General features: G+C 46.5%; 4 protein-coding genes across 13 annotated transcripts in view; 3 read left to right on the plus strand and 1 right to left on the minus strand.

Annotated features, from left to right (window-relative positions):
• Positions 1–22,734: 22,734 nt before the first annotated feature.
• On the plus strand, positions 22,735–50,323 carry LOC108937166 (protein tweety homolog 2-like). The gene is made up of 14 exons (XM_018756950.2): positions 22,735–23,284; positions 29,884–30,062; positions 36,611–36,722; positions 40,559–40,779; positions 41,774–41,869; positions 43,184–43,256; positions 44,583–44,652; positions 44,872–44,927; positions 45,942–46,034; positions 46,523–46,615; positions 46,905–47,047; positions 47,136–47,318; positions 48,161–48,245; positions 48,640–50,323. The coding sequence occupies exons 1-14, from the start codon at positions 23,156–23,158 to the stop codon at positions 48,718–48,720; spliced, it is 1,614 nt and encodes a 537-aa protein (XP_018612466.1). The 5' UTR covers positions 22,735–23,155; the 3' UTR covers positions 48,721–50,323.
• A 1,795-nt stretch (positions 50,324–52,118) lies between these two features.
• Positions 52,119–57,760, plus strand: LOC108937243 (charged multivesicular body protein 6-like). Its single transcript, XM_018757044.2, has 8 exons — positions 52,119–52,363; positions 53,046–53,155; positions 53,681–53,768; positions 55,029–55,115; positions 55,451–55,516; positions 55,633–55,713; positions 56,441–56,507; positions 56,943–57,760. The coding sequence occupies exons 1-8, from the start codon at positions 52,298–52,300 to the stop codon at positions 56,987–56,989; spliced, it is 612 nt and encodes a 203-aa protein (XP_018612560.2). The 5' UTR covers positions 52,119–52,297; the 3' UTR covers positions 56,990–57,760.
• Positions 57,761–65,227: 7,467 nt separating this feature from the next.
• On the plus strand, positions 65,228–109,353 carry baiap2a (BAR/IMD domain containing adaptor protein 2a). Of its 9 annotated transcripts, XM_018757360.1 has the most exons (15): positions 65,228–65,558; positions 77,738–77,813; positions 81,574–81,660; positions 90,953–91,014; positions 91,209–91,280; positions 92,247–92,384; positions 95,475–95,627; positions 96,986–97,216; positions 98,659–98,869; positions 99,920–100,124; positions 100,365–100,433; positions 101,719–101,878; positions 102,738–102,775; positions 107,907–107,949; positions 108,841–108,919. In XM_018757360.1, the coding sequence occupies exons 1-14, from the start codon at positions 65,487–65,489 to the stop codon at positions 107,932–107,934; spliced, it is 1,602 nt and encodes a 533-aa protein (XP_018612876.1). In that variant the 5' UTR covers positions 65,228–65,486; the 3' UTR covers positions 107,935–107,949; positions 108,841–108,919. The 9 variants fall into 9 exon arrangements, with proteins under 9 accessions (XP_018612876.1, XP_018612874.1, XP_018612875.1 ...); XM_018757358.2 differs by lacking the exon at positions 107,907–107,949 and having other exon boundaries at positions 108,841–109,353; XM_018757359.2 differs by lacking the exon at positions 107,907–107,949 and having other exon boundaries at positions 99,923–100,124; positions 108,841–109,353.
• A 2,153-nt stretch (positions 109,354–111,506) lies between these two features.
• The window catches only part of LOC108937350 (serine/threonine-protein kinase LMTK1-like), a 33,346-nt gene continuing 2,002 nt past the window's right edge, over positions 111,507–142,850 (minus strand). Inside the window, exons 2-14 of one of the 2 annotated variants that reach the window (XM_018757224.2) lie at positions 126,829–126,962; positions 123,053–123,194; positions 120,590–120,669; positions 120,342–120,460; positions 120,159–120,246; positions 119,810–119,943; positions 119,118–119,202; positions 118,213–118,334; positions 117,715–117,864; positions 114,104–117,509; positions 113,736–113,877; positions 113,296–113,493; positions 111,507–113,067 (exon numbers count right to left, since the gene is read on the minus strand). In XM_018757224.2, the coding sequence (XP_018612740.2) occupies positions 113,039–113,067; positions 113,296–113,493; positions 113,736–113,877; positions 114,104–117,509; positions 117,715–117,864; positions 118,213–118,334; positions 119,118–119,202; positions 119,810–119,943; positions 120,159–120,246; positions 120,342–120,460; positions 120,590–120,669; positions 123,053–123,194; positions 126,829–126,962 (4,829 nt within the window). In that variant the 3' untranslated portion in view covers positions 111,507–113,038. Of the gene's footprint in view, positions 113,068–113,295; positions 113,494–113,735; positions 113,878–114,103; positions 117,510–117,714; positions 117,865–118,212; positions 118,335–119,117; positions 119,203–119,809; positions 119,944–120,158; positions 120,247–120,341; positions 120,461–120,589; positions 120,670–123,052; positions 123,195–125,027; positions 125,587–126,828; positions 126,963–142,850 lie in introns of those variants that run through there. The other variant, XM_018757225.2, reaches the window with a different exon arrangement.

Raw genomic sequence — 142,850 nt, forward strand, 5'->3', positions numbered from 1 at the left:
GTAGTGAACTGAACCGTCACCTGCTTATCGCTCATCTCCAACATCTACTGCACGGTCCCAGAGTCTCTCATCTGAAGGTTGGGGGGGGGGACACCCCAGAGGAGGAAGCAATGTGACCCCAAGTGGCACCAAGCAGCTGGAACAGTGACAGATGGCCAAGACGACCTACTGATATTACCTCGCCGATAGCCATAGCAGCCTTCGGTAGGCTCTACGTCTCATCACTAGAAGCCCCTCCCACAGCCTTGGGCATTGCTGAGTGGTGGGTGGACTTGAGCACATACTTGAAGGGGAGGAGACATAGTCACACCTTGCCAGCAATGAACGTGAATTATTAATGCAGACATAGAACCTGGCGCTCTGTTCCACCACTCAGTAGAGAAACGGACCTGGAGGAGGCTCGGTGGCACTCTGCCATTACCCCTCTCCAAGGATTTTCACGTTTGGCTGGAATATGTCAGGACAAGAGAAAAGGGTGATTAAATTTAACTGAACGAATAGGCCATTAAAACTCACGTTATTTGTTTGACTCCGTAGCCTTTTTTCACGGTGTTAGTCATTGCTTTGCAAACTCTGGTGTGCGTCACCTTTAAACAAAAGGAGAAATGGCCACAGACCAAAAAGATGTGCCAGAAGTCCTTTTGTAAATCTTAAATGGACTGAGTGAAAACATTAAAAAAAATGTGCTGAACTTTCTACAGTCTCCTGAAAAAACTATAATGTTCACCTAAATAAGAAGGCAAAAAAACAGCTTTCCATGCATTGCTGTAGTACTTATCTATCCCCACCCCTCTTTCACACCTACACTGGCAGGATAATGCTCTCACTCATCATCGTAAAAGGTAATCCTCTCTGCGCCTTTCCTCCTATAGCCGCGCGCCCATCATTTCGGGCCCGAGGCCTGCCGTATGCCAGGCCAGCTCATTTCTCATCCTCTAATCCACGCCGTGTTGCCGCCATCGTCCTCCCTGCTCATTCTCATGCACTCCCTGTGCCAGGAAGCCCATCAAGTGTGATGGAGGGAGGCTATTCCAGCCGTCTCTTAACTTTGGGACCTGAAGTGGGTGGTGGTGGTGGTGGGGGGCGGGCTGGCACAGCAACATACGGGGCAGGGCCGTGTTGGTTTTGCCATCTCGGCATAAACTCTCTGGAGATTACCGGGGTGCTTTTAACATAAATTAAATGTAGGATGCGGGTACTGGATTTCTCATCTTTGGGGTTTAAATACCCAGGCTCTGTAGCATTCCCTTCGCTCACTGTGGCCTAGATTCTTCTGCCCCTTTGTGGCACCTCATTTACAATCTCATTCATCACCGTAGTCAACATCACAGTACTTGGGTAATATACTACTTCAGTCATTTATGACCTAATTCACCATCACATGCACTACCTTACATGCTATCACATTCAATACCTCATTCAACACCTCATTTTCAACCTCATTCACCATCACATTGATCATCAGAATCAACACCTTATTCATCAAGACACTGACCATCACATTCCAAATCTCATTCTATACCTTATTCTCATCCCCATTCACCCATATAACAACCTCATATAACACCACATTTCACATCATTCTTCATCACATTGACAATCACACTCAACACCTCACTCATTGTCACATCGACCAACAGATTTAGAACCTCATTCACTGTTCTATTTTTGACCTCCTTCTCCATCGCAACACCTTGTTCACCACCACTTAAACACCTTATTTATCATCGCACTGACCCACCAGTTTAACACTTCATTCATCACCACACTGACCATCTCATTCAACATCTTATTCACTACCTCATCAGCCTCATTCACCTTCAAAGTCAACATCATCTTCACAAACTTGCACTCCCTCACATTATTTATTTCTTTCATTGTTACAATGACCATCACATTCATCACCTCTTCCAGACTCACTTCACCCATGATTTCTAAAGTTCATGTAATGTGTAAATGTTCAAACACTATGATTTTGAGATCATACCTGTTGAGCAACGGATAAACCTTCACGCAGGTACTCGTGTAACGTAATGTAAATTATTTAAAAAATACACACATACACATTGACTGAAACCGCTTTGTCCCGAGCGGGGTCGCGGTGAACCGGAGCCTAATCCGGCAACACAGGGGACAAGGCTGGAGGGAGAGGGGACACACCCAGGACGGGACGCCAGTCCATTGCAAGGCACCCCAAGCGGGACTCGAACCCCAGACCCACCAGAGAGGAGGTACAGGCCAAACACATTGCACCACTTATATATTTATCACAGCCACTCGTGTGTTGTATGTTGGTTCATATGGTGGAAAGTAACAAACTAACTCTACTTTACAGTCTGCATTTAAGTCTCTCTTTCTGCTAACGTAATGTGGATATTTTATATGAGAAGTACATTGCTTTGGAGAAAAGTGTATGTAAATGAATGAATGTAAATGTGAATGAAAATTCAGGATCTCACACATCATCATTTTCAACACTACAATCATTGTCACATTGACCATAATAATCAACACCTTGTTATTTGCCATACCGACCCTTGCATTTACCATCACGTTGACTTCCTCACACACCATCACTTCAACACCTTCTTTGCCATCACATTAACCATGACATTCAAAACCCGGTTCATCTCACAAACTAAACGACCACCTGCACTGACCTTCACATTCAACACTTCATTCACTACCTCATTCTTCATATCTTGCATCATTACATTCACCATCATGTCCAGCACATCAGTCACCATCACACTCTCCTTCTCATTCACTACCTCCCTTATATTCTTATTGACCACATCATTCACCATCTCACACATAATCTTACTCACTACCTTCATTTATGACCTCACTCTTTCATCTACCAGCATCTGTTGTGACATTATAAATCCTCAAATATTCTTTTTTTCTTCTTTCTTATACCAGCTTGGCAGTCCCAGCCTGGGTTGTTTACTTTAGTTGGGGCAAACCCCACACTGTCTGCAAGGCACAGCACAATTCCAAAAGGACAGCCCGGTCCAGAAGCGCTAATGATGATCCCACAGGGACCAAAGTGGTTGTTTTTTTGGGGCAGCAATTCGATCGCATAGCTTCTCTACTTCCCTCGTTAACACTGGAAAATAAAATTGAAGCAGGCGTTTGCGGGACGCCCTGACAAGCTTGATTTCGCTAGCCATGGAGCCCTCCCCATTCACTGCGTTTGGGGGCCACATGTCAACTCTGCACAGTCGATTTGCTGAAACTATTTCATCGGAACATTATAGAAACAGCATTTTCAAAGGAGATTTTAACAAAGGGTAAAGAGGGAAATGAATAACTCTTCTGACAGTCAAAACTACTGTTTTGCTTTCTCATTTCCCGTTGGGTGTTTTCTCTTAATTACGGGTTTGTTTTTTTCTCCACATCGGTGTTACAGTTGTGTGAAGACAGGCGTGGAGGGATGCGGATCGCTGTCAGGGGTAGCGCTGTAATATCTCTGTGAGATTCTCCCAGGCCCGGGGGGTCAGGAACTCAGCAGGCTTGAGGACCCAACTGAGACAGAATTAGACTTGGGCTGCATGGATCCATTTGTACTTTCTTTTAGGACATGCGTGTAGAGAGGTGTTTAATACTGCAGGATAGTGAGGGAAAATCTGTGCTGCACAGTCCTTAAACCTGTGTGTTGGACATTATTATTTAGTTATTTATTTATTGAGCTGACACCTTTCCTCCGTGGCTTACAGTGTTAGGTTTGTACACTAAGATATTTTAAATGATTTACAGTATCTCTATATACGGCGGGGTAATTTCTGCTGCATCAATTCATGGTAACACCTTGATCAAGGGTGGGGAACTGAACCCAAATCCTTCGACTAGAATGTGACACTTGTAATCATTACGCTCATTGCCCCCTCCGTTCCCCCTGTGTGCTAACAAAATCTACATGCACCTATGCAACACAATAACCTTTATGCACATACTAACAGGTCAGTCTGGTCTGTCCTCTCATAGACCACAACTTGCAGGCCACAGACCTGACAGCTCTCTCCTCCCCTCCTTGTTATTTCATTCCAGCACAAAGACATTAGATAAATCGCCTGCTGTCTTTCCACTCCATTGATTTGCATTGTTAGGTCTTTGTACAATTCATCAGTTTTTAAACATGGGAAACTACTTAAAATTCACAGCAATTAAAGTCCATTCAAGGATATCAGCAGATATGAAAACAGAAACTAAATTAGGCAGCTGAAGCCTTGCTCTTTATTCAAACATATTTTTTTCTCCCTTTTGTTTTATTTTCCTAGGCAGTGAATTCTCCTCTGCATCCCCCTCAGCTCTACACATACACCAACCTCAGCCATTGCCGGTAGCGTTTGAGTTTGGAAACACTTGAAAAAGCTTTCGACTGTTCCCATTGCTGTTCCCAACGCCTTGTTATAACCCCACATGAAAGAGGAACGGGTGCACTTGAGACCACTGTTTTATTATTAGGGCCAAACGGCCAGCAGTCTGCATCGAACGCCCAACTCCACGCTCCCAGGCGTCCGTTGCCTTGACAACAGATACAGGAAACGCAGATAGAGACGTCAGCGTTTCCTGTTGGCCACACAGCAATGAAATCCTGTTATGTGGTACGACTTTTGACCAGAAAAAACAGAAGTATTTCTAATGTCCATTGATTCGTGACAGCAGGTCAGCTTGTGAGGGCAGCAGAACCGTTGAGGTTAGTGTGCTTCAAAGGTGACATAGTTGGAATTCATATATCGGGATCGTGGCACTAATTGTTCACAGGCCTAACTGGTTGAAGGAAGTTCCTGTTGCTACCTTAGCAAATTACCTTAGGTAGGTAATTGGCGGCACCCTATCAGAAACTGTGATTCGACCTGAGGGGGAAGGCATTCCTTTGTTGGGTTCGCTCAGAGGGGTCTCTGGGACAAAGGAGGAGAAAAAACTGGACCACTAGTGTCCAGGAAAGGGAAAAAAAGAACTCGCAGCAGGATGCAGTTCCAAAGGCAATTCCTGTTGTGGTGCAGATCCAAGGGGGGCTGGGGTTGTTTCAGCATCTTCATAAAAGACCCCTGTGAGACACAAGGAGACGACTAGTTGCCTCCACTACTGCAAATGGAAAAATCGTTCGTTTTTGTACAGATCGACGTGACTGAAAGAGTCCTAGGGGTTGGGGGCTCTTATGGTTAGAGTAGGGGGAGATGGCTTCCCTTTGTGGGGATGTTTAAGATGCAGCAAAAACCGATCCATTTCAGTACCCACCCGCTCTTAATGTCCCTCCTGTCACCAAAATAGCCTTCTCTCTCGATGGTTGCGGAATGCTGCCACGTCAGGCTCGGAAAGCGATCAGGCGGAGGAATGAAAACGAGGAGCTGATTTTATGGTCTGTGGACCAGTGTTTATTTGTCTAGAAGCATGAAAGCAAATAACATTAATTGCAAATAAAGGAAGATGGGCTAACGGCAACGCTTCAGATGATTCTTCCACTCAAACCCTTAATCACCTAAATGGATCAATTATCACGGTAAATGAATGCAGGTGAACCTGCTGCAGAAGAAACGACCTGAAAGGGATGCAGAGACTGTAGAGGCAAAGCAGCCTGTTTCTGTCCTGTGTGGTACGTGTCTCCGGACACCCCAGATATCTGCGGCACTCAATACTTGAGGCATGACAGTCGTGATTGTAGCATTTGAACATTTAACATTTATATAAAGACCTGTAAGTCATAAGAGAGGCTGAACATGGTAGCCAGATTTTCACAACTCTGAAAACAGTGCAGTCCCACATTCCAGTGTTTGAATTTGTGCTGCCGTAGCTCATAGTTCCCGGTTCTGTGCCTTCGTTCATGGGTACAATTCTTGCTCTGTCAGTGTGGAGCTGTCAAGGTCTCCTCATGGTCATGTGGGTTCCCACCCTTAGTCCAAACACATGTGCTGAAAAAGGCAATGAGAAGCACATCCATATCTCCCTACAATGAAAACCAATGTCACCCAGGTTTGACTTCAACTCAATGGCACCTACCTAACCCCATGACCCTAAAGACTGGCGCAGTGATTGCAGAGGTCAACACAGAACATTGTGGCAGTGGTGTGGTTCAGTTGGCCTAGCAAGTTCTAAAGTGGCACCATCACAAATGGAGTTCAAGAAGATCATACACAGCTGGTGTCACTGACATGGAAAATGTCTTGGGGTCAGGACCACACATTTATATATTCATTTACCTGATGCTTTTCACAAAAGCTGCTTCCAGTGATTTAGCCATTCTCAGACAGTCCTAGATCCAAACTGTACAGGAAGCAAGTGATTGAAAGGGTGCGATCTGTTTGGCTCCAAGAGCTACAACCCTGTCAACAGCAAGATAGCCTATGACAGTGACTCGCTGCTGATCTTGGTCGCACTTCACACACACTTGTTGTGACAATGGAGGTTTGGTCTGCTCCGCGGGGCCCTCGGATTACTGCCAATGACTCGTGCCATTTCATCCCTCTGTCACATCCCTGCACGGGAGCAGCGGAGGTGATCAAACTCCACCATGAGTGGACTGCACCTAGATAAATATGTCAAACTGACATTTAAAGAACACAGGGAAGGAGGTATTTCAATAAATATCAAATCCAGCCTTCTTACACCTCCATCAGGAAAAAATCACACATTTAACATTTTACATTTTACGCGTTACATTTAGAGTTCAAAAGAAATCTAGATACTGTTCTGTCGGTTGTTCCTTTTTTGGAGTTACACTGCTCCTGAGGTGTGTGAGCTTGTGCAAAGTTTAGGCAAGAAAAAAAAACAGTAAAAGATACTACCATGAAGGTGAACATTTCCAAAATCCAAAGGAACAAGAGAGTTGACAATAAGTTGCTACTAGAGTGAAAATTTTTTGATTGTCTGTTAAGGGCCCACCCTTGGAATGAAGCACACTCTTTTACCTCAAGGTCACTTCTGATGAATGAAAGAACAATTATTAGACCTTAACACTTTTTAAAAGGTTAATTTGTTTAACTATGGTTGCATTTTTTTTTTTTTTGGGGGGGGGGGTCCATATACTTCACTGCTTTTTATTTGAAAAATTCCCTTTTACCATGCTTCACCTGTGCAGTATTTGCTCTAAATAAACAGTATATAGTGTTGTCATAGGAAGATGGAGGATGGGGGGGACATGTCCCATGTCCCCCCAGTGCTGGAGCAAGTCAAACGTGCCCCTCCTCCATAGTTGTGTATAGCTGCACTGAGTGTTATTGCACATTTTTGTCTCCCCAGAACCTGACAAACTGTTACAACCCTGCTGTAAATAAACACAGAAATACATTGGTATACACATACATCTGTCACGTCCATGCCCACAACACAAGCTACAACACCTGACTCTGCACTAGTTCCTGAGTAATCGCTCACCCTATAAAGACTTTCTTCAGCTTCCATACCGTTGCGGAATCTCATTTGGGACAACCGCCCTTCCTCACGTTACTTCACGCACACACACTTACTCTATTCTCTGTTCACGATCTCCGGATTTTTGACTCCTTGCTTCGTTTTCCAACCACGTCCATGGATCCTGGCTCCTGTCCTGTTCGCCGATCGACCGACCCTTCGCCTGTCCCTGGTTTTGAGAACTTGCCTCTTCTCTCAACTTCAGACGAACAACGCTGCACTTGGGTTCAGCCGTCCCGGCTCCCTCTACGTTCCGCGTGACAACATCAACATGCAAAATACAAGTAATGAAAATACAGTAAATGCACTCACCCAAACTTATATATACACACCTACAGTAAATGCAGAAAGTATTCAGACTCCTCCACTTTTTTCACATTTTGATGTTACAGCCTTATGCTAAAATTGTTTAAATCCTTTTGCTCCTCATCAATCTACACTTAGTATGCAAGAATGACAAAGTGAAAACAGAATTTCAAATTTTTTCCAAATTTATTAAAAATAAAACACTGAAATATCAGATTGACATAACTTTTCAGACCCTTTGCTATGACACTTGAAATTTAGTTCAGGTGCATCCTATTTTATTTGATTGGACAGTCAAAAGGTTGCTTGAAATCAGACTTGTTTGGGCCAAAAAACACAGAAGCTGGATGTTTGAGGACTGGAAGATGGTCTTACGTATCAACGAGTACAAATGTAAAGTTTTTGTTTCCAGCTATTGAGTATTTGTAAGGGGGTGCGGTGGCGCAGTGGGTTGGACCGCAGTCCTGCTCTGCGGTGGGTCTGGGGTTCAAGTCCCGCTTGGGGTGCCTTGCGGCGGACTGGCGTCCCGTCCTGGGTGTGTCCCCTTCCCCCTCCGGCCTTACGCCCTGTGTTGCCGGGTAGGCTCCGGTTCCCCGTGACCCTGTAAGGGACAAGCGGTTCTGAAAATGTGTGTGTGTGTGTGTGTGTGTGTGTGTGTGTGTGAGTATTTGTAAAGCACAGGGAAAGTACATGAGTTTTGACTGTGTGGTCCTCAGTGTCCGGTAAAGAGTCATGTTGGTCCTCATCATGGTATGGGGCTGCTTTGCAGGTCGAAGAGATGGTGATCTTTACCAAGTCCATGGTGATCTCAGCCAGCATGGTCACCATAACATACTGTTCAATTACGGTTATCGTTAGTTGGATAGTTCTTCATATTTCAGCAAGACAATGACCAAAAAAATATACCTCGGAGTTCTGCAAGAACTCTGACAAAGAAGGAAAGGGAAGGAAAACTCAGATTAATGACATGGATGTGAAACATTGTCAGCTATGAAAAAAATAGTTTCCATCAAGTGTACTCAAACTTTTAAAAGTTACTGTACATCTCAGCCAAATATACTTTGTGTCACCAGGAATGTGTATCACTTTTTGCAGCGGAATCTGATAATGGTGGCAAGATCTGATGTGGTAGGTGTCTGCAAGTAGGTAGTGGGATGGAAGGTGATGGATTGTATCTGTAAGAAGAAAGTGTGCAGTTAAAATCCCAGGAGAGTGAGTACTGTACCCCATCGTTAGGCAAGATGCCCAGATCAAAGAGGCTCATTAGACAGATGTGTAAATAAAGTGTGAAACGCCCCTGCTGTAAATCACTGCAGATAGAGCTCTTTGTAGGGTGCAATCAATGTCATCTAACAGACAGCTCAGCGGACTCGATCAATGAATAAGGGATTAGCCCTGTGTAAGGCTTCAAGTCAGCTGTGTAAATAGGTTATGGAGTGTCCCATGTTACTATCATCTGCAGCTATGGATCAGTGGATGTGATTTTTCCTGGGACAATGCTGATTTGTGCTTGTTTGGATTTATTGAGCAGCCGGGGCAGGGAAAGTCCCTCCGAACTGTTTTTCACCGTGCACATCCGTATTCTGATTTATATTGTGAGTTGGTTATTTTGAGAAAAAAGTGTACATCAAAAGTTAAAAAGTCTTTTTCTATTCATATTTGTCCTACTACTGTATTAACCCACTAATTTTCCATAATTGCTGGTCCTGGTCAGGGTTAGAGTTGGCTGGAGCCTATCCTGGAATCAGTGGTCAGAAGGCTGAGGGTACACTCTGGATGGGAGACGAAGTCTGTCACACACACACACACACACTATGGGCGATTTAGAGAATTCCAGTCCACCTGAACTGCATGCACCTGAACAGGAGTATGGAGGGAAACCAGAGCACCAAGATAAACTCACACAGACACAGGAGGAACATGTAAATTCCACCTAGGCTGAGCTGGATTTGAACCTATGCCCAAACAGCCCTGGCGCTATAAGACGTCCACCCGAGTGAAGAATTTTTTTCCCATTCATTATTATTATTAATTCATCCAGCTGATACTTTTCACCCAGGTGATTTATAGATTTATATATTAAGTTACTTACAGTTATTTACCCATTTGTACAGCTGGGTGATTTCTTTTTGCTCAGTTAGTAAGTACGTTCCTCAACGGTACTGTAGCAAGACTAGGGACTCAAACCTTTTGAATGGGATTTCAGGATAACTGATTTAACCACTGCACCATCTGGTGGTCAAAATGTGCATTTAATCATTGCGCAATAAATGTAAAAGCAGGCAACCATACAGTATGATTCACAGGTTCTCCGTTTTTTACCGTGCTGCACCATTCCTCACAGTCACATGTACGTCAACACCCCTAACAAGCGGCACAGCTTACCCAACACAATCAACCCTCCTGTGCTTCTCCTTCATGATCAGTTAGCTGCTGCGATCATAGTTGGGAAGCACTTTTGGCAGGATTTGTTGCGCAAGAGCAATGGCAATATGTGGGTTCATGTGTCCATTCATGCGCGCTTCCATGTGTCTATGCATGCATACAGGTGTGTGTGTGTGTGTGTGTGTGTGTCAGGATATTCCCCAACGTCAAGGTTCCACAGTGGGCAACATGGGGTTCAGTAGCTTGAGCTCACATCCAGAAGTCCAAGGCTTGGCAGCTGTGTTATTGACAACAATCATCTATAAGTGATAATTAGACCTGAAATTGAAATAGTACATTCAAACTGAAACAGCTTCAATAAGGCCACGCGACACGGGAGAGGCTCCGGAAGCCGTCACCTTCGCAAAAACTCTGTGCATGACTCACAGCCAGATGAAATGGAGGAGCTGGTCCTGATGCCAATTACATCACCAGACACAGGAGGACCTGTCAACGATGGGAACGATTAGAACCCCTGGCAGGACCACATGGGACGAGGAGTGACAGGAAATCACTGCGCCTTTGCCTTCCTTATTTCATTGCAGGGAAACACCCCGCTGATGGCGGAACGGAACCGAGGAGGAGGAATCTAAAGAAGCAACTTAATGATCTCGCCAACTTAATGGTTAAAAACAACAAGTGGTTCGGGAAGGCACAGTACTTCCAGGCACCTCATCACTTACGCTTATAGTAGCAGACTCCGTAACGGTGATACAAAGGCGCAAAAAACAAAATTCAAATTAGAAAGATTATCTAAGCAGCGTTTTAGCTGAACTTAATTGAACGCATTTATTAAAAATGATGTTTTTGATCTAGAGTCTCTGCGAAGACGAATCCTGTGCAGCAGAGCCTCCTACGCAGCGGCGGCAAACTGGCTCTCTTGTGTTTCCGCAGTAGATTTAGGTGCGCCGGTAGCTAGCGCTTTCTCGCGTGTGGCGGAGAGGCTTCCACAAAGATGTGGGGCTTAGAGAAACGGGCCGGTTAGAGGCCGGGCTTTTCGCTCTCGACGGCCCGCGCGTCCTCTTCCGTTCCGAGGTCGCCGACTTCAGCCGCCGCGTCAATTTGTTCCGCTAAAGCGTTTACTTAGCTGATACACCGGAGCACGGAATTATTGCGACCCGACTAAATCCTCCTACCTGCGCCTAGATTCCGGAAGAATCTGCGGCACGCAAATTATTTGCTCGCTATTGTTGCGGCTGGAAGCCGCGGCGTTCTGCACGCACGCACGTGCGGACACGCACGTGTTGACGCCGCGCCGCTAACTGTTTGTTGCGCTGCCGTAGTGCGGCTGCTGCCTTGCTTGTAGGCCCTTTGCGCCTCTTTGTCGAGAGCGGCCCCGAGAGATCACACCCACATCGCATCAAAAGACAGAAGAAAGAAGAGCGCTCGCTCTCATGAAAGGGCTTGTTTTCCTCTTTAATTGTAAAAATCAGCCCCAAGGACTTTTTTTTTTTTTTTTTGTCGTCTCAGATTCGCGCTGTCAGGGGGATCGGTGACGTTCGAGACCTTAAGACATTTCGTGTTTGTACGTGTTTTTGTGCGTACGTCCGTGTCTTTTCGCTGCCGTGGCGGGTTTAATTTGACTTTGGAGCATGATGCTTAATCAAATACATTTGGAGGATGACGCCGTTTTAGGTAACATCTGTTGTGTACGGGAGCTCGAGCTTTCAGACGCAGCAGCATTAGCAGCCAGCAACCGGTCTGGGACACCAGTCCTTAAAGTGGCGCAAATTACACTTGTGTATTCGTCAATCGGTGTACCGGTGCTGCAAGATGGAAGTGTCTTGCTTTCGGTGGCCATCTGTCTCTCTCCTGGGTGCTTTCTGCGACTCCCCCGGGGGGGGTGACTCCTCCTGAGCAGTCTACGCTGTCCAACAGCACTGCGATGTAAGGTTCCCGGTCAGGATCACGTTTTCAGGGGAAACTCAACTACGCATTCCGCGATAAATAGAAAGAGTTTGCTCTCATCATATGCCCAAGTTGCAAAGAGAAACAATCCAAGGGTGGAAGTTTCCGGATTTTGCTCTGAAGCTCCATAATTCGATCACAGAAAGCAGCACCCAGGAGGACATGTTTTTGCGATTACGAACATAAGATGCATTTTCTTCCACTGAACTATGAGCAGAACAAGGGTCACCACTCGCTATCAAAAAGATTTCTCTTTCTCTTTTTTTCCATCAGCAGGCTCCTCTTGGCCTTTATTCCTTTCTGCAGATCCAAACCTCGGGAGAGAAAGTTCTCTTGTAATCCTCGAGCAGGAGATGTACTCCGGTGACCTACGCTGCTTCGGTAAACCACCGTCTCAAATGGCTGAAATGTGAATGGAGTCTCTATTATTTCCTTTGGATGGAGCCCTCTGCTAAGCAACTAATTAATTACTTTCCTTCAGTATAAGGAGTAGGCATTAAGAGAACATAAGCTCTGGGGAAGAGACACAAATTAGCTCTATATCCTTTTTCACGAGATATGCAACAATTAAAAACAGATCCAAACTTTGTAAAAAATGTGGGCCATTTGTAATCGGCTGTTTAAAGCCTCGGCACCGAAATGGATCTCCCCAGGAAAAGGGAACGTGCGAGTTAGATCTTTTTTAACTTTTATTGTTAGACCTGAGGTGTCTCTTGCTGATAGCTCTCATTCTCCCACTGATACTTTTATTCTTTTGTCTTTTTGTCGCTCAGACTAATATATACAGTGCTTCTGCTTTGATCTCACTACGAAATATCTTTGCACTCATCTCTCCAGCTTATACGTTTCAACACGAAATGCCCTGGCTTACGTTTACATTTACTGACTTAACTGATGCCTTTGTCCAGCTGGGGTTTGTAGCAATAATATTTTGGGAGAGGAGTATTACACCATGTGCCCAGCTGTCAATCACATACAACAGGGTTCCAAAATCCCTGTTATGAGGGTGTTCAGAATGACTGCAGGACAGTCCTACATTCATATTATATGTATGTGTGTATATAAAAGCATTGTTAAAAGGGAATTACAGCACTTGCACAGTATGGAACGTTATTGAAATAGTAATTAAAGTAGAATAGTTGTGGATAGCATAACATCCAAATACTCTTAATACATTAATGCGAATGAGTGCATTCATGTCCGGTACTCATGGAGCCTCTTGATAAGCAGCACTCTTATCTGGATGCCGTATTACAGATGGCGCGGACATTTTATCGTTTTGACCTTAATTATTGAACGCACTGTTCCCCTCCATTATTATTTAAAATGGTTCATTTATGACTGTTTCATGCAAATTTTATCATTGGAGTTTATAGAAATTGTCCGTCTGAACCGCTTGTCCCATTCGGGGTCGCGGGGAGCCAGAACCTAACCCGGCAACACAGGGCGCGGGGCTGGAGGGGGCACACCCAGGATGGGTCACAAGGCACCCCAAGTGGGACTTGAACCCCAGGCCCACCGGAGAGCAGGACCCGGTCCAACCTACTGCGCCACCGCTCCCCCCCCTTTATAGAAATTTTTTTCCTTATATTCCGTTATAAGAATTTCTTCTGCATCCTGAATCGTCCAACGTTCCAAATGAGTGGTCTTTGTCATCGTACATACTAGGGTTTAGAGCTGCCAGGTCAGGACAAAAAAGTGTGGGAACTACTGACGTACAGCATACATAAACGCCAACTAACCTTCACGCTGCCTTATGCACTGTTTTCACTACCCCGCCTAAACCTCCCTTTTGTCCCAGTGGATGGGGACCTCAACAACCTTGTTTGGCTGCAGGTGCAAGCCCTCGCCCAGACTCCACACCAACATGAACAGTACACTAATCGTTCACCCAAGCACACGATCTCTACTGAAGTTAGGTTTGTAAACTAAGCTATTTGCAATGATTTACCCATTTCCACACCTGGGTCATTTTTATTGGAACAATTCAGGGTAAGTAAGTTGCTTAAAGGTACTACATCAGGAGGTGGTACCGAAAGCCAGCTCCTTTAAACGGAAGGTTACGGCTGTAAGCAGCACGCCACCCGCCGCCCCACTCACTTATGTATCACTTTTCGGTGATATACATACTGTACTGCACTGGTCTCTCCGCATAATGTACGTCTCCCTTGCTGATCTGTCTGCGGGCCGCTCTCTCCAGCTGAAATATTTGCGCGCCGCTGTGTTGTATCTGTGCGTCGATCTCTCCCACGTATTTTCGCTCCGGTCTCTCTCACTTTACTACGGAACTATTGATCTTTCCGCCCCCCTGCGAAATTCAATTCCAACTTGCGCGCATTTTTCACCATCCCCATTTCAAGTTTGCCACTGTTACTTTCTATTATTTTTTTTAAGTGACTTTCTTATTTGTTTCTTATCCAACTGGCAATTTTCCCCAGTGAAATTACTGTCAGGTAAAGCCAATTCTGGTCCCTGCTGCATTGTGCTAGATTCAAATGGAGACATGAATTATTCATGGGCCGAGATTACAAATATGTATAAACATGCGGCAAAAAACACATCAAAACTTGTCAGCGAGCATAAAAATAAATACTCTTTTCAACTCGCTAATGATACCGTGACACTTGGTGTAGCTAAAGAGAGGCCCGTGTGTCTGCGTGTTCCTTCGTACTCTGCTTGCGCGCAAAAATACGCGACGGACCGGAAGACGCGAAACAAACAGCGATTTGTTCATTTCAGCCAGATCGCCACAGTAAACGCTCCCGTTTGCAGCTGGATTGACACTTTTCCTAATTGCGATCAATCTGATCTTGAAACGCGGTCCTCCATCAGCCTCTCGTTCTCTCTCGACCGCTCTCTCTTCCTACCTCTCCCTGTTGAGCTTCGACGGCTCGGCAGGTCGCGACAAGAGTCCGAATAAACCGAGACAAAAATTACCGTGACCCGTACCGTCCTTTCGAAATCCCCCTCCCTCTTCGTACATGACACTCCAGGCCCGCACACTCGACATCGGTGAGCCTGGAGAGGTGTTGGCAGGGCATGCGGTGTCGTCGTAACTGCTGTTACACATCTGGCAGGCAGTCTCTTCCCAACAAGAAGTGAGCGGCCAGACGGAGAAAATGGAACGCTGGTCTCAATTTTCTCGAAGCCAAGACACACATGCATACGCAATCCCCGCTTTCATTTCCGCATGTAGCAAAGGTTTAAGTCAAAGTGCTGTATAATGCGCTTCATCACCCTAGCTGCATTCAGACAGCGGCGAAACAATTGCAAGGGGAAAATAGCAGGCAATTTCGAATGCTGCCTGTCGGAAACTCGTGGGTGTCACATCGTTAAAACGGGAGACCTCAGGCCAACACGTGTCGGGCGTCCTCCGTTGGCATGCAAAGTAATATATCCCCATCCTTGAAGAAGATGTCCTCGAACCCTGGACAATACTGTGCTTGCGTAGGTAACCTAAAGCAACAGATTAGAATAAGACGGTTCACATCTTGCAGGTTGCCTCTGGGTGCGAAAGTCAGAAATCTATACCTCCCGGCATCCTTTGCAGCACAACACTGGGAAGCAGAAGCCCTGACCCAAACCATGGAGTTGACCTTTAGCACAGAGAAATTTTCCATTCTGATTTCAGCCACAGCCAGGAGATCGATGCTCCTCGGAGTTCCAAGTTTCAGAAATGCTCTCCTCACATCCAACCGCCTCTCCTTGCTGCACGCAGCTCAGTAGCTACTTTCTGGACCCGAGAGCTGGCCGCAGGGTAGCGCTCGTCAAACAGGTAAACAAGAGAATGCTTACGGACACTGCAGAACCTCCGATGCAAAACCACAGCTTTTTATCTCAAGGATGCTTAGGAAATGAAAAATAGCCTGTTAAATAATATAGCGTAAATGTATAGATCCTGTGGGGGTGCGGTGGCACAGTGGGTTGGACCACGGTCCTGCTCTCCAGTGGGTCTGGGGTTCGAGTCCCGCTTAGGGTGCCTTGTGATGGACTGGTGTCCCGTCCTGGGTGTGTCCCCTCCCCCCCCCGGCCTTGTACCCTGTGTTACCGGGTAGGCTCCGGTTTCCTGCGATCCCGTAGGGACAAGCTGTTCTGAAAATGTATGTATGTATAAATCCTCAATCACAGACCTATGAGGAAGAAGGTTTCCCAGAATGTTGCACAGTATGGTGTAGCTCCCACATCGATATCCACAATACAGGCTTAACCATGCAGTATTAATCCACGGAATTGATCCCTGTCAGGACTCCACTTTTTGGCTTATCCGTTATGATTGGATACATATCTGATGCGGCTCACGTCACACTTTCGAGGAATTGGCGAGAATGAAAGCGATAAATGAGCGGGAAGGGCGAGGTGATGAAGAAGAAGATGGAAGAGATATTAAATTAATATTGACTGCATGAGGAATCGGGAGGCTATCTGAATCTTCGGGCTCTAAAGACTGCAAGCACCCAGGTAATTCTCCCAGCCCAGTGTCATGGGGCTGCGGAAGGGAATTAGGTGGAGGGGGACAAGGGGATGGTTCTCAGGGACATTGCCTCACTCACCCAGTAGAAGTCGAAGCCATGTCGGCGCGGTCACCTCATCCTCACTTCTTTACTGCACTACAACAGCCACTCGAGTGCTTGGGAAGAAGTCACCCTTGAAAACAGTTCACGGTGTCTTCTGTCCTTCATATTTCTCTGCAGCTAACAGAGAGGACGCTTGGGACAGAACGCCGTACTCTTTTGTGTCCTTCTGTTGACAGAGGAAGGAAAGATTGAGGCTCAGTGGGGTAGTGGGCCAACGGGTGGTGTAGTGGTTAGAGTCCCAGGTTCACATCCCACCTCCTTCTATGGTACCTCTGAGCAAGGTACTGTCCCTGCTGTTGCTCCAGTAAAAATGACCTGAATGGGTAAATCATTGTAAGAAACCATAAGTCACTTTGGAAAAAAGTGTCAAGAAAATAAATAAATGAGGTAGTAATTGATTATTTAAGAAATGCAGCAGAACCAAGTGATTGATGTATAGAGTGTGTTAACTGTTTTGAATTGTGTACAATGAGGCACAATGAGGCCCTCATGCAGAGGCGCAACAACGAATGAATGAAACTTTATTAATCCTGGAGGAAGAGTCGCTTTGGCTGCAGCAGAAATAAAATATTTACATTAATACAACTGAGAATTTGTAGAAACCTTTCACTCTTACATACTCAGTACTAACCCTAAGGCAGGGTCACGGTGGTCCAGAGATTATGCTGGAAGCATCGAGCATGAGGCAGGGTACACCCTGGACAGGGCACCAGTCCATCACAAGGCAATTAAACACACTCATTCACTCACAAACACGCCCGCAAAGAGCGGTTTCATGTCGCCAATTCACCTGAAATACATGTCTTTGGAGTGTGGGAGGAAACATGAGCATCTCGAGGAAACCAATCCAAACATGCAGACTCCAGACAGACTGAGAAAGTATGAAACCTCTATCCAGCCATTCAGCCCAGGGACTGTAAGGCACCAGTGCTACTCACTGTGCCACAAAAAAATAAATCGAAAGAAATAAGCTACTTAAAATCCACCTTGCACGAAGTTTGTAGATCAAATAAAGTCAACACAACATTAATACATCAAATCCTGATTGTCGGTTGCTTCATTTGTGTGTGTGTTCATCCAGGTTCCCACTGGGGCCCCAGGGGCAAAGCCACTTGCTCTAGGACATAACAAATCTAAGGTCCCATCCAGGATTCAATCCCACAACCTGCGACAGGGTCCCTCAACCGGCAGAAAAAAAATGATGAATTACCCTTGTTTCTAATATCTAATTTAGTCCTGTTAATGAACGGAGTGCAGCAATCAGAAAGATAATGAGATTTGGAATGAAAGCTGTGTAGTTGTAAAACTGATTACCCTCCGCCGAATTCCTCACTATTTCAATTGCAACATGATTGTTCGCACAAATACAATTAATGATAGAAGCTAATAAAAAGAGCAACTACTCCCAAAACCTTCTCCTTGGTGTGTGTATCTGTACAGAATCAGTTTGAGATTTTTTTTTTGTTGTTTTTTTGGGGATATTGTACTTCCTTTGTGATCAGTGCTTAGGACTTCCTGTACTACATCATATATTTGCATATGTTTTTCTTTTCTTAGTTCTTTGAGTTTCTTTCACAAAAGGAGTCCAAGCCCACCTTTAAAGTTTGAAGTCTCTTCTCTGAGAGCAACAGCCCGTGAAAAAGAACGTTTTTCAGAGACTTGGCTTTATCTGTTTAATGTTCAAGAGATCATGATATAACTACGCGGCATCCAGTGGTGTGCAGAGTGAACGGCAGCTGGATTAAAACCATATAATAGAAGAAGTCAAACTATTTGGCGCTGTACAGTTTTTCTTTGACGTTTATAATTATCGGTAATCATGTCTTCATTCTTCAAAAATGGTTACTATGGCGACTCATGATTTTTTTATGGCTTTCTATGGCAGTTCCCTTTATATGCACCTCCCCAGGTTCCTTCCAGCCTTTGTAACCGACTGACTGAGATGTGTACGAGGCACTTTAATTGGCGGAAACCACACTATCTTGCAGCAGAAACTTCCAGAAAGTTCCCGTCGGTGATTTCAAGGGGACACGCCCAGCTTTCTCCTTCCATCTCGGATCCGGTAGTCACAGATAATTTCGTCGATTGGCCAATGAACCAAATAAACAAGTAAGGGAACCCCGGGGGGAGGCACCGGTGATCAGCGCTCGTTCCAGGCCTCAGCGCCATACGTCTTGCCCATCAGCAATCCTGAAAGCCCAAGTGCACTCAAGGGGCCGGGTAATGAAGGATCGATCCCACATCAGCAAGTCGGATGACTCCTCGCCTTCAATTCTGCTATTTGTACCTCTCCTTCGCCGCTCTGACAGTGGAGCTTGTCCACTCTTCACCCCACGGAGCAGCATCATCACCCATTTTACCCTCTTTTTCCACACACACGCTAATTCCTGGGCTGGACGTCTGGCGGGTGAGACGGTCCTCATTTGCATAAATGATGCGATTTACACATGGAATCGGCCAAGGTACAAAACCCGTGCTGTATTTTTCCACATGTGGCCAGGAAAGAGGTAAAACCTCTTCCTAACCGGTAGATGGCGTGGAGGTCGAAGGTGCTCTTTTATCGCACTCATCATTTTATCCTGGAGGAACACACCTAACTCAGCTAAACGTACATGCGGTACAGGTGACAGTGCAGCTCCAGCCAGTCGCACACGCTGTGTGTGTGTGTGTGTGTGTGTGTGTGTGTGTGTGTGTGTGGGGGGGGGGGGGTTACACCATATTCTCCTTAATTCAAAGACCCCACCGCCCTCTGCTGCCTGAGTGCAGTACTGCACCTGTGAGTAGCCACATGCTTGTCGGCCCTCCGATGCGCGGTCAGCGGGTTGGGCCTTTTGGGCACCCATACTATACACCCCCCTGAGCAGCTAAGATGGAATGCAATCATTACATATCGTTACAATATAATATAACTGAGATCTGGCCTTGTGCTGCACAATCCAGTTAACCTGGTAAATACAGCGCAGTTTACCGCCCTTCATTCGGAACTGCCGCTCAGTGTCCACGGCCGGGTCAGGAATCATAACTCATGGGGCAGAATCGTAATGGTGCAGCATGTGGTGTAGTGCTTACAGCTGAGTAATGCACTTACCCTGAGGTGATACAGTAAAAATGATGCTGAAAAAGTACCCAATTCCCGGTCACCAGATGAGGTTAAAAAAACATGTGAGATGCAGTACATCTAGGAGGAATGCTGGCGGTGTCCTGCTGGTGTCCACGTGTGCATGATGAACATGGCTCACAGGCACCACCTGAGCTGTAGGGTCGAGAACACAGACCTACCGGGGTACAGTCCCCTTCTGCGCAGGCGCGTTACTGGGTCAGTGTGACACGTTAAAGACGGGAGGTGTCCTGTCCCTTAGCGGGAGCCCACATCCCTCCATCTCTTTTCAGAAAGTGCTCATGCTGCTCTCCGCTCGCTGCCCAGGACACCCAGGAGCACCGAGACACACGTAAGTAAGGAGAAAAGAGCGCCAGGTTTTCCCCACTCGCTCAACCGCCTGGCCGCTGGACGTGTTTGCGGCCTCTCATTTCGTGGGCCGACACATCAAATCGATACGTAATTAAATGAGCGAGCGGCACCGGGACAGAGAGGTGGGCTTTGCGCCGATCCCCGATCGAAGGCATTGGAGGACCCCCAACCACCGTTCGCTCAGGGGGGGATTGTGGGAAGCGGGTGGACTGATGGAGACACATCAGGCCTCACTAACACCTGCTGGGCCCAGGAGTGCCTGTGTGCAGCGGACGAGGCTGACGGCAGGGGACGGGCGCAGGGAGGAAGGCCCGACCTGCTCAGCATGCAGGAATAGTAGCTGGGAGCCCAGCGCCCCCCTGTGATTGTTGATGGGACTGCAGCCCTCTGTCATCAATCTGTGTATCAGTTATGAATAGCAGCTTGTCCAGCGCAGGGTTGTTGAGGTCCAGAGTCTACCCTGGAAACATAGTGTGGGAGGTAGGATATGCCCTTGACAGGACACTGCTCCATTACAGGGCAATCACACACACTCATTCATTAACACACATGCACACACCACAGGCAATTTAATCCACTTGAAAGACATGTCATATCGAGGAAACCGGAGGACCTAGAGGACACCCACACAAACACAGGGCGAACATGCAAACTCCGCACAGACTGAGCAGGATTGGAACCCACATCCAAACCTGCAGGCCAGGAGCTGTGAGGCACCAGTGCTCAACGCTGAGCCACCTTTCCCATACACATGCACCCTTTCACCAAGCGAGACAGTTTAACTCAATCCCAGTGCCATCAATTCTGCTCGTCTACGACTCCGCGCTCTGTCTCCCCGCACAAGCGCAGCGTTTTATTTTCTTTCTGCAGTTAATTCCTACAGACTTCTCTCTATCAGAGCCCTGTGAGCAGGACTAAGAGTCTGATGAACAACTTACGTGGTGTTTATGCTCCTTCGTGGCAGACGTTCAGTATTTGAAGCTTTGCACGTGACGTTTAATAGAGGCCATTTGCAGAGCGGTGGAGGTGTGCTGCCGAGGAGCCTGACTGCTTAAGGCTGGGACAAGGAGTACCGCAGTGGGTGCAGACACGTCACCTGAATGTTGCTGATTTGACCGCCAGGAGAGGCTTGGCTTTTTCACCCTTGAGAATTAACTCACACACACACATTATCTGAAACTGCTTGTCCCGAGCAGGGTCGCGGCGAACCAGAGCCTAACCCGACAACACACGGCGCAAGGCTGGAGGGGAAGGGGACACCCAGGATGGGATGCCAGTCCATCGCAGGGCACCCCAAGCAGGACTCAAACCCCAGACCCACCAGAGAGCAGGCACAGGCCAAACCCGCTGCACCAACGCATCCCCCTAAGCATTAACTGTGCCACTGAAACATCCAACTGTACGAATAGGTGAAACTACCTCTCTTTGTATGAAATTGTCATCTATGCAACAATTCAATAACATTGCGTTTGTTTAGTGTCCCGTGACAGAGCCACGCTGAAACACAGGAGGGTCCAGACAGGGGACACTGGTATTTCTTGAACGTCACATTTAACTGCTGGCCAAGAGCTACCAATGTTTTTTTTTTATTAAATGCAGGTCGTCCATCACACAAATGGCTTCTCAACTGGAAAATATATCTGCTACAGGTGCCATTTTTCATACCGAAACTTTGTGCCGCTAAAGAAATTGCTCACCGAAACTTTACAAGTTCACGGAACCCTGTACTGACAAACAACAGTGTCAAGAGAACTTAAAATTAACTTAAAAATTGTACATGTATAAATACTATATATACACAGACAGCTTCATTTACATTAGCCAGCAATATTTCCCTCATCATCTCCCTTTGCCCCTCTGGATTTGGGTACGAAGAAGATGAAGCAGCACTTCGCAACATTGAACCTCTCTATTAATTATTAGAAGCTTAAAATAACTGCCAGGGGATCAGTGTGAACGTCCTGTACAAGCAGAGTAGAGGCGTTGGTAGATCTAAATTCCAGGGCTTCACTGGTCTTTAATTATGAATTAGTATGGATTTGTTCTCGAGTGTGTGTGTCATTCCTGCGGAGAGTGTGTGAGATTCACGTACTCCAGAGGGGAATTCAGAGGCTGCAGTACCGCACATGACCGCAAGATGGAGTTCCAGTGACCGCTTGGAAAAGCGCGTCTCGTTTTATTGATCTCCGATAAGAGCTTTTAGTCGTATTTAAATTTATTAAATAAGGAAGTCTCGCGAGTCTTGCATACATTTTCTCTTAGAAACCGTCGATTTTTATTCACTCCGTGGAAATTAAAATGCCGGAAGGTTTATTTTGCCAGTGCCAAAAACCGTTATTGTTTTATTATTAGATTTACTGTTACATATATACAGTATTATACTTATATTTTAGAGTGCGGGCGCGTAATTTCAAACAATAGTGAATTATTATATATATGTATATATATATATAATAATTCACTATTGTTTGAAATTATGGCAGACTTTTTAAAATTCCGTATGACCAAATAGTAATTACAGAGTATCACACTTTTCTAATAAGAGTTTTAAATTCAGTTTTGAGTTGAGAATATAACATAATAATGTACTACAATACTAGATAATGGTTCTTTTTGGTCCCTTAATATTGACACGGCAGTGAATGTGAGCTTGATTTCTTCAACGTCCCGACCGCCTTCGAGTTTCCAAACACCTCACGATTCCACTTTCCTGCCAACTCTCCGAACGGAACGGGAACTGGCTCCGCGCGCGTCTTCGCGCGCTCCCCGTCTCGTGGCCTTGATCCGCGCACGCGCCCGCACTCCAGTAGTACTGTAGTTTCCTCCGCTGGATACTGGGAGGGCTTTGGGACGGGTGGGATCTACCATGGAGCCGCACGCTTAGTTAGATCCGGCGTTATTTGGCGCGCGGCCCCGCCGAGTCTGAGTGCTGGGAACGTAGCGGATGCGCGCGTCGCCCCCCGCAGTCGAGTGAGTGAGTGCGGACTGGAGGACGGCGAAGCGAGCGAGCGAGCGAGAAGAGAAGAAACACTACTACGCTCTCATACACACACACTCGGGAATGTGCGCCGCGCGGCTCAACTACATCGCACCATGGTGGACCTACTGGCTGCACAACTTCCCGCACACGAACCTGCGGCTGGAGCCCGTGGACAGCGCGTTCCGGCCGCAGGAGGAGGACTACCAGCAGGTGGGTGGACAGCGACAAACGAACACAGAATCCTAACAGACAGAGTGAGTGGAATCAAGTATGTTTCCTCTCCGACCGGCTTAGCGCCCGCATCTGTGTAAGATTTTATGGGAAACTTTTCAGAAAGTTGTGCAAGTCTCTTTTCCTCACCCGCCGCGCGCGCGGTTCTCGAGCTGAACCTTACGAGTTTCTTGTTGTTTCGTACCGCCGCGCCGGTCGTTCGCCTCAGTCTTTGCCGGAGGCTGAGGCGACATGTGCGCCGCGTCGCAGACCTCCTAACATAATTTATACACCGTTTTTTTTTTCTTCCTCAATGTTTTTTGTGTTAAAGACTCTACTACCTGTGTTTAAGAATCGAGTTTGCGGTGTATTTCCTTCGTGTGTGCGCGTTTCCTCGGTCGGTTTATCCCCGCTAGCGAAGCACACCCTGGGGCACGAGACCAGTTCGCTAGCGTAGCTTTTTGGTCGCGCGCTCTAGCTCTACCGTAATTTCGCATTCATTTCAACTGCCTGGGCGTCTCATTGCTGTAAAGACTGGTAACACACTCGTATCACGTGACATACAACATGATACAGTGGTGCTCGAAGGTGTGCGAACCCAAGCGATTCTTAGATCTAAAACTGAAAAAAATATGAATGAGTCTGATTTACACACCCGATTCTACTTATTTGGTTTAACCAAATAAACTTGGGCTTCACTTGTTTCTGCACCTGTGTTTCTACTACACACAATTTCCTCTAAACGAACGTGGAATTGGTCGTTACATACCTATTTATGTCAGATGACAGCAGCTGGTTTTCGTTAAATAACCGTTTCGTTGTAAAAGCAAGGGACACAAGGGCTTCACATACTTCAAAGCAGCACTTTATTATACAGTATGTGTGTGAGATGTGTTGCAGAGAGAGAACGTGAGAGCCTAGTAGGAGATCCGACATTCACGGAATATGTGTCTGAGCTTCAGAGAGACTCTCACAACCCATGTGTTCAGTGAGATTCCCCTCATATTTCCCCCCCCCCCCCATCCTATGTCCAGCCAACTTTAAGGATCTGGACTTGGACATTCTCTCTGTCTGGACCAGAGTGAGGAGTAACGCTTCTGTGAAGCCCCTCGTCCTTCATTTGTAAGGGTGCCACCTGACAGTTTGCAGATCCATTCATGTGGGCTTCCTGCTTTTCCACCAGGGAGTCATCTGGCTCCTTGGAGACATGGCGCCTGGACACGTCATGTGACCTGCGGATAATCATCTGTGGAGAAAAAGCGCAGGCTGCGTGCTCCACGCACGGTTGTCCTCCTCCTCTCGGCACGCTACCTTTCAGACAAGGTGAAATAATTACTGGAGCAGCCGAAAAAATATTTTTTCTGATGCCGATTCCGTTTGATCGTACGTTTGCGAGATTGTGTGTGAGGAGGCAAGGCATACTTTCAGCACCTCGAGGAGGTTTCGACGCTAGAAGGATTCTGAAAATTCGTCCGTACGTTCTTTGTAAAACTCTACTTTCGATGTGCTGTGTGTTTCTCTACGAGAACAATTTACTGTTGATCCAGGAATTTCGGGCTACAGAGAAGAGCTGGGAGCAGCAGATGTCCTGGGGTGCCTCCTTGTAAACCAAAGGACTCTGGGTTTGATTGCAGTGCTGCTGCAGATCCTTTGGTCAAGAGGTTTACCCCGAGTTGCCTCAGTAAAATACCCTGTTGTATAAATGGGTAGTTCACTGTAATTGACCTTAGGCTAAGGTATCAGCAAAATTATGGGCGATGGTTATGAAGTCATCCCGTAGATGACGGTCAGCTTTGCTGCAGGGTTCACGCTTTCTGTTGTGAAAATTATGGGGCAATTCTGCAGTCTCCCTCCTACACAGAAATGACCGTTTCTGTCAAAAGACATTGTGTGTGAGTTGTCTCCACGGTCAGAATAATTGCCCCCCTTCAAGCGAAGGCAGGCGGGATCAAAGAGCACCGAGCATCTCGATGGGAAATCTGCAGAGCATTCATTCATCTGACAGGGCCACATCACTTTCCAAACTTCAGAAAGGCATCTCTGTCTCGCGGTGCAGGAGAGAGAGAGTTGCTTTGACAGGTTCCAGTGCCTCGTGTCTCCCATGAGGAAAAACATCTTGCACAAACACTTCTAAGAAGCAAACAGGTTAGGTTTGCTTGTAAAAATTGTCAGAAGTCAAGCATGCGGCTAATCCTAAACTCTATGAAGTGGCCTAATTTTAGCGCTTCCTTCTTTCCTGTTGAACAGCTTTGGTTTTCCATCCTGTCCAGTGCTCTTCGTTTCCAATATGGGTCCCAGAACCCAAGTGTTGCCAAGCGCTTGTTGTTTGCTAACATAAATGTGCTAATGTAATGTATGACGCTGGGCGGTGATTGAGCTCATGTTCCTCCAACGGTATGAAAGAGGATTATTCCAAGGAGTTAAAGTCCACAGTGAAAAAAACCCAAACAGTCCCCTGCTTAATTTAGTTTTGTTTATTGTCTGGACTGAATTTGGAAGTTTTGTTGATTTTTAACGTGACTTCCACAGCCCCCTCAACTCCAGGTGGTAATGCCACCATCTTTGCTGCCTGCTGTAAGAATTGCAACTTCTGCTGCAATTGATTGTGGGTTTGTGTTTCCAGCAGAGCACGTATGCTTGTCATTCCATTGATTCTTGACCCAGAACTAGTTACTGGCGGAATGGAATCTTATTTTGCCTCAATTTCGTGGCTTCGGGCAGATGCCTCGGGAATTTATAAAGCCCCAGGGCAGGATGATGTATCTCCAGCACAGCCACTCTTCACCGACATTTTGACATGGGGGTGGGGGCCTCGGTCCAGTCGACCTGCATCCGGTGCAGCTGTCACGTCCAAGTCCCATGGGAGTGGAGTAAGGGGCACGTGGCCAAATGGGGGGCTGTGTATGGAATGCCTTGCCTAAGGAATGAGCCACTTTGAGTCACGTGGCCAAAGCCCATGTGGCACTTAGCCTAGGAGAGCCTGCTGTGTCAGCATGAAGAAGGGGAAAAAAAACATGGACTGAAGTAATAAGTTTCAAGTTTTAAAAAGCTACTTGGTATTTCTGAAAGAGTAATAAGAATATTTGCATGGCCAGTATCGGTAACTGAAGACACATATAGGTAGATGAGACACACTCCTGCTTTTAATACCCTTAACACCCTTCGCTGAGACTCCTACATCCTGTCCAAATTCTGCTTTCATCCTATATTCTTGTCCCTGCTGTTTCACTTATTTTTATTTTTTTTTTCCCCCTCCAACTCTTGCTGTCCACTATGTAGTTACTGTCTGGCCTTTTGGGAGTTATTTGGAATTTTGGAACCATTTCTGAATATCCGAGTAGTACTGGTGGCCCATAGCTCTTCAAACATGGGTTTAGACCCAGCTCAGTCTCTATGGGGTTGTTCCAAATGCTGGAAATCTCCTCTGAAGATCAGTACAGCGAGGCTTAGAAACACATAAAAAAAGTCTGAATCAATACATGTGTAATAGACATTTAGCTGATATGGATTTTTTTGGGTCGATAAGTAGCAAGAACAAGATTTGTCAACCAGCACAGAGTATTGTGGGACTTCTTTGTTGCATAAACTTCAAGCTGTTGTCGATGATGCCCTAAACAGGTGTAACCAGGTGGTAAGTGGAGAGCGTTGATGGTTAATGTGACAGAACGTAGCAACAGAGATGGGTTATTGAAGAGTGAGAAGTTGTATGGCTGGTTCATAACACATTTCAGGGCCTCACTTGTAAATTGGCAGTGATTGGTTAGCTGCACAAAATATTAATACGTGTTACAGTAAAGGAGTTCAATGACTTCCTCCTGTGTGATGCTGAGTACTTATTATGGATGGCTCGCTACCACAGCAGTCTCACGGGGCAGCCAGTTCTAGAACAATGCGCATAAGCGATCAGGAGTGGGGAAAGACACAAAACCATTGAAGTTCAGAAGATGAGACAGCAGTGGAATTTGAAAACTCAGAAGTGCTTCTTCAATGCATATGTTGACAGATCCCTGAAATCAAGGCATGTTGCCTCTCTATTACAGTCAGCCTTTAACATGCAGTCACTCTCTCCATGAAATGGCAATGCAGTCACTGGCAATGATGTGGAATCCATTAGAGGAAATCCAACCTAATTTGGAGGGGATAAAGGACTCTGCTTTTCTTTTTAACATTGTGAGCATTTTTAACCTAACAAAATATCAGCTTTTTCCCCATTCATCAAAACTTTTGGCGCTTATTACTTGAGCTTTTCACACAGTACAATTAATCTTTTATGTAAAATGTACTGTTTCTTAATAAATGGTTGCTGTACTTAGCGGCTCTCGTTATTCTCTTGTCCGAAGTGCATCATTTAGGAAGTAAATAAGTTGGGCTCCTGTGCAATGCTTGATAGTTTATCCAGTCTCTCCCAGGGGGCTACAAACCAAACGCCTAACGCAGGGTCAAAATCATCCAATCAGAGTGCGACGGTTTGAATCCGAAATCAATCTTCTCTTTTACCCTTGAGGATGTAGTGTTTTCTAGCTCATTTGTAATGAGGACCCACTTTAAATTAAAAGTACTTTAAGACAGGCATGTGTTTCTGCATTGTGGTGTGGTTCAGGTTCACCCATAGTGTGTGAGTGACAGAGAGAGTGTGTTCCACTGATGTATGCATGAGTGACCCTTTGTAAGCAGTGTATCTAGCAGTGTAAGTCACCTTGGTGAATAAGGTGTGTGGGCTGATAAGACTGCATAGAGTCGAATGGAAGTTGCCTCTCTGGTGTCTGATGGATAAATAAATGTAAATGTAAAATGTGTGGCTCCGCACATTGCAGGCCAGGAGTGAATTCCACACAGAAGAAGAAATATCTCTATTTAAGTATGTATTTTTTGCAGGATATCAGTGGTCTGGGCTCACAGTGGGAGCTGGCACACCAACAGGATTCACCTGGCCCGGCTCCTCTAGCCTACAGTGGGCTATTTTAAAAGTTAAAACACACAATGTCAAGAGTGGACTTTAAAGGCCCAAAAATACCTAAAAGGGAAAACATCCAATCACAGCAAACGTGTTTCATCCAAAAGATGGAGCAGAAAAAGCAATGGAGTTCCTCCTTGAGTTATTTGTTTGGAAATGTTTATTTACATACAACATCGAATTTCTTGGTGTGTGGCTTTGTTACGATATAATAAGGTATTGGTGTGTCATTCCTGCAAGTAATTTAAAATCTTCAGCAATCGTTTTTAACTGGGGGGAAAAGTACTTGTTTCTTGGAAATGTTTATTAACATATAATATAGAATTCTTTGGTGTGTGATAACTTACTAATATCAGTGTTGCTTCCCGAAAAAGCAGTTTAAGCTCTTAAGCAATTACGTTTTTACCAAAAACTCAATTATTGAATTTTAAAATTACAAGGCTTTATTACGTTCAGAAAAATGGCTAAATACCATAATTAAAGTTTCCATAGGAGGTGTAATGGACAGAGTCATTTGCACTGAAAGAACGCAGGTTCGAATCCCCATTCCCAATGTAGCACCCATGATCAAAGTACTTACTATGAATTGCTCCAGGTAAAAATTACCCAGCTGTATGAATTGGTGCAGTTAAAAGTAGCTTAATGTACCAAGTCATTGAAATCTGCCTTGGATAAAATATCTGCTGAATTAACAAATAACAATTAGTGGAATTTGTGTGTACATGCGATCTCAACATGTAAAGAATCAAGTGTTATAGCAAGGTAGGGTAGAAACTTTGAGCACTCTGTTCCCTGTTGTGAAACCAAAATCCTGCAATTTGTAATCACATAAGAAGGAACAAGGAAACAGGGTTTTATTGTTCAGAGGAACAAGAGAATGTCGAGACAGAGCTGCTGTCTGAAACATCCTTTTTTGTTTGTCCCATTTTTTTCCTGGGCAGAAAACATGTTTTATCACAGCTGTTGTGCACCACCTGCCTTCTTGCACACCATTTGTTCACTTCCCATGGATTTAATTTTGTGTTTCAGAGTTGATGTGGGTTGTGTGGATAGTGGGCATCCACGTAGTGTCCAACCATCATTAACCTGTCAGTCACTGTCCAATCAGTATCATCAGTGGGATTCCAGTCTTGTGCGTGTCTTTTTCCCCAGTGGACTCATGTGTTGCTTAATTTATATACCCTTTCCGACTGGACAGGGCACATGTAACTGCCTTTCATCCGTTTTGGAGACTTCCACAGTCAAGCTTGTTTTCCTTAACAGTTCCACTTCCTCTCTATCTCCTGTCTGTCACCTGAATTAGTGTTGTCTTGTCAGAGAGAGATGACACATCTGTATTCACATAGCACAGTTATTATGTGAACATAATCTTTCTAATAAACAAATAGATTAAAGTTGTTCTTTAAGACAGAATGTCCATTGCCCATCCGGCTTATGGTAGACCTTGCATTTGGTAACATGTCTGCATGAGCAGAAGGTAGCATGGTGGTAAGGGCTCCCAGCCAGTCCTGGGCAATACCCTAATGTTGTATCTTTCCAGAAACATTCATCTGCATATAGTAAGGAAGTGTAATAAATGCAAAAAAAAAAAAAAAATAGTACTAGTGTGCTAATGCCAGTGTTTTGTCTCCAATTCACACCGCAGTCACTTGTCTTCCTGGGCTGCGTAGCTGCAGCCGCCCTGGGGCTTAACCTGCTTTTCCTGGCCACCTACCTGAGCTGCCTGTGCTGCTGCCACAAGGAGGATGAGGTGGAGGAGGAGAACAAGAGGTCCAACTCCTGCTGTGTGAGCTGGACTGCTGTCCTGGCTGCCTTGGTCATCTGGTGAGTGTAGGTCCTGTTGGGTTGACAGCAGGACTGGGAACAAGACTGCATGAAAGTGGACTAGGGGTCAACGTTTAAAGAGCACTCTAGGAAAGGAATGTTGACTACGGGCAGCAGGTGATGTAGGGGTAAGAGAGCCCAGTTAGTTCTTGAAGGACCCAAGTTGAAATCCCACCTTCTGTTGTAGTACCCTTGATCAAGGTACTTGCCCAGAATTACTATAGTAAAAATGACCATGCAGCATAAATGGGTGAATAATTGTAAGTAGCTTAGCATTCCATTAAACTTTTCTGTAACGTGTCAGCTAAATGAGTTAACATTAAATTGTGCTTCTTAAGGCATTTAAGATCATGATGGAGTCTCTGTGATTGCCCCAGTTATTGTGGTATCCAGAGCGCTATGTCGTATTATTTTAATTAATAACGCAACAGCACTGGATCGCAGTCACTTAGAGAGCAAAGCGGTGCATTGAAGAATAGCGGATACATCCACATATGAAAACAATGGCCAAAGTTTACAGTATTTCACAGGTGTGATTACACAGTAGTGTGTAAGTTCCACAAGGGTGTGCAGACATTCCAGAAATCCTTTCCATCATAATGCCGGTCAATTGTTAATTTTTCAAGTGGAAGAAATCTAGTCACTTCAGTCATCCAGACTTATGGAGGGAACTTCCAAGTGTGGACTGCAATATTAATGAACACCTTACCAGGTATGTCACCGATGGGAGACATGGTAGCACAGCAAGTAGTGCTGCTGTCTCACAGCACCTGGTTGGTGCGAGAGGGCATGGTTTTGATCCCCGCTCAGTCTGTGTGGAGTTTGCATGTTCTCCTTGTGTATGCTTGGGTTTCCTCTGGGTGCTCCAGTTTCCTCCCACAATCCAAAGACATGCTGTTTAGGTTCACCCGTAATGTGTGAATGACAGAGAGAGTGTGTTCCACTGATGTATGGATGAGTGACCCAGTGTAAGTAGTGTATCTAGCAGTGTAAGTCACCTTGGTGAATAAGGTGTAAGGGCTGAGAACACTACATAGAGTTCATTGGAAGTCGCTTTGGACAAAAGCGTAAATGTAAATGTCAGAGTAATCGACTTATGTTCCGTAGCTTCACTAAAAGTGAACTTTGGTTTTAGAGAACAGAGCAGGACAAATTAAATGTTTTTGCTGAAGTGTTTAAATGGCCAATGTGCATGTTCCAGTGTGACATTTTTCACACTGCTGCTCCCTCCCTGTACCATGCATCGGAAGTAGAGGCACCGTGGTGCTTGTGCTTAGGCCAAAGGGCTGTTCTACAACACGAGGCGCACACAGCTTCAGAAAGGTGAGTTTCAGATCCGTCAAATCAGAACACCAGTCAACGTAGAGGATCACCGATGGGTAAGGGGTATTGTCACCCAAGGAACACATTTCCTTTCAAAACCAAATTTTTCCACAGGATATTTTTCTACATACACCCCTCTGGCATGTTGCCTTGAAGAGTTCCTGCACTCCATCCAGCCTGTTCCTCTCATCCTTCCTCTGGCTCACCTTCCATAGTCTGCCTGCTCAGGCAGCCAAAGGAGGCCAGCACCCTCAGGGCCAAGGAAGCTCGTATCCTGTCTCACACGCACGCTCACACCGGCTGAAACACAGTAGTGACTCAGGTTGGCTGAGGTGGGTGGAGAGCTGTAACAGCCTCTCACCTTTGATTGTTGATGTGCAGAGATACAAAACTCCCACTCAGTTTTCGTGTGTGTCCGTGCGCCCTGTCTCTGTGCTCCAGCCTACGTCAGTCACGACACACTGCCTGATATCTAGGCCACTTTCCCGATGTTTGCATTTTTATGTGTCGCCGAGGATGTGGGGTAAAAGGAGCAGTACGGCGAGGGCAGGCAGCCCATGGTCCTTTCCATAAACAAACCCTTTCATTTGGAGTCTGAAGGGCAAAAGGGAGACTAGGGTTCCTGGGAGTTAAAGCAGATTATCACTTCCAAGGCATTCTGGGTCAACACTTTAAATGTGACACCCATAGTTTTAATGGTTATATAGGATTAGCAAGCGAAGCAGCTCTGGCCTGATCAGAAAAATACTTCATATATTACACTTTGAATTCAGGTACTGTGTTAAGCTTCAACAAAAGTTGAGAAATGAGAAAATGTCTCCTTTTGTGAAATATGAAGTTGTAAACTCATCCTTATGAATATTTCACCATCCACTAAAGGAGAGTTATATGATGGGAACACTAAGAAAAACTGACAGAGCCATAATAAGATGTTTGGATTTGCTGTAATCATGTATTTCCTTTGATTTTTAAATCCATCTAACGTTTTTTTCTTTAATGAAAGAAAATGTCGGAAGCTAGCAGCACTTCAGCAGAAAAGCATAAGTATTAGCACTTTAGAAGAAAGCATGCAAAATTTTCTCCAGCGTTATCACAAGGATTTTATAACAGAAACTAAAGGGCCCTAATGATCAGCACATAATGCCTAACTGAATTTGCTGCAGAAGTTACTCTGGCCGTGTGACAGCTAAGTGCAGCACTTATGTTGACTTTAGCAGATGTTCGCATCCCTGTCCCTATGGATGGGTCTGCCTGTGGTGAAAATGTACCATTTAATGTACATGCTTGAAATGTACCATACCAGCTCACCTTCTATACACTCACATGTATAAACTCAAATCCTTACACTGCAAGCATGGTATTCGCACTATATTGGTGCAGTAAAAATTACCCAGTTATATAAATGGGTAAATAATTGTATGAAGCTTAGTGTACAAACTTATTGTAATAAGATTGGACAAGGGGTCAGCTAAATAATGACTAATTTGTTACAATTAAATGATGGTTAATTGTAATAATTATGAGTTGTTAATGCTGTATTTAGGTATGTGTGTGTACACATATATATATATATATGCGCGCAGGCAAGGAGTGTCCGCTGTAACTGTTCTGTAAAGCTAATCCTATTTGCAAATGCTAAAGACCCAACTGTATGGGTAACCAGTCAAATCACTTGACATAAGACTTTTTTTTTTTTTTTTTTTTTGCTCTTAGCTGTCAAAATTCTAGGGAATTTCCTTTCCTCTCCTCCCCACTTCAGGGTTGTTGTGAATGTATTTTGTGTTTAAATCTTTTGTCTGATCTTATTTTTGTCTGAGAACTTACTAATCCATCAGATCCTGAGTTGTAGTGTCTGTCCATCTTATCCATGTTTGAAAGAAATTCAGTTTAAAATCACTGTTGTTCTTTTTTTAAGCACATCGAACTTGTAATCTGTAAGAATAGCACAACTCTAAATCATTTTGCAGCTGGAGGAGTGTGTTGTCTAATAATACACAGGATGTTCATGAGGCTTCATGTCCCACATTGCAGAGGAAGGACCCAGCTGAAGTTGTGGAAGGGTGTGTGGGTGCTCGGCTCCCGGCAGCCATATCAAATCGGATCAGATCGCGAATCGGGCCTGGCGGAGGCCCAGATTGCCAAGGGAGGAGCTCTAATTAGATAGCTGGACCACTTAGGGCCTTGGCGAGGTCAGAGTCTCAGCTGCCATTGTATCCATTTGCAGCAATTAGAGAACCGCGCTAATCGATGCCTCCCAGCTTGGCTGCAGCCCTTAGCCGAGAGACACTGCTAGCAGCCGTCGGTGACCCAAGCCGGGCATCTTGGTTGTCAACTAGGAACCAGGGAGTTAAAACGTGGTTTTGCCTTCCATTTATGTGTCGAGGCAGTGCTTGTGTTATGTACTTTTCAGTCTTTACCTTTATGATCTCTGAGAAAAGCAGTTGGTGCAACATTGAGGAGTGTGTGCACGCATGCTTCCACACCCTCCCACCACTGACTTTTTTTTTTTTTTCCTTTTTTATCAAGGGAACATTTCCACTTCTCCCCCCCCCAAAACCACAAGCATTCAGCTGCAAAAACACAAATAGATAAAATTACTAAGAACCATTTTGTTGATGTGCTGTTTTTAGACTTTTTTCCCCCCCCACTTACCATTAAGCCAGTTCTGTTCACTGCTTTTTTTTTTCTTTTTTTCCCCTTCACTGTTTACTGACAGCATTTGGAAACGTATGTAAATGCACACAAGTACAGTACTGTTTCTCAATCCATGGTGGGATTGTTATGCATGAAGCAAGAAGCTCATCTCTGTGTGGTATCTGTGGTATGGACTAAGGCCTTAAGCAGCTATTGACTGAGGGCTAGAATTTCAACCCACTGTGCTTAATTCTTTTCTCTCTTTCTATATGGCTCTGAAGGCAATTAAACGTGCTTCTTGCCAGACTGGGGCAAATGCTTTTTGTTCCTCCCTATTATTATTCTTCAGAATTCATTATTTATAATGTTAAGGTATAGGGATAATAAAAGGCGAAGAAGTGCTTACAGGGTCTCAAGAAAACGGCTGCGGTTTTGGCTGAGATATTGTTTTGCAAGTAACAGTCAACGTAGCACTGAAGTCGAGTCATTTAACGTTCAATGTATTTTTATGTAGTACTTCAAAAAAAAAAAAAAAAAAAATGGCACCAGTTAACACAAAAGGTGATAAACATAAATAGAGAAAATAAACAAAGAAAGCTGCTACAAATGTACTATTCTCTAATGAGCCATCTGGCAACTGAAAAAGGAAAACCAAAAAAACTTCCCGGCCAAGAAGATAAACCTCATGGGGTTTAACTACAAATGACTGCCCACCTCTCCTGACATGTGACAGCTGTTCTTTTTCCCCTGGGTGGAGAGTGATCCACAGACTGTCTCCTAAAAATGTCCGTAGTACACTGATCCATGACTCTCCACAACATATCTGATAACAATGAAGTCCTTTTCCGTCCGTTATTTATTTTGGACTCACCCTGATCTTTTAGGTGCATGATAAACCTGTGTTTAATAATTTGTTTAATATGGAAAACCCTATATGCACCCATGCGTATGACGTACACTGGTTCACATGGTGGAATGTGACAAATTGACTGGACTTGAGTCGCGTATCAGCATGCAAATCTCGCCTTTTGGTAATGTTGTACTTTTTTTTTTTTTTAATTCTCTAGTTTGGAGAAAATCGTCTGATAAATGAATAAATGTAAATGGAATGTCTAAGTGGCCATCTACTTTCCTGTTGGATTTATTGTTCTGGTGTGAAAGCGGAGTAACTTATACACAACATATGGCATTGTTTTACACACACACACACACATTTTCAGAACCGCTTGTCCCATACGGGGTCACGGGGAACCGGAGCCTACCCGGCAACACAGGGCGTAAGGCCGGAGAGAGGGAGGGAACACACCCAGGACGGGACGCCAGTCCGTCACAAGGCACCCCAAGCGGGACTTGAACCCCAGACCCACCGGAGAGCAGGACTGCGGTCCAACCCACTGCGCCACCGCACCCCCAGGCATTGTTTTACAGTGTTCATGAAATCATCATTTATGTAAGGCGCAAGGTCCTCCTTTATTCAAACAATTATATTTGCAGTTATCCACACATGCACAGAAATCCATCACGGATGCTGGAAAAGCAGCAACTTCTGTAGGCCAACTGGTGTGGACACCAGCCATAAGACCCTGCAAGCTGGCATGGTTTTGGATGAAGTAATGGTCTCCTGCGGGAATGGCCCACAGCTTACATCTCCCCCCGGCTCCAGGCTGCATCTCTTGGCCAACAGTTGGAAGTGATTAGCAGCCTCTGCGTGGGTGCACGGTATGGGGGAGCGACATGGCAGACTGAGCACATGGAAGCTCACGAAGTCAGTTAGGACCTCTATGGAGATCTGAAGTAGATTGGAACCAGGGAGTGTGGAGCTATAAAGAAAATATCATCTTTTTCCTGATTTTGGAGTAATAAGAAGCTCCAGTTGCCATTCAGAAGCTGCAGTTGAGATGGGATGAGCTTTTTTTTTTTTTTTTTTTTTTTTTACAAATTCCATTGAGTTCTCCTGACAAAACTCCTTAAAATATCACCTCATATTTGAAACTTAAATTTGAAATGTTACTTGGAAGGACTTAATATCAGACAAAGGGTGCGTGCAAGCCCCCCAGCAGCCTGAAAGCTGAGGTGTAGGAGTTGAAGAAAACCCATTTTTAGGCTAAGGCATCCTCCATGGTTCCCCAAGGTTCTCCACATTTTTGTTCATCTTTGGTCCCAGGGGTCTGATAGTCTTGAAGGGGGGACAGGGAGCATCCACAGTTTTTTTTTTTTTTTCTCCCCCCCCCCCTTTCCTGCCTTTGTCTTGACATCCTCTTGATAGAGAAGACCAGAGTTCCCTTTGAAATACTTTCCAAATATGTGTTTTTAGTTTTTTTTTTTTTTTTTAGCATCTGGGTCACATTGCCACTATTAGCGTTTTTTGTTTGCATTTGTGTGATTCCCCGGATGGTTACCACTTGAAGAAAGACAATTTCTCTGTCTATTCAGCTTCTTCCCTTAGTGACTAATCTCTTGGCTAATCTTCCTTTAGAGACAAATTCACCTTCCCCAAAAGACCTTCCTTTTACTGTAACATGGTTCTGAAAATGTTTAAAATGGAGAACATATAAATGCTTATTTACATTTTTCTGCTCCTTGTTTTTCAGTTCTGCTGTAGGTGTGGGTTTCTACGGAAACAGTGAGAGCAATGATGGGATGTACCAGATGACATATTCCCTATACAATGCCAATCACACCTTGAGTGGCATTGATCGACTGGTAAGAATTGAGGCCTTTTAACCCTAATTTTATTTCCATTTGACCTCCCCCAATGATGTCAGTTCTCATCCAGAAAATAAAGTTGCTCTGTTAACCCCGCTGGCACTGCATGACGTCACCCCACTTTCCTTGGTTGTGGAGCGAGTATTCTTCCAAGACTTAGACTCACTCCATGGTTTCTAGAACTTTCCTCGATTCACCATTCACAGTGTTGCTTTTCCTTTAGAGATGGATTGTTAAAATGCCAAAATATTACAGTGTTGCTGTGAAAACAGTTTTTGCATGATATTGTGCAATGGGGCCATTGACTTTTCAGAACACTGACTTGTTGCTGGTGTTCTCTTCCTCTTGTAGAATGACAAGCCACAATGACTTGTCTTAGTCCAGTGACCCTCTTCTCTTCAACCCCTAACTATCCTTCTCGTTATATAGAACATTATACAGCCTCATTTTTCCTCTGACCTCAATGTGTCCAAGTCTTCTGTCCGCACACGACGGCCTAGCTATTTTTATCGTTCTAGTTCAAGCACATAGAACCTGTGGGCAAAATGCACAGCTGACCCAACATATTGTCTCTGGGTTTCTGTGCCAACTTCGCCTCTGGATGGCATCAACAGACAAGGCCACAAGCTCGCTTTCTAGCCCTGGGGCTCACCCAAGGTCAGGTTCTAGTCTGGTCTAACAGAAAAAAGGCTGCAAGCTGGATGGAGACAAGGAAAAGTAGGATTAACTCTCCATCTGAATTAGTGTGGTGTTTAATTGTTGCAGACTCTCTCAGTGGGTCACTCTGAGAGGGTTGCTCTGAGTGGGTTTTTGCGGGACAGATGCTTCAACATGGTCGCTTTCACTTGTTCCAGCTCTGCAAGTCTCCAGTTCCATCTTCTATACTTCTTACAGTTCTGTCCATCTGCTCCTAATTTGATGTTGATTCTCAGGCCTGTGAGTCGTGAGAAAATGTCCAAGATCCACAGCCAGAAGATGAAATTGTGGTTGACCAATGGGTAGTGGTCTGATTACCATGTTCCTGATTTTAATGCCTGTGGTCTTAGATCTGGGTTCATCAGCAGCTTTTTTAGGTCATGGTTTTTATTTTTATCTATTCGATAATAATACTAACCACACAAAACCCCCTCCATCTATACTGAAACAAGTGTCTGCTGAGCAGATGGAAAACTATAGTACTTTACGTGTTTTTAGTGGTGTATTTGTCTACATGGAAACATGTACTGTTTTTAGGAAGTGGAAAAAGCACTCGTGATTAGGTGCGTGTCACTTGGCATTTCCCACAGTGTGCTCCCAAGCATGGGCGGCATGAGGTCAGGTGCAGGCTAGGAGAGAGCCAGAGAGGAGGAAGTCTGGCAACACAATGACCTCCTTGTGAGTCTTACAGCACACAATGGGTGATGCAGTTAGCCACAGAGGAGCCTTTGCAGATTACTGAGCTGTAAGGAAATTCTGGTAGATACTCAGGTTGTGTGCACACACTCAGTCCAGCATTCAGATTGCATGTTGACTTCTGACTCTATACTGCTCTTCCTTAATGTCCTCTGTAAGTATGAATGACATCAGAGGTAGGTAAATGTGTAGGGTTCCTCCTGAACGTGGTGAATTTAACAGTGAACTAAGAAGAGGGGCTGGATATTTAATTAAATGAGGATTTATCTTCCTTAACTCAGTGGCCATAGCGTGCTGCTAGAAGTAAGCTTTGTTTCCGGAATTTTGGCCAACTGCTGACAGTTTGAGAATCATATGGTCACATGACCTGTCCCTACTCTCCAGTAAGGTTGCTGTGTTCCCCTGTCTTTGGCCTCATCCTTCTTTCACTGAGAAGGAAACCACAACTGAAAGCTGAAACCACGCCAGTCCTCACTTTTGGCCCTCGTGGTGGAATGACCCCCTCCCAGGCTTTCAGAACTGCTGAATCCCTTCTAGCAATAAAGGATGATCTCCAAATTCATCTTTAGAGACATTGATCTGCACATTTTGCTATGTGGATGTCATTTTCATAGGTGGCTACTTGATTAATGTGGTGCAAAATGGTGATATCAAGCAAACAAGGTGTGCGTCAACAGTTGTGTCTAAAGCCTGTTGTGCGATACACAGTTGAATACTCTGAGTTGTGGGGCTTTAGTGAACAGCCATCACAAAATATATAACTGCAGAAATGAATATATCAGACAGACAGTAGATGTATAAGCTTCTATAACAATGCATTTACAGTATAATAATGCAGAAGTGTTGTCGTGGTCATGACTAGCAGCAGTACATCTGGAAGAATAAAATGAGACTTAACTGCCTGTTATTCCTGCCCTGACTCCAGTCCAGTCCCAGATCCTATCTGCTGGAGCTGTGATACAATAATCCACTTAGGCACTGAAGCCCAGAAAAGCATGACCAGAAGCAAAATTCTAAATACAAATCTGCAGACACACATAGGAAGATTTGGTACATACTAAAATTTACCAATTCTGTATTCATAAACCTGCTAATGAGAGAAGCAAGTACGAAAGGCGGCTGACGAAACATCGGCTGCAGAATTGGACTTAAACCTGAAAGCGGAAGGAGTAAATCCCTTAATCTGGGATCACCTTAGGAACTAGCCAGTTAGGGAGAGGAATTCAGGTGGTCTGTATGGGTATTTGCTCTTTTCAATCACATATTTACATTTACTTTTATTCATTTAGCAGATGCTTTTCTCCAAACTGCCGTACATCTCAGAAACAATACAAAGAGTAGAGAAGGAGATTTGGATGCAGACACGTGATTGCTGAGTACAGTCACATTCTACCATGTGAATCAGTATAAATACTGCCCAAAGCAGAACAACAGATTACTTTGATCTATGTGCAGAATTGCATGATAGAAATGTGTGCCAGGATATACTGGTAGCAAACAAACTTGCACAAACACAATGAACTGCAACAGTGATTCTCAACGCAAATATAAGGCACACTGACAATATAATGCACATTTATATAAATATGAAAAAGCATTTGGTCAAAGATGTTGGTTTGTATGCCTTTATGCTCTGTGATTAAAATTGCTATTTCCTGCAGTTGGCACCGGGTTGTTTGAACTCCCCTGCATGCTCGCAACTGTTATAAAGGTGGTCCTCAACTTACAGCAAGATTCTGTTAAAAAAAATCCCTTTATGTTGCATTATATAAACTATAAGCACATATGAAGAATTAATATGCAAGATTGCTGCATTGCATAGTATATGTGTTGAGGACCACCTGTATGCAGAATCACAATGCACACTTCAGTTCTCAGTTGTGTCCTCAGTGGCTTACACACAGCTGGTCTCGTGCTTGTGGCACCACAGCTTGACTGCCTATTCCCTCCCACACCCTAAACCGACTCTCTGAGGTTTCCTTTAGGGGCAACAAGGTGTGAAATCATCTTGTTCTTCTGGGAAATAATAAGAGATGAAGCGGTAAAGATTTCAGATGGAGCATTACGTGTCTAGGAGCTCTATTTAGCCAACAAAGACCCCTCCTTTAATACCAGCATCTCATTAAATTGTCTGGATAAAGGAGTTTCAGAGATTCAAAGGAGAGTGCTTTGTAATAACAGGGAATGTCATTTGGAAAAGAGTACAGATTTGCACCAGATGAGCTGCAGCTCTTCCCCAAGTGTGATGTTCCTTTACCCCCCCTTGTCCTTTGATTTTGTTGAGGACAGCTTAACTAGTTCTCATTGTTCAGGCCTGAATCTCATCCCTTTTAATGGTAAGGCTCCACCTATACCTTTAGCCCTTCCCCTTTTGGAAGGAGAGCTGATCCTTGCACTGCATAGGCTCCGCCTCTTATATCTGTCCCCTACTTGACCCTCAGGTGACAGGCATGACAGGCAGCATGGAGGGCAGGCTGAAAGAGCATCTGGCGCGCCTTGATGAGATCTTCGCTGCACGCGATGACTTTGTGCAGACACTGCGCTTTATGCAGCAGATGGCCAACAACATTATCATCCAGCTGAAGAGTTTCCCTGACCTGAGGAAGGCTAATGTGGACCTGGCTGCCATCGCAGACCAGACCACGACCTGGGAGTACTACAGGTGAGCAGTGCCCAGGACCAAAAGTTCACGCTTTGTGCCATAAAGTGAGAAGAAGGCACACACAAGTAACAGAGGGCATGTAATACAACAGTATGAATGCTAGCAATGGGTGAACAAATAATAAAGGAATAACCCACATTAGCAGTTCCCAGCATCTTAGCCTATCCCTGTATTCTAGTAGTAGTTTATTAGCCATAAGCAGATAGAAGTTAAGCTGGATCTGCTAGATGAGAAATCCTTCAACACTCAAACAATCAAGTAGACTGAGAGAAAGAAGAGGGCGGGATCGACTTGCCTCTGTCAATTATTAACTGTTAAGGAACCATCTGAAGCTGGGCATTGGTCACAGTAGCGGGGCCAAGTGGTCAAACACAGCACCTGCATGTACAATATACATTCACTCCTGACAGAATTCACATACACAGAATGATACAGGAGCTGACCCACTCACAGAAGGAGCTGTACAGTAAATTTTAAAGTTAAGGCTAGTAAATGCTAGGATGTTAGGCTGCTGGTGCATCTGTGAAGCTGGCTATCCTAAGTCTAATGCAGAGAAGGTTCTCAGTTCTGCCTCTGATGTGGTGGAGTGATCACTCACTGTCCCTCAGAACTGCTGTATTCCTCTTGGCTTTCAGTAAGGGTCTCAAAACACATTTCTTTCAGACCCACTTCTCTTCTGATCGCCTATCTCCACTACATTGTCTGTTCAAAAAGTACTAATTCTATATGCAGCTATCTGTGTAGTAAATTCTGGTTAAACAATGGCATCAGACAAACTGACTAATTTGAGAATCACATGTCTGCACCTATGTCTTTCCATTTGTTAGTGAAATATTTTTTTTTTTCTCAGATGTATGTTACTTTGGAGAAAAGTTACTGCTACGTGAATAAATATACATCTAATTGTTTTTTTTTTTTTTTTTTTTTTTTTGCCCTGAGATTGGATCCCAGGAACAAAAAAAAATGAAAAGCTGCTATGTCCTCCCTCCTCTAGGTGGCTCACTTACTTGCTGTTGCTGATAGTAGACCTGGTCATCTGCCTGGCAGCCTGCCTGGCACTGGCAAAGCAATCTCGCTGGCTTCTCACCACGTGAGTGCACAGTGTGTCTGGCCAACAGCTGTCAGAGTGGGGTGTAGGAGGGGAGCAGCATGTCACACACTCTCACACACTACCTCTTTTGCCACTGCAGATTTACTGCCTCCACCCTTCCAACTCACTTACGTAGGACGGGTAACGGTTTACTTTCATGCATATAATTGTAAACTGCGTTCTTACAACAGACAGCCCGTAGAGGGCCCCCACTACCCTATCGGTAGGACGACTCAGAGCATGTGGTACTCTGGCCTGGGTGTTCTGCTTCCTGGGCCCCCCATGCATTACTGAAGATGTGTGATAGCCTTTCACCAGGTGTTACTGGAAAGTGCCGTCCCCCTACATTTGGCTCTGATGTCGATGCTGTCCGTAATGCCTATTGATCCACCCTCAGCTGGATGTGCACATGCCTTTAACAGAATATTAAGAGCCTCAAATTCAATTTCTCTGTGCTTTTCAGACCATCAGAGACAGCCTTGGAGGAGTGCAGTGGTCGTTATGTTTACTTCAGAGGGCTGTTTCTCAGCCGATCCTTCCTCTCTTTTCCCCTTTCTTCAATCGATGAGGAACAACAGTGTTTATGACACGTTTTTCCTTCAAAGGCTGCTCTGATTGGGGTCCTAGCTTGAAATACTGTACACTGTCTTACATTTCACGCTGACTGCAAGCATATGATCAAAATCAAAAGAGCATATCACGTGTTAAGTATAAAGTTTTCATGCAGGTTAGAAATTTACACATTGGTTCTACATATAGGGAATTTTGGTTTCAGCTTAGGGGGTGCGGTGGCGCAGTGGGTTGGACCGCAGTCCTGCTCTCCGGTAGGTCTGGGGTTCAAGTCCTGCTTGGGGTGCCTTGCGACGGACTGGCATCCCGTCCTGGGTGTGTCCCCTCCCCCTCCGGCCTTACGCCCTGTGTTGCCGGGTAGGCTCCGGTTCCCCGTGACCCTGTATGGGACAAGCGGTTCTGAAAATGTGTGTGTGTGTGTGTGTGTGTGTGGTTTCGGCTTACACCTCTGCTTGATTGCAATTTACATTAGCATACAGCTTTATACAGTAGATGAAGACTTTTAATTCATGTCATGTGGAGGGAGAAGAGATGGGAGGTGCAGTAACAAAAATGTTTTCTTTACCCCATTTATTCCACCGCTTGCAATACATGAAACTTTTGTGAATCATTTTGGCATCTGCTGCTGTGCGTGGTAATCAGAGTAGGTGATGCGACTGATGCGTGAGAGGATGTAACGAACAGCAATAAAAGCCTTCAATAACTGCAGATGCATCCTACTGATGTATGGCGATGTCTTTGCAGCATGATGGTGTTTGGAGTCCTGGCTCTGGCGCTCAGCTGGGCGTCGCTAGGGGCGGACACGGCTGCAGCTGTGGTGAGTCATCTGTCTGCACAGCTGGGCTCCTCCATCTCACATGATAAACTCTGTCCACTTTTTCAAAAGTGGAAAAACTGTATGAAACATCCAGATGCAGATAGACTGGCTCCTCAGTTTATACACTCCCTGTGCGGTGGAAGTCTGTTCATAACTAGATTTGTTTGTTAATCCAAAGTAACTTTTATCACTAAGTCACTTGTAAAATGTTGAGATATATTTATAATAAGTAGAAATACTGTAATTTGTAAACAGTTTTATTTTAATTTTTTAATTATTTAATTTTTCTTTTAGTGTGAGAAAGCTTCAAGCTACATCAAGTCTAATTTAAAATAACTCAGAATAAAAATGCATAGTCCTCAGAAACTCTTGTTCAATGCCAGTTGTGAAGTAGTTCATCCAAAAAAACACTTGGAATGTTTTTTGTCTGGTTACTGATTACCAGCACTCACAAAAATCATAACTGAGCTGTAAACACTGTGGCGTCACACTCCTGCTAAGTGACTAAATGTAATGTACCATGGTGCTCATCCCACCTTTCTGTGAACTGGGCTCAAATGCCCCAAAAACATTTCTGGCCTTATTTCATTTATGTGTTTCACTTTTGAAATGTCCGTGTCCGGCATCCAAGCAGCAACGCCGCATTACAAAAGCAGCTCATGCCAACCAGCGACCGCTCCCCATGTCAACGGACTGGGTGATTGCTTCACTAGCTGGATAAATTCTGATAGAGGCGCGGCAGTTGGTGTCTGCAAGGTGATTACTGTCCGTGACCAGTTTGTAGTGTCTGTGATGACAAAGCAGAAAGGGCGTGAAGCCTCGATAGCATAAACACGCCGGCACCTCAGAGTGTGAGAAGATGATCTTTTTCCCTCCTTCAGAGGCTGTGCGGGTTGCAGTTAGCAGGGTGAATGAAGGAACAGTGTGGTTCAAGAGCTTGTAATTCACATGGTCATCATATTCGGCCTTCCTCTGGAATTTCAGTTGTAATGGCATTGAGGGTCCCTGCAATCCCCATGACCATCAGCGCCAGCAGCTACTTGTCATAATGCAGGATCACGCAAAGAGCGCTAAGGATGGTCTTCTCAGTAACTGGCAAGTGAGCAGACCACTCAGAACCTGGATCTGAGTAAATTGTTGGTACTCTAGATAAATCTTGGTAATTGTAACTAAGTTGCTTTGAGGGACTACCTTTGTTAACTGAAAAAGCAGTAAATCAAACTGCTCATTCTTTGTAGAATTTTTTTTTTTTTTTTTTTCCCCCCCCAAACATAGGAGTGGATGTCATCCATATTTTTATTGTGTCCTGGACATGTTGTTCTTCAGGGTACGAGCGACTTCTGTGTAGCCCCAGACAAGTTCCTTGTGAACCAGACCAAGGACATCATTGCAACTGGTGAGCCTATCTGCATATTTTCATAGCACCTGCACACCTTCACTTACAGAAGTAATTCCCATAGTTTACCCTCAATCTTTATGTTAAGGTTTTTAGTTGTTTTAGACAATCTGCAGACTGCGACTGTCCAAGTCTACAAGATCTATATATCACCTGAGTTCCTCATAAGACACACTCTGATGACTCTCCTGATGGACCTATCGTTGTCCCTTCCTGCAGATGTTTCTCACTACTACCTGTACTGCAGCACGAACCTGTTGAACCCGTTCCAGAAGGTGCGACCACACGCTGTTTCAGTCCCCACCCGCCTTCAGCACTATCTTATCTCTGCTGAGCACGGATTTCGTGCTGTTCTTCTGTGACATCCATTGCACTGGAAAGTGCACAAGTAGTCTTTCTTCATCTCCCAGCTCTTCACGAGATTCTCACACAGAGGATATGTACACTTTGAAAACAGTACACAGTAACCTGGTTGTGTAGAGGGTCAAGTCATCATCAGCTAAGGCAGGGGTACTCAAGTTCAGAGGCCAAGCAGGCCACATTTAAACCACATAAAATGCAAAGGGCCACAAATTACAATTTGCATCATAAGACTTTAAGACAATATTTGCAATTTTACTGATTTAGAAATGCAGTTTATTACTTATCTAAGTCTTGCTTCTCCTTGTCCTAGTTAAAATAATACTGAACATGAAAATTAAAAAAAAAAAAAAAAAATCTGAAACAAAAAGTGAATTAACAGTTTGTTTTGCTATATTAATGCATAAAAAAATGCATTCATACTCAGAGTATTAAATAAACTCAGAATGTTCAAACTTTAGCGGTTATTTTAACTTTTACGGTTTCCATCGCCTTAAAGGTGCACTACCGTTTTCACACAACTTCTGATTAAATTCATGACCAGGTATGTTGACCGCCATTAAATATGGGCTAATATTATGTTTATATTTTAATATTTAACAATTGACACAATTTACACAATGCAGAGTGTCAGGAGTACCAACCGCATTTAAATGATGCAAACATAAAGTCACACTGCCTAATATTTGCGCTACTTTTGTCGCAGATTATAATAAAAATACATTAATCTTCAGCATGACGCGGGCCACAAAATTAATGCCGGGGGCCACCTGTTGAGTACCCCGGAGCTAAGGGGAGAATGGTTTAGTAGCACTGATGATGGACTATAAGACGTGGTAGTCTGCTCCCCTGCTGGTGGAGAGAGTGATCCATATCCATGCTGATGCTGCTCATGTTGTGCGGCTGAGCTGCGTTTGCCTGTGTTGCAGTCGCTGACCACCTTTCAGAGGTCCCTGACCACCATGCAGATCCAGACACAGGGCCTGCTGCAGAAAGCTGTGCTCCGCTTCCCCACCTCAGAGGTGAGTCACAGAGAGGTCACTGTAGTGTCCAAAAAGTGAGTGAGTGTGTGTAAGATTGCTCTTTACAGTGGACTGGAATTCAGTCTAGGATAATCCCTCCCTCACACCCAGTGTTTCCTGGATAGAGTCTGGACCTCCATGACCTGATGTGGACAAGCTGTTATTGATTATTGATTGGTAGATGATATCATTGACTGATGATTGATATATACACACACACGCTGTCTGAAACCGCTTGTCCCCGTGCCCCCCCCTACAAGATCGATATACTGAACCTTAAAGTTAAAAATATATATACATATATTTTTTCTATTTTATAGCTTGGTTCTTTTCACTTAAATTCAATGTAATAAAAGTAAAATTGCACTAAAAATGACTCTTCATGTGCATTGAAGTATATACAGCAACAGCTTTTCAGTTTGTTTGTCTAAATTAAGGACACTTTGCTGTAGGAGGTTATGCACCATCTGTTTTTCTGCATTTTCCAGAGGGACCTGCTTGGAATCCAGCAGATCTTAAACTCCACTGAGTCTGGCCTACATCAGCTAACCGCCCTGCTTGACTGCCGCAGTTTACACAAGGTGTATATCTCTTCTCTTTCTCTGTCCCTCTCTTTTCCTTCTCAGTCTCTTCATGTTCCATCTGAGGGCAGCCTGCAGACACAGCTTGGAGCCCTAGACCCTAGTAACTATAGTTAAGTGCTTCTGTTGTCATACCAAGGTCAGAGGTTGGTTGACTCAGATTCCAAATTGTGGAAAATGGTGCTGTGACAGGATGGGAAATGTACAGCTTTGCTTGGCAGTCTGATGGTTTCTGGTGTGTGTGTGTGTGTGTGTGTGTGTGCTTGCTTGTGGGTTCTGGCCCCTGCAGGACTACTTGGATGCACTGAATGGCGTGTGTTACGATGGTGTGGAGGGTCTACTCTACTTGTGCCTCTTCTCCCTGCTGGCGGCTGCTGCCTTCTGCGCCATGTTGTGCGCCATCCCCCACGCCTTAAAGCACATTGCCAGCAGGTGAGACCTGCCCATTGGCTACACCCACACACTGGCCACCCATACCTACACTGCCTTCGCAAACCCATGTCACACCCTTGTCCTCCAGGGAACGGGCCTACGATGACATCGACGAGGCAGACCCGTTCAACCCACGGACGCGGCGGACAATGGTCCGCAGTCCCAGCCAGAGCCATGTGCACAGCTTCTGCAGTTATAGCAGCCGGAGCAGCCAAGGCAGCCTTCATGCAGCCCCCCCAGCCATCTCCAATGCCCCCGTCGCTGAGTACATGTAAGTGCCCAGCCATCCTGCTACACCCTGTGCTTGTGTGTGTGTGTGTGTGTGTGTGTGTGTGTGTGTGTGAGAGAGAGAGACGTAGTGTATGAAGCAGATATACGGTAAAGCAGTTGCTGCATTAAAGTGCATGTAAACTCCCCGTAAAGACATATAACCAAGTAAGAGTGTGTGTTTGTGCAGCTTTGCTGGTTTCTGTTTCTGTGTTTCGCTGTGCTTGTGCCTGTGTTGCGTGTGCATGGGACGGGGGGGGTTCAGCCATGATTGTTCACCGCAGTGGATCGTATGTGAGTTGTAATCATTCTGACGTGATAGTAACCTTCTTATGCATAAATAAAATGCTTTATTTTCACTGAACATGGCAGAATTTTACAACATGCTGCAGTGTTTACCATGCTTACTTATCAAATCTGTATTTACAATGTATTTACAGTAATTCATTTACAGTAAATTTTTATTCATGGTTGCATGTATTTTTAAGTTTTTCAGTGGTAAAAGTTTTATGCAAGTGAATCACTTCAGATATTAAAATCATGCGGGGTTGTGGTTAGAACTGTGGCCTGTGGAGCAAAAAGAGACAGGTTTGAATTCCACTTCCTGCTGTACTACCCTTGTACTTATAAGTTGGTGAAAAAGCGTCAGCTAAATAAATAAATGCCAGGTTGTGTGTTTAAAAGTTTGTGTTAAGCTTTTGTAGATTGTTTTGAAAATTATGGAAAATATATTTTTTAAAAAAAAAACAACGTTGTGATTTGTTGGAATGTGCAGTCCAGTCACATGGGGATGAACTGTACGAACATGTGGATATGCAGGTATTAATATGATATCGTGTTTCCCAGGAACCAGTCGATGCTGTTCGGGGGTAACCCCCGCTACGAGAACGTGCCGCTGATCAGGAGCGGCTCGGGGTCGCCACCACCCTCGGTGGGTCACATCAAGTCCTTCCTGCGATGCCAACACTGCCCCCTGCTGTTGTGCACCACTCAGCGCCTTTGGCTTTCCTGTCAAGTGATATTTCCACACAAATTACTTAAAAGTGAATGGGCATTATCATTAAATACACATTGGGGGAATTATAGGATCACTCTCCTTATTTATTTATGTTGTCAAGTTTTAAAATTCTGTCTTTACTTTAGGGGGTTAAATAGAAACTAGACAAATTCCATTCCACAACACGTGTAATTCCGAGCTCTCACCATTAGAGTAACTCAGCATTTACCTGAAAGTAGAAGGTAAAAATGATCCTGCAAGAATCACAAATACTTTCCAAATGAATTAATTTATGGTTTCCTGTCTCTTTCTTTGTCTACTTTCACAGTACTCCCCCAGCATGAGGGCTAACTACTTGTCCGTGACAGACAGCCAGGTCCGACACTTTGGCTCGGACTACCAGATATAAAGTCCTTCTTCTTCTCTTCATCTTCTTTAAGGACTGTGTTACCACAGTATCTTTTCTGATGCCACATCTCTCTAGTCAGCCAATCCATCCCTGGTTTTCAAGAAGAAAATGGTGCACAATCAGTGTGTAGACTGTTGTGGGGGGATTTTACAAGCAGTAGTCAAGCTGACCATTTTTACAGCAGTATATGATCATTTTGAACGTTGTCTTCATCTTCCACCTACCATGAGACTTTGACAACATATAGATACATACAAGCAAGAAAATCAAGCTCTCCTTGGGAAACAGAGTGAAAACACAGTGTTTAAACATATCTTTTGGTGAGGCCAAACACTTCCAAAGTATTCCCATGTCCTGCAGGAATTAAGCCTTTTTTGTTGATGTAAATTTTTCTCTTTTTTAGTTTGTTTTTGATAGAAATGTTATTGATCTTACTGTAGGAATCTTTGTTTCACAATTGAACAGCACAGAAAAAACTCTGAAAAAGTTATTACAGGATTTATAAGGTTAAACATCTCAAGAAGCAGCTTTTCAGAGGAATCTTGTCCATTGTGCCTCTGCTCGTTCCTCCTGAAGTGTGATTTCACAGTTTTAGGTTTACTTTTCATTCAAAGCCCATACTGTGTTTAACATAAGATCTGTGGAGCTGCAGCAAAACTGCACTGAGATGAAAACAACAGAGATTAGTATCACAGTCCCACGCGGACACACAGGCAGTTAATCTTGTGTAGTTTTAAAAACTGGGAAGCCAGGCTGAGAAAGGAAAGGAATCCTAGGTTTATATGTAACCAAAAGGGTTTGTGTAGAGGAAATCGGAAGGAAAGCAGGCTGATCCCAGAGTAAACATCTTCCAGCTATCCTCTGGCAGGGTCATGTTGTATAGTTATTAGTATCAAACTCATCTTTCTGTCTAGTTCCTTTCAACCAAAGGTGTTTTGCATTTTGTTTCTGCCCTATATGCCAGTCATGGGTTTTCGTATACAGAGAGGATGTCTTCATACATGTACTAGCTGTGAACGCGGTATTCACTGAGTTTATTTTTAGAGTAGCAGCAGATACAGCTAACTACTTGGGTAGGCCAGCTGGCAGCTGAGGAGAGGAAAACAAAAAAGCCCCGACTACAAAGAAGGGGAGAAAAGTAAACCTCTAGGGGTCCAAATACCCTGGGCTGCCCACCTATCCTGGGCATTCTACTGTGGTGACAGTGGACCTGTGTGAATATGTCTTGGACAAAAGACAGGAGTCTCTCTGAAAACAAGCCAAGCAAGTCCATACAAGACCGTCAGATGAGTATCCTCCACTTCAATTCAAACTTTTTTCGCTATGGCAACCACATCAACGGTGATCTTTGTCACAAGTGTGTCCGTCTCATTCATAAACAGTATTCAGAGCCATGTCGTTTACATATAAATGCAGGATTCCTTCCATTTCTCAACCTGGCTTCCAGATTCAAGCCTTCTGGGATGAAGTTGCTGGAGCTGCTGCCATGTGTGAATGGTTTGGATGTTAATTTCTGTGAATTTCAGTGAAGTGAATTTTATAAAATATGTCTGAATGTTAACTACCAAGTGTCATTATGAATAAAATGAAAAGCTGTTCTTTTTTTCTGGTTTCACACTGGTGTTATGTCTTTGATCTGGTTAGGGCTTGAGGTCTTCATAGAATGCTGAACATGTGAAACTATCACTGTTGAAGGGTCACTGAAACGAACAAACTGGACGTCAAAGCCAGTTTCCTCCATAACATTAAACTACAGTAGAGCTCTGCATCACTGCTATCAATATAAACCATTTGGACCATTTTAAGTGTATACCATACAATGTATTTAGTTTATCAAAATAGAAAGCATGTGTATTTTTTCTTTATTTTTTCCAGAGCCTGATAACTTGATTGACTATACAAGTGTCTGTTGTGGTTCACGCTGGATTTAACTGGTGTGTTACACCATAACAGAAAGGGGAATGGATATCAAAACAGTGAATAAATTTGTATAACTTGTGAAGTTACACATAGTATATACTGCTTTGTCAAGGCCCTGTGTTAGTCTTTAGCGGTGTTCCCTTGATAGATTGAAACAGAAGGGCACTAACTCACCTTGGGTGAATACAGGGTGGCATGATGTGCTGTTATAAAATGTGTTACGAAGCACAGTTGAGAAATTCAATGCGTGTTCTTTTTTTTTTACAATTAAATAAAGCCCAAACCAAGAATTAATATTTTTTCAAGGTAGTACAACAGTCCAAATTAACAGTGCAGTAAACATGCAGTGTAGTAAATTTTCTGACATAATAGTGCCAATTCAGTGTCTGGGTTCCACTGATAGAGCTTATATTGAAGAGCAAACACTTTACAGCACGATATCAGCCCATAATAACGGAAAAATCAGCTTTGCAATGTAAAGCTTTCTTATGGGATATTTTACTGTGAGTTTGAGTTTCTACAAAATAGTAACAGGGTGAAAATATTGCAATTATACTTACAGATGTATAAGAAATGGCTAAAAAGAGAAAGAAAAAAATCTACCATGCTGGTTGTTGGCAACAAAGCAAATTCTAATGGAATAGGAACCTGGGGCCACCTTAATTCAACTCATTTCCACAGTGTTCCACATTCGCTCATTATCAATGACTGCTTACACTAAGGCCATGTTATGGTGATCCAGAGCTAAGCCCAGATGCACAAGACAAGTCATGTGTGCTGTTCCTGAATGTTGGTGACCAATAGCAAAATGATGAATGTCGCACATCAGCCGACGGAGCTCATGGATACATTTCTTCGAAGGGACTCGCTGTTCTAGCAGTATACAGTGGGCCTTCTATACAGCTGGGTCATTTTTACTGGAGCAATTCAGGGTAAGGATCTTGACCAAGGGTACTACTGCAAGAGGTGGGATTTGAACCTGGATCCTTCCAGTACAGGGTGGCAGCTGGCTGCATTACTTGCTGTTTTCAGTCACATTTTAAATTAGTTTTATTTTTAACATAGGCGAAATTAACATAAACAAAATAACTTTATATTGTTATATATGTATTATATTTGTGTTTATTATAGCTGCTTATCTGAGGGTTTTACTAAACCTAGGCTTCCACTATATCTGGACAACTGAGTACATTTACATTTACTATTTATTCATTTAGCAGATGCTTTTCTCCAAAGTGACGTGCATCTCAGAGAAATGCAATTTGTGCATTACATTAGGAGAAAGAGAAACTAGAGAAGGAAAAAGAAATAGTATTGCTAAGCTTCAATGAATTCTGATTTTGAGGTAAAAGTGACTCTCAAATTCTGAACAGAACGACTTCCGGTCCCTGTTCAATCTGTCAGTTGACGAGCCCGTGTTCTGCCTTCGCCTTTTTTCCGACACTGTTTGTCCCGCCGCGGACGCTGTACGTCCCTGACCCTCGGGTGTGGTTCCATCGGTTCAGTGATGAATCGAAAGAGTGCAGTCGAGGAAGTCCTCAGCGCCATGGTTCCGTTCTCCTTTTTCTCCCAATAATGTAAATTCACCTTTTTTTAAAAAAAAGAAAAGTGCCCAAGTGAAGCAGCGCGCGCCGGTGGCGGGAGATGCGGCTTCGCCATGGGAAACGTGTTCGGCAAGAGGAAGCGCGCGACCCGCGTGACGGAGCAGGACCGCGCCGTTCTGGTCAGTTTTCAAATATTCCCCTTTCACTTTTCTTCCCACCTGACTCTGTTTTCCAAAATATATACATCCATCTGGTGTTCCTGTAAATGACAGTAAATTTCAACGCGGTAAACGGATCCACCTGCATCATGTGTTGTTAAACGAGTGATCTCTCTGCACTGCCACTGGCACTGGGCCTGAGGTAAAATGTTTTGTTTTAATCAGTTTATCCCTTCATCTGTATTTGTTCAGTATTTCAGTAATTATTTCAAGGTGTTTATTTTCAGGTTTAGTCCCCTTCCGAACCGGTTGGGCCAACCCAAATTTCAGGTTATACCAGTCCATCCATCCATCCATCCATCCATATCTTTAACCACTCTGTCACCTGCTGCCACTTCAGGGTATTATTTTTGTTTTGGTGATTTCCAGTGGCCCCTGTAGTCATCTTAATTTCCGTACTGTTAGGTGATCATCTTTTGGGGCTTCTTCTGTCCTGTCCTGTTACAAGTTCCGATTACAAGTCTGTCAGTGTGACGTTGATTCTGCTTCGGTTTTACAAAAATCGGGGCGCCGAACCGCATTTAGAATATTTAGCAGTATTGAAATGGCTAGACTTGAGAACACGTCCCCAAACTGCAGTGTTTGTGGCGTAGGTCTCAATCCCCCAAGTGACCGATGCTCTTTGCTGTTTGATGCGCTCCAGCAACTGAAGCAGCAGAGGGATAAGCTCAGGCAGTACCAGAAGAGGATCACACAGCAGCTGGAGAAGGAGCGCCTTCTCGCCAAGCAGCTGCTCAAGGATGGGAAGAAAGAGTGAGTTCCTGGGACTCGAACCGGAGACCGCACGTAACGGTCCTCGTGGACCACACCCTTTTCTGGGCTGTCCGGTCAGTAAAAGAGCAGAGTCACAGGAGACATGGCAGTTCTGGTTCCAGTTTCACTCTCACTAATTTATTTTATGCTTTACTCAGGGGTGTACGTGTGCCCTCCAGGGATTTGAACCTACAGTAATTTGGTTACGTATTAATGGTTGTATTATTCTGAATTTAGCTGATGCAGTGGTCCAAGTTATGTATTTTTATTGTAATCTGGTTAAGTACATTGATCAAAGGTACTATAGCAGGAGTGGGATTTAAACCCATGACATTGTGATTGCAAAGTGATGTAAACATGCTGCCGTTGTGTCTGAAGAGATGTCCACAGCTGTGAACTATGCTTGATGTTCCGTTCTGAGGCTTGTGTTGGAGGCTAATCGGAAGTATGAGCTGAGGTGTTTGTGGGAAGCAGTCAGGGATGCTGGTGTGTAACGGCACCCTGCGGGTGTCTCCTTTACCACAGGAAGGCCTTGCTCCTGCTGAAGAAGAAGCGCTACCAGGATCAGCTGTTGGACAAGACGGAGAACCAGATCAGCAACCTGGAGCGCATGGTGAGCGCCAGACCTGGGCTCTGTTCCACACAGCACTGTAATCGGCACGGTGGCACAATGAATAGCATTGCTGTCACACAGCACTTGGGTGGTGCAAGAGGGCATGAGTTTGATCCTCGGTCAGTCTGTGTGGAGTTTGTGTGTTCTCCCCCTGTCTGCATGAGTTTCCTCCAGGTGCTCCGATTTCCTCCCGCAGTCCAAAGACATGCTGTTCGTGACTCTTAGTCTCTAAGACTCACATAGTGTGTGTGAATGATAGGAAGAGAGTGTGTTTCACTGGTGTATGGATGAGTGACTCCTTGTAAGTGGTGCATCTTGCATTGCAAGTCACCTTGGGTGAATAAGGTGTGGGCTGATAACACTGCATAGTGTTCACTGGAAGTCGCTTCGGAGAAAAATGTCTGCTAAATGAAGTAATGTAATTTAAGTTTTAGTTTTTCGCTCTTGATTTTGGATATACAAGGTTTATCAATTATTCAAGAATTTCTAATCACAAAATCACATTTACATCATGCCGAGTAGCTGCGTAAGTATAAAGTACAAAGAGTAAATATAAGTGTATTTCATAACAGATGACGAGCTTAAGATACAAACATGGGATTAGTGAAGCACAGTCAGTTTGTCAGATGAGTCAGTTGAGTCCTCCAAGCGCTCTGCTTTCAACCCAAATTCCAAAGAGATGCAGCTCAGATCAACTGGTGGTGCTAAATTGTCTGTTGTTTGTGTATGCGGGTACTGCTATGGACTGGCATCCCGTCCAGCGTGTTTCTCCTATAACTTACACCTTGTGATTCTGGGATAGGCTCCGGACAACTTCGGCCCTGATCAGGAAAAGAGGTTGGATGGATTTATACATACATAATGTATATATTATATAATGTGTGATTTGCTTACACCAGGCAGCTTACCTAATTTCTAATGTAGATTTTACGCTGTTATGATGTATGGCTGAGTAACCCAGTGTAAGTCTCCTTGGTGAGTAAGGTGTGTGGGCTGGTAACACTACATAGAGTTCATTGGAAGTCGCTTTAGAGAAAAGTGCCTGATAAATAAATAAATATAATGTAATTCAGGAGAATTAACTGAAACTATTTGAGTTTAGCACATTGCTTTAGGATTCAGCACATTCTTTGAGAATGTGTTGTGCAAACTATAACGTTTTCTGTGTTTATTTCAGCCCCCTTTTGGGTTTGTGTCCCGCTTGGCAACCGACGCTTCGTTCCGCTAGTTATTTTAACAATGTTTCATTTTACTGCACAGGTTCAAGATATTGAGTTTGCCCAGATTGAAATGAAAGTCATTGAGGGCCTGAAGGTGGGCAATGATTGCCTGAAGAAGATGCACGAGGTACAGATTCTGTGTGTGTGTGTGTGTGTGTGTCTGTGTATGTGTATGTGTATGTATATGTGTGTCACTGTCATTGCTGTTGAGTAAATATTTCGGTGAGCTGCTAGAAAACCTGACCTAGTGAGTACAGTCAAACTGTCCGGGTTCACTGGCAGGGAAACGCCACACATTGCGTTGTTAGGGAAGTACCTGGGAATATTGTGGTACAGCAGAACTGTTACCCTGCTACTGTGACATCATCTTGGATGTGCCTAAATACTCAGTGTCTGTCCTTCTACACAGCATGGACTTGTTTGTATTGTAGCAGTAAGTGACAGTTTCCTGGCTCTTTCCAGGTGATGTCCATCGAGGAGGTGGAGAAAATCCTGGATGAGACCCAGGATTCCATCGAGTATCAGAGGGTAGGAGTCTCCACATGCTTCCCTGGCCTAGACCCCATCTGCTTCCAGGCATTGCAGTAATATACACACTGTTGTCTCTCATCCTGATACAAACCCACTTTTCACCTGTCCTGCAGCAAATTGATGACATGCTGGCAGGCGCTCTGTCACAGGAGGATGAGGACGCTGTGCTGGCAGAGCTGGAGGCCATTACTCAGGTATGCTCACCTGCCACTTCTCTCTTCTGTCTCCTGATGGCTGCATGGACATGCCTCCCATCTCACTGTCAGTCAAAGAATAGCTTAGTGTATTCCCTCTGTTTTTCATTTTTTATTTATTTATGTATTCAGCTCTTTTTTCCTAAACAATTTACAATATTAGGTTTGTACACTAAACTTCCTGCAATGATTTATGCTTTTATACAGCTGAATAACTTCTACAGTATCAGTTCAGGGTAAATACCTTGATAAACTGAACTGCAAGTGGAGCGAGATTTGAACCCGATTCCTTTAAGTGCAAAACAGGACAACAGCTGTAACTAAGCCATCTGCTGACTCAATATTGCATTTATTCGTTTATCTGAAACAAGATTTTACTCTGCAAGATATGTAAAGTCACTGCTGCTGTTAACATTATGTCATGAATTTTGAATTGTTTTGGGCCTGCTCTCAGTCTGAAGATGACTGGGACATTTCCAAAGGATTTGAACCTCCTGTCTTCCGATGACAGCACCACACAATATACACTTTTTTCTTTCCTATTTGCGTTGCATATACATACTGCACTTAGATGTAGTTCATACAGTCCAGGATTAGGAATGAGAGGCTTTTGGGAAGCTGTGGGGTATCAGGGTTTGGCTGATGGTTCAAAGACATGAGGTGGGGGTGCTGAGCAATGCTTCTTTTGCCTGGTTGTGACAATACCTCTGCCTTTGTGTCCCCAAAGGAGGAGGGTGTTGCACTCCCAGAAGTTCCTGAGGAGCCCCTACCAGAGCTGCCCAAAAAGGGTGCAGGTATGTGGAAACCCATCGTGTACTTTCAGTCATAGATGAGCCTGTGGAACAAGGAGTCCTAACTTTTAGCTAAGAGGGTCCTTGAGTGGGTTTCAGGGGTCTGTGATCTGCTGGATTTATGACCATTTTGGTAGGAGGCCTTTAGTTTACATGATGTTCTTAAAGGTGTTTGAGGCTTAGAAAAGGTTAAGAACTTTTGCTGCAGGATGGGACTGGATATAGGACCAAGTCTGATGGATTAACTTTAAAACCTACTAAATGTTAGTATTCCCAAGTTTGTATTTTCCTCACTCTGTGGTTAATATTTTATGCAGCTATTTCAAGTCACGGTTGGAACCAAGAACTGTCATCCCCAAAATAAGGAGCAGAACTGCATTTTTGTTGTTGTTGTTATTATTATTAATAATAATAATAATGAAATTGTCTCCTTTTCAGAGGGCGAGAGGGTGATGAAACAGAAGAAGGAGATGCTTGCAGCTTAGCAGAGCTAACCTGGGGTCTGCAAGCTTCCTAGCTCTTGTATGGCCACACACACGCACACACCTATCTCCATGGCTTCAGGCTGGGTTTACTGAGAGGGTTTCAATAGTTTGGAGTGCGTTCCCCCCTCTTTCCTTGCCTGCATGCCCGTGTGAAAATAATAGTGCTCTTCATTATTGTTCCCCTCTCTTAGTGTTCTCTAATTATGATCTCTGGCTCTTATTTGAATAAGGTTTAATCTAGTTTGATTAGGATGATGGAGCTCCTCATCCTACTGATTCACACTGCTAGCCCTTGTTCTGATTATCATACTGTCAGGAGAACTCGTGAGCCTGCTGAAGGACTGAAAATGGAACCGTGAACCTGGTCTCAGGGTGGACTTCTGTAAGGTGTATTTTGGGAAACAGTCTTTCTGCCCTTTTCTTAGCTCTTCTGCTCTTGGTTTTGTATGTTAAACCTCCCATAATCATATTTTCTGTCTAAATCCATACTAATCAAAGGAGCAATGTCTTCTTATATTCAGTCTTATATATGAATGTATTAAGTATCAGTCCTCTGTCCAATCCACTGTCAAACTTGCAAAGTGAAGATCATATCTTCATTCTATTCAGAAAATTACATTATCAGTACTGTTCAGAATGGATGGAGAGAAGGCTATCTCCTTAAAGATGGAGCACTAGCAGCTGACTAAACATAACTCTGTAACAATATGCTCTAGGTTGTTTGTAAGAATTTGTATGATCAATAAAATTGTTTTGATTTATTTCCAGTGCCCTGCAGTGCCATTATCTCTCTTCACTCAGCTTCTGTCCCTGTTGCAGTGAGCTGTGTTTGACACTAAGGGGCACCAGAAATGTGTTAAAGCAGCACATGCTGTTCCTGGTCCTGTGAACTTAACAGTCAGGTTTATTGCAGCCCACTTGAGTTTGAGATGTCAAATTCATACTGCTCTCTACCCAAGATTTCCAGAACTACGAGTGTTTGCTGTAATTTACTTCAAACAAAATAACACCTCAGATGTGTTCAGAAATATTTCCAAATACTTTCCAGGTTGTGCTGTGGTACCTTTACACTAAATTTGAAATGAACCTGGACAGTTTAATCTTATTTACAAGTATATTATTTTTAGGTGAGCCACCAGTGCTGTGTTGTCCAACACATGGGCCATATCTGAAAAGAATCATCTTTTTACAGCCTCGTGTCCAGCAACAGTTATAAAAGTACAGAAAACGTTTCAGTGAGTTCAGCTCATCGGTCCAATTACCTAACAGCAAGCAAGTTTTCTTTCAGAGATACTTAGGGAAGTAAGACTTGGGTCCACATCCAAGCCCAGGGGCCAGTGTAACATGCCCTGCGTGAGCAGATGGCCTTAGAGACATCCTCCGTTTGTACCTGTCTACAGAGTCGGGTTACGTGGGCTCATCGCTGTCCGCAAACATCTCCAATAGCAACGCTGTGAGTGAGTGTGCGCAAGCCTGTCCAGACCTGCGACGCAGCCTCCTTCATCCCACCGCAAGTAGTTTAGCCTTTAAAAGGACAATGAAAATATAATAAATTTAACTTAACCAGAGCAAATTATCCACAATGAGTAAAACATGACCTGTGATGTAAGGGAACGTGTGTACTGCCGAGGTCCAAATTGCATCCCACATAGAGCACCATTTGCATTTAGTAGTTTTTAGTAATTCTCCCCCCCCCCACTATTATTAACTTCAATCTCTTTGCTGCGGATGATGTAACTAGCACAGCTTTATTAGTCTCCAAATGTGATTAAAACCCTGAGGGCCGCTACTTCTCAGAAACAGTTAAATTTGTCACGTGCCGGAGGAATGTTCCAGAAGTTTGCTGTTCGCTGTCTGAAACGGGTTACATCTCGCGAGCTACCGTGGTACCGCTGCGAGCTCTGTGACGTGAGCTCTTTCTCCCAAGGAGCCAGGGTTGTCCGCAAAGAGCGGCGCTGGCTGCCTTGGAGACGGGTGCGAGCGCCTGTGGCTCTGTGTCACTGTGTAGGTGGCAACTGTTAGAGCGCCGATCTACGCCGCACGAATAGTAATGATGACCTGGGGGAGAGAGTGGGCCGCCCCTGCTGCGTTTGTCTCCCCCCCATCCACACTGAGCCCACGAACCCACCAGAGCTCGAGAGTTAGACACTCCCCCCTCCCAACCTCAAGCCCCTCCCTGTGAATCAGTATTGTTCTAGAATATGAATAGTGTACTTACATTTGGTATTGGCCTCCCTCCCTGGTACCAAAGCGCAGACCAGATCCCCCCTTCCCATACACTGGGCACTGCGAACCCTGGCTCGGCTGTGTATTCTTGAAGCACCAGGTCCCCAGTAGCAGTGACCGTGTGCCCCGTGTACTGGACCTCTTCACTTACCCGCGTTTCCCCCTTATCACTGACCGCCGCCACTCCTCGTTTAGCTGAGCTCACTTTCAAGGGATCACTTGTTTGCGGCCAACGAGCACAATGTTTGCCGAAAGCTGGCCCTGGGAACGCTTATCTGGGCTCAAACAGCGCGTCATGGAAATAGCACTTTGAGACGGGAGGCATTTTTCGGACGGGACGCCGTCGGCCGCGATCTCCCTCAGAATTGGTCTTGTGACAGTGTTCTTAAGGAGGAGCCGATTGCAAAACGACACGGAGTGATTTGATAAACTGAAGCCAAATCTCTGTTTGGAGTTTACGCAGCACAGGAGGGCTCTGCTCCTTAAACGCTGGGTCTGAAAATGAGTTTCTGTCACTATATGTCTCTCCGGTAGCGCAGTGGGTTTGACTGGGTCCTGCTCTCCGGTGGGTCTGGGGTTCGAGTCCCGCTTAGGGCGCCTTGTGACGGACTGGTGCCCTGTGCTAAGTGTGTCCCCCTCCAGCCTTGTGCCCTGTGTTGCTGGGTTAGCCTCTGGCTCCTCATGACCCCATATGGGACAAGTGGGTTCAGGTGACGCATGTGTACATATCCATTTTTCCAGGCAAGGCTTGTGGTGGTCCGCAGTCTATCCCGGAATCATCGTGTTTGATACAGGGTACACCATCGGTGTCCAACGTTTGGCCACGCAGGATCACTCATGACATTATATACTTCACCTGCCAAAATACTGGAAATTCTGCTGAACCATGCAATAATAGCTGTATTTAGACAAACACACCACGAGTAAGTAAAATACAGCAAAGCAATTAGTTTGTCATGTACTGTGATTTTTACATTCCACACAAGACACCAGTGCATTACAGAGCAATCAGACACATCGATTCACTCCCACACACACTAGAGGCAGTTCACAGCCACCGGTCCACCTGGAACACGTCGCGGCACGGTGTCGTCATGCCACCCATCGAGTGTTGTTAATTAAAGAATTAACGTCCTAGGAAAGGAGACGATTTTCATACAGAACTCCCCTGCGGTGGCCAGGTGTCGCCCATATGGAAGAGGACCCGTCCGTCTGTCCAGGTGTTTCACTGTCCTCCTCCCGCTCAGACCCCAGACAGGACTCTTCCCCCGCATCTCCTCACACCCGAACCACTGCCCTCCCAGGAGAGCTTATGAAGAATGACAGCGCACTTGGTAAATATTCAGCGATATCATGAGCTCCTCGTTGGAATAGAGACGAGATGTGCAACTCATATTGGCTCAGGGGCTCCTGGACTCCTTGGCCTGTAATCCTGATCTGTTTCATCCTTCAGCTGTGAGACCATGAAGGACAGGTGTTTATGGAAGGTAAAATGTACCGCATCAGTCATTCCACTGTAAACGAGACGGGCTCCGCAGCCCTAGAGTCGCCTGAGTGCGGAAAGTGAACGCCAACGGCCGCGCGTTCGCCTCGGTCTTGTATGTGAACACGGAGGGGATCCTTCCAGTACGTTCTCAGCTGCACACGTTTCACAGACGGCAACAAAGCCGATTCTGGAAATTCATGAGCGAGGTGGATGATCCGGTGCTTCCTCTATCCCTCTCGCTGAGAATACAAACAAACAGCTTACGGCCCACGCGCACTCACACCACACGAGCCAGCGTGCTCACGCACACACAGCACGCCGTCTCCGCGTTATTCGCCAGATTTTTCCGTTTCTCTCCTTCAGGGACCGTCTCTGTCGTTTCTAAACACATTGTTTGCTTTGTTAAGCGCCGTGTGGTTTTGTGGCCTGCAGAACAAGTTTATTCTGCCGCGTTTCGGGGAAACGCGGAGAAAACGGGCACACCGACGGCACGTACGTTCGCTGGCAGAGGAATTATTTTTGGGCCGTTTTGTTGAGCTGTTGCTCACGGCTCAGGAAACATCAGCCACCAAAGACAAAGGCTTGCGTGACAGTTGGTGGGAGCAGAGCGATCCTATGAATGCACAGACACATTCTATATTTTACACTGTATATAATCAATAAAAAATTGTTTTTATCAGCGAATAAGCATATGCTGACTCTCCCCTTGAGTTCGAGCACTAAATTAAACTGACCGGTACTTTGCTCCAGGGGGGCTGCAGTGGCGCAGTGGTGCAGTGGGTTGGACTGGGTCCTGCTCTCTGCTGGGTCTGGGGTTCAAGTCCCGCTTGGGGTGCCTTGTGATGGACTGGCGTCCCGTCCTGGGTGTGTCCCCTCCCCCTCCAGCCTTACGTCCTGTGCTGCTGGGTTAGGCTCCGGCTCCCCGTGACCCCGTATGGGACAAGAGGTTCAGCTGGTGTGTGGGTACTTTGTTCCAGCTGTTTATTTTTGTCCGCTCTAGAGGACATACATTTTTAAGTGCATCTCCCACACTGTACATCGTACATTCACGGTACATTCTCCATCACTAAGTCCTTACAGAGGACATTCTATACATTTAAATGTTACCATGTGTTTCAGGGTGGGGCTCGGACAATTCCAAAGCTTTTTGGTAGTTCTCTAAAGGGTAATCCTGAGGTAAGCTAAAGTGAGGCATAGTAAGGTACAGTACATCCTTTGTGTATTCCCGGAATAATGGCAGACCTGCCATTTGAGCAATAATACACACAAAGCGGCTGAATTTATTGAATTAAATGTATTCAGTTTCATAAGCAACACATAAATTAGTAGCGAATTTAAATTTACTTCGACATTTTCAAGCATAACTCTTCACCCTGCACTTCTGCACACATATTTTCTGACACCTTAGATGAGCGAGCAATTAAATGTTCACGACAGCTGAAAATCAGCCCCAAGTATGTTCAGTGTGGTCATGAACATACGGCGTGTGATGTCCAGTGTGTGGGCGGCCAGATGTTGTTCGGATTTACGGAACCAAATGTCCATTATAAATAAATTTGGTTTTTGAGCATCCTTTAGTGCTGTTGTCTATTGCCCACCTAACCGAAATCCTATTAACCATGAAACCAACACTCCCCCCAGAAATTATTCATTGTCTTTGGCTCAGCTGCCCCTTACTCCCTCTCTCTCTATAAATATACAGTATGTATATACACACACACACAGAATAATACACAGGGTAAGATGTTAAAACCCTTGTCCTAAAATTATGGGTGCTGGACACAAACTGCTAACCATAGCAACAGTGCCCACTTCCACATATGTGTGTGTATATACAGTACATATAGAGTATATACAGTATATATATGTATATAAACTGTATTCCCATGGTTACATAAAAATCTGAGGATGCCCTTTTTATAATCTCTCATTTTTTTTGCTTGATATCATCAGCTGTGGACAGTGCACGAGATGGGACCATCCGTGTCTGAACGAGTCCCCTTGGCCCAGCTTACAGAAAAGTTCCACTTCATTCTTTCCATAATTGCAGCAGAACGTGGAGTGGAGCAATTCAGGCTAAGCGCTGCTCTTAATGGTACAACAGCAGGGTCTCTCCGGGAATACCCAATATAGCCAAGTCCCCAATTTAGTTGTCCACATTTAGAATTTATCTAACAGGAGAACATGAGAAGGAATAAGGCAGACCAGGGGTACTGTTAGAATTGGGATAAAAATGCATTTCAACTCATTGTTAACAGCACTACTACAAAGGAAATTGTATGGTTTGTATACCAGTGACAGCAGTGAAAACTGTGGGTCCGTTCACTATAAAATTGTTTTCATGGCATTTGGTGAATTTTAACCAGAAAATGAGTGAACACGTCCTCCCAGCTCTTCTGCTGCAGGTCCCAAAGATGTGGAACGCCTGTTTGTTGCTTTTATTTTGCTCTTCCGTCCAGTGTGTTCCATACAGGTGTTGTCCAGATGTGCCACACTTTACACTGGTCCTGTAAGCTCATCTATACAACTTGTATTTGAATATCAAGATGTTAAGAACATATATTGCAGGACAGCGGCAGCTTTAGCGGGTGGACACAGCAGGACACTGCAGGACAAGAGACTGTATTTCAGTCTCTGACCAACTTTTGGACCAGAATGGTTACGGTAATGTACTTCATCTGATTTCACATTTTTTCCATTAAATATTTTGTATTTTACATTTTCACCTTATTACTCGGGTATGTTTTATTCATTGTATTTTATTTAATGTAAATTTTCGTTGACTCCTGACCTGTCTGGAAGGGATGTTGAGGAGGGAAGTGAGAGGACAAACATGTGGGATACTTTGTTTTCTTGTTTTTCTGTTCTGTGCTTGTTTATCCTGCTTTTTACAGTTTGGTAGCCATCCATGCAGATGTTTGCAACCCTAAACCCATGACCCATGACTAGTTTGGCATGTAGACAGACTACTATCCCTGATAAGATGTGGGACATTAGCGAATCAAAGAATTTCACTTAATAATTTCTTTAGATAATCTGCTTATCATTGCATTACGCATCCATATTGTATACCTCTTTAAACCCAGCAAGGTCAGTGTGGTCATTCGTAATATTTGCGATTGCACTGATTTTGCTAAATGTTCCGGTATATATTAGTGTTTCTTCAGATTCACTCCTAATGTTACCACATTGGATGTCGCGGATCAGGAATACGCTGCCTGCGGTACCCCGGAATGATCTGATTAGGCATCCCTGGCTCAGTATGGACAAGGGCGAGATGATCCGTTGCTCCCATGATGCAGCAGTTGGAAATCTAGGGAGCACAGAATGTGAGGGGGATGTCTGTGGAAGCACATCATCCAGGGTGTCAGAGGTTGTGTCTGAAATAAGACAATGATTTAACAGAATGATTACATTCTCACTTCCTTTAGACATAGCTGCACCACAGCAACACATCAGAATATGGACTGTGAATGTGTTTTAAATCGGTCACATCACCGTACATTTTCATTTCTTCAGCAGTGGGTTATTATTCTAGGGAAAATAGGTTACCACACAAATCTACCAACACTCTTAAGATACTGTGTTTGTTTAACAGCCAGAATATAGAGCCATTGAAGAATGAAATGTTTGAAATAGCCCTGTGACTATGGATAATAAAATATTCCAGTGTTTTGATGGCCGTGAAGTGATGGAATTAACCATTTTCTAACAGATTAGTAACTGTAAGATGTGACTAACTCGTCATCAGATCTGTTCCCTACCTACGACAAACACCTTAGCCTTCAGCCTTTCATTGTCACTGTACATTTTGCCTCCTCATTCTGGTTTCGAACAGGAGCAGAACTTATTACAGGATCATTCTAGAAGAATGAACAAGTCGTCATTCTACAGCCGTGGATGTTATGCAAAAAGGAATCATCGGTATGTAAGAATGTTACTATACTACTACTAGAATGTAAGTTATAAACAAGATCATATCCCATATATATAAAACTTTGTAGCAACAGTTATTGGGAAGGAAATACTGAAACTACAACGCTGATGAAATGAATTTATGTTTTTAAAATCCGTTTTCGAGTGAAATTTACAATTACAACTAGGGAACTGTCTCTACAGATTTATGGTCTGATTTTACCGATATGATTCGTTATTAATCAATAACGCGAATAATTTAAGATGCGCGAGTGTTTTTTTTCTACACAGACGCAACTTCGTTCTTTTGCCGGTTCTCGAACACAAAAGTGACCCGGAAGAACGGTGCGCGAAACGGGAGCGCGAGACCACGTTTGAGGACAGAAGGGGAGGGGCGAAGGGAGGAGCTAAGGGATGGGCACATAGGCAGTGGCCAATGCTGCCGAGGGCGAAGGAGGCGGGGCAATAGGAGGAGCGAAGTGAGAAGCGTCACAGCTATTGGTCCAGACAGTATATTTGGGGTAAAGGGGCGGGGCTAAGGGAGCGGTCTCCTACATCGTGGTTGTCATATTTGAGAACAGAAGAAGAGGAGCGCTGACCGGATTGAAAGGCGGGGTTTAACGCAAAGGGGCGGGACCGAGCCGCATTGAAAGAGCTGCTCAGCAGAGAACACCGTTTTTTCTTCCCTGCTCGACGAGAGAGTTCGAGGTTTACGTGCGGCTGCAGCGCGCAAACGCTCGCCTATCGCTTCTCCTGTCTTGACACAAGTCCCGGAGCTCCTGTCGCGAGCTGTACGCGTGTTCGCTGTGTTGCCGTGCGTATTTTTTTTCACCCGGATAACTCCTCCGGCAGAAGAAAAGTGCGGTGTGTATGGTTTTAAGGGGAGCTGCCGACATGTCTCGAACCGACGAGGTGCAGCGTATGACGGAGAATGTCTATAAGGTAAAGTCATCTGCTTTGTTTCTGCGCATTAAGTGTTTATTAATTTCTCCGTGTGTTGCATGCAGACCTGTGGTGCTCAGTCATTACAACAGGTAAACTCTGACACCCCATCTGTGTGTTTGTGTGGGAGCGCAGCTGAGAGTCCAATCACACCCACACACACTGACTGGCTGGTGGGCTTGATCTGCTCTTCGGACCGCCGCCGCGACCTGACACAGACACACACACACGACACGCGCGTAGCAGTAACACGGTGTCCCCGAGGCAGCTCGTCATGAGTGTCCGTGTTTTCCAAATCGCTCACCGTTTGGTATTAAAAATAAGACTTTCAGTCGTGTGTGTGTGTGTGTGTGTGTGTGTGTGTGTGTGTGTGGCATTCTTTCACCTGTCAGTACCTGTTCTCTGAGAGAGGGGGCGTTCCGACGGGTGCGCGCGCGCGCCCTCCAGGTGGGCGGTGGAGCGCGCGCGCGCGAGCGCTCCGCTCTGCGCTCGACAGGTACGAGCGCGCGCGCTCCGCCTGCGGGGTTTTCCTGCGCCAGGAACCTGTCGGGCGACGCGGCGTTTATTGGGGCGATCGGGCGCGTTCGCCTTGGAACCCTGAGCGGAATTCCGGCCTGAGCTGGTGGGGGAGGGAGGGAGGGAGGGAGGGAGGGAGGGGGGGGGTCTTCATTCTCATGATCTCTTATCTCTCTCATCTCTCACATCTCATACTTCAGAGGGGTCTGGAATGACGTCACGGTGTAGTTAAAAGGTTGTTATAATAATGTTGCCTTAGAAAGACTCTCCCAGCGCTGTGGGGTTGGGGAGGAATCCATGGAAGACGACAGTGGGGTTAGTTTTTCTCTCTCTCTCTCACACTCTCTCTCACACACACACACACACAGAGAGGCCTGCTGCCTCTGACAGGTAGATAATGGAATGTGAAGCGAGACCGGGAAGGAGGCAGCCTGGAAGAGTGTGACCTGTTGAAAAGGAACAACTGAACACAGTGAGGGGGTGTGAGTGATTTGCTTCTGCTAGGATCCATCACACATGTTCTCACACACACACACCACACTCTGCTGTTCAAATCTGAGCACAGGCTGGGATGATTGCATCTGTGTACTGAACATACCCAGTGAGCTGTTAAGTACTGTACTTTCCAAAGAGATACTGTACCAGCCCCCCCCCCCACACACACACAGAGAGGCACAAAAGCCAGCAGGTGCTGACATTAATGGAGCATTTGCCTAATCCCTGTGGCATCTGCAGCTCCTGATGGAATAAGGTATCAGCGTGATAAAGGCATCGGTTGCCATTTTGTTGTAGGGGCTTAATGGCTGGCTCTGGGACAGGAGAATGGGCCAAGCGACCGGGTTCGAGGGAATTAAGTGTTGTTTAGAGAACAAATCGAATTGGATAACCGCAACGCTTTGAAGCGCAGCTTGCTTGTGAGGGCTCTTAACCCATTTCCTGGCCCCCACGCCCCTGTCTTGTTCTGTTACTCTCCCCGTGTGCGAGCCCGCTAGAGGGGGAGCGGAGGTGTTCGGGACAGCGCAGCGGGGTCCATCCAGTCCCTCTTCTGCAGGAACCGTTTCCTGCGGGAAGAGGAAGCGGCTCTTTGTCCGTCTGGCGACAGCTCCTGACCTGCGATATCAACCGTTGTTCCTCCCCCTCGGAAACGGGAGCGCCCGGTCCCCCTTTGTTGGGGCCGCACTCTGGGAAAGGCTCCTAGACTCTTAAGTCCCTGGACGAGCAGATGGTTGTATTGAGAGGTGTCCACCTGCTGTGGTTCATGTTTCAGTGGGGTTTACGGTTTACCTGCTGCGTCCCAGGGTGATGAGGGCCTGCGGTCAGTTTTATTGGGCCGGTGGCAAAAGGTTTCCCCAAGGGCTCGGAAAGGGGTGTCCGGGATTCCCAAATTCCACACCGACTCGTGAGCCCAAACGAGTGGACCGACCGAACGAATGGTGACCGGTGTTGTCGGGCCCCCCTCCCCAGCGACGAGACCAATACGGGCTGCCGGCCAGAGGGAAGCGGTCATTCCTTTCCGTTCCGCCCGAGTCTGTGGCAGGCTGGCTGTAACTCCCTCCTCATCTCAGACCTTGCAGGGTGTGGTATTAAGGGGACCCGAGGGGTTGTGGGTTCTCACGGATGGATGTGTGGAAGTGGAGGACATGGGATGCTCTATGAGAGCCCAGCAAGAGTAGCGTCACCTCCGTAGCTGAGGGTCATATCCCAACGGGGTCAGAAGTTCTTACCATCGAGGGCCTTAAAACGTCGCTGGTTTTTCAGCAAGGACCGGAGTGGTTTCTTGGACAATAATCAATCTTATTCCGTAGTCCAGGAGGTAACCCTATAAACTGCTGCCCCTGAGGACCGTAACTTCCCGCCGTACTCTCGGTGAACATCTTCCTGGGTAGTGGCGTCCCTCCATTGGCTCCTTCTCTGTATTTGCAGCGAAGATGTCCAAGGGGGTGTAGGGCCCAGGGGCTCCGTGTAGCCAGGCGGCAGCTGCGCAGTCACACAGGGCCCTGGCAGCCTGAGAGATGCTGAGTAATCGTCAGCTCGCCCCATGGAGGAGAGTGTGGCCGCAGCAATGTGACTCATCCGTGTGTGTGTGTGTGTGTGTGAGAGAGAGAGTTTGTGGCTTTGTGCCTCACCTGCTGGACCCAGTTTCTTTGCCTTGTGTGACTTGCCCCCGGTTCCCACAGGAACACACTCTTCATGCTTTGCAGGCCTTCGTGCAGCTATGGGACGGAAGTCGGCCCTGTGACGCTCACGAGTGCCCGTAGACGTGCATCAGCGCTCGTTAACGCTGAATTTTTTTTTTTTTTTTTTTTGTGTAACATCCGGATGGATCCGTGCAGGTTCACCGACACGTAGGAACACCTCTGAGGATTAAGTCTGTTAACGCTGTTATGTACGAGGTCAACAAAGGGAGCCTGTTCTGTAGAGCGACGTGCCGGCGGGGTACTGCCCTGCGTCGAGTCTCGGCTCAGAGACCGGCCGGTGGATGGTGTTCAAAGCCGCTTATTGACCTACGGGACAAACCAGGGGTTTTGACCCCGAACGCAAAGGCAAGCGTTGCAGCGGGAGAGGGGATGGCCGCGCGCTTTGCGGATGTGCCGCGGGCTGTCGGGGCAAGACCCGCGCAGGTCGTGGCGTCCGCGTGCGTGCCCGTCCACGTGTTCCCCGCGTTGGCGCTCGGATTGCCCAGGAATCTGAACAATCGGGGCGTGGCCGTTTGCCTTGCGGGTGCTGACTCAACAGGTTTCGGGAGGATCGGTCACCGGTGAGCTGGGTGTAGTCCAGGCGGTTCGATGACCACACCCTATGCCCCGCCCACCTGTCCCCATAGCAACTTTCCAGTTTCCGACACAACCGGATTGTTTGAACAGGCAATCGGCGTCTCTATATTTTTCCGACATAATGCGTTTTTTTTAAAAAAAACGCCCCCCCCCATGTGTGCCGAACGAGTTTGTCTCTTAGCAACAACATACATACTTAGTGTTTTTTTTTTTTTTTTTTGTCCTGTCATCTCGGTGAGATCTGGAAGCTCTGATGGCTTTCCAGCATCTGCTTGTGCCTGATGAAAACCGAGTGTTGCCGGTAATTGGGCCGACGTGTTTAGGCGAGTTGTGCTGCCGCCCGGAAGCCTTTTCGATGAGACTCAAAATCCACCTTTCCTTTGTTCTTTCTACAACTTTGTCTTTTCAGGAGACCAAAAAAAAAAAAATCAATGAACTGTGTTCCCTCATTGCTGATTTCCTTTTATTTCCTCCTCCTGGCTTTTTAGACATGGTTTCGCCTAAGCGCGACCTCATGTGTTTGGAAGCGTTTGTCTGGGAAGCCAAACCGGCGAGCCCGGCGATGCTTGTTGGGCTGCTGTGGGCCTCCGTCGCCCACATTTTTAAAAAAAAAAAAAATAAAAAATAAAAAAAGCCACTTTTATGGCCATGGAAGCCGCGTTACTGCCTCCCACCTGCTCCGCGCTGCAGGCTCAGAACAGGTTTACCCCCCTACCCCTTTCCCGTTAACTGTTTTCCTGGCACTTTTTCTCGCCCGGGCACACAGCTGCCGCCCACAACGGGAACGGCGACGGTTGTGCTCAGCATGCTGGGACCGTTTGCACGAAAGCGTCGCCATCCTAAAAAAAAAAGCCCGTCGTTTCGGCCCCCTCCCTAGGAGCGCCGACCATCTGAGACGAAACAGCCGTGGGGGAGACGCTCCTTTGCAGATGGCGTGTTAAATTAGAACCTCCAGTTCCCTAGTAGGGAAACTTAACTTACTCTTCTTCTACCCCGAGAAATGCTTTGTGGTTCTAGTTTTAGCTTTGGCGATGTTACATTGGGGTTTTTTTTTTTTTTTTTTTTTTTTTTTTTTTTTAATTGTCCTGCTCTCTTTCCAGTTGGCAGCTCTGTTTGTAAGACCTGACCGTTGTGCCACTTGCTTCACCAGGATTCAGGCCAGGGATTCGGGCACGTAAAGGAACGCTTCAACAAGGATTCCTGCGTGCTTAACTTACTATGTTGTTACTGTGCAAGGTATTCCCTTAGAGCTGGGGAATGTTTACCGTATCGGGAGCGCAGGTGCAAACCTGGGATCTTCGCTGTAAGCGCCACGTTGGTTTCCGGTGACGCACCGTTTCAGCTGGCCTTCGCTAAGGGATGTGTTCGGTAGCGAAGCGGTGCGGTCTGGGGGAGTGTGAGGTCACGGTAGTCACGGGTGTGCGAACGAGTGTACCGCACTTCTGCTGGGGGTTTAATAACGGTACTGTCGGACGTTACCGTAGAGACTGTTGTCAAGCGATGGAGAGCTGTGCCGGAGGAGCTGGGTGTGATGTGGGAGCTTGTTGTGCAGAGATGTGTAAAACGCCACTCCTGCTACGATTTGCTGCGGGAGGCTATGTGGCGGAGAGTGGGCGGCGGAGTGAGCGCGCGGGCTGGGGCAGGCTGCACGGGGACGAGGGTGGAAGGAACGTAATGAGCCCAAGTGACAGCGAAGGGCTCCATATCCTAGTGGAAATGGCTGCTAATTACTGCGTGTGACTCGAGGCCTATAATTAGTGCGAGAGGAAGAGGCTGAGCGATTTGCAGGAGGAGGCGGAGCCAACTATTTGGTCATCGCGTCCAACTTGGAGCGTGTTGATGGCAGGTGGTCACCTCTGGTGACATTCGGGCGGTAAACAAAAGCGGTAGAGGTGGGACGGACAGTCCTGCATTGTGGTCATGGACCGCACGGGAGGCTTATTCCATGGAGGCTGTGTGATCCTTCTGTGCTTTGCGTGATGGATCTATGACCTCGGTTGGTACGGAGACGGTGCGTGTACACACAGGCTGGTTTTTATGATGAGTATGGGCTCATGGGAAAACTACTTCTGGGGGTGGCATGTGTCACATACACACTTGGCTTGAAGGTACAGGGCTCATTTGGAAGTACAGGGATACTAAAGTGTAAAACTTCAATCTCTGATAAACCTGTGCCAGCTTGACACATGATGTTGGCATGGAACTCATTGATGGGGACTGCCCAAATGGAATGGTTAGGCTCTGGTTTGCTGCAACCCTGTTTGGGACAAGCGGTTGTAGACTCTGTGTGGGGGTTTATATGAATATTGGAGGTCTGTTTTTGAGGTGGGAGATGCTCACAGTGCGTGTGTGTGGACTCATCGTGCTATGGAATCACTTGTCACGGTGGGTTTGTTTTTTTTTTTCCCTCCCCCCTCTAAGCTGGAGTCAACAGAAGTTCTAAACCCAACTCAATGTCTTCAGAGTTGACCTTTCAAAGAGGGTTCATCTGTTTGTCACTGGCAACTTTCCTGCCAGTGGTCCAGGTCCCCAAGAAGAAAAAGGTTTTTTCAGTCGTGCTTCCTGGACTTTTGGGAGCGGTTACAAATCTGTGACCCTTAGCTCATGACCAGTCTGTCTTCTGCTCCACATTAGAAGATACACATGTATGCAGTGTCTTGTTTCGGCTGATCTTGCAGTAGATGCCTTCTCTGGCTGGATGATGTCTTTGATTGAGTTGGTCCTTCTCAAAGTTGGCATGTCTCTGTACGCCCATCCTGGCTCCATCTGGTGATGGTAATTTCCTGATATAAATGACCACACTTGCTCTCTGGTGTTCCTCTGCTTGTCATTTTTAGTTCTTCAGGTGTTAACCTACTCATGATTGGCCTGTTCGGTCATCAGAACTGCACCTTACACCAGTGCTGTATTTTCAGAAGCCCCTCTAGAGCACATGGCACTAGATGTACCATTCACTGGTTGCCTACCTCATCAAGTCATAGTCATTCCCTTCGTCGGGCTCCAGATGAACTCCAAACACTTCCTCATGGTCCAGTTGCCTTTGCTTCTATGTGGTGATTTCACAGCTACCTTTGCATATGCAAGCCTGAGGGCTAAGTTGGCCACCCGCAATCCACCTCTTCATTCTGATGCAACCCATAATGCACCACTCTTTCAAGAACTACTGTAACTTAGCCAACCGTGCCGGAACAAGTTTGATGGGGTGCTTGTACGGCTGACCAGGTGGAAAAGCTTGCTTTTCGTCAATTGCAAACCTGCCAGTGTTACTCCTAAATGTTTGTTGCAAGACTGAATAATTTTATTTATTTTAACCATGCCTTGGTTTGCTTTTAGAGAACACTAAGGTCCAGCGGGAAATGTGTACATTTCATATGACTGCCTCGCAAGGGAGGCTACCGTTTCCCACTGTTTGAGGTGTGTTCATCCTTGTGTGTCTATGTACATTGCCAGCCTGTAGTCTGTTCTGCATTACCCATTGCTAGTCCTTCCTGTCTTCATCACCCTTCCCTCCCTGACTGCTGCTTTTATTTACCGTTTTCTATTCATTACTGCGCTGGCAGCTCACCTTGCTTTCAAGGCCACGTACCTTTTAGGTAACGTTTGTCCAAGGTGCGCTGCTAATACGTTCGCACAAGCGGTGACACGGGCTCCCGGACACACGCCCTTCGCGTTCTCTCGCGCACACACCCTGTTCGGCCGGTTGCTCCGTACGATGGTATGGCTTCATAAGTTTATTTGGGTGTGTGCAGAGGGGTGAAAAACAGATTGTGTGTGTGTGTGTGTGTGTGTGTGTGTGTGTGTGTGAGCGTGAAAGAACGCTCTCCCGGCGCTTCCGTTTGTGAAAATGGTGCAGGCTGAAGCCGTCCAAAGCAGAGTCGCGGAGTAAATCGAGACCTTCCCCACGAGCGGGTTGACGGTTTCCCTCCGCCCTGTCGTCTGCGTGCCTCTCCTCTCTCTCGCACTGTTGTTACTGTACGGACAGGTACAGGGTAATTGCTGTCATCCGTCTGCTCCCAAGTGTTGCTTCCCAGCGGGGTGACCTAAGGTGGTGCCATTAGCTGCAGTTATTACTGTAGTTATTGCCGTGACTCGGAGGTGCCGGTGATTGTTCTCATTCTCCCACGGGACTCATTGCGTGCCGCTCTCATTAGTGGTCCAGCGGTGTGCGTTTGCTGCACGCACCCTGTTTGCAGTCGGTTGTAATCGAGGCCTTCCATATGTCTGTTTATAAATATTGACTGTGGCATATCGCTGCGAGAATGGGAGTTACCCTACTGTCTCCTGTAATGTCATGAGCCAGAGAGAATGAGGTGTCATGTTGAGGCTGTGAGTGTTTTACTGCAGTAAGGTGTATACCCTCCCTTCCAGGTCACATGCTCAGAAAACCACATCCAGTGTTAAAGCTACGTGGCAGCAGGAGGACAAAGGCGTGAGGAATGAGTGTGGTGTTTTTTTTTTAATTAATTTTTATTTATGTATTTATTTTAAATTTTCTCCCCCCTGCCTTATAAAGTGTAGTCATTACCAGTCCTTTCCACTTTAAGGAACTAGGTTTGAATCCAACCTTCTGCTGTTGTGCCCTTGATCAGGGTACCTACCCTGAATCTGGAACAGTTAAAAATTACCCAGCTATATAAATCAATTGAAGTAGCTTAACATTGTAAGTCACTTTGGAGAAAAGTAGTTTTCCCGTTGCCCGTCTTGCACATTGAGATTGTGTGCGTTTTATTATATGATTGCTTTGTGCATAAACACACACTCGCAGCTATTCAGATGTTTTAAAGTGGCCACTCTGCTTCCTTGCTGGATTTCCACAGCCTTTGGTGTATATTCTTGAAGGTCCATTGCTGGGAAAGGAAATGGATGCTCTGTCAGAGGAAGCAGAGGTCATCCCAAAAGGATGCACTTCACTGTAATGGGTTGAAACCCTTTATAAAAGGGGCAAGCAACCATTATCATAATACTGAAGTATGATGATGATGATGATGATGATGATGATGGTTGCTTGCCCCTTTTATATAAAGCACATTAGTTTTACTCATTCATGCATCTGGACTCTACTCAAAGATCCTACAGCAGGAACTTCTCCCCAATGTGTAGAGTGAAAGTCCAAGTCCCTGAGTACCACTTGCATCTCTCCAGTTGTACTTTGGGGACCTGCCATGTCTGGCAAGCTTCTCTCTTGGTACTTTAGGCAGTTGCTTGCTAGAGGGTTTGAAAAGCTGCACACAGGAGTCATGTGAATTTTTGGGTTGCAGCCCTATAGGCTGACATGCCACCCCGAGGGGATGAGTATCCTTATCGAGTCGCTGCGGCTCCGCTGGGAGGTGTCCAGCAAAGCTGCCATGGAGAGTACTGCTGGAGGTTGGTTGGTGTACAAGGAACCAGGCTGGCTGTGGGCAAAGGCTGCTAGGTTTTAGTTTTGGGACCTGGGTAGTAACTGGATGTGAAGCTCACTTCCCTCCTATCCTGGATTCCTTTCCACTGAATCCACTGGGTGTAGTTTTTAATCTGTGGTATTAACACTGATTGCCGTGCAGTAGAGTGGAGACCAGTCTAGGGTGTACCAGCATCCCACCCTGGCTACGGGATAGACTCCAGACAACCACAACCCTGCTCTGGACAAGTAGTTATTGGTAATGGATGCATGAGTTAGAGTGGACATTTCCTGTCACTTATGCTATCAAAAATTATGCTTATTAGACAGTTAAGTAATTGTGATAGAGGTTCTATGCAAAAACCTCCACATCACTAGGAGTGTGAATGGCTCCTGGAGGAGCCCTTGTGATTCTAGCTGTGCAATTGGGATGGCAGTGTAGTGGCTAAGGGCATAGGTCTGAAACCTGAAGGTTGTTGGTCCTAAGTCCTACTGCTACTGTAGTACCCTGGAGCACAATAACCTGGAGTTTGGTAATAAAAATTCCTATCTTGCTGACTGATTCCCTTGGCCAGGGTTCCGATATGTCCCTTCATCAATCTGCCGTCCCAGCAGTAGTTTTCAGTCCCTGCTTCTCTGTCGGTTCTTCAGGGAGGAATCTCTAAATGCACCATTCTCCTTCACACAGAGTTCGGGACAACCCAAATCTTGACCAGAAGTTTTGTTTTTTTTTTTTTTTCCCTCTTCCTTTCTTTTTTTCAGGTGCCCTAAATCTGTTCTCCTTAATTAACAGCAATTGGAGTGGGAATGTGTTCTAAGAGCACATGATGTGCAAAATTAATAAAGGCGTTCAAGATGGGGAGACTAAGGCAACACTGTGGCTCCCTTAGTTTGTTCCTCAAAGTACAACTTTGGCCCCCTGCCTTTCTGTTTGCCACATGAACTCCTTGCACATCTTGAGTGTTTTAAGTGAACCCGCTGAAGCCCTGCCTATTCTGCTACGGTCTGTTTAGAGCGCAGAGTCATGAGGAGGCCGTTCTTTGCTTTCGGTTCTGCTGATAAACAAACCATGTGTTTGAGCTGTAGTTGGCCCACACACACATTCATTTGCTTGCCTTATTGCTCCCTGTGGAGAGAGGGGATCAGAGTAGTTCCCTGTGACCGGGGCTGCTGTTATATTCACTGTCATTACCGACTCTGCGTTGGTCCCTTTGTGGCGCCTCTCTGGCTTGTTGGGATCTGCACCGTCCTGAGTCGGTGACTGTAGCCAAAAAGGGACGGAGATGGCGACAGGCTGTTGGCCCAGTCACGCACCGCAGGGACATGGCTTGCTGCTGTGGAGAGGGTTGAGTTGGAATAGATTGCTGGGTGATGGATGTTGATGATAGATGACAACCTCCTTGCACCATTCCTACTCCAGCTCAGTTTCAGTTGTGTCCACAATAACGCCAGTAGGTGTCCATTCCTCTGCTGAAACCTCCACCCCACCACCATTCGGGCAGATTTCTCCGATTTCCCACCAGAGCCACATGCTGTAGGACCCGTGCCAGCTCGGCGAAGCTCCTCACCCTCCCCAATGGCAATTGGCAACCCGCCGGCCTCCAACAGGTCCCTCAAAAGCACTCCTGCGGAAACCCTGGCCCATGGAAGCCCTGAACACCACCAGCCCCCCCCCCCCCCCTCCCAGCAGAACAGCACCAATTATACAGCTGACACTCTCAGTTCAGCACGTTTCCCTGCTGGTTGGCTCGGGGGCTCCATAGTTTAGGAAAACATTCTTGTTGTGTTTCAGGGCAGCAGGTAGCTCAGTGCTCAGGAGAATGAAGCTGTAAGCAGAATCCTGGAGAGTTTCAAGAACCCAGAGATCTCCCCCCCCCCCCCCCCCCAGGTGGCCCCATGGTGGAAGCCATGACTTCTGCCAGCACTACACCTTGCACAGGACCACCATGCATTACATAACCTGCTTATGATTGAAGCCTTTTCATGTAGATCTTGGGAGGAGGGAGTCATTTGTGCGTATTCTTAATTTTTGTCATGCATGGCTCCTTCCTCAGTCAACAATGTCTGAGGCACCATCAGAAGGTCTTCCTGGTAGGTAGTTGTGTAAGGAAGGCGCTGTGGGAGAGCAGGGGCAGAGGATGAGGTGTACAGCATAGCGTGATCTTGTATCTTCCGGGGTGCGATGGTTTATCTTCCACTGTTTTGCATTTGAACGCGTCGCCAAGCGTGTGTTTGTGTGAGTGCAGGCGCATGTAACTTTGTCCACCTCATTTGTCAAACGGTTTGACCAAAAAAGGTCTCGGCTCAGCGAAGACGAGCTGTGATGGTGTGAAGCTGAAGTCTGCTTATTCCACTGCAGCGGTCGGCTTGTAACCATGACAATTCGGAAAGCCCCGATGCATTTAGATGTTAAGTCAATTCCCGAAACAAGGCATTAATTTACCAAAGGTTTTTAACATATGCTGTGCTTCTGCAGTCACTCGGTTTCGAAATAGAGTGTTGGAGCTATACGCCCCCCCAACCCACGCCAACTCCTCCTGGCCAGGTGCTCACTGCTGCAGTCCTCTGGCCGCGTTCCTTGTCTGGATCCTGCCGCAGTCTGAGCCCAGCACTGCTGCCGCCCCGACCGCCGTTTACATTGTCCCCATTTCGCGTAGTCCCAGTTTTGCTCCTGCGGCAGCCTTCCCTACTTACAGGGGGAAGGCTTTATTTCAAGGTGACCATTGACCATAGTACAATTGAGTGACTGGGCTCTTTCTGAAGCCTCACGGTTGTCCGACACGACACCCCCCATGTCGGAGACCGACTGTAAGACCGGACAAGGCAGAACGTTGGATCAGGTTGGACGTGATCAATGGTCGGAAGCGAGGACCGCGGCATCGCTCGTTTCCCTCCGGTCCCTAGGAACTGGACATCTCCAGACCTTTGTCCCATCGCGCTGTATTGATGTGCAGATCTGTAGCGCTGGCAGCCACTGCCCTCATTAGTGTGGTTTCACATCCAGATATAGAATCCTGTTGGCTGCAGGTGGCCACATGGCTGGGGTGATGTGAGGAAACTGGGTGCTGGACCAGATTTCATATTCACAGGCTTCTGGGTTCAGCGAGGTTTCATTCGGAGGGGCTTTGATCTTCTTGGCAGGAAGGCGAGGGCTGCTTGGGTAGAATTCAGAGGAAGTTGTCAGTTCTTTCTCCCTTTTAACAAGGTCACATATGCAGCCGTGCTCACCTGCCGATGACGCATTTGGCATATGTCCGGCTCCGGTGCCCCCCGGCTCCTCCCCCTTTCCAACTCTTTCTGTTTTTCTAGAAGTCATGGCACAGATATGATGCTGCAAACCTGGCAGAGAATCCAAAGATGGCCTTTTTTTTTTTTGAAATGGGAATTGGGGTGGTAGAGTATGCTTAAGTACAGTGTAACTTCTGAATGAATCCCAGCGTGTGTGTATTGTGTAATGTGACAGCAGTGTCAGGGTACTGGTCACGTGACTATCCGCTATATTTCTGTTGCAGACCATCATGGAGCAGTTCAACCCCTGCCTGCGGAACTTTGTTGCCATGGGAAAGAACTACGAGAAGGCCCTCTCCAGTGAGTACATAGGCACCTCTCCCCTCCCTCTGCAAAGTCCCTCTGAAGTCCTCCACAGCTCCTGTCCCATTACTGTCTATTCTATATAAAGAAGGGGAAGGAAATATGTAGATGATCTTGTGCTTGACAGGAGGCACATCCATCAAGCAGTCCCACATCGTCATTCAGCACAGTTTCTTGGCAGTGTTGAACTTGCCACTCGGAAAAAATAAAGGCAAACCACAAAACTTCAGATGTTAACTTTTTGGATGCCGCACACATTGTCTGAAACCGCTTGTCACGGCGAGCCGGAGCCTAACCCGGCAACACAGGGTGCAAGGCTGGAGGGGGAGGGGACACACCCGGGACAGGACGCCAGTCCATCACAAGGCACCGCAAGTAGGACTCAAACGCCAGACCCACCGGAGAGCAGGACACGGCCAAACCCGCTGCGCTACCGACCCCTCGGATACCACACGATTAGGGTTAATTTCTTTACTATTCATCCTTTACTAGTCATCTTCTTGCTCTGCATCGGCTTGCTGTCATTGCAGCTGGATTGTTTACATGTCACAAGTGAATGCTGGTGCCTTTGACACTGAGAAGCTACCGGAATGGAACATCTTCATTGCATCCCCCCCCCGACATGCTTCTTCATCTCTTGTCCTCCGGTACCATGTTATTCTAGGCAGATGCTGAAACGGAAAGAATCTGCGTACGAGTTGGTGTTCAGCAATGGCTTCATGGCAGAGGTCATGTTAAGCACAACCCTGAAAATCATAACTTTCCAGGCTTTGCTCATTCTAGTCTAAGACTTTACACCAGATAGGAAAGATTCACTTAAGATAAGTGCAAGATCCACTTTCAACAGTATTGTAGGAATGGCAAAGCTCTCACATGTTTCAGCATTATTAACTGAATATGCATATGAATTTTCACATTTGCATTGATCTGCGGGGTTCCCAGTTCTGACACATCACAATAAGATGGTAGGGAACTGGTATAAATCTTTTCACAATCCATCAAGTCAGAAGTTAAAGCTCACTGCACTGTAAACATTTATTGTTTGTACCTGAACCTTGCAGACCTCCAGAAAGGAAGCCAGATGGGGCTTGTAACTGTAGGATTTATCCTTGGATCCTTGTGAATGCGCTTGTTAGGCAATGAGTTGTAGAGGCAACATGAAAACCTTGAGCAGCACACTAGCTGATAGAAAATGTTCCGTCAGTTTTTGCTGCGTCGCAGCTGCCGTTACGTTTCCCTGCCATTGTGGTATCCCTGGTATTTCTGTTCATAAGACAAGAAGTGAAGGTCTGCCACCTTCTTGTTGTTGTTCGCAACAGGATGTCTGTAGACCTAGGTGGTTGTCCAAATAGGCATTTGAAGACTGGAATGGGTGTGACTCAAGTTACTAAACTGACTTGGAGATGACGGGGTGCACAGTTCAATGCTTCTCCCTTGAGGAGTGTGCTAGGATGGATGTCTTGGCGGGGTCAAAGATCCCTCCTATGTGGGAGGTATTGTTTGATCAGCTGCAGAAGCTGTTTCCCCAACTATAATCATTGGTCTCCCTGCTCTTCATCCTCTGAAGGAACTCATTTTCAGTCTGTCACTGCTTCTCTTTCTGGGGAAGGAGCTCTACTCATCTAATCCATCTGCCCCTTGCTTTGGTATGCTGAGTTTTAAGACTGGTCAAGTGCATTTCCCAGTCCCCACCCATCTGTCCACTGTGCAGAAACTGGCTGAACCTCTTTTTTTTGTTTTGTTTTTGGTTCTGGTGGTGGCAGTATCGCGCGGGGGGGGAAGCTGGATGTTTGGCTGCCCAGTGGCATTCCATGTCTGAGATGTGTCATCCACTGCTTTTTCAGCCCTGCCACATAATTATAATCATCATGCAGCAGTAGGGAGATCTCAAGTCCGCCAGGGAATCTTGGCCGCCAACACTGGCTTGGAGATGTGTCCGTCGCCTGCGGGTTCCCAGGCATACCCTCCCTTTTTGTTTTTAAAAGCAGGGACACTAGTTTGGAGTATACTGATACCGGGGGCTGAAGAGAGGGCTTCGTTCACCCAGAGTACTCGGCAACGTTCAGTAGTGGTTTGCGAGGATGAATAACCTTTCATTTCATGGTGGGTATGTGAGTCACGTCACTGTCTGGGCTTCAGTGGGAGAAAGTGGTGCTATTAGGAGGAGGAGAAGGCAAAGGAAGAGATGATGATGGAGAGGGAGAGACACCTCAGCAGGTGAGCGCACAGGAATGGATGGCTCTTACAGCCGCCTTTTACCCAGCGCAGCGAGTCGGCATTCGGCTGCTTTATTGGTTCTGGTGCACTAAGCCCTCGTGGGGCAAAGACTAAGAGCTGTTAGCAGAGAGACAGAGCTCCACAGTCCAACCTTGGACCTTCAGGCTTCCTATGGCCTTGCCTTCCCCTAGTTTGGCCGCTAGTTATCCAAGTTACCGGGGTATCATGTGACAGTCATCCACAGCGGAGACTCAGAGTTGTTTGGGAAATTGATATGTGTCACATTCCTCCAATTTTTTTTCCCCTCCTTCTTTAATGCTTCAACAGAAAGTCCTTTGTGCTTTAAACTGCCTGTTTGTCATGTTTTGCATCCTTATGTAATTCTTATGTAACTGAGAAGGCGAATGTGTTGCAGAGACCCTTAGTCGATTCTGCCACGAAAGCATGAATTTCCCAGCTCTGGGCGTTGTGCCTCTCTGCCGCTTGTAGGCCCTGCCTGAAGATCCCTCTGTCAGCTGTTTCTCTCGGCTTCCTGATCCCAGAAGCAGGTTGTAAAGAAAAAAGGCGGCGTTAATGAAGGCCAATGCAGCATGGAGAGTTTCGGGCCTCCAATGGGGCTGTCGGGAGGGTTAGGCGTGCGGCGGCCTTCTTGCCAAGCCAGCAGGAGACCCGGGCGGCAGCATCAGAGGTCACGTGCCCCAGCCCGCAGGGGGCTGGCCCTTTTGTTGCAAGTCAGCAGGCAAAATGCATGGAAGCAGAATTTATTTAGTTGAGGGAAAAGAAATTTAAATGACCTCTCGGGTCATTTTAGAAAGTAGCCGTGGGTGGCTGCACCTGTTTACGAAAGCATTCGGTACGAGGTGCAAACGCATTCCGAACAGTTAAACACGTCGGGCCAGTTGTCGGAGTGTAGAAATTAGATTTACTACATCGTACTGTGGTTTTAATTTGATTCTTCCTACTTGGCTTTGTTCTACACAGTCCCTGTGTAGGTACTTTGATGAATTGCAGTACTAGCCTTGGGTTGGTGGAAAATATAAGTTTCATGCACATTTAAGAAGTGCATTTACATTTTATTTGCTTGCACACCAGTCTGAAGCCTTGGTGATATTCTAATGCATACAAAAAAGGACCATCTTCTGTCATCCCATCCAAATAGAATCCTGAGGCCCAGTAGAGATTGCCCCCTCTGCCATTTTTTGCCAAAGAAGAAAATTGATATTATAACATATTTACAAAAAGATTGGAACACCATGATGCGGGGGGGGGGTAAGGAGTTATTGCTTTCTTGGATGTGGTGTGTACACATAAACAACAGGTCTCCATAATGGGGAAATGGGTTAAATGGGAAATCGAGGAGTTTTCGAGTTTATTTTCCACAAAATACTGTGGATTCAGATCATTCATTTCTAAACAATGGTTCTGTAAACTGTTTATTGCTTTGGACCTGGGTTCTGTCAAGTGAGGGGGGGGGAGAAAAATGGCCTTGTACTCAGTGCTTCTCCTTGATGTGATGCTTTAATGTCTTTATTTTTTCCAGGTGTGACATTTGCAGCCAAGGGCTACTTTGATGCCCTGGTGCGAATGGGCGAGCTGGCCAGCGAGAGTCAAGGGTCGAAGGATCTCGGTGAGTCTCGATTCCGGCCGCCGGATATAGCGGAAAGGGGCAGTGCGGGTTCTTGGCTATGGAGCGAAATGATCAGTATTGTGGAGTTTCCTCTTCTACACATCTAGTACTTGTCACCTGTCAATCTGGAAGACTTCCACATACAATTGGCAATGGAAAGTTTTTTTTTTTTTTTTTTTTTTTTTTTTTTTTTTTTTTTTTTTTTTTTTCTTGTTGTCTTTCGTTTTTGTTTGTTTTTCACTCCTTTATGAAATCCATCGTTTGTCGGTGTCCCCAGAGTGAGTAACCACTCATTCGTACTCCAAAGCACATCTCCTCTGCTTCACAGGAATAGCCCCCAGTGACACATTACTATGAATAAAAATGTCTCCCTTCCTGTTAATGAAATGGCTTCTTGCATTATTTAGCACCATTTTGAGAAGCCAGTTCAGAGGAAGGACTCTTATCTGTTACTGAGCTGATGGTACAGAACTTATTAAAATTGATCTCTTTTGCTTTATCTAACCTTGGGTTTGGAACGGGAAGCTTCCCCGGTTCAAGGTGTTTGAACTGTTGAGTTTTGTTGGGTTAGGATGGATTGCATGAATTTGGGTTTTGGTTTGGACTGGACCATGCTCCAGTTCAATTTTAAAGGATGCAGATAACAGGACATTTGCTTGATGTAGTCTTGTAAACTAGCTGTTAAAAGAAGATGCCCTCTTAATCCATCTGGAGGTGTAAACTTCATAGCTTCTGGGCCAGGAAAGCTCAGTAAATCCCAGGGTCCATGAACCTCACTGACTCATAGGCAGTCAGCTGGTGCAGAGCAGGTGTGGATGGGTCAGCGGAAGGCTGGTGTTTCAAGAACTCTGGGTGATTGCCTCCGGTTGTATTAATCTCATTACAGTACAGAACAGGAGTGTTGAAGGTCTTTGTAGGAGAACCTGTAAGGAGTTTTCAGACCTGCAGAATGAAGAAGCTGTTCAGTGAAGATACTGTCTATCTGCATTTTCACAGAACTGCAGTTTTTTTAATAATTAAAAAAAAAATCACTTTGTGCCTGAAGGGGGGGGGGGAACTAAGTTGGTTTTGTATTCTGGACCCTTGGAACTCAGCAATGATACAAAGAAGCAGCCAGATTCATATGTTTTCATATACCCATGAAACCAATGTGCAGTTGCTCATACAGTCTGACTTTGTATGCTTTGCAAACCTAATAGGGAGGTGTGTGTGTGTGTGTGTGTGTAAAAGAGGAAAATGTCCCTATGAGAAACTGACCTCATGGCCACATCCTCCTTAAATATCTTTTTAAAAGCTGGTACCATTTAAGATTCTTTTTCTTAAAATGCTTTTGTTTGGAAGGGTTAGGAATCACTTATTTCATTCAGTTGAAAGTTACTATGAAGGCCAAACAAGAGCATCAAAACTTGCGTATGCATGAATACCTCTTCCTTGTTTCTCACGCTTACCTTTTTCAGAAGTGGCTCCTATAGTTTACGTCTCCATAGCGACTACTCTGACACCTTTCCTATGCAGCTAATTGCACTATATACCTGTTAGATGACCCGTATCTTGACGGCCTTGCAGTGTAACTAAAACATCTGACTTTTCGGGGTGGGGCCGGGGCTTGACCTGGGGGGGGGGGACGTGACAGGTGAGCCGGAACCTGCCGTGCGATTGGTTGAGCCCCTAGTGATAAAGGATTTAATTGGTGGAGGGGTTTGCCTTTTTACTTCTGCCCCCAGCAGCCCAAGGATATTCATCTTAATTTTATTTTTTGTTTTGCTGGATAGCTCAATTTATTGGAAGAGGATTCTAAGAATTGAGGTAAATAGTATAAATGAATCCTCTGAGGTTCATTCAGGTTTTCCTCTTGAATGATGAGATGATGCAGCTGTTTGGGGGTCGAGCGGAGCCCCAAACTGATGTCTGATGTTCCTAAGGGCCCAACACATGCCGGTTGGTTAAGAACCTCTGACATCAGAGCCAGCAGTTCACCCTCCTTGGACAAACTGCATGCTGTCCAGTGACTCTCAAATGCTGGTGAACTCGCTTGCACACATGCTTGTAAATATTCATACTTTGAGTTGTTGGCTTGTGTTGCTCTTGTAGGTCCATGCTGGATCGTTCCATAGATCCTCTTTTGTACATACATTATTCTGAAACGCTGCCGAGGGTCCTAATCTTGCCATCTTGTAGTCGGGCTTTCCCTGGAGCTCTGAGGTTTCAGGGCGAATCCAGTCCTGCTCGTCCGGTACAACTCCCCGGATGCTGTTTGCGAACGGGGGATCAGAGAAGATCAATCGGGCTGGAACAAGGCTGGAATTTTCATTCACCAGCTCTTTTTCCTTGCAGAAGGCTAAGTGGAGAAAGGAACTTCAGAGCTGACAAGATGACACACCGGTCTCAGGGGGGGTCAATCCCACCCTCCTCCCTTGTAGAAAAGGACACTGCAGTAACATGGGCGAGGAGAGAAAGGCAAATGCATGTTTTCTGGTAGTGAGAAGCTGTGTCGTGTAATGGAGGAGACGTGTGTGTGTGTGTGTGTGTGTGTGTGTGTGTGTCTACTCCCACGCACTCCCACACTGTTCTGTTTGGTATAATCATCCCCCTGTCACCTCTCCGCCCACACAGGCACGCAGCTCTCCCTTCCACTGCTAGTCTCTCGGTATCTCCGTCCTCTCTCCCGCTCTTCCATCTTCTCTCGCTCGATCTCCTCCTCCTCCATCTCCCCCTCTCTCGCCGTCCCTTACGCCCCCCGTCGCACATGCGCGGCGACCCGAATAACGCCTTGCGACATTCCCTGAGCGCAGGAAGAGCCACCATCCACAGGGGTTCTGGGCAGGGGAATGAGATTGAGTTCAGCGCAGATTAAATGCGATTCACAGGAATCGATACCCCAGGAAGGAACATCATCCTTCAGAGTTTGGAGAAGGGGGGGTGGGGGGGGGGACGCAAAGGAAAAAGCATCCGTCAGTTGGCCTGCCGTTGGTCCGTTTGTTGAAAACGGATTCTTCGCTTGCTGTGCTCCGGGGGATGATCGGTTCCTTAGGGCAAAACGCGTACTTCCGCTTTCTGCCGAGCCTCCGCACGGCGACCCTGGGCGCGTGGAGAGGACCTCACCTGACGATGCGCTGAACTGATGAGGTGTGCAATCTTAGATCTCAACACACGTACATTATGACTGCTCGCAGCTGAAAAAGTGCGTACGTAGGTATTCGAACCGCACGATGCAGAGAATAAGACGTGTGGTTTAGGGTGCAGTATTCGTGGACCTGGTTGGGTTGTCATGGATACACTACTGTACGTGGCTCCTTTCGTTCGTTCGTTTAATCGCACGCGTCCTTCCCGTTTGCTCACGCACGTGTTCGGACTTGGCCGGCCGCCGTTTTCGACTCGCTGACGCATCGCGACCCCCGGTCGCTCCTTGTCCGAGGAAGCCGACCGTTCGCTCCCGGGTCGCGCTTCTGCTTCTCTGACGGAGTACCATGGAAACCTCGCTCCCTCCATCCGTCCTCGGTGTTGGTTTTGATTATTCTTCTTGCTTGCCTCCTCCCTGTTCCGACTCTTCCGGGTGCCCCACGGTAACTCCTCTTTCGAAGGGCCTCCGCTTAAATATCTTCAGACAGCCGTGCTTCGCTCGCGAGCGCCGATTTCGCGTGATCTGCAACCTCCGGCGAAGGCCGTTTCCTTCGTCGGCTAAGTACCGCCCTGAGGCCCAGTGTGTGCCAAAGGCATACGTTTGGCAACAGCAGCTTTGCGTGTCCTGGATGTGAACGTGCGCCACCGAGGGCTGCCGTTTCCCGGCTTTGAGCCGCCTTCGATCGCAGCGGAGCGCCGTGATGTACGGGGCTGGGCGTGGGATGGGAGCTATGTGAGGACGCGGGCCTCTCGCCAGACACCGCCTGTGGCATGATCAGTGCTGTAGGGGGTTCTATAGGACCCGCCACCCCACCTCATGCATGTGTCTCCGCCACCCGCTCGTATCGCTGTTCGCACCGACTACGCCTCCGTTTGTCTACTTTTAGCTCGAAGACTGTTCCGTACCCTCCTCCGCTGCCACAGCTAGTACTCCGAGTTCGGGTGGGGACGGAGCATGGGGCGTACGCACCCCCTACCCTACCGTTTAAACGGCCCGTTACCCTGATGAGTCTAGAGGATCATGCCGAGTCTGGCCCGTTCTAGAGAAATGGCGATGCCCGATTTCCACCCTGCCTCCGGGGGGGCGGGATCGGCCAGCGTCGTGGCGACGGCCTCCCCGGATCGCTGCCGTCCCCGAGCGGTTTGAGCGCAAGCGTCACGGCGAACGGCATTAACGCCCCAGCCAGGACTAATTACGAAGGCGCACAGCATTGTCTGGGGAAGAACGTGCTGATCTCTCCCTTTTTTTCCTTAGTTCGCCCGCCCGCCCGCTCGCTCCGCTCCTCTCCATTTCAAGCAGTGCTATGCTCAACATCCTTTCTTTCAAAGGAAATGTCAGTTTCCAAAGCTGGGTTTATTAGATTTAAATGATGCTGGGTGATGAAATTTTTTTTTTTTCTTTTTTTGTTAGACAATAAAAGGCAATTTATGGTTTTTAGATGTTGCCTGTAGAGATCACGCAGCTATGGTGTTTCACAGCGCTTTGTGGTAACATGGGGTAAGATGGGCGGATGCGGATGCGCGTCCTTCCGAGGTGCGCGTGATGCATACGTTTACTCATCCGCCGTAGAATTTTCTCAAAGTGATGATTAGCGAGTGTTTAGTTGACATGTTTATCCAATATGGCATACAGCGCTAGATGGAGCGCACTAAACTCCCTTGTCATTCACGCATTTGCACACCACAGCGGTATCTCGCACTCATTCGATCATGCATAAGCACGAAGGGCACCCGAGTCACCAGTTGACCTGAAGCGCGCATCTTTGGATGCATTTCCTGGTTTCCCGCTGCCGGTGTTCATATTCCTCTTGTTAAACGGCAAAACGCTAATGAGGGTGGGGGGGCAGCCGAGGGACAGTCTGTCAACGATTAGGGCCGGATTACCACAGCAGGGAGACGCCGTCCCACCTCTGCCTCATGTCTGACCCCCCCCCCGGAGCCTTTCTTATTCCATTCTCATACCTGGTGATGTTGCTGCAGAACACACCCTTAGTGAGGTAGTAGGCCAGGGCATCTCTCTCTCTCTCTCTCTCTCTCTCTCTCTCTCTCTCTCTCTCTCTCTCTCTCTCGACATGCTGACTCGGTTACACTCTGAAAATCCCGGCCTAATCCAGGAGCTTTCCTCTCAGACAGGTCGTCGTGGCGGTCATCGGGAGACTGGTTTGAACTTGCGCGTGAGAGAGATGCTGCGTGCGAGATGGCGCTAGCAGCAGGCGGGGGCGGAGGTCTCCGAGTCGCCTCGAATCCCGCAGCTGGATGGAAACGGCCCAGCTTTTCCGTTTTAATTTGGTTTTGCGCCTTCGCAGCATCTAGCGTTTCTTCCTGCTCGGCGACCAGATTTTCGCACTTTAACCGGGGCGCTAATGCGGTACGCGGACCTGCGGGACGAGGTCCCTCGACCGTCCTCGGCGAAGGCGGCACCTTGCGAAATGTTGAGCGTTTATTTCTGAACCGCGTGCGGACAGATCGCCGCTCGTCCGGCATGGAGGGGGTCGTGCCCCAATGAGTAAATGTCCCTAAAACGTTGTGTTCTCCTGCACGCAAAATGTTGTAATGGCTTTGCTACCCTCTTCTTTTAAGTGTGAGAGCATAGGCTTTTCTTTTCTCGGGGGTCAGACGTCATTTCGCTCAAGTGTGTGCCGGCTGAAAGGATTTAAAAGAACACTTTACCTCTCCAGTATGGTAAAATTATATGCAAACGCAGCCGCGGGTCGATGGCGACGCCCCTTCTGCGCTGATTGCACCATTGTTGGAATACAGCCATGGCGTGTGGGGGCATAGCTTGAGATAGACGGTTACAGCTCACATGGGGAATTTCTACACATGGCTTGGCCTTGGCTAACCTGTTGGCGCTTGCCTTCTGTACAGAGGTGTGTGTGTGTGTGTGTGTGTGTGTGTGTGTGTGTGTGTGTGTGTGAGTCATGTTTAAGGACAGACATGTCAGAGCCTGCCTGCCGCCTCTTTCTGACCTGGTCAGATTCCAGAAGGTACCATGTGTTCACTGGTGTCATGCATGTCATTAAGAAGCACCGTGGTCTTGGTCATGTTCTTACACGAAGTGCGTTCTCTTCCTCCCCGTCAAAGTGCAGCTTGAACGCTGACTTCTGACGGCCTCCTTTTGCACAGTTCCTGTGGAGGACCTTTGCAGAGCTGGCAAATGAAGAATTTTTTTTTTTTTTTTCCTTCTTTTTCTCCCCCCTCCTTTCTTCCCCCACTTCTTAGCAACAAGTTTGGGTTTACCCGCAACATCCAGACGGCACGCTTAAATCCGAGCCTCATTGATGGCAATCTGTGCTAATTACGAGTAATCTGCTTAACAGGTCTACACGGAGTGGCCAGGATGCTCAAGGTTGTTCCGGAAATGCATCCTCCCGACGGAGGGGGGGCTGATGATGTCATCATTGCGCACCGCTTCCTCTTCCTCCTTTGTTCGTTCTTCTATCATATATTTATTTAGCCGATGCCTTTGTCCAAGGCAGCTTCCAGGGGAATTTTTATACAATCTAAATCAGTCCTTACGAGGAGAGAAGATAACGGGTCTAGTGTGAAGCAGCGTTGCAGTCGACACAACAAACTGCCCTAATCCCTAGAATCTGATAATCCCTTGTATATTGTTCCTTATTTGGCCCGGTGATGGGTTATAGGGAGGGGGGACAAGGGTTTTGCCGTTTTGTGGGCCCCTCTATTGTCCGAGAGACCCTCTGCGAGGACTGGTTTCTCTTCTGGATTCTTCGTTCAAATGCTGTAATGAAGGAATCTTTTTCCAGGTTCGGCGGAAGGCTCGTAGGGTTTCCACATCTCCTAACCATCACCTGCAACAGAATAATTGGTTTCTGGCTCTGTGCACATGCTGAATGGTCACATGGATGTGCGTGTTCACTTTTGCTTCTGGTGTAATGAGGATTTTTGAATGTTGAATTTTTAAAAATTCAACCTGAGATGTTTGCCATAATTCTAAATTCCTTGTGCCAGGAGTTAGAATGCTGTCACTTAAAGGATGGCTAGATAGATGGAGAGTGTAAAGTGGAACATCAGACCAAACTCGAGCCGTTTAAATAAAAACGGTGTGAAAAGTCATGCGAGGGATTAATATGTGCACGTTGTTCTTCTGGATTTGATGTGGTGTACGCGAGTCTTGCGGTCATGCTCTCCCTCCAATAATGGCCGTTAATACTTCATTGACGAGCTCTGCTTGTAACTATTTCTCTGGGAATGGAAGATGCTCAACACAATGGCATCAGACAAGCTGTAATTTTGATAAAACTCTTGTTGAATGCATTTTGTGTTTAGTCTGAGTTGCACATTACCATGGAGAAAAGTGTCAAATTCGTAAATGTAAAGGTGTCCAGCCACCCATGTGCTGAGAGTAACTGGTGTTTTTTTTTTTTTCCTTTTTTAATTTTTTTTAATCTTATTTAATTTTAAATTTTTCCCTTCTTTTGGTTTTAAGTCCTGAGATCTTTGTGTAGCGAAATGCATCCGCAGTTTGTCCTCTTGTCCAAACCCCCTTAGTAAGAACCCAGACAGGGGTGGATTTCCTGCCCTGTTGCTTTCAATCAGAGCTCATGGTTCATGTGTAAACCCACCCTGCAGTCCATTGTGTGTGAGGGATAAGGGGTGGGGTGGGGTCCTCTTCAACAATGCCCCAGTCCACCACAACTGTTGTTTCTCTGTCCCCTCCCCAAATGTCCTTCACAGCTTGTATTAACATTTTCTCTCCTGTGTCACTGGGCAGAGGCACCTCATCTCAGTGCAGGAGGACAGACATGGTTGCCATGGTTTTGTAAATCCATGATGCTGAGAGGGGAGCACCTTTTTTTGGAGTAAATGGAACAGCGATTCCTGCACCCAGAATGCACTGCCTCGACCTTGTATTCATGGCTTCGCTGGCAATGACAAATGAGACGCGTACAGCTGTGGTTGGGGTCTGCCTGATGCGCGGGGGTGTTGCCGGTTGTTCGGAACGCCCGCGGTGCGGCGAACCAGCCGGGTCTTATCCCATACGCTAGGCGACGTCACTTCCTGCAGTCCAAGGCGGAGGGCTCGAGTCATTGCTATGCACAAGCATTTCTGTGTGCATGTCTAATTAGACTTGTTAATAATAATCAGTGATTAACAGCAATGGTGATATTAGTGATATTAATATTGAGAGGAAGTAAGTGATAATGTTGATGATGCAGAATAACTTGACTGCATATTAAAAAAAATTCTCCAATGCATTCGGGAGAGTGTGGTCACACATATATGTTCAACTGCATGTCCCAGGATGAATTGGGATTAAGAGGAATTGCCCACATATAGAAAAAAAAAAAAAAAAATTTAGAAGAATGGAATTCACCTTTCTGCTTTTCAGCTCCTTATTAATGGGGTTCGGCTTTGTCCAGGAGCCTCTTGTATGTCTCCCCATTGCTTTCAGGGAGTTCTCTCACTGTGTCTCCAGGTCTCTTTCCTCCTGTCGTTGCTCAATATACATGTTCTGTTCCTTTCCTTTAACAATGCACTGCAAATTCAGAAGAGGCAGCATGTAGGTATTCAACATCTACACACATGTGCGCACACACACACGCATTACCCCCCACCCCCCCCCCCAGCTGCATGGCACACCCTTATTCTTTTATTCTTCTGTTCTCCCTGTTTAGTGTTCATTGGGTTAGATTGTCCTTTTGAATTTCTATACAATCATAATGAATGAGACATTATGTAAAAATGCATTTTGGTTACTATCCAAGTGCCTTTGAAAGACTCTTGCTTCTTAAAGAGACCTTAACAAATTTTATTCTTTTTTTTTTTTTTTTTTTTTTTTTTTTCCTCCCCCCCCTCTGGGTTTTCTCCTGTGCAATTCATCTGTCTGTTTTAAATGTTTCTTCCCCCCCCCCCCCCCCCACTTGTCATTCCTTTCACAACATGACTGATGTTCCATTTCGTGATTGTTGCTGGTCGATTGTCTTGTTCGTTTTTTTTTTTTTTTTTTTTTTTTTGTTAAATAAATCTGTGTGTCTCTGCATGTTTTCTGTGCACGCAGTTGGTCCTGCAGGGCCTGGGACTTTAATTGATGCTCTCTGTCTACTCTCTCTTTATCCCACACACACACACACACATCCACATATACACAGAGTCAGATACAGTCCATAGCTGTCCCACCGTTCTCATTGAATGTCTTGTCTGTGTGCAGGGGATGTTCTCTTTCAAATGGCTGAGGTTCATCGACAGATTCAAGTTCAGCTGGAAGAAATGGTGAGTCTGAACCAACGTGAGCTGTCCTTTGTGAGTTCAAGAGTGTATCTTTTAAAATGAAGTCACTCTTCTAGAGAAAGAAAGATGATCCGGCAAACTTGTTCCAACAGAACAAGAACAGCCAAAGGTCCATCTCTGGCAGATGTTTCTGAGTCATCAGTTGACCTCTCATGCTTCTCAATTGTTTCTTCCAGCTGAAGTCCTTCCACAATGAGCTGCTGACGGAGTTGGAGAAGAAAGTGGAGCTAGACGCTCGATATCTCAACGTGAGTTCCTGGATCTTTACCTTTTGGCTGCTCAGAATGTGGCTTCTCCCATTTCCACATATAAACCACACCCTTGATTAACCCAGCCCCTCATGTGGCACCTCCCGTTCTCTTTGAGTTTGAACTCTTGAACATTGACCTCGTCCAAGTTTAGACATCAACATCATGACTCATTTGGTTGTCCTCTATCTCCACGTGATCATCTGGTTCTTCACTCGTCATCTCATTTTCCAGAGTTTCAGACCACCAACGTGTGCTTCACATGACTTCCCAGTTACAACGATGAAGGCGCAACCATTTACTGAACCTTCCGCACACAGTCCACGTATAAGTGGCTGAACTGCTAGCGTAACGCAGCCCAAGGATGCTGACTCTCTAACATCTCATGAGATCAGATCTGTAACCATTTGCTTTTCTTCCTTCCCTAAGGCTCCAAAAATTGGTTTTGTTAGGGAAATAAACCAAATGGAACACACTTGAGGAGTTTAATATTCAGGAAATGTGCCGCCTTGCTGAGAGGGAGCGATAAATATCTGATGACTCCAAGCAGCGGCGGTGAGATTAATATCTTTAGAAGGAAGTGGGCCGCAACAAAGCGACTCTCGTGGAGAAAATTGTCAACAAATTATCATTCATGGGGGTTGGATTAGGTTTGCGGCGGAGGGGCTCGAAGGGACAGGGGAATGTATGAAAGGGAATCTTCGGGCGCCTGTCGCTTAAGAGTCCTGATCATTTTATACGTGACCTTGTTTTGTCATGTGACCTCCTGGTAGAAGGTGTATTGCAGGTGCACTCAAAATGCCAGGTGTTTCTACTTGCTGGTGGCTGTTATAAAATCTACTACTTTGTTTTGGAGGCTTCCCAGGTATCCCATCTTGGGGATCTCTAGAATATCCTAAACCATGTAACTGAAGCACAGCCATTGTGTTACAATGTATAATGAGTCCTCACTACTGTCCGCTACAGGCAGCACTGAAGAAGTACCAGATGGAGCACAAGAGCAAAGGGGAGAGTCTGGAGAAGTGCCAGGCAGAGCTGAAGAAGCTTCGTAGGAAGAGCCAGGGCAGCAAGAACCCCTCCAAGTACAACGACAAGGAGATGCAGGTGGGTGAGGCCTCAGGATGCTTACCCATCTCTGGTTGTTGACCTCATGTTCTTCTGGTTGAAATTCTTGTCATTTGATAAGTTTGTTTGCTTCCAGCTGCTACTCTCTAGCAAAAGGCCACCAAAGACCACACATGTGTGGAAAGTTTGTCTTGATCCGCACCTGATGCGGGCAGGAGGTGAGAATGTGGGAAGAGAGCAGCCCAGGTTGGTGGACAGCTCAACTCAGTTTATACTACTGTCTTGGAGCAATAGCTGTCATAGTGAGTAAGGATCTGAAGATACCTGGTTTGAACCCTACCTCTTGCTCTAGTACTCTTGAAGGTACTAACTCTGAATTTAATACAGTAAGAATACCCTGCTGTATAAGTGGACAAATGACCAAGTTTAATTCTTTGTTTTTCCATCTTGGACAAAGGTGTCAGATAAATAATTTAGTGATGATCATCTCCTCCCACTCTATAAAATACCCAGTAGTCTTAACTCTGTCTTACCGGAAGGAGCAGGTGAAGCATCCATGCTGAGAACAGAGTGCATGCAGGAAGCGGAGACATCGAGTACTGAATGTTTTACTGTAACGATTGCAGTATACAGCTGCGGAGCTGTGACAAAGCGCGCGCACACACACACACACACACTCGCGTTCCCACATAGATCGCTCACAGTCCCTTGGTAAATTTCAGCTCTTGTGGAGTCCTTCAGAGAAACCTGTGAACCTACCTTGTTGTGAATGAAATCTCCATGAGGAGATTGGTCGGGGGGGGCGCTACCTGATCTTCTCCCCTTAATCTCACCCACCTCCTCCTCCTGCTCTGTCCTGCAGTGGGCAGGATGAGTCAATGTGAGGCTCCTCCTATGACTGTTCAGGAACCGTAGATAGCGGGAGAGAAGAAACAAACGGCGTCGCTGGTCATGTTCATTTCTTGCTGACTCACAGGCGATCTAAGCCTAACCCCCCCCACTAATCGCAGTCTGGAGAGGTTTCAGTGATTTTCGAATATTGCCTTATTACATCCAGTTGGATGCCCAAGTAACGCTGTCAAAAATGTAACAATTTTTACTTTCGACCTGACAACCCTAGCTGGTAACTACTACCTGGTGAAAGATATGAGTGTCGGTGAAAATAAGGAAGTGGTCATGCTGCCGACTTCTCTAGTTCATTATTTGAACCTTTATTTCTATGGATGTAAGAAATTGTTTAATAGCTTTTTTTTTTTAAACATTTTAATAGCAGGTTTAATGGTGTGTTTGTTGTAATGTTTTCATGTCATGCTATTAGTGTTTTAAATTGATTAAATTAGAGGTATTGATGCGTAATGCTATAACAGACGTACCTAATTCATTTTGTTTTGATTTGTTGTTTTTATTCTCATTTTAATCACTTTTGTGGGTTTTGTATGTTTAAAGTCTCGGGGTTTTAGCCTTTAGTGGGGTGTACAAATAATGTCAATATTAAGTGTTTAATGACTTCATTAGAATTTAATAAGGGGGGAAAGACTCTCCCCAGATGAGTGCGGTATGGGGTCCACGCTACAGATGGAATACCTCAGGGGTGGACTCTAAGCGTATCAGTGCTCCAGGTCCCTGCAGAATCAGCCTACTGAACCTAATTTTAGGGGTATCTAGGGACAGAAGCTGGGGGTGGCAGGGAGGGTGGGTTTGATTCTTCCCCCCCCCCCCGTCTGCCTGGCCCTTCCTCAGTTCCTAATTACCACCTCCTAATTGAGAACACGGGGAAATCATAAGCAGCTTACAGATTTTTCGCCGCTTGATTAGTTCACGCGGGGAGAGAACAAAGAGAAGATTATGGCTTTGTCCCTGTCGTACAATGTTTGAAGTTGTTTTCGTTATTAATTCTGAGTCATTAGGCCCTGCTACTGGAAAGGGGAGGCCGGGGGGGCGGGGGCAGCATGGGTTTCGGGCCGAAATGGCAGAGTTGTGCTCATTAAGCTATGTTGCTGGAGCACTGGGGAGCCCTTTCCGACCCGCCGGGGTTCCGGGAAAATAGACAGTAATGCATCCGGGTCCTGCAGAGATCCTTTCGCTGATGGCAGTGGCAACGTGGCGATAAATGGCGGCGAGCGCCTGGTTGCCGTTCTGAGGATCAGCTGTATTGGCCGTGATATTCGTCACGCTACGAGAGGGTGTGGCCATCCGTGGGGCTCCAACCACCCCAGGGGAAAGTGCCATTACACCTCTACCATTATCTTGTAACGGTAAAGAAGTAGGAGCTTCTATCTGGGGAATAATAGCTGCAACGGAAGAAAGTAGGATGGGTCAGTGGCATTCGGGGTAATGATTTCACCCCCGGTTGCAAAGCTGGCCAAGCAGTCCGCAAAATATACAGGCTCTTCAACTTGCAAACATGGCAACGACTGGAAGTCTGTTCGTAACTCAGTTTGTCGATAAATCAAACCAGTGCGTTAGTCAGTGAAGGCTTCATAATAGAGATGTAACTTGATTTTCCCCCCCCCCCACAGGTTTGATTCTGCAAAAAGACCTCAGATAAACCTATAATGAGTAAAATTTATGTTGTAAGACTTGATTCGGTTTTCCTGAACTGATCTGATCCGAGGTCACTTGTGTTATAGAGTTAGATCAATATAGCTGCCATGAAAAATGTTTGAATTTTGTTGGCTGAGCAGGTTCTGTAAAAGTCTTGGCTATAGCTGTGATTTGTTTAACTTCTAACTACATCAAAATTTTATTTTAAAACAAGTTGTGATCTTCCCAAACACTTCTGCACTCAATTCACTGATTTATCTTAAATGTCATTAATTTGAAGAAAATGCAAATATTTTTCTTTTTATTTACTGTATGTGTATGCACACACACACATAATGCTGAAGGAAATGCTCCCCCCCCCCCCCCCCATCATGGAGTTTTTACTGTTGCCAGCTGTTTGAACATAGATGCAACTTTTTCATATTTTGTTCATGACATTTTGATGTTGAACACAGCAGCATTTCCATTGCAGAGAGAATCACTTTGTACCACGGCTGTTAAATAATTCCCTTGTCGCTCATTAGGCATCAGTTCTTCTCCATTAGCCATCTAACTGGCCCTTTTTGTCCTTCACCTCGGTTCCAGTACGTGGAGACCATCAGCAGCAAGCAGAGCGACCTGGACGGCTACATTGCCGAAGGCTACAAAACGGCGCTGTCAGAGGAGCGGAGGAGGTACTGCTTTCTCGTCGACCGCCAGTGCGCCGTGGCCAAGCACAACAACGCCTACCATGGCAAGGTGAGGGAGAAGCAGGGGGGAGGGAGGTGGGGGTCTTCTCCACCCACCCCCCCCCCCCCAATCATGTTCATGCTTCACACATCAGTTTCATGATGCAAACGGAGGGGGGGGTGGGATATGGGAAGGTTTATGGTATGTTTCCTATATAATCTGACTAATGCTTCACTTTTTTTTTTGGGCAATATTTTGCAACAATTTGTTTACTGATCGATATGTCATATGTCCAAGCTGCTATTTTTTTTTTTTTTGGTATTATGTCTTGTAGAACTATATAGTTAGAGGAGTGTGTGTGTGTGTCTACTGCCTATGTGCTGAAGCTTCTAATGGATTCAGTCTGGCCTGCTGGATGCCTGCAGAGATACAGGGTAGGAGGAAAGGGGGGGGGGGGGGGGAGTCCAGAACATGAAGTCCGGCCACTAATGGCCACGGGGGTGTACGTGGGAGTTTGTTCCGACCCAGATGAAGTGCTCGCTCTCTCATACAGAGAGAGAGAGAGAGGCGCACACATACATATACCAGGAATCGGTATGACTCATGGGATGAGGTGAACAAACTGGGAGGGGTGCTTTCTGAATGGTGACCCCCCCCCCTTGTCCACCTGGATAAATAACAGCGCTTGCGGAGGAGCGGGAGGAGGTGGTGGTCTGAGGATGGAGACGGCAATCGGGAATATCCAGATGAACACGTCTCGTCCTCAGCCCAGTTTCATCTTCGGGGATGAGTCCAGACCTCACGAATCTGGGCTTGAGAGAAGAGCCTTCGTCTGGTGTGGAGAGCCAGTCGAGTGGGCTTTCAGACTAACAATGAGCGACCCGCTTTGCTCTCTGCCCACTCTGCGGGTTCACACAGCCACAGTGGCACGTTCAACACTGTGCTCCAGCTGATCTGACACATAAGGGGAAAACCTCAGTGAACTCAGTGCCACAGTGCGCTCCCATGGTTGTACTTCTCAGAACGCTGTTGATTTAAGGTCTTTATTAGCAAGATGTTGTGAACCCAAGTAGTTTGTGTCCACGCTCCAGTCAGAGCACCAGTGGCTCACGTTGCCTGGGCTGTGAGTTTGGATGTGGGTTCAAATCCAGTGGAGTTTGAATGTTCTCCTGTTGTTCACCTGGTTTACTCCAGGTGCTCTGACTTTTTCCCCACTATCCAGGTATGTCCTTACTGTTTGTGTAACTGAGTGAACAACTGCCCTGTCGATTTGTCATCCTGTTCCTTGCCTTTTGCCATATGTTTCCTGGATGGGCTGTGGACCACCACGGCCCAGTACACATGAGAAGTTGCAGGTAATAGGTGAATGATCTAGTCAGCACTCTTGACTGTAGTTCTAACTCGGAGCTTGTGTTTCCAATATTCAGGGGAAAGACCTTCTGACCCAGAAGATCCCAGTGTGGCAACAGGCCTGCTCCGACCCCAATAAGCTTCCAGACAGAGCCATGATCCTGGCCCAACAGATGACGGCCAGCGGGGGGCTCCTCTCCAGCCCCCTGCACTCTTCAAAGAGCAACTTGGTCATCTCGGATCCCATCCCCGGGGCCCAGCCGTTGCCGGTGCCGCCCGAGTTGGCAGCCTTCATGGGTAGTGGACAGGTGAGCCAACCCTATCGAGCAATGCCAAACACTCATGTTTCAGCCCTGCGGTCACATTCTCATCAGTATTTGGTCACGGTGCGATCGGCCACTTCAAGTGAATGAGCAAAGGTTTTCACTCGCGTATTGATCAGCGCTTCTGGGCGCTCGGTCGAAACGGCGCTCGTCTATGCGACGGACAGCAAATCCTTTATGTGGCATTTCTGAAAAGGACGTTGGAGACTAAACTGACTCCAAGCGATGACCGCCTTTACTGCTGCACCGGTACACCTTCACAGATCAAGTCCAGCTCAGTCCGCTGTGTGATTCGCACCCTTTAACATTCTCTCGGTGTGCCTTGAGACCGCTCCTTATCCTTCGTGGCCGCGCGAGGCCGTTCAATGAATAAATGTAACGGTGGAGAGTCCGGCATAGTCACAGCTGACAGCCTGACCAAATATTCAGCTTCATGGGGAAAATGGAAATGTACTTAACTTTTTAAAAAAAAAAAAAAATTCCTTGTCATTTTTCCAGAGGTGCCAATCAGGAACTGCTGCTGTCAGGGGCCCCCCAGGCTTCAACCGGTCCACTTTTTAATGACTTGACTTGAGTTCTTGCCAATGTTGTTCCTTCTAGAACTTCTGGACGTGTGGCTTCTGACAGCAGTGCATGTTGGGATTGGAGATGTTTAAAGCTGGATTGCGGATCGTGCAAAAAAAACTGCCTTCCAACATTGACGAGTTCGGTACAGATTGTACGGAGAATAGATTTGCTGCTGCACGGCTCTCTGCTGCTGCTTCTTCAGTCTTATTGTGTGTGTGTGTGTGTGTGTGTGTGTGTGTGTGGATGCTCCAGCACGTGCATGCATGCTAGCACATTCCTATGCGTGCAAATGTCTCTCGTGAACATTAAACCTCCACGACCTCTAATGGGATGGGGGAGGACTCGGGAAGGAACGCACCCAAGTGCCCGAAAACGCAGAAGTGTTTCTGCTCGGCTCTTCTAAACATCTGCTTAATTAAGTGTCCCCCACGCCTTTTCTCCAGCAAGTCTTGGGGTGTACTTGAGCTGAAGGGATTTCGGTGTCTCGCATCGCAGCATCCTCTCCGTTTACACGGCCGTGCCTTTAAACGAAGCCGTTAAGCGCCACGTATTAATTACGGAGCCGCCGTGAAATGGCCTCGAAGTACTTCCTTAATTATTATTTATCATATTGCGGCAGTCCGCTTCCAAGTGCTTCCTCTTGTTGGGGCCACGCTGGTTACCGAGCCGGTATCATCATCCACTTTGAGACCCGTTTTTAACGTCGACTGGGGAGTCGACGACGCGATTCAGCCTTGGCTCCTGTCGATCGTTTGCGGGCCTGTTCTTGTAAATGGACCGTAGGATTGGGAAAGTTTCTGAGCCTTCGCGTGGTTGGCGTCTCTTAATTGTGTGTGGGTTTGCGTGTTCTCGCGCCTCAGAGGATGCTGGGAGCGGATGGGATGTCCTTGATGAACGGCACGACGGGGGTTCACGGAGACGACTACCCCCACTGGGCCGACGTGCCAGTGGCCCAGGTCCGGCCGTCTTCTCCGCAGCCCCAGGTGCAGTCTCAGAGGCAGGTCAGCGACGTCTACTCGAACACCCTGCCCGTCCGCAAGCCAGCACCCGCCAAGAACAAGGCCTCCGTTGGTAAGGGCCCGCATTATCCGTGGCTCGCTCGGTGCCCCCCTCTACGTTCCCGTTCTTGCTCCTTACCGTGCAGCAAAAACAAAGCGATTATCACCCAATCCCTTTACGTGGAGCAGCTGTCTCATGCAGCCTGTTCGTGGCTTCATCAGAGCTTGCGGTCCATCGTAATCTCGCAGGGACAGTAAATGTGCTTAGCTTCAATCTCTTAGCATTAGCGTGGAAGGACCTGCTGCCTCACCGGGAAATGTTTGTATGGCTTGAAGGGAAGAAAAAAAGGGTGCTGCCCCAAACACGGCTACTCGGCCTATAACGCAGCTAGGACCAGTTTAATTTAATTTGTTTATATCTCTAAACCACTTTTACCGCCAAGTTGCGATCGGTAAAAGGTTAATGATGAGCACCCTTCGATTCTTTCATCGGTTGAGCTCCGGAAAAGTCTCCATAGCTGTAATAAATAAAATGAATGCCAAAGTATTTCTTTTAATAATGAGCTTTGAGCCGCATTAAAATTGAAACTTCTTTAATGTAACCAACAGTAAAAACACCTTAACTCCACAAACTATTCTGATTTTATGCTGAGTAACGATGGGTTCATTGTGTACTGTATGAACACGTTCTGTTCGACCCTCTTTCGGTCATCATACAAGAGCTGTAGATACTGTAGAACAGCCAAACTGACTTTGTGTTAACTTTTCTGTTTCTGTGCTCATTACTGCCACCTATCAGTTGGTAGTAGTATTACAGGTGGCTTCCTCAAACTCGCAAGTAAATATGATAAAATGATATACTTTTCAGTTTCTACTTTGACGATTTGTAACTGCAAAAAATTCTATACCTACAAGACTTTAACGCTTAAGATGAGGTCCTAGTGTGTTTCAGGACAGAGTTCTTGTTGATATGGTTAACATCACTCCAATCAAGAATGAAAACTGGCTTTGCTCTGTAAAATTATGACCTAAGAATGTCTGCCAGAGAAAAAGGGACAGCATTTTATATACCGGATGAATCATCTCATCGTACTGAAGGAATCTTTCGTTTTGTCCCTCCAAGCAGGTGAGACCCGGACCCTACCCAGGTCCAGCTCCATGGCGGCGGGGCTGGAACGCAACGGACGCACCCGCGTGCAGGCCATCTTCTCCCACGCCGCTGGCGACAACCGCACCCTGCTCAGCTTCACCGAAGGTGACATAATCACGCTGCTGGTGCCAGAGGCGCGAGATGGCTGGCACTATGGCGAGAACGAGAAGAACAAGATGTGAGTGCAGGACGACGGGTCGTAGCGACTACCCCGACCCTTTTTAACGATGGCCATCCGTACAGCTGTGGATGTGTTGCGGTGTTGGCGGCACAATCCGCAGTAGGACCCATAGCAAAATCTCATTACCGAGCCCAAGTAATTTGAGTGAAATACTTTGCCTGTTGATTCTTGAAGCCCTCAAATCGGCCAGCGTCCGGAACCCGAACCCTTCTTTTATTGTATACTTGTGTATTGCAGGCGTGGATGGTTTCCCTTCTCCTACACACGTGTGCTGCCAGACAGCGAGAGTGACAAGCTGAGAGTCAAGTAAGAATGTCGACGTGGTGGGGCTACGGAAACGTGAACGTGCTCTACGTGTCTTGTGTGTCGCTGTCAGTCTCGCGTTCTGTACATAACGAAAATAATTTTCAGTATAATGATGGGGCGGCGTATGGACTGCTGCCTTTCACTTGGAGGATCCAGGTTTGAATACCACCTCCTACCCCAGTACCCTTCAGCAAAATAACTAACTTGCCTTGAGTTGATGTGATAAACACCCTGCTGTATAAATGGGGAAAGTCATTGTAAGTAGAGTCACACTTGAAGTCTCTTTAGGAAAAAATGCATTGGCTAAATGGGGTGCAGTTGAATCTTTTTGGTATTAGTACTTAATATTTGGATCAAGCTTAGGTTCATCTGCCATCTATGTTCAGCAGGAGTACCTGAGCGTGTTTAGACATTCTGTGTCCATCAGTCTACCCAGCAGACCGTCTCTGGCTCGGCTCTCCACGTGTAGCAGAATCCATGCGGGCATCGGACAATTTAGTCATCGTACTGGCCGCATCGAGCGATGTTTTGTGTCAACAGTGCTGTGTTGTCTGCCTTTCTGCATGCAGTACAGACATCCTGAGGCTCCTTGTTCGGTACTGTTTGCACACAGGAGCGATCGCGTGGCGTCGTGTGCGCCGTCGTCCGTATTCGGGAGGGGGATTCTTCGGGTTCCTCGTCTCTGTTCGGCAGGCACGTCGTGTGGCTTCTCCGCAGTTTTCGTCTGTTCGGCGGCGACGTCCCAAGACCGCTCGTTTCGCCGTTTCGTTGTCCGCGTTCAGTGGAATCGTAAGCCGATGCTTTTCTTGAAAGGGGCTTAAAATGTTAAGCTGCTCGGAACTACTTGCCCATTTATGCAGCTGGGTAATTTTACCGTAGCAGTTAAGGGTAAGTACCTTGCTCTAGGGTACTACAGCAGTAGGTGGGATTTGAGCCAACAACCTTTGGTTCTAAAGGCAGTAGCTCTAATCACTGCACCATCAGCTGCCCCTTGCTGTTCGTTTGGTAGGCTTGTCTTCCGTGTTCAGAGAAGCGATTGCATAGTTTGGTCATTTTGTCATTGGTCAGCGGTGCAATCCCATGGCTACATGTTTGGTCATCTTGTCAGTTTGGCAGAGCAATCCTGTGGCTACTCGTTTCGTAGTTTTGTCATCCCATATTAAGTAGCGTCATTCCATGGCTAGTTTTTTTTCCTTTTTTTTTTTGTCATCCGTTAGAGATTCGGTAGCTCCTCTCTTGGGCACGGTGTCGTCTCCGAGTGGTGCTGAGCTCTGTATTCCCGCAGCCTTCACCACGGGAAGAGCAGCAGCACGGGGAACCTGCTGGAGAGGGAGGACGTGGGTTTCCCGGCCGCCGACTACGGCCTGACGCCCCGCATGCTGGCCCAGAACCTGGCGCACAGCAGACCCCGCCCCTACAGCGTGGCGTTGCCGGGCTTCTCGCAGGCGAGTACCCATGCACGCACGCGCTCGCACGTACTCGCCTCAGAGCATAACACGTGGAAGATGAATTGATTGATCCCACCTCAAACCCTCCCCGCCCCACTGAGGTCCGGAACAGCTACGGAACCGATCGGCTCGTAACCCCAGAAGAGCCCTTCTCGCCGATTGCTGCCTATCCTCATCCTGCAGTCACAGCTTGCATCCCTCTGTCCAGATCTGCAGTCTGCAACACATGACCACACACACACACAGATGCCAGCAGAGACCCTCTGTGGATCCCCTGTACAAATGACAGGAGGCCGTATGTGATAACCAGGTGCAGGTGAATGGGGAAAGGCTTTGAGCCACTGAAAATGCCTGCCGTAGGAAAGGGAGCGGTTCATGTGAACGGTGTCTTGCAGGCTCTGCTGTAATTGGGTGCCGCGGTACCTAGGCTAGATTGTTGAACTGCGGTCGCTCCCGTATCGGACCGTGCCGTATGAGAAGGCGTAACAGAAGGCGGGAAACCTGGGATCCCCCCCTCAGCCTTTGACCTTCGGGGTTTACCTATCTGCTGTTTTTGCGTTTTCCCACTGGGATTCCTCTGCAATCATTAGTGAGCAACCTGGAAGCGCTCGGATGCTGTGCGACACCAGTGCCACCTGGTGGCCAAAGTGATCGGTTGGATTTGCGCCACAGTTATGACAAGGGCAATAATTATGAAATAATCATAATCGTGGTGAAATAAATGACGACATGCTTTTCGGTTCCAGACATTTGTATTGGGGAATTGGGCTTGATTTGGATATGTGAACTAAGCACAAATATTTCCCGCCACGTCATGCTTCGGAAATGAATATTCACACTTTTGTTTCTCTTTCAGCCTGGTCTTGAAACCTATGATGACCGCTTTCCTACAAGGTAAGACCCCAGTAGTCCTTTCTCTTGGTTCTGCACGGTTTGGGTCATAATGAGTGGGCGGTGCACCGAAATGCTGATCTCACATTATTTTCAGCTTTTTTTTTTTTTTTTCTTCTTTTTTTTTTCTCTCCTTGGGGAAAAGGTTTGCGGGTTAGAATAAAGATAGGTAAGGTCAAAGCCAGCATTTACCTGGAAGGATGGAGCTACAGGCACGATATGGAAGTACCTATCCGTATTGGCTCTGATGCTCCGTCTTTGACCCTTGACCTCCGGGATCAGACCAGTGAGCCATTTACCCGTCAGACTAATAAAATTAGATATGAAACTAAAACCAGCTGTGGACTAATAACTGAGTGGGTTTGTTGACTTTCTTACGTGGGCCTCTTCTATGCCGTTAAGGTGGACCTATGACTTCTGACGGCGAAGTCATAATTTCATATCCCTGTCGGGTGTATTGTAGCCTCAGTGGTGTCTCAATCCTTCGAGACCCCATAGGAAATTTGGGAGAGCTAAACATCAGCTGGAGTTCAGTTAATCCCTGAACGTACTAATAAAGTGTTGAATCTATCAAACGGGCCATTATTATTGTTATTTTTATTATCGTTTGTTGCTTAGCAGACGACTTCATGGAGTTCCATTTCTTTAATTCAATAATCAAATCTTATTTAATAACTCAAACTGTTCCCACATATGTTAAAGCAAGAGGTGACTCTTCTGCATTCGTAGCCTGCAGTAACAGTGTCACAACTGTGTGTTATTCGTTTTGTTCTTCTTTTCTTCACTGGGGTCTTTTTTTTCCTCCCCCTTCCCTCAACTTGCTTTTGCACCTCTTGCAGCATTTTTGGTAACTTTTTTTTTAAAAATTTTTTTAAACAAGTTTTATGGAATTCTGAGGAAGGGGTACCAGTCCACCCAGGTGTTTACCACAGTATAGCCAAAGTGATGGGGTGGGGGGAGGGTTCTGGATGCATGAGTCACATGAGTTACTCTCCCTTTTTCCCATCCCAAGGCCAGAGTGAGGCAAAATGACAGGGTTTGTGGCCAGCGTTGTCGAGACATCATTGTGTGGTGTCAGAAATAAGTCCATCGTTGTGGCGTCACTGTGAGCTTGTGGAGATCTTGTGCCGAAGCACTCCGATGCCATGTTCTTGATGCCGTGTTTCTTCATTTTTCCTCATTTCATCCTTGCTTCCCTGCTAACGAGACGGCCTCGATGACCTCCGCCGTAACCACCTCCTCCCGGCAATCTTTGAAACGACACGGGCTCGGCGAGTCTCGTTGCCGAGTCGAGTGCGGCTTGGGGGAATGGCCTTCGCCGCCCGATTTACTCTGCTCTCGAACAGCTGGCGTGAGAACGGTCATTATAACGAGCAGCAGCGCGCTTAAATAATGCGGCACGTCCTGTCCAACAGGGACCGCGTCTGCCTGAACGTTAATATTCTTCTAATGGGTTTTGCTAGAATGGTTGATTTCGAGTGCCTGGTTCCTGTATGCGTTTTTTTTTACAAATTCGGTGGTTTATAGCAAGGCATTCGTGGTGGGCACGCTACATTTCCCCACTTCTCAGCTTTGCGCTGCTGAAGCTGACGTTTCAAAGATTCTTAAAAGGGTTGAAAATGTAAACGAACGAAACGCGGAGGTCGGACTGGTGGTCAGAAGGTCTCGTTAGGTGGGATGGATATGTTTGATGTGGCAGGATTGGGTTAGGGAACGGGGATGACTCGGAGGAACGTCCGTCTCCTCCCTGCCCCCTTCCCCTGAACTCACTGCTGCCCCTTGTGGTTGTCTTGCACCATGTCTCTCCAAGCGTGTCAAACCTGGCGAGCTTCCTTCTCTCTTTGTTCCACAGTTCCGATGGCAAATTGATTTCCACAGTGTGAGAGCAGACAGACAGACAGACAGGCACAGGCAGCTGCGAATAGCACAGGCTCCGCCCCCTGCCCTCGCCGTCTCCGTCTCTCCTTACATGAGTTCCTCCCCGAGTGGGGGGGGAAGCCGGCCTCGTCTCCTTTTTCTGTCCTCTACTCCTTCGCTAGGTGGTACTGGTGGCCCGTTGATCAGAGGGGAGGCGCAGGGAGGGAGGGTCGCAGCGTGATCCGCCGGGTCGACCCGCAACGATTCGGACTGTAATCGGAAGAATGGATTGGACTGCCGAGGAGGAACTGCTACATCTGCTTGTCTCTCGTGCATGCACGTGTGGTCTTTCTTTTTTTTTTTTTCTTTCTTTCTTCCTTTCTTTTTTTAATGATTTTGTCTGTGGAGGGGGGGAGCTGCAACATCTACTCGAGTCCCTGATTCCCACCCCCCCCAAGTAGAACGGACATTGTGACCGCGCTTCTTTAATACGGACTGACGTTCCTAAAAACCAAGGAAGTTCACCGAACGGAGCACTTGCGGGTTTTTCCTCACCAACCCGGCAGACTGTGCGTAAAGTGTTCTCTCACTGGCTCAAAATGAAATTGTATCTAAAAAAAAAAAAAAAAAAGAAATTAGAGCTTCGTATCCCATGAGTTATTTTTGGTGGTGTAATGTTGGCATTCTTGGTTTCAAAAAAAAAAAAAAAAAAAAGCACCATATATTTTTCTAACATTTTGTTCTGTGCTGCCAAATGAAACTGTTTGCTGAACAAATTTTAAGAAAGTACGTAACCTGAGTATAAAATGTATCGAACGGCTGCTAAGAAAGTCCAGTGTGTGACTTTTTTTTTTGTTTTAAGCGAATGGTATTCCTCTCAAATGTGTGTTGGATGGTTGGGACTTGGTGCCGTACCCAAGAAGTCCGTCCTTTGTTTCGCGGACCCGACGTGCGAGTTCGAGCCTCGATTCTCTTCTCTTCTGCCTCCAGCTGATGGCTCTTCGTTCTTTGTGAATGACAATGACGTCCCTGGCTGAGGGGTGTCTCTGTATGACTCAAGATACCAGCAGACGCACGATAATTCGCACCCCCGTTTGCGCCCCTCCGTGTTCAAGCCCGGACGAGCTGTAGTACGATGGCGTCTTGTACGTAACCAACTGCTCCAGAATGCCGCCGTTCGCACGCGTTCTTGAAGACGGGCCGCGGAGAACGGCACCCGCCGGCCCGCCTTTGGGTCCGAAGGAAGCTCCTCGCTCGTCGAGCGGATCGACCACAACGCAACAGTGTCGCGGCCCCTCCCGTCTTCTCGTCACGCCTCGCATCTCCGCGCCGTCGCTCTTTTCCGTGATGCAGTTAGGGGCGTGGCTTCCGTTCTGGGGCCGAGGCTCCGCCTCCTTTGCCAGGGGCCCCGCCCATTCATTTGCATTTTGAGAAGAAAAATTGTGACAGTTGTGCCCCTCCTTCCCATAATGCAAAGCTGCATCACGCCATCTGCTGCACAATACACGCATCCCTTACGAGCACCTCCTGCCGGCCTGATTAATTCCACGTTCCTAACCCTAATGACAAAGTAATGTGTGACTAAAATATGAGCCTGAAAATATGTAAAACAAATATGTACATACATATTTTTTACATGACAAAACATCTATCGACTATCACTTACCATATCTAATTGTACTTATATTGTAAATCATACTCTTTGGTGTTTGTGAAGACTTTGTAAGTATTAAGTGTTAATTACTGAAGGATTTTTATTTATTTTTTTTTTTTTTTTAAATGTTGTGAATTGAACATGTTTTCTAATTTTCAGGCATATTTTAGCACTTGTGTCCATATATTACTTTCTCATAAGGTGTTGTGCGAGGGGTATAATTGTAAGGGAATTGGCTGCTCTGTGCCACTGGTGTCGTTCACAGATCTCCACTGGAGGCCTTCGGCGTGCTCTCGCTACAGAAATACGAAGTTGGCGTTTCTGATTCAAGCCGGTGGTCACATGTTTGTCTCAACTTAAAAATGGGATCGACGCAAAGTGTAGGATTACTATTTAGAAGGGTTTCTTGTTTTTTCTTGTAACACAAAAGTGATGCCAACGCTCATCCTTACTACTAAACCACCCACTAAAGTGGCACCTTTTTTTTTTTTTTTTAAGCAGGAGTTGAAATAACCCACCAAAGGTCTCTGCGGTCCGAACTGACTCCAGTATCTGTAGCATAAAATTGTTTCTGTCATCATTAACTGGGGAAAAACATCACACTTGACCAGTTTTTTCATCTCGGTTTTAATGTGACTGAAGTGAACTTGCCCATCTCCTCTGGGCCCTAGGCCCCGTTTGGACTTAATCTCCCAGTTCTCCTCGGTGGTGTCACATGGCGCCGAATGTGTCCTGTTGTATCTGCTCCGCAGTTGCTAGCTATGCCAGCTTTTTCCCCATGTTCTTAATTTAAAAAAAAAAATAACCCACACAAACTTTGTGGTGATGCCAAGGCTTCTGGAGTAAACTGTCGAGCAAATTTGTCTTTATTGATGTCTCCCTTTTGAATTTTTGTCAAAAAAAAAGGAAAAATCTCAGTTGTGCTTAAAGAAAGAGGGGGGGAAAAAAAATAATTTATAGCATGTTTTTGGAACACACCAGACCTGTGTAATGTTGAAAAATGACCTTGAATGTATGGTGACTTTCTACTTTGAAAAATGAAAAATAAATATTTCCTTCATATGGCCTGCTTTTTTCCCCCCCACCCCAAGAAGATCAGTTTTACTTTATTGTCAATGAATCTCTTCCAGGTGAAAGACTTTAGTGGTTCAGGTAAATGGCTTGCTGTCTGTCTTCTTTGGGCTTGATCTTTTTCTTTGTCCTTTTATTGGTGATGTGCAACCGGCTCTTCTGCTTGGTTCGGCAAGTCTGATTATTTGTGACGTCACGAGTCGCAGTGTTTGTTTGATTGCATTATTTGTTAATTTAGCCTGTGTGTGTGGTATTTCACTTAATTTAATGAGTATGCAAACCATTACCTTTTTATCGCCTATGTTTTTTGTAGTTTGAAGTCTTATGAAAGAGGAAAAAAAACTGAGGATCAAAAATGACCTTGTCTCTTTTGATTTATATTATTGTGATATTTTATTCATGTTTATTAATTTATTGCAAGAGAAGCTTTACTGTTCTGTGTCCGTTTCATTCCTTACGCCCCGTGGTAAAGTACTGTTAACGTACCTGACTAAGGTAGTGTCTAAGGTAAGCCAAAAAAGTACAAACCCCCGGACTCTCTTTACCTTCCAGTTTGAGTCCAGAACTTTCCCGCTTTTGAGAGCGCAGCATCTCCGTAAGTGCCTTCGTCGTCACCTAGCTGGCCGGTCGTGTGTCCTCCCACCCCTGTCCGTCTTGTCGCTCTGCTGTGATTGACTGTCTGGCTTCGTGGAGGGTGGGCGGGAGGGGCTTTGCTTTGGGTCATCCTCAGAACCGGCGAGCTCCTTCCGAACCGTCGCCGTCGCTCTGTGGTGCCGCATGTCCAAAGCGACATCCCGACTGACCGTAAGGGCTCTTAGCTGTAAGTTAACGGAGGGGGGGACCTTTCATGTGGGCGTGGTGGAACTGTGAACTAACCTTGCATGTCCGTCTGACTACAGCCGAGCAAACCACCTGTTGGCCTCGAAGTTCCTAGTGGACCTTCCTTCCTTTTTTTTTTTCCATCTGCATGCATGTCTGAACACCAACTGAGGGCGGGAAAAGTCCTTAAACACGTACATGTGTGCTCAAGTAAATGAGGGGCACTCTGTATGTCGCATGTCGGGATTATTGTGGAGCGGAAATGGCTGCAGTACCAAAGAACAGCAGTTGTAGTGATAAGAACAAATTGAATATGATTGGGAGGCGGTGTGAAGTCGATCTGAGCCGCGTTACTCATCATTTAAAAGCAAGACATTCCTGGACCTTAACAAATTGCTTTTTTTTTTTCTTTTCTTTAAAACGGCACATCAGGAATCAATTGTTTAACATGGTTTGTGGTTTCCTCCCCCCCCTAATATAGTGAATTGGCGGCTGTTTTACTTGTGAAAACCCACATTACGATGCGACTTTGAGAACTGGGATCGCGCCGCTGTCGTTTTCGGGGGCTGTTCGTGTCTCGTTTGTGGAAACTGTTTGGAACAAACCAGCAGACTGTCGGTCTGTCCCATGTGCTTCACCTTCTTTCTCCTCATCTCCTCCTCCTCAGCAACCGGACACTCTCGGAGGTCTCTTCCCAGCCAGCCACCGCGGATGACCAGTCTGCTTCAAGCAAGTAGCCGGGCGCATCCGAAGCGGCCGGCCGGCCTTGAACACCTGGGTTCCTCTCCTGGGTGGCACCTGCTCCCCATTACCTTCTCGATGTTCGATGCGTGATCTCAATAGCGCTCTATGTAGGCCTCTCGAGAACTCCGTTTAATCTCTCCTCCTTCTGTTTGCTTGTGGTAGCTGCTGTGTATCTGGTAGCGATAACGGTAACGGTGGTAGACTTTTTCCTTCTGCGCGGCCTCGTTCGAGACCTTACGGCCGTGGACCTCGTGGCACTGAGCTCGCAGAAAGGCGGGTTTCGCATCATCTGCGCATCCCTGAGTACAGCTAGTCTCTGGTGACCTGTTACCCCTGAGCCCAGTCCTCCAAAGGGGCCAGTGTGCGCGGTTTTTGATTCGCTGTGAATAGGCAAACGAAAGCTTTGAATCTGTATTATGTCATTTTGTCCCCCCCCCCCCCCCCCCCCCCCCCCCCCCCCAAAAAAAAAAAATCAGAAGTATGCTTTTCTAGCTTTTATTATTAGTTACAAATATATAGATCTAAGTATTCATTTACATAATAATTTTTACGTTAAATGTTAAGTTTGTACGTCTACGGAATTCTTTTCCGATTTGTCTCTTTCGGGGGTATTCCCTGTCAATATTGTATTGAGCGGTATTCATTGTAAAACTGTCTTTGGACTGGGGGAGTAATTTTCATTTACTCTTCTCTACTAGAACATTCAAAATTTCATGTTCCAAGTAAGTGCAAACCTGTGTGAAACCACTGCCTTTAAAAATTTTTTTTTAAATGAGTATTAATAAAAAAAAAAAAGGGTTCCTGCCCAGAGTGAGCTTATGAAATGAACATTTTTGTCATTAAATTTAGAAATGGATTTAAGTTATTAGGAGAGACTGAAAAATTTAGATGCTCTTATAAGATGGAATTACTACCACCTGCAGCTCATATATTGCGTATTTGGGTCAGGACAGCATGTTTGTGGGCTCTGTCACTTCAGTGGTCCCATAATATTGCAGTGATGTTGAGAGAACATTGGTGTGATGAACCTGCACCTGAGAAAACAAACGCAGAAAAACCGTGCCTTCCCCTGCTTTCATGGGATCGGAGCCTAATGTCGGTTGGACACACATCACTGCTGTAAACTTAGTCCTGCATACAAGGGCCATCCGTTAAAGTTGGCTTGGAGCTTATGTGCACTCACCCCCATTGCCATATTATTGTTGCTTTAAAGGCTTTGGTCTTCTTGTCCTGTAAGTAATTGTCTCCAAGGATTATTTAAAGAAATCCGGTCGTAAAGATGGATTTCTGCAATCCTACATTCCTTTTCCAATTCTAAAATTGTTGTTTTTGCTTAGGAAACTGGTATATACAGTAGTTGTAGAAAGGGTGTATGACTTGGGTTCTGTTTTTTTTTTTTGGAAACATCTGACACTTTTGCATTTAAGTGTCTAGATTTATGAGCACTTTAGTTTTATTCAGTGTAACAAGCTCATATTAAGAATCCTGTTTTGGAGTTGTTATGGATCCAGAGAGAATTCATGGGGGAGAGCAGATACAACAGCCCAACAACAATAAGGTGGGTCTTAATAAATCTGTACGTGTGTGTGTGTGTGTGTGTGTGTGTGTGTGTGTGTGTCTGTGTCTGTATGTCACTGTTGGTTTTCTTTGAGATACTGGTGTTATTGAGATTGTATTCATTATCTGCTGGCGAGAAACTGTGCATTTGCAAGTATGTAATAGCAGAATTACAGAAAGGGCCTCTGCTTATTTTAATACTGTAATTATTAAATGGTAATAATGGGCTGGTAAGATTTTTTTTATATGTATATTTACTTTGCACCTGCTAGTTTCATTTCTTTAATTTGTGCTGTTCAACATGCAATCTTTTGTGTTTAATAAAAAAAAAAAAAGTAAACTTCAGCCCTTGTGTTAAGTACATAGACACTGTCAGCCAAAGGTATTGAAACTTGAGCTTTTCGACTGATTATGTGGATGATTTGAAGTGAAGACACTTTTTCAATTAAATGATGACAAGTGCATTGAGTAATGTTTAATTTTGATTTATTGTATGTATTGTACAGTAGCTTTGGGACTGGGAGGAAGATTGAAGAGCCCGTCACTGTTGGTGGGCTGGGCCAAAGTCAGTCAATGGAGTCTCACCTCCCCTCTGATTAGAATACAGCAAGTTGGACAGTGGAAACTAATTTTCCACTTTTTTTCCTCCATCTCTTTGGCAACTATACTCTTTAGTGAGATTCTCATTAGACTTTAATATATACTGTATAATACAAAAATAGGACAGATTGCAGTATAGTTAAACTGAAATGCCGTATTAAACCTTGCCTATCGTAGGCAGAGTAGACACAAAATAGTGTGGTACCGAACCAGAAGTCTACTTTGGATTTAAGTTTTAAATTTGAGGGGACACAACAGTAATCCGAACAGCTGAGCACAACTAGAAGTTAAAAAAAAATAAAAATCAGATGTGTGAAAGGACTACCAACATGTACCTTCCAGGAGTCAGGGAGAGCTGGGTCATACAGCAAACTGGCTTTACCTTCACAATTTAGCTGTGCAGGGAAGAACAAGATACATTTGACAATAACACAGTCTGAAATGGATGTTTAATCTCCGTACTCATAATTACATCTGCCTCCTCATGAAGTCTAAGTTTTCTACTGTACACCTTAATCTGCTTTTCTTAAATAGTTCAATGTGCATTACTTTAGAAAAAAAAAAGTCTTTAATAAATGATATACTAGAACAGTCCTATGTCTAAAACGTCATGGGATTACAGATAAAACCATATTGCATCCTTTGAAACGGTCAACATCTAACGTGTGATTTAAAATTGTCTGAAGTAAGCAGTAAGAGGAGCTTCTCCATGAAGCTCTGGTGCGACAAAAATGGAAGCCATTCTCAACCTTGGTAAGTTCGTTTTTTTTTTTTTTTCTTTTTTTTTTCTCTTCTTACATCACAATTATTTATTCATGACAAAGTCTGGTGAGAGAACCACGGTTTTCACACAGGACTGGAAGAGTAGTGCAGCTCCACACGGAACTGGAGCTGCCGGTTGTCTGGTTAGAGAAAAATCAATGAATCCGTCAATGAATTTCCCATGTGTCCTGAGGTTAAAACCATTTTGGAAAGTGCTTCACATCTGTGTATGAAAAGGAAGTGATGACAAACCACACGTATTTGTGGCCTTCAGGAAATACAGTACAGCCAATACTGTGTTCTACTGCAAAAGAAGTCCTTGATGTGAGCACTCTGTCACATATGAAAACGAAACACCTTTCTGATGACCAGTTCTCAGTGCTGGATAAATCTTCAAGACTTTAGTTTCACCCAGTGTGATAACATCTTGTCTCCACAATTGAACAGGAAAGAGCTTCATGAAATACCACAACTTTGACAACAGCCAAAGTTTTGTTCACGCATGACTTGAGAGAGCTGGGGTTGAAGGAACTGGTTTTCCTTGGGTGTTGTCATGTGAGTTGGGTATCAGAAGTCCTGCATGACAAATGTCATAACCCCTCATGGTCCAGGATGCTGGAAGCTTAAGTTCTAAAGAGAGGCAACAATTTGGGGTTCGTTTAGCTCCTTCCTTGATCTGAACCCCAAATACACTGGATGCCCCTGCTTGAAACTGTTGGTCACCTGTTTATGATGATGGTACAAAGCAGCAGCAGGTAGCTGTACAAAATCTCTTGTAAGTCAAACAACAAATTGCAGCAGCCAATGAAGTGTAAGGGCACTGAAGCCCCCTCTTTATACATAATTCTCCTTCCATTTTCCCATATAAGTAGCCTGTAAATGTGCTTTGATGATGAATGGAAAATAGTTAATATAAGTTGAATGTATATTTATATATGTGTATTTTCCATATAGTTGTTTGTATTTTTGAGTAATTGATCTTGTTGAAGTCACACATTATGCTGAAGGGTTGTAGAATATCCCAGGGTTAATGGAGTTCAGAGGCACTGTCTCAAAATGGGGTACCGTAGAAAGGTAGCCCGAAGTCCGGATGGAAAATGGAACAAGATAAAAGAACATGCTGTTCTTTCAGAAGGCTGGGGACATGTACACTTTCCCCCTTTACAGCAGGTATGTTTGGAGGGGATGTGTAGAACTCTCCCTTACTCTCGCTCCCCATCTTCACTGCTCCCTGTAAAACAGAATTGTGTTACAAACTGAGTCGGATTAAAACTAACACATACATGCTTCCTGGGCACCATAAAACTGACAAGGCATATGAGACCACAGTATGTAAAAATGAGTCAGTTTATAGAATGTGGTGATTCCTAGAAATTTGCAGTATTATCTACGTAAAACTGATGCTGGACATTGAGGGAAAACCTGTTGACTTGCAGGGGTATTAAGGAACAGAACTCACCTCCTGCAGATTCCACATCGGAGTCAGACACGTGTGTAATGGAAAAGCGCGAGACGCTGAATCTTGAAAAAGGGATGGCTGGCTTTATCTCTGGAGTCGCAGAGGGAGCAGCACAAGCCACAGCATCACCCGAAGCTTGCACTGTTGCAGGTGAGCTGGCCATCAGTGGGAAATCATCTTCCCACTCAAACCCACCACCTGGTTATAGATACTTGTTTCAGTTAAACAATGACAATCGCAGAACAGGGTTTCCATCTTCTGTTTTTAAAAAAAAAAAAAAAAAAAAAAACCTAGTATCCAAAGTTTGCTTTTAGTATTAAAGTTCTGCCTTTGAGAGAGAACCTTACATATATAACATGGTTGTGAATATTCATGCTAAAAAGTCATGGAAAAAGGACCGACTAGCTTGATACTAAAATTCCTTTGCCTTAAAAGCTTACTTTCTTCTGAGATGTTTCCGTCAGAGGAGTCATCAGAGGCATTGATTCTTTCTTGGGGTTGTGACTTATGACTCTCAGAGTGTCCACTGGATTCCTCTCTTGGAGGGAAGTCTGGTTCAACCAAATCCCGAGTGGGACTCTCCTGATGAAAAATTGTAGGATTGAGTGCAAGAATTAGATGATCCATGAAAAAGCAAGTAATGCTGGCTGAATCAATAAGGCAATACTGTTAATACGGCATTAGTGCCAATTGCATGAACTTTTGTACTTTCCACAAAATTTAGAAAGAGGCATAAGTTAAGTCATTTACATTGTATACATTTCAATAACTGATGCAACACTAAAATGATGCCTATTAGGTGACAGACCTGGTCAAACAAGTAGACGGTAACATCATCAAAAAAGGACACTGCCTTCTTCTTGCGGTCCAGGTCATCACAGAAGGACTCTGTTAGGAGGGTAGGCATCTTGAGGAGGCTGCGGAGGTTCCGAGCATCACTGTGGTCGCTCACCACGATGGGCACTGTTGGTGACTCCTCCTCGCTCTCTTCGCTTTGTTCCTGGATGTTGTAGCAGCCAAGCTCTTCATCCGACTCCTCGCTGTCATCTGAATCCCCGTCTTCCTCATCTGCATCCTCCCCGTCTGCTATTGGGACAATGAGAGTAGTGTCCCCTGCAGTTTCCTGGAGCTTCTCCACACCTTGTACTTTGTGCTCTGTGCTTGTGGCTCCCCAAGAGGAATTTCCACCAACCTCTATTACTTCTTTCTTTTTGGTCCTTGTGGAATGATCTTGCTCCTCATCCTTAATATCCATAGAGAATTCCCCTAGGGTATCTCTAGAGGTGGAGTCTGACATAATCAATACCTCCTCTGGAGAGTCCTCTTTGCCCTGTATTACTTGTTTTCCTGTGGTAGGGTATTCCTGCTGTGTAGATGACCCAGTAGAGACTGTGGATGATGATGATGCACATTCTGACGACTGTTCCTCTCCAGACTGCTCAGAATCCAGCGACAGCCCTTCATCCTGTGAGGACTCTTTGGTCAAACAGCCACCCATTTCTGGAGGGGAGGGAGACAATGTTGAGAGAACAGGAACTGAGGATGCACCGGATTCTGGCTTGTCAGCCTCAATGATTGTACCCTTATCCAAACCTTCAAAAAGGTATTTCTCTCCTTCTTTAATCTGAGGGTTGAATTGTTCTGTTCCTGTATACCTGGAAAGGTCTTCCTTTTCAGCCTCTTGCCCAGCAAAGTCACCATCTTCCAGCTTCTCTGGAAAGTCCCCTTCTTCCCGAGACCACCTTTCATTTTCAGTGTCATAGTCGGAGAAATAAGCAGAATCTCTATATGGGTTCTTGTCACTGAGCCCAGTAATTTCAACCTCAGTGCTATGAGATTTTAAGGAAACCATGGCATCCGTATCTTTTTCCAAATCTACCTGCAGAACCAAATCTGCCCCATCCATTCCCAAAACAGGGCTTCCTATGAGACATGGCTTTCCATCTTGAATTCTTTGCTCAGAAGGATCTTTCAAGATGAATTCTGGTGACTCATTGTTCTCTGTGTCATACCCACTGTCCACAGCTTTAGACTGGGTGGATGGACAGAAGGAAGCTGGGCTAAAGGTCTCACAAGAACCTGAGGCTGAGGGAAGGTCTATGGAGTCTACAGAGTCTGGAGTTCCCACCTGCTTCCGGAGTGACCTGATAATGACAGTAACATCTCCTCCCACCTCTGTGGAATCCACAAAATCTGTGAAAATTCCAGAGGTGATGTCAGTGATGTCGTCGTCATCGCTGCAGTCATTAATATCTATCATGCTGACGCTGGAACAACCAGCTTCCAACCCACTGTCCACAGTACGACTGCTTTCTGAAGCTGGCTCTGACGTGTCTACATTGACTCTAGAGTTCTTTAAACTTGTATCTTGTTTGAAATTTACCCCTATTTCTGGAAGTATCTCACCAACCACAACTTTTTTGGCCTCATTGTGATCAGAGAGGGGTTCTTCCTTCCATAGCTTTAGGTCAAGCTTACAGTCCAATGATTCTGTAACACTCCCCTTTCTAGAGGGAGATGGGATTTCTTCTTCTTCTTCCTTCCATGGCTCATCTACATCTTTCTTTTCAATACATTCATTAGAAGAGCAGAGCTTTTCTGTAGAGCCTAAGATGGAATCAAATGGAGGAGTCTCTAACATTAGTTGGCATTTGGTGGGTAATTCTCCATCTTCATGGCACATAGCAGTAAATGCCTTGCATTCCGCAGAGCTTGGCACATGGGGTTTACTCGGGGAACTGGGACCATTAGTTTTGGTTGTAGCCTCTATAGGAGTGAGAGTTTTGGATGGAGAGAATATCTGCTTTTGAATTTCTGTAGATCCCAGGATCTCTGGCCATATATTTTTGGGGTCTTTCAAGGGCAAGCTGTAATGAACATCGACAAAGGTTTCTTGGGTTCCTCTACCAACTGGTTGACAGTCATAGTTTGAATGGTTGTTGTTGGAAGAGCAGTTTGTTGTCCATTTATTAGCCTCTCTCTGTGATAACTGATATCCTTCATCTTGAGAGTTGTTGTCCATTTCCTCAGCAACCAGGCTTCCCTCTCTCTCAATGTCAATGTCACAGGGCCCAGACATAGCTTTCCGTAAAGAACCCATCATGTTGTGGTAGACCTCGCTAGCTGTACTCTTGCTTTCAACAGGTCCCTGCCTGCCTTCCAAGTAGGGGTCACAGTACCTCAGATTGGGGCTACTAAGGGGCGGGGAGATGGACAGTGGGCTCCCTAACTCTGTCTCCCTTTGAGACAGGCTTTGCAGTCTCCAGGAATTCTGGTGGGATTCTGAAGGGTATTCCTTTAAAACCCTGTTTTCTTCTCCTGTGGAAGGTGAATGTTTGTAGTAGATCTCTTGTCCATCTTTGTATGAGAACCGCTGTCCAGAATGCCAGTGGTTTCCTTGACTAGTGTCAGATGTCTGCCTCAGCAAAGGCTCCATGGTGGGAGATATGGCTGGGCTAGCATCAGAATCGTAGATATCAACTTTGTGAGCGTCTGTTGACCAGTAGGAGTTTGGCTGGGCTTGATCAGAACAGCTCATGCCATTCCCAGATCCACCACTGTCTGCTACAAAGCTGCTGTTGCTTCCTTCAAAGCCAGGGCTGCAGTCACTTGTAGAATAGTCCAAGTTGATATTGCACTCAATGGGTTCTTCAATCCGGATGTAGTACTCACTACTTACAGAGGGGCTGTGAGCACTCAGTACTGGAACCACCCCAGGAGTATGCAGTTCCTTTGATTTGTAGAAAGATGGGGAAACGCCCAGTGGATGTCGGTCACCCCCACAGCTGCTCATAGCACTTCTTGTTGGGTAATAGATGTCCTGATAGTGGGGGTTGCTTTGGCCCAGCGGCCCACTGGTGGAGGAGGCACAGTAGGGTTGCTCGTGGCGAGTTTGCTCCCACTTGTACTCAAAGTTGAGCCCGTGGCTGGTTTCTGTGACTGTCAGGATGTCATCGCCTGGCTCATCCGGGAAGCTGTCACCCGCCGAGAAGTGTTCCAGCAAGGGGAAAGAGGAGGATGCAGACGAGGCCAGTTCTACCCCTGCTTCCGTGCCACTGTGTCCTGCCCCGGGCCGCAAGGAGATCCAGCGTGCTTCAAAGTCTTCCTCGCCTTCACTGGCTCCCTTTGCACACAGGTAGCCCAGCAACAGATGAACTTCCTCTGCAGTAGGCCTCTGATCGGGCTGCAACCAGCAGAACTGCATCACCTCATACCTAATTGCAAAGTGAAAGTCTGATAAGGAGACTGAAGTTGATTCAGCATACATGACATTTGCATTGAACTTCAACTCTGCCTGTTTGACTAATACTTAGCTGCAGATGACTACAGGAATATGATTTATACATTGGTCATTATGATCTGATGTACAGTGTCTGAATGATTGGCATGCGACAGATGTGAAACCAGTGATATGCTCACCAACGTTCAGAGAGTGGGATCTTCAGCTCTGGTTTAGGGAGTTTCAGCTGCTGTTCTTTCACTGCGTAAGTAAGCACCTGCCGGTCTGAGTAGTGTCGGTACGGCTGGCTTCCCAGCTCAAACAGCTCCCAAATTGTCACCCCCAGAGACCTGCAACATTGCAGGTGGTAAATAGCCCACCATTAAAACAAAAAAAGTAATTTGGAAACATGCATCACTTTTATGCTGTGATGGAATGTTCTATGTCTGTTGCTGAAATTTTATGCAGCGACTGCCCTTTGATTATGATAGCAGTAGTTATCAGAAAAACTTCCACCAGGCAATGATTATTCCCACTCTTGGCAAAATTCATGAAGGCACAGAGCATGGATAATTTCCCCAATGTTGGAGTATAAGGACAGATAAGGGGGACTATACTATGTGTGAAAGGAAGCAGTTATCAGTGCCTCTCGTTAGCACGTTACATGTCTGATGGTTCGATAATCATGTCAGGATTACCAGATGTTGCTGGTCTTGGTCTGATCCACCATTAGCAGGTTTCCATGGACCTCATCGATGATCTCGGGGGCAATCCAGCGCAGAGGAACCCAGAGCTGATCCGGAGTTACAAAGTAATCATCCTAAAAATAAGTGGAGGGACTTCATTCAGCTTCAGACAGTAACTTGACAGTGTGACATAAATAGCATGTCATTTTTAGCTTTGTTCTAGTGCAGGACACCTTGATAGGGGTCTGTGGTTGGAATATTCTGCTACAGAGGAGCACCTTAAAGTAAAAATAAGTAGAGATGTTTTTTCTTCTGATCTTTGAAATTGTTTATTTATTCATCCATCCATTTATCTATTGTCAAGAACTGCTTATGGCGAGTGGGGTTGCAGCAAGCTGGAGCCCGCTCCGCCGCAAGGCACCCCAAGCAGGACTCTGTCAAAGCTGCTGTGCCACAGTGTCCCCTGCCATTGATTAATCAATTTACTAAAATTAAATACTAAAGGAATGATAAACACAAAATGCATAAATGTCAGTATCACATCTGCCCAAAAAAAGGGAATATATTGTATTCTGCAGAACAGATGCCAGTACCAGTTCTCCAAATTTTAGTTTCATTTAATGTGGGGGGGAGTGGTTTTCTACTACTACATTTAGTTTTGCATAATTTGAATTGTCCACTCTGTTCAGTGAAAATCCAAATCAAGGTAAAGTAATGAAGAGCTCAGCCAAAATAAAACCTAGCATCCTCTCTAGCTGTAGAGGACCAGATTAGTCAACTGCAGGCCTAGTAATATGTATGTAAATATGTGCTGATGTCTAAATGCAAGACATGCTCTCTGTACTAATTAAACTACAAAAAGAATAAAAGCCTAAAGAATGCCCAAGGGCAGCAAATCTGTTTGTCATCCTACTTACTTTGTATTTATTATGGGACAGGCCGTAGTCCCCGATCTTCACTGTCATGTCAGCAGTCAGCAGGCAGTTCCGCAGGGCCAAATCACTGTAGGAGGGTCAGGTTTTGGGGTGGAGGGAAGGCCAAGAAGGGGGGTAGGGACTGGTGAAAGAGCCTCCAGGCACCCCACACATGTTGGAGGGGGAATGTGTCCTCGCTCTGCCAGGTGCACTCCCACATGTTATCGAGGCAGTGAAAAGCAGCTAATGAGGTTGCTAATGTACAGGGCTACATGGAAAAGCTGACCCTATGGTAAATATTTGAGCTCCATTCCCTAATTTACTGCAACATTCAAATGTTCATGTTTCTTTACAGCTTACTGAAAAAGTCTGTACAATCTCTTAACATCCCTCTTCTCCATATAAAATTTTTATGAATATGTGATGGAAAAAGAAATGAATTATTGATGTTTTAAACCACACTCCAAAGACACAGCCACTCTATCCACTGAGTTAATACAGCTGTGCCAACGGTGACAGTGTTCACCCCCAGCAACAAAATCACTGATGCTGGAGTTTTCCCAGATACACTCAGACAGCACCAGGATATTGTTACAGGGAGAGAGCAAATAAGGGGCAGAACCTTTTTTTTTTTTTTTTTTTAAAAACACACTAACACCAAGTACGTAACGAGGTAATCGGAACCCATAACTAACCTGTGAATGTAATTGTATTTGTGGAGATGCAGAAGACCAGAGGCGATCTCACATGCCATCCGCTGGAGAATCGAGGGGTCAGGGGTCACAGAGTCATTTGGCCGGCAGCTGCGCAGGTATCCCTTCACATCTCCCTGTGATGACATCCAACAGAAAATCAATTCAAGCACTAAGTGCAATACACTCTCAAGCCACAGGGTGGAGGAATCAGACTTTAGAAGCTAAGCAGCCTCATAGGCTTGGCTACCCAAAGACCTTTGACCAAACACACTACTCAAATCTCAAAAATGATAAATGCTACTTTAAAACTTGTTCCTGGAAAACAAAATACTTTGAATGTGGTGCTCACCAGAGGGCAGAACTCCATGACGAGAAGATAGGGTGTGACCTCGGTACACTGTGCCAGACACTGGAGGAGAGCAGGGTGCTGGAGGGCACTGTAGAGCAAAGCAGTGAGATGATACGAAGGAGGTAAACAGAAAGGAAGACGACAGGACTGACAAAAAGGAAGAAAGAGTGAAGATGTGTGTACCGGTAGGGCTGGACCTCCTCCAGAAACTGCATCTGGTCCTGGACACTAGCGCTGGCATTCAGCTCCTTCACCACTACCTGGGTGGTGCTGTGGCCCACATTGACCTCCCCCAGTAAAACCTAAGCCAGACAGGCAGCCAGGTGGTAGAACCAGAGATGAGACAGAAGAAAATGGAAGAGATCCCCAGTGAGTTACCGAAGCAGCCCAGAAACTGAGCATGTTGGACAGAAATAGAAAATATGTCTCACCTTGCCAAACCAGCCATGGCCAATGTCCTTCAGGTACAGCAGACTGTGGCGACCGAAGTCTGATGACTTAAGCAGCTGAACTGCAAGTTTAGATGGAGAGATGGGACAACTTAGACAAAGCATGGAAGAGAACAACAATGCACTCCATTTCAGCTGGACATCTCAGGTTTGCCTGGAGAGACCTTGACATGGCCAGATTGTTCTTCAGGCTATGCACATGCTGTGCCAATATATGTTCTCTAGAGAAGCAGCTTCATTGGCGAGCTTTAATGTGATTCAAGTACTAAGAAGAAAGGAGGAAAAATGAATACACCGGGAATACACTTCTTAGTGAGGTGAAAGGCCAGAGGATTACCTGTCCACACACCATATAGCGACATTAGCAAAAACTAATGCAAAGTTTCACTGATTTCCCATTGAGATACTTAGGAGGAGAAAAGTATCCTCACATATTATACCCAGTCCAGCTCAACATCCAAAACCACTCAAGCGGTCAAATCACCACACCTCTGAACATCATGACAAGCTTCGTCCTTGCTTCAGTGTCCACACTGAAGACAACTGTAAAGCCAGCATCCACTGGTTCTAGGAGGCGAGATGCCCTGGTGACACGTGTGCAGTGGAGGGTCCCTCTGGCATGCAAGTGGCAAGCATGCACATGCTTCCTCCAGACAACAGCAGCAGCACAATGGAACCCTTTTCTCCTCCTGCTCATGCGGGCATTAGCATTCTTCGTGGGAAAGACAGACAAATGGAGCTCTGTGAGCACCAATGGGTCCTGTGTCCGTTGTTCCACCCCCGTCCACATCCTCCACCCCGGGTTCGATGCACTCTGTGCCCTCCCACTCCTGTTCACAGACCCCCTCCCTGTTCTATCTTACCCAGCTCTGCTTCCCTGCCATGGTCCAGGGGCCAGTCATTCCAGAGGCTCACTCTCACAATGGTAGGCGCCAAGAGAATCGGGCCCTTTGTCCATCCGCCCGGCCCTGCCTGGTACCGCGATGCTGGCGTGCACACTGAGCCCATTCTCTGGCTCATTGCTAACCCAGGCAGCGGTTGTCGTGACGATGACACCCCTTCCAGAGCAACACAGTGATGTCTCTCACAGTTGTTTAATTTTTTTCTTAGTTTTCCATCCCACTTGTGACATTCCCACCGGGAGTCATCTCTGGACCAGGCCTACACGCAGAATGACCAGTGTGGGCCGGAGAAGAACAGACGTTCCCCAAAAGAGCGGAATCCACATTCCACGTGCTTCACGTATAGCTGACATACTGACAGCAAAGGGAATATTAGGAGTATGTATGAGAGAAGAGAAAGCTGTGCGTATGTTACAGAGACCTCGGGCTGGACAAGATATGTGTGTGCTTAGCATGCTGTGTGTGTTTGCAAGAGGATATAAATGTTAGATGAGCTCTGCCAGGCTGCAGTACCAGGAAGCACTAGTCGCTGCATACGTGGGCTGTCTGCACGTTGACAAAAAGCAAGAGGTTGTTAATCGGGTTCAAATGGACTTTACATTAATATGATTTCCTGTGCTAAACATCACTTGTTCCATTGCTCTGCTGTATAAGGTCCAACACTTACTTCTTTATGTTGGCTCTAGAAGAAGAAATGAATTAGTGACTTGTACTTGTTACTGCACTCATGTTCTGGAGATGTGTTCTTGACAACGATGTTCCTTTGACCTTGACTGATGTATTGGTTTTCATTTTAAGAATGGGCACGATTTGCTCGCAGATTGGGCATTACACAAAGCAAGAGCGATCGAACAGTGTGTGTGTTGAAAAGAGAGTAGGCATTGAAGGGAGGATGCGAGTTCTCTGTGTGCATTTGGACGCGAGTGGGTCCAGATGTGGAAATCTCTCATCCGCACAGCTGCGTCAGGGCGGATCATGATGATCTCGCTCTGCAGGAAGCTCCAAAACCATAGGGATGAGTGAGGGGGAGAGCGCCACACTCGAACCCCTCACACACATACACTCACAAATAAACTTAAATCCACCTCCCATCTGCGAAACACCTGCACCAGTCAGGCATCCTTGGCTACCGAGTTGGCAGCACGGAAGTAGGGTGACTCTAGGAGGCACGGGTTGTCGCCAAAGCCGGCTCACCTTCTCACTCAGAAAACCCCAGCAGCACCCCATTCTTTTCCCATCCCCAATGGAAGTCAATGAGTCATTGGTGCTGAGAGGTATAGTCCTGTTCCCACTGGACTGCTGTCCTCCAACTCCTTCTCTAGCTCACATTGACTCCCCTTACACGAGCTGCATGTGCTTCATTCTCCATTCCTGCGGCATCCTCTGCTTCTCCCATCTTGAGCTTCTTCCAATGTCGTGGATTTTTTTTTTTTTTACATAGGTATTTTGCAGGTATCATGACACAAGCAGACGTAATAAATGCTGATAAGCAGAGCAGGAAAAACAAGGAGGTACAAGACTGTTAAAAGATGGAAGCTTTTACCTGATTTACTTGGCTGCTTGGACACAGTGACTGACACATCAGTCAAGGGCAGGATGTAGACCTCGGGGCCGGTCTGTGAGGTGGGGGAGCCGAGGGCGGATAGGTCCGTCTGGTACTCTTCGCCCTCTGTGTTATCGAACTCCTGCAGTGGGAACAAGTGTAGCAGTAGGGCAGGGTCACCAAATGGTGGAGTACAGTGATGGGGAATTAGGTGGTGGGTGCACAAAACCGAAGGACGGAGTATTCATTTAGCCTCAGGTCCAACACTCATGCATGACGAGTCAGATCAACAACACCGAAAGAGGCTTGGTGAAACGAACTGACCACAAGGGTATAACATGCCGAGTAGAGAACAGGTTTTCTTCAGTGACCAGACCCCAGGATACACTTTGTACCAAGACTGCGAGCTATTGCTTACAAAATGTACAGCATGAGAGCGGAAGAGATTCCAGAATGATGTCTCTAAGCATTCGTGTGAGTCACCTCCCTTTTTAAAAGCAGTCTCCCAACATAGCTTGATTCACCACGGCTTCTGAGTGGGTGGGACGGAATACGAATGAAGAAGCCTAAGAAAGCGATGTGAGAGAAAGCTGGCAGTCCTCATGTGGACATGTTTTCATAAAGGGAGTGGTGGGATTGGAGTGGAAAACCGCGACCCTCGTCCCTCATGCACCCATTTCCCCTCCGTCTTGTTTCCGGTGGGGGCTCCAGGCTTGTTTACTGGAGCCTTTCTTCACACGCCCCCCGTGTAGCTTCCCGACATGTTTTTCACAGTGTCGTACATCTGTTCTTTTCAGAGACACGTATCAATAGACGTCAAGATGGATCTTTTCAGTGACGCATCCAAACTTTGTGTTTGATAATCAGTGGATACAGGCACTGATGAATTCACGTTCAGAGCTCATGCCACAAATTGATACGCTCTAGAGACTGTTCTTCGACATGCCACATACAGCTGTCATTGATGTATTGAGATTGTATATACCTGTAAGATCATAACAATCCTTTCAAAGCTGCCTGGAGTCAATCCATCACAGATTTCATTAACAGACTGAGTCTAGAGGTGCTCAACATACAAGTTTCCATAGCTGCAGCAGACTCTCTCAGAAATGTCCCACCTGAGGTCTTCTTGTGCATTTTCTTCATTCACCTGTGATATAGACCATGGATGTTCATATTCATATATAGCTGTCATATTGTCTCTGGATAAACTAGATATAAGTCAATCAATCACAGGCAAAGAGTGCAGCAGCAATAACACTGTTCCCTACCCAATGGCAAATACAAGAGCAAAGCAATAAATAAATCAATGCATCCATAAATCAAACAGTGCAGCAGCATCATAACAAATTGCTGAAGAGAGAACGTATATCTTCCCAAGACGGAGGGGTTTCTGGAAAGGCTGCCAGTCTAAAACAGACCGTATAATCCAGTTGGAGAGGCTCAGACCCCAAAAAAAAAAAAAAATCTGCTTTTGCTGCTGAATGAACACCTGCTGCTATCACTACAATGAAAAGGAAAAAGTATGGTTTTCAATCCAAAGTATCCTCAAGTCTCAGCTAAAGTGGGGATTAGCGAATTCCTACCAGTGTTAAAAGATGATTATGAAATGAGGTTTCTTTGAAAGAGAACAAGATGTGCTTGCATACAGATGCAGATGCAGTTACAAACATGCCACAGGCACACCGTGGAGAAAGACCTGCATTCTGATCACACAGAAGAACTCTCGCCTTACTGAACGCCAACACTCGTGTCTCTGACAAACTACATTTCCAAGTCAACTTTGCTCCTTCAAAGCTGGAGAGATCCATCCAGAAGCTGATGCAAATCGTCACTCAAGATTACCACGCCTAAGCGGTCAGCCTGCGAGCGGCTCCACAGCCAAAAGGTCCCTGTGACAGAGCAGAGGAACACCGGAGCTCTATCTACTACCTTCTCCTAGTTCACCTCACACATTTGGTGTAGCCATCCTTACCTGGCCTCAGCTGCAGCTCTTCAGAAGCACCCCTTGGGGTCCCGCCCTGGGAGGCTGCATGTGCTGAACCACGCAGGGGGTCCGGGCACACATCCCGCCCTCCCGGAGTCCCACCAGGAGATGCTGCGCAGCTGCTTTTATAACCATGAGCTCCACTGCCAGCCTGCCACCCCCCCGATAGAGGGTCCATTGTTCCGGCCCCGTGGGGGGCGTCCTGAACCACTTGGGACGCTTTCCCCGATAGCAAACGGCACCAGCGGAGCGAGCGATGGAAACGGACAGAGAAGGAGAGAGAGACAAACAGACGCAAAGGCATCAAGTGAGAGGAGGAGGACTGATGTTCAAACACGAGATCCAGTCACTCGGCTTTTCAGTCGGGGGGGGGGCAGAGTTTTGCTCCCTGCGAGAAGCGTGACAGCCCTTGAAAAGGAGCGAGTGAGGTTCTGTGTGAGGTTTTAACATTCTGTGCTGATGACATCAGTCCTTCTCTCTCCCATTCTCGGCCCCGCTCCCTCTTTTCCATCTCTCTCCAGGAATGGGGAATCTGTGAGCAGAAAATGTGGTGTATTCAAACACACACACACTGGTGGAAAGCTCCGCCTCCTTCCTAGCTGGGGTCATCGGACCCCTCAGCATCCATCCTCAGAAACTGGTCAAGCTGCTGAAACGCTGTGGTAGTTGCCATCACTGTGGTCTCCACAAAAATCCCTTATCAGAATCGCCTGTAATTCTCATTCCTGACTCCGGGTAGCAGAGCGGTTAATGCAGCTCTGCCATGAAGGTCTACATGGCCAGTGAGGCACAACTTTCATACCCAGAATTTATAACCTGATAACCTCCTCTAACAATCTAGATGTTAAGCTATGTTTCATGCTTTTGGGACATTCGGGCGTGTTTCTTAGCGGAGCCTGGCGTCATCACGTACTTAGCAAGTGCAGCTGTCGTCTCCAGTGACGGTGACGGAATGGGAAGAGTGGGGCCGGGTGGGTCTGAAACCCATCGACGAGAAGGTCCATGTCCTTGCCAAAGCACAGCTTGACTCATTATTTTAACTTGCAGCATTTTCATTCATACTGTTACATTGCTAGCTCACACCCAAAATGGAAATGCATGTCTTAAGTATTGATTTGTTCTTCGAAAGAGCAAAATTAAAAGCTTGCAATGTCTTTCCTACTACCTGCAATCACTCAAAAGGGTGAGCGGTTCAGTCTGAGGGAAGTAGGCCATTGACCAGAGAGCTTCACACGAGCTCCGCAGAGAGAAAGCCCATGTGATCCGATTGATCGGTGGAACCCGCAGCCCATTAAAGGCGCAACCCGCCTCTGCATCGCCCGGTCTATTTGTGGTGCATGCATTTTTACTCATCCAAGCGGCAAAAAACAGAAATGAGCACAACCGCTCCACCGGCCTACTGTCAACAAACAAAACCTACCCCCTAAGTGCTGCAGCTGGAGTGGCGGCTTCCGCTCCGTGCCTGCTGGGCCCACATGGATTCACTTACTGCAGTGATGTGAGCTGATCAGAATTCCTTTCGGACCAATCGGAGGACAAGCCGAAGCCAGCTGGAAGGGGAGGCTCCTCACTTGCACACCCCTTCCCGCATGAATGACCCCCGAAGCTACCTCAGGATTTTAAAAACATTTGACTGTTTCCAGTATTAAAGGTTCAAAGTCACCACCCATATACTGTATATAAGAGAAATGGACATCATCAATATTTGATTCTTTGGTATTTTCATTTGATTTTACATAACAGTAAATGTTTTGTAATCTGTTGCCTTAACATGCTGACATGGACTCACCTTGAAACCGATGTCCCCCTTCTTGCAGCACAGGCAAGCCAGCATGAGGAAGATGAAGGTGAAGAGCCCAGAGAAGGAAACGGCAACCACAGCCAAGGAGGAGGACCAGGAGAGCTCATTCAAGGGCGCACCATCTGGGGAGAGTAGAATCATTGCTTATGTCAAGCTATCATGATTACCACTCTATATTGATATATGTATTTCATATTTTTAATCACCCCCATTTTCAGCTGTGCTCAAATTTCCCCTCATCAGAGATTCTTGACACTGGAATCTTAATTATAACATCATTAGCATACCTTTAAATATTATAACCTAGGACGTGTAAGATGACCTGATTCTGTAAATATTTGTCTCCACTTAGTCACTTTCCTCAACAAGGCAAAGTTTTGACACGGGATTCTCAAGGGCTCTTCTTACAAGCTGTGCAACGTAATCTCTTGATTTATATTTACATAAAATCGTGTTACGATAAGTACGGTTTCATTCGTCTCCTACTCTGTCAAGGTAGAAGATACAGAAGGTCGATGTTTCAGTTCACTTTTATGTTCCCTTTGCATGTCACATGCGTAGGCTAAGGGTCCAAATACTAACAATAAAAATAGCATTTTATATTCATAATTACTGCTGTACAGCAGTCGCCAAATGGTGAATGGTGTAAGACATCACTTTAGTACAGCACCGAGCACATTGCTCAGATAAATTAGTCACAACCAGAGACTATATACTGAACCGGCCAGGCAGTTGACCACAGAACCAGAGACTGTATACATGAAGAGACGTTGCTAGAGATATCACATCCCTACCTTGCTTTTCTGTGTTTGATTCAGCTGACTGTTTACTTGTTGCTTAGTTTCAGATTGTTTACCTGTTGCTTAGTTTCTCATCAGTGCATCTCTATTTTCCGTTCACACACAGTTACTTCAGCAGTAACCACTCATTCAAGTCAGGGTGACAGTGGTCAGGAGCCTATCCCAGAACCCCAGGGTGCTAGTGCTAGACAATTCAGGGCATACCCTGGAAAGGATGCCAGTACATCACAGGGCAGCCATACCTGGACACATTCATTCACACAGTCACACGCTACAGGCAATTTAGAGTCATTTGTTTGCCTGAAATGTCTTTGGACTGTGGGAAGAAACCAGAGCACCTGGAGGAAACCCATGCAAACACATGGAGAACGCGCAAACTACACAGGGACTGAGCAGGATTCTCACCTATGGCTACGCAGCGCAGACACAGACACACCATGCCTTGTTGCTAATGAAAAAAAGCCAGCTAAAATTCATTAAAATATTTTTAAAAATGTGCTTGTATGCATGAAAATAACACCAATATAATTTACAAAATTTGTAACAAAATAATTTCTAGCATAAGTGCTATATTTTTCATGAATCCATCAGTATCTTCCTGTCCAATGTAGGGTCATGGTGATCTGGAGTCTATCCCGGAGCCTACGGGCTACGAGACAGCGTACAGCCTGGACAGAGACTTTGTGCCCATCGCGATAATTTGGATCCTTGACTTCTATGATATTGTGAAATAGATCCAGCATACTAACCCATGTGCCCATAGTAACAGCATCTGTCTTTTTAAAGTCCCATGAATCTTTCATGTGCGTCTTGCTGCAGTTTGAAGAAAGCAGTTTTAACCAGTTCCCGTACAGCTCGTGTTTTCACTGGTGTGTACGGGCTTCTCATTTTGAAGTGCTTCATCAGTGAGCGTTCTCTTTCCCTCTAGTTCAATTAAAAGCACACAGTTACTATAAAGCTCCTTTCCGCAGCAGATGGGATCCACGCCATGCTTTTCCAATGCCTCCGTTTTCATTTTGAACAGAATTTTAGATTCACAAGAAGGAACCACCAAGAGGATAGAGATGGGTTTTTAACTTTGTTTTTTTTTTTCTTCATTAAAAAAAAAAAAAACAAACAAAAAAAAAAACCTGCTACTGGCTGAAATAAAACAGAAGCAAACTCTGTTCAGGCAAAAATGTTGCTACCTAATAACCCTGGTGTATGAAAAAAGGGTACAGATGGTCTTTGACTTATGAAGAGCTTCAATTCCAGTGACCCCACCAGTCATCTGTGTTTTAAATCAAAACTCTTTTATATGTGAACTATAAGGATACTGTATGTAAACACTTAGCATGGATAAACACATTACACATGAGCTTTGTTGTATTTTTTCACTAACTGAACACATTTGTTAATGTAAAACTAATGAACAGTAATATAAATACAGTACAGTATAGTTATGTTTTCACGCTGCACTACTTTCACTGTCATTTCTAAGTCTACTCTTGCACTTTGTCTTTTCAGCACCAACAGAGCACTTACTTTCTCTTGCTTTCCAGCCGTTGCAAATAAGGAGTAAGTTGAAGGGAATCGCAAACAAAAGCTTACAGAAGTGTAAACAAAACACACCCGAACACTCAGAGACCCAAGCAAGAAATAAGGTGCCTTGCAACAGTGCAGCCGATGGAGGAGTCAGATGTTATGTCTAAACATCGGGACTCAGAAAGATACACTAAGGTTGGTGGGATGGCTGTCAAGCTGCACGTTGTGGCGCGCAGCGGTGTGGGTTTGGAGGGGGTGAAGGAGGACACGCAAGCAGCGTTCATGTCCAACGGTTAATTTGAACACCGGCACACAGGAAATAATGCCCTCGGTCCGAGCTTTTTGAAGGTAAACCTGAGGTGTTTCTCGTCTCTTCCGGTCCGAGGACCCCGTTTCCGCAAGGACCCGCGCTTCAAACCAGCCTTCCCAGGCTGCTTAGCGCGCCCACCCTGGCAAACGGTTACCCATTAGTTTCGCCAGAAATTGCCCTAGAGGCTGCAGCACACCCACATTTCACATTTTTCCCCATATATGATAATGCTACAGGTTTCCCGCCTAAAACAGTAACGCGGGTCGTTACATTGTCCCCCTGTCAAAAAGAATATCAGCGTCCCCGCTGCTGCCCGCCCCACAAAATGTCCCGCACTGTGACTGTCCGGCGCCATCAAGTCACGTGCCTCCGGTCGCGAGTCGGAGGCGGCCATCCTCGTGCCTTGTCCGCCCGCCCGGCCTCGGTCCCAGCACCAGCACCGCTGTCTCTTTTCCTCGCCCGTAGCAAGTAGCAGGCGTGGTGGAAGCCCCCGTGGCTTTTGAGTCGACTCTCCGCAGCCACTCCGCGCTGTCCGAGCTCCGTCGTTGCGGGCGAGCGCCCCTCTTGCGTCCCCGGTCGTCTCGCCGAACCTCTCGCTGTTCCGCCATCTTTCGGCGGAGGAGGACCCGCCGGTCAAGCCGCCCTGCTTGCCCGCTGTCGCCTCTGCCGACGGCTCGCTGCACGCCGAGGAGTCCCCCGCGACGCTCGTAAAACCGGCCGCTTCCTGCTTTTGCGGCGTTTGGTCCGCCGCGCCGCTCTTTTAGAAAGAGCATCGAGGCTTCGGGTAGGCAGGCTTCGCCACGAAAGCAGCGAAATCTCGCTCCGCGGGCGAATTCGCGTTGGCGGGGTCACTCACCTCCGCCACGGAGCCCTGCCTGTCCATGGATGAGGCACGCTGCTCCGCGTCGTCCAGCACGTCATCCGACCCGCTCGGGAAAGCGGTGCTCTCCGCGGGGCGACTTTCCTCCGCATTTTTCCTGGGCGCAGGGAGACCTCGCCGGACCTGCTCGCCCGTCTCAAGTGGCACCTCGCAGCCCTTCTCTCTGCGGTCTTCGCCACGCCACGGCGTGCGCTTTCCCCCTGAACACCCGCGCTCTGCCACAGCTCCTCCGCCCGGACCTTCACCATTGCGTCTTTCTCGTCGTCCTTCCCCATCCCACTCCTAACACCAATCATGGGGCGTGCAGTGCCGTGAGTTCGGATAGGGTGAAGGAGGACACAGGCAGTGTTTATTTCGACCGCTTTATTTGAACCTCGGCACACAGGGAAATAACGTTCTCTGTCCGAGGACCCCGTTTTCTCTAGGACTTGTGCTTCTAGCTCGCCTTCCCAGCCTGTTTAACATCCCCAAGCTCTTTTCTGACATTTTGACAAACACAGTTACCCCATTAATGTCCCTATAAATTGCCCTAGTGGTTGCACACCCACATTTCACATTTTTCCCCATAATGCAATTATCTACAGTTTTGTTTTTTATTTAATTTTCCATACTTTATTCAATACCATAAGAACAGAAATAAAACTTCCTATATTTCACATGACAAACCACAAACACAAAATACCATCCTCACATTTTATTATAAAAACATCTCCCAACACAAACAGGACAGAGCTTACTTCTCCAAACATCTTGTTTCACTAATACAAAGAGTGATAAACGTCAGAATTTAAAAGCAAATATAAATATTCATTTTGACAAAAGGAACCTGGGACTTTAAAACCCTTCACCAAAAAGTGGTTTAAATACAAGGTTTACAACACATGTACCACATCCACAAGAAAAGTACCCAGGCACCCATGCCAGAACCTCCACATTCTGATTTTGCTCCATCCTTAAAAACCATAAACATTAAACTTCCACACGACACACATCCAAAAATAAAACATTATGAAATATCTACAGTTAACAAGTTTCCCGCCTAAAACAGTAACGCGGGTCGTTACAATATGTTTTAAGTCAAGGACTATCTCTGTATACGCCCATAAGCCGCTCTAGCGGTTTTTGTTGTACGGGACCTCATTCTGCGAGGGGCGAGCGTCCACGGGACCCGCAGGCAATCGACCACAGAACCAGAAACTATATACCGAAGCAGTCAGTCAGACAGTTGACCGCAGAGCCACAGCGACTATCAATCAATGTAGCAAACCTGCCAGACTGCCAGAGTGGAGTCAATACATTGCGGAAAGAAGCACTGTCAACGCTACCGCTGTAATTTATTGGGAGATGCTCTGACTTGAGGTGTTTCAGCTTCAAAAGGCTCCTGGGTGTTTACGCGGTCGCGTTTAGATTTCCGCAATGGCGTGATACAGCCAAAAGTGCAGGCGCTCCCCCAGGATTAGGCAGCGCACGGTACGCCGCGGTGGCGTTCAGCCCAAGAAATATGAAGTCAGCCCCCCTGGCGGGTCGCGGGGCAGCGGGGGGGGTCAAACGCCTGTCATTTCAGCTTCCCTGAGCATAACGCTTTGTGACACGGAACCGCCAAGTCGGGGCTACAGGAGACGCCTGGTGCTACGACCCGCAGTGGGATCCCCACAGCGGGCCCACCCTGTCCAGTCCACTGACATCACTCCAGGATTGCTCACTTTAATGGAATCATTCTCTTCAGTGTTTTACCCTCCACCTGAGCCTTTACCCGACTCCCTCCTGCTACGGAATGCGTTGAGGAACGCGGCCCAGCCTTCTGACTTGCCGCAGACTCTTGTGTCGCCCCTCCCTCAGTTTGGATGGAATCTAAATCCTGGGCACGGGGAGCGATGCCTCTTCTGAGACATCTCCGCTCTTGGGGTAGCTGTGTTGACTCCACACCGCTCCCTCGCTCTACCGTTACCATGGAAACGGGTGCGACGGCCGACCTTTAGTGTCAGATGGCCTGCAGCAATCTGCACCGCTGCGTCCCTTTTCTTTTTTTTTTTTTTGTTTGCCACAACCTCTGCAGGCTTCTGCTCATCCCACAGCTGATCGCTCCTCCTTTGCTCTCCCCCTCTCACCCACCGCCTCCCGGGAAGCACTTTGACATACCGCATTGTAACAGTGCCCCTAGATGTACAGCGCCCCCTGCTGTTCTCATCCGTACTTTTATCAAACCCGTAGGACCAGGTAAAGCACAGGCATCATCATCGCAGCAGAATCTTGGCTGCATTTCCAAGTGTGCTGTCAGTTGCCAACAAGAAGTCTGTTAGTTAAACAATGTAGGACATAGTTTGTAGTTTAACTATGTGCACTTCTGCTGTGTAATATGAGTGGCCACCAGTAGGGTGACATAGACACATAAAGAGGGACCCAGGAGGTTCCTAGGTCAGACATATTCCTAACTAGGTGTTCAGGGCACCAGTATGTTGCATTACCCGCAGCATGCTGGGATTGTGCAGGTCACATACGTGGTGTAGTGTCCAGTAGATTTTACATCTACATTTATTCAAGTATCTGGTGCTTTTCACCAAAGTTACTTCTGGTGTTAAGATGCAGCATAGAGCCATTTGTACAGCTGGGTAATTTCTACTGGACAAGTTAAATGTGAATACCTTTCCAGGGGTACTCTAGTAGGATGTGGGATTCACACTTACACTCTCTGAGTCCAGAAGTGGCAGCTGTGACCAGTACGCCACCTGCTGCCCCTGGATATCATCTTAACACAAGCATGTGAGGCACAATAAAAGTAGGTGGGGATCTGCTGGTTTGACCTTTGACCTCGATAGATGTTGTACATCTTTCTGAATGTCTCATCCTTGTCAAAGTACTGCAGTTTCTGGTGTGTGTGTGTGTGTGTGTGTGTGTGTGTGTGTGTGTGTGTGTGTGTGTGTGTGTGTGTGCGTGCGCCTGCTGAAGAGTGCTTCTGCCTTCCAAATCTGGGACAGGCCTCGTCAATTGTGCTCTTGTTGCCCAACGATCAGCAAGGCAGCTGGCACCGGGCACCAGCCTGGGGGCCACGAGCAGGGGCCATCGGCGCAGAGAGGGAAAGCACTGGCTCCCCATCGCTGGCCCTCTGCTTTGGGACAAGGATCCACACACCGTACACACCATCGCAAGTCCCAAACTGAGAACTGTTTGCAAAACCAGTGTGGCAGGATGGCCACAAGGTGTCGCCCTTGAGTCAGAGCCCTATATTGTACTGAAATCCCACTCGTGTTTGTCATCGAACTGGGGCCACATGACTACTCCACACCCCACTTAGCAGCAGGGCAGGAGAGTGGGGTGTCGCCACCCATGTCCACACACTGTCATTCCCAGGCACTGATTTTCAGGCCGCAGCATAGGGCAGAGCAGGGCGCGGCATGACAGGGTGGGGGTGCATCGGTGACAGAGACAGAAATCCTCTTTTCTGCGTTAAATTTACGTGGCCGAGAAACGCTGGCTTTGTGGAAAAATCCAGCTCCCCTCTTCGGTGCTAGTCCCTGAGGAAGAATTGCTGCTGACAGCAGCCTTCTGTCAGAGGAGAGAGGGGGCGGAGAGAGAGAGAGAGAGAGAGAGAGAGAGAGAGAGAGATGGGGGGAAGGGGTATATGGGTGCGGAGGGGAGCGGAGGCGGAAGCTGGCGGAGCCAGAAATACGGAGTCAAGGAGGAAGTAGGCGGAGCGATGCTGCTGTCGAGGGGACGGTGCTGGAGGGGTATTAGAAGGATACTACAGTATTAGCACTGACTAGACTGCCGGAGGGGGCAGTAACGTCTTTCATGATCTTCACGCCTCCTTTTTGGCGGGTCAGTGCCAGCGAGTGGCCTTTCGGGCCTCCGATCGCCGTGTTTATCGAAATGCGCCGCAGTCGGATTGCTGGCGAGGCCTCGAGTACAAATTTAAACTGTGCATCGGAATAACACCACAAAGCAGATGCATACCCCCCGCCCCCGCAGACACAGTGATGTAATTGCGAGAGAAATAACTCGGAATAACTCCGGCAGACCGGAATGGGGGGTGGGGGCTCAGTGAGCGATGACTCAGAGCGGCGCCTCCATCAACGCTGCAGACGCAGTGAGGTGCGGGCAGGTACAGCGGCGGTGATTCTGATCCTGAGAAGCACACACCCTCTTAATCTCTGCGCCTGGCGGTGTCACCGAAGCCATCGTTAGGATGGCATGTCATCCCTACTGGCGTTCGGGGTGCGAACCGGTCGTGCGTTGAAGTGGTGACGTCAGGAGTCAACACTCATTGTTGAGGTTTTCCGACAGGCCCCCGTGTCCACACGCAAGTTTCCTTACAGCATCGAGCTAGGTGACCGGGCGACCGTCCCGGCACACGGGACTGATGCAATATACCAGTGACGACTCTCGGTCCATATGGTCAACCTGGACAAGACCTGTATGGGTCCATGTGAACAAAGGAGCGAAAGTAGCCCACAAGAGTCCCGTATGTCTAGGAGTCGCTGCAGAAGATCTGGCCAGACGTCTTGTGTTGTTTCCCGCAGAACCTTTTTCAGCGAATGCGTCAAGAAAGAAGTAATTTCCAGAAAATGGGCTCACACTTTTCACTGGTGCCATAACACCCCTCACCCTCGTGCTCAGAACCTGCCCTGCAGCTCAGACCCCTTTGTGGATCCCGCAACTGTTGACTCTTACAGTCAATCCCGTTGGTCACCACACTATCCCACGTGTGCCTCTGGCTCTATGGAGGGCGTCGCACCTTGGCACCAGTAGCGGGCGTGTTTGACAGCCTTCCGACAAGATTTACGGCACAGACCACGCCAAGCCCTGCAGCTGTGTTTCCATGGTAACTGCCTGGCAGGGCTTTCTGCAGACACCAACCTCTGCCCTGCTGGAGGTGTTTCAAACATTTCATTAGTGTCTCTAAGACCTGACAGCAGCCCTGAGGGTGTGATCCAACCGTCTCTATTAAAAAAAAAAAAAAAAAAAGACAACCAGAGACATCATGGCAGACCCTTCCTTCCTTCTTTCCTTCTGCAACGTGATTCAGGCCAATAAGGACCCAAGCAACAAGGCACGAAAAGTTTCTCCTTTCTCCCTTAGGCGGGGTCCCGTCCCTCTCCGAGCTGCCCGTCACAGTCCATGTCCACATGTGAATGGATGGACATTAAGACACCACTGCCAGCACCCAGCTGTAAAGTACAGGCAGTCCTTGGGTCGCCACGGCCGTCCCACGAACTGTATTGTATTTTTTTCGAGTCACAACGTTCAGTCATCAACGCCGAACGTTACAACGCCGTCCGATGACATTGACATTTCACCGCAATGCAGAGATGTTTCGCATTGACTTGCTGTGTTTGTCAGCAATTGGGTTTTATTTACAAAAGCACTGTTTTACAGACAGAATATTTTGTGTGCGATTCCATTCAAGTTACGTTTTGTTTAAAATGGTGCAGGAAAGAAAAAGCAAAAGGGAACAGATTTAGAAATGAAAATGAAAATAATAGCGCAGCATGAAAATATAATAGTGCGCTGTATTCGTATTATTCTATATTAGTGTTACTTTATCACGAATGATGCGTGAAATTAATGAAGGAATATGACAAGGCCCATTGTACAATGTAGCACTCATGCATGTTAATTGTTTATATATCCTTATGGTTCATATAAGCTGGTAGCGTAATGTTTGGAACTCCTGCCTTTAGATCCAAAAGTTGCAGGTTTGAATCCCACCTCCAGCTGTAGCACCTTTAAGCAAGGTACTTACCCTACTTTGCTCCAGTAAAATTACCTAGCTGTGTACATGAGTAAATAATTATAAGTTACTTAACATTGTAAGTTGCGATGGAGAAAAGCGTCATATAAATGAATAAATGTAAGTATGCGTCACGCCCACGACTCAATCGACAGCACCTACCCTTTAAAAGACACTCCGCAACTCCCAGACCTTTGCGGAATCTCGTCAGGGACAACCGCCCTTTCCCGTGACACTTTGTTCACAAGCATCGCTAGCTCTTCGTTCACGTCCTCCGGTTTTTGACTCTTCGCTTCGTTTCCCGACCACGTCCACGGATCCTCGTTCCTGTCCTGTTCGCCGTTCAATCGACTCTTCGCTAAGTCCTCTGACCTCGCTCATGGATCTTCGTTCTGACCCTGACCGCCGATAAACCGACCCTTCGCCTGTCCCCGACACCGAGAACAAGCCTCATCCCTCGTCTCCGGACGAACGACGCTACACTTGGGTCCAGCTGTCCCAGGTCCCTATATTTCGCGTGAAAGCATGAAGGGGTTTGCAGCTTATGATGCGGTTGACTTACAAAGATGGACTCGGACATAATCATACACATCCCGCAAGTAACTGCACCGATTCTAAATTATTTATTGTCTATGCGAGGCCCCTTCTTAAGTATTTAAGATGTATGTATAAGATACGGGCACCACCACTGTGTGCGGAAGGTGTCTGATAGAGCACCGCTATCAAAGCCCTTGCGTGTGCAAGCGCACCTGGCCATTGAGGCCCCATTACCCATCTTATGTTATGTTTTCTTCTCTTGTTAGAGTAGACAGTCCATCCACCGACCCAGTGTCCCCAGATGCCATCTAGAAACCGCAGCATGATGCTCTGCAGAGGCTCTTCCATGCTGTGGCTGCTGCCTGGAGGCTGTGGATGAGTTCAGATTCACTAAATCTTGTCCAGGTTCTTGCTTTTTACGTAAAGGTCAAACATAGGAAGAGGGACAGGGGACGTGTCCCCCAATGTTCAGTGAAGCATAACACCCCTCTCCACTATCTGTATGTACAGTATCTCCACTAACTACTGTAATAATTGCTGATAATTTCTTTGGTCCCCAGTAGATGAGAAGCTGTCACACCAAGTGTTTTCCTCTATCGATCTGATACCGTGAAAAATGTGATGAAGCCTTTGCCCTGTCACTTCTCTCATGAACTCAGTAAACCGTCTCATGTTTTTGAGGGTTATCCAGTGTCACGCGGTAACGCCTCCTCCTTACAGCGTCTGGGAGAACCTCCCTGGCGACCCTCCCGGAGCTCGACCAACTGGAGGCAGTTGCGTAATCTGCAGTCGTCACGCGGACCCAGGTGATGAGCGAAGCGTCGCACGTGGACCAGAGTGACGCGCAAGGGCCAAGTGCAATGTGGCGGCTTGCGATCCAGCAGGAGTTAACACGCTCCGCCGCACCGCAGTCTGGCATACGCTCGCTCGCTCGCTCGCCAACTTGGAATCGCAGTGCCTTCCAGCAAATTCCACATAATCCTGACGCTAAGAATGCTGTGCAGGGGCAACGCCCACGGAAGCTGCCATCCCATCGCGCTCGCCCATGTTTGGAACGGGCGAGGTGGACACGTGTGGGAGCCGGGACGTCGCTCCCGTTTCACGCCTCTCGTCGCGGTGCCGAGTCGATGCCGGCGCAGCCTGTCGGACCGAAGCGGGTAAGAGAGAGGGCTGGAGACGAAACGCTCATGCTGAGACAGGGGGAGCGTGAATAAAAAGGAGAGCACCGAATGAAACTGGAGAGGAGATGCCACTAAAAGTCTGTAATAAAAGGAGAACCGAAGCCCGGTTTGGGCCAAAGGGAAACCCCAGGATTGAGAGAAGAGCGTCACACGCGATGACCACAGACACGTATTAATTTTTAAAGACTGTTACATATTAAGGGCAGTACAGTGGTGCAGCAGGTAGCTCTGGACTGTGGGACTGAAGGACTGGTGCCCCGGCCAGGGTGCACCCTGCCTCACACCCTACGTTTACAGGATAAGCTCTGGACCACCGTGACCCTGCACTGGGCAAACGGCTATTGATAAATGATTAACAGATGTTACGTGTTACACAGCACACACTTTTGGGTTTGTCAGCGTCATTTTAATTTCATATCTGTTTAGCCACACCCCTTTCCTGTAAGCGGCAGGAAGCTGCAAAGGGTGACAGCAGGGATCCCGTGGCACAGATGAGCCAATCAGAAAGCTACTCCCCTCGGCACTCCCGCAGTCCTCCTGTCCCTGTCCATGGTGCTGAATCTGCACTGCAGGTGAAGAGCGCAGTAGTGAGACAGCGCCGGAGCTTATTTCAGCAGGCTGTTCGTAACTTGATTTGTTCGTAAATCCAAAGTCACTTCACGGTCAGTGAAACCGTAGTAACACATGTCCTACAGTTTTTTTTAAACTTATGTTCTGCGGAGGGGAGTGTGGCGGCACGGCAGCGCAACGGGCTTGGCCGGGTCCCGCTGAATGGCGGGTATGGGGTTCAAGTCCCGCTTGGGGTGCCTTGCCGCGGACTGGCTTCCCGTCCTGGGTGTGTCCCCTCCCCCTCCAGCCTTGTGCCCTGTGTTGCCGGGTTAGGCTCCGGTTCGCCGTGACCCCACTCAGGTCAAGTGGTGCAGACATTGTGTGTGTCTCTTGTGGAAATCTCAGATGAAGTCATCATAACTAAAGTTACCTATACAACTAATTTCACTGCATTATTAACTTCAAACAGCATTAAAATTAATTTAAAATGACTGAAAAAATTTTTGTTTTCCACATCCTCCAAATCAACTTTGACATCTGACCATTTCGTCCCATAACTGCATACAATGATCATTACATTTTGGGTTGCTTTTCAAAATTTCATTTACATTTATTCATTTAGCTGAAGCTTTTCTCCAAACCAACTTGAAGTGTTAAGCTACTCACAACTATTTACCCATTTATAGAGCTGGCTAACTTTACTGGAGTAATTTAGAATACGTGCCTTGCTCAAGGGTACTACAGGTGGAAATGGGAATCGAATTTACGACCCAGGGGTCCAAAGGCAGCAGCCCTAACCACTACGCTACCAGCCGCACAATCAAAAAGTTAATAATACAGATACTCCTTGTTTCATTTCAGATAAAGTTATAGCCTAGTCTCCACAAACCCTTATCTAATGCCAACTGTTGACCAATGCGCATGTTTATCATCTCCAGATATTCAAGACACCGATCCAGTTCTCCTGCCAGCCAACAGCAGAATGTTGCAACGCAAAGACGTTTTAGAAAATTGAAAAGAGTAGAAAATGCAATTGAAAAATAAATAATTCAGAAAGTGTTTGTATCTTTGGAAGTTCATACCTCGAATGTTTGTAAGATGAGGAGTACTAGTGAAACCAAACTGAGAGTCATTGCACTGAGGCATCTGTCCAAAATGTCCACATCACTAGGACTTGTCGAGGGTACGAGGGGTGTCGTGTCCATGGAGCGGATCCGGCCAACGGGTTGGCCCTCGGAATATACTGTAACCCCGTTAAGACCGATGCTGTCACTCTACTGCGCCAATGTGTCCTTTCTGGGAAAACGCCGTGACATTTCTAGCGGTTGCAGTGGTTCGATGCAAAACCCAAGTGCGGATGCTGCAAAGGTGGCATTTTTACTACAGTACTATGCCTCAAAATTAATTTCCCAAAAAAGTCTCCAGGTGACTTTTTAAACCTTCAATGTAGCAACAGTGTGTTATCAGTATACAGGCTCACTGTATTGTATATTACATTTTGGGAGTAAGTAGTGTCCCATTGTTGTCTTTTGATCATGTCTCATAGTGTTCAGCATGTCTTTGTTCTTCCCTCACAGCGGCAACATGAGGGGATAAGATGGAAATTTCACCCTGCGGTGATTAAATCACCACGGACGGCCTTTCTGAAGAACCGAACACGGTAAACATAGCGACTTTGCTGCGTTTTAACCTCATTTGTACACTCTCTTTGGAAACAAGTGTTTTCCCTCGACAGGAAGCTTGCGTTTGCTTTAAAATGTAAAGGCTTGGCGACGGCAAGGGGTGAGTAGAGAAGTGGAATGGAGAGACACACACACACATGCTCCTCAGCTTCACCATCCAAACCATGAAGTCCTGGGTCTCTAAAGGGGAAGCACTGCTGAACCTTTAGAAGACTGTTTGCCCCTCAACTGCTTTCACAGTGGTCTGAAGTTGAGGTAAAACACAGTATTCTGCTGTGGGCTCCACTTAAGAAGCAGCAGGTGGCGTAGTGGTTAGAGCTATCAATAAAAAGACCTAGGTTCAAATCCCACCTCTTGCTGTAGTATCATGATCAAGGTACTTACCTTGAACTCATAAAGTAAAAGTTACTCGGCCGTATAAATGGGTAAAACACTGTAAACTGCCTTGGAGAAAAGTGTCAGATATTTGAATGAATGCGAAAGTGTCAAAACCCTCAGCAGCGAAGCCAAACACCTACCTACGAAAGACAGTAACGGAACAAGGTCTGACGCAACATACAAGAGTTTGGTCCGGAATTTCAGTTCATCCTGTATAAGCCATAACCGTTCCTTTTATTATTAATATTTTTAACTATTATTTATTTGTCCGAGACAAATTAGAATGTTAAGTTTGTATAATGAGCCATTTAAATTTACTCTCCCATTTATACAGCTGGGTAATTTTTCCAGTATCAATTCATGTTAAGCACCTTAATTATGCGTAATATAGAAGGGGGTGGGATTTGAACATTGTGTTCTTGGAGTGCCGGGCGACCACTGTAACCACTACTCTCTCCTCAGTTTTGACCTCGGCTCACTGAAAGGCAAGAAAAAGGTCAACAAAAAAAGGCTTAGTGTTCGTATCCTGGGTCCCAAATGGGGACTTAATGAGTGTTGAGAAAGGAGTCCTTGGGGAATGGACTGTATCTGGTTGTGGTTTAACTCTCACCTTTACACGCAGCTGCTTTAACTCGGCACGTGCCAGCAGAGAAGGAGCAGAGTGAAAACGCAGCGGGTTCGAGAGGCCAAAAAGGGCACGGGTGCAAGTATGTGGCGCTCCCCTGTTAAAATCAACCCCAGGCCAGAAAGGTGGACGTCTCTCGTGATTTTGACAGCAGCACGTTCAGACTCGGTCACATTCCATGCCCTCTTTCTGTACACGCACTAGTGTGATGACAAGTAAAATATACCCTGGGCTGCAGGTTCGAATCCAGATCAGTCTGTGTGGAGTTTGCATGTTCTCACCATGTTTGTATGGGTTCCTCCCATAGTCCAAAGGTGTGCTTCAGGTGAACCAGTGACTCTTAATTGCTCATTTTGTGTGTGTGTGTGTGTGTGTGTGTGTGTGTGTGTGTGTGTGTATTACCCTGTGATGGATTCGTGTCCCATCCAGGGTGTACCCTGCTTCACACCCTATGCTTCCAGAATAGAGTCTGGACCACCATGACCCTGCACTGTACTTTTTACTTCAATACTTACTGATAATGGATGACTGAATTGTTATAATTGTTATTGTATTTTCGAATCCAAAACAATTTCAAAATCCAAAAACAATTTGGAAAAAAAAAAATTTTTTTTTTTAAACTTGGATTGCTACCTATGAACACAAAAAAGAGCAGCCCCCCCCATATAGCCTAGCACCTACAAACCCTCCATGCATGATCACAGGTCTCTCCAGAAGGATCTTGCAGCTCCACCTGTGCCAGTGGTCCTAGCTGGGGGGGGGGGGCACTAGCGGAACCGCCAACTGGGGTGGCAAGGGGAGGGGCAATTAAATGGGAAGACTGTGGGCCCAGTGCCAAGGCAGCACAGCAGTGGATAAGGAAGGGGACATAATGAGAGGCCTGAGCCTGGGAGGGCAGCCAGCCCCAGCAGCTGAAGCCCGTCTGACTCGCCAGCCGCTGATGTCACCACCTTCCCAGCAAGCTTTGAGCTGAAGAGGGGGGAAGGCTGCACCCCCTCACTCCTGCCATGTTTCCTTAGCATGCAGACGTGTGCTGGAAACTTCCCGAAAGCTCCACATAACAACATAAATCAGAACCAATGGTGAGCCTGGTCAGCGCTAGTTATTTTCGCAGCTTCTGTATAAATAAACCGTCCAAACAAACACACGAGCACGCGCTCACGAACAGGACGTGACGCGTTACTGAGTCATTGCAACACAAACGCCAGTGATACACCTTCTGATTCAGTGCCTTGCCTATCCTTGTCCCCTGACTCGGGGTTCCCAGGACGCTTTACCCTGTCCCCGTGCGTTGCCATGGCAACACTGATCTGCAGTTCAGTTGAAGGAATGGACTGCCACTGACTCCATCTGTTTAGTTAACAGGCCTGTAAATCACAGTGACGGGGAAGGAGGCAGGGCCAGAAGCGGGGTCGGGAGCTCCGAGTGGACAGCAGGGGGGCGGCCAACCTGCGGGATCAACCGGAACAACAGGAAGCTACTGAGAGTTTGCCCCAACCCTGGACACACGTCGACGGCGCCCAAGCAAATTTTTTGTTTGCCCGCTATTGTCCTCATCTGGCACACGCTGCCGACCGCTTCGGGGGACAAAGTAATGCCTTGTTCCACCGTTTTGGGAAACTGGGAAGCGTCTTCAGCGGCATCGGATCCACCGGCTCGACCAGACAACCGCAGCACCCTCGTTTATTAAAGACGTGCTTTTTCCCGTGAGGCCTTGGGGTGGTCAAGTGCGTACACGGCCACTGCATACAGGGGGGAAAAAAAAAAAAATAAAAGAGAGCCCGTGGAACACTTTAAGCTGTCCTTTATTGAAAAG

Source organism: Scleropages formosus, chromosome 8 (genome assembly GCF_900964775.1).
Source record: "Scleropages formosus chromosome 8, fSclFor1.1, whole genome shotgun sequence".
Classification (NCBI taxonomy): domain Eukaryota; kingdom Metazoa; phylum Chordata; class Actinopteri; order Osteoglossiformes; family Osteoglossidae; genus Scleropages; species Scleropages formosus.

Coding starts and splice junctions, on each gene's coding strand:
- LOC108937166 (XM_018756950.2), top strand. CDS start 23,156: ATGTGCGCCGCGCGGCTCAACTACATCGCACCATGGTGGACCTACTGG. Junction 30,063..36,610: donor CTGGCTGCCTTGGTCATCTG/GTGAGTGTAGGT, acceptor CTTGTTTTTCAG/TTCTGCTGTAGGTGTGGGTT. Junction 44,653..44,871: donor CAAGGACATCATTGCAACTG/GTGAGCCTATCT, acceptor CCCTTCCTGCAG/ATGTTTCTCACTACTACCTG.
- LOC108937243 (XM_018757044.2), top strand. CDS start 52,298: ATGGGAAACGTGTTCGGCAAGAGGAAGCGCGCGACCCGCGTGACGGAG. Junction 52,364..53,045: donor AGCAGGACCGCGCCGTTCTG/GTCAGTTTTCAA, acceptor GATGCGCTCCAG/CAACTGAAGCAGCAGAGGGA. Junction 53,769..55,028: donor TCAGCAACCTGGAGCGCATG/GTGAGCGCCAGA, acceptor TTTACTGCACAG/GTTCAAGATATTGAGTTTGC.
- baiap2a (XM_018757358.2), top strand. CDS start 65,487: ATGGTTTTAAGGGGAGCTGCCGACATGTCTCGAACCGACGAGGTGCAG. Junction 100,125..100,364: donor GAGAACGAGAAGAACAAGAT/GTGAGTGCAGGA, acceptor TGTGTATTGCAG/GCGTGGATGGTTTCCCTTCT. Junction 100,434..101,718: donor AGTGACAAGCTGAGAGTCAA/GTAAGAATGTCG, acceptor GTATTCCCGCAG/CCTTCACCACGGGAAGAGCA.